This window comes from Emydura macquarii, unplaced genomic scaffold, assembly GCF_026122565.2.
Source record: "Emydura macquarii macquarii isolate MOO-44397 ecotype Brisbane River unplaced genomic scaffold, CSIRO-AGI_Emac_v2 contig_3080, whole genome shotgun sequence".
In the NCBI taxonomy this organism is placed as follows: Eukaryota; Metazoa; Chordata; order Testudines; family Chelidae; genus Emydura; species Emydura macquarii.
The window spans coordinates 2,981,288-3,104,897 of NW_027133217.1; the positions used below are offsets into that span (position 1 = coordinate 2,981,288).

Below are 123,610 nucleotides of genomic sequence, written 5' to 3' on the forward strand. Positions count from 1 at the left end.
TCCCGTCCCCCTGGCTGCAGCAGGGAAACCGCACGTCTCCTGTAGCCCCGTGTGCTCCACCAGGGTCCCTAAGCAGTGGCTCCCTTCTGCAGCCAGGGGGATGGGAAATCAGTGCTCCGCTCCCTCTGGGTCCAGCAAGGACCCCAGCGCCTAGGGACCCAGGCGGAGCGCTTTGCTGTGCTCTCTGCTGCAGCCACGGGGAGGGAAGCTCCGATCTCCCATCTCCTTGGCTATAGCAAGGAGCCTGCCCCGATCTTGTAGCCTTGCGGCAACCCGCTCCGCCTGGGTCTTTAGGCAGCGGCTCCCTTCTGCTGCCCGCGGGAGGGGAGCGGCCCGTGGGCCATAGGTTGGGAACCAGTGGGCTACGGTAATAAAAATGATAATAATAGAAAGATCCTTTTGACCACTCTTGAAATGCAGCTGCGGCACGCCTGTCAGAGAGGAAGTCAAGGAAACTGTGTCCAGTGGAAACGCAGGGAAAATGTTAGGTGGGCAGGCTGTAACTTGGCCTGGTGTCCTTTCCCCCGACACCTTGTGCCGTCATTTTGGCCAGTGTCAGCTGAACACGCAACGCTGTCAGATCAGAACGGTGGCATTTGACACTCATCCTACGCTGGTGTGAAAAGCGACACGAAGCAGTGAAGAATCAGGCCCCCGGAGTGATGTTCTCACACAGAAGATGCTGTAGGATCTCTAACCAAGACAAAGAGGTCACACCCTCTGCTTTACGTCTCATCCGTGAAATGGCTTCTACAGTTCTGCCCAGATTAACGCCTGCTTGTGCTAACCTCTGAAGGTCTGAGCTGAAGTCTCCCACTCCATCATCACCAGCCTTCTGTGGGTTGGTGAAATAACAAGCGTTGGTACCTGGCATGGAGAATAAAAGGCTCTTAGGAGACGTGTCCCTGCATTTCCTTGTGAGCAAAGGCTCACTGGATCCAGAGTGGAGTTTGGAACCAACCGGGATCCCCTGTTTCCAATCAATAGAAAAGCAGCACCCTCAGCAGTGGAGAAAAGCCAGCGAGGTTGTGATGTAGGGGTCAAGTCAAGGAATCAGCATTGTGGGGCACGTCCTGCCCATTTAAATTGGCGTCTGAAGTCAGAAGGCCTGCAGGGGTGTAAGAACTTGAAATGAAATCCTGGTCCCACTGAAGTCCATGGCAAAACTCCCATTGAGACCAGTGGGGCCAACATTTCACCCCATGGTCCCTGTGTCTCGTTTAAGTAAGCCATAAACCACTTTTCTCAGGCTCCAGCCCAGCAATCTTCACTGAAGGGAGGGAAGGGATATTTAGAAAGGGAAGAAACTTATGCCTATTGGAAACTTACTATAGTGCATGGATCTTACTGGGTAACCTGAACAATAAAAAAAAAAAAAAATGCTATTTAAAAAAAAAAGCCCCTAGAGACATAGAAATTGAACCCATCCTTAATTATTCAGAGATGGGCTGGTTCTAAATGCATTAGGGTGCTTTAAGTTGGCTATACAAGGCTTACAAAGAAAAGCTCTATGGACCATAGGGAAACCACTAGCAGTATTTCCAACGCCAAAACGTCAACAGTCATGACTTTTCATTAGTGAGGGCAAATGAACTTACCAAGGATCGTGGTGGATTCTCCATCACCGGCAATTTTTAAATCAAGATGGGATGTTTTTCTGAAAGATCTGCTCTGGGAATTATTTTGGGGCAGTTCTCTGGCCTGTGTTATACAGGAGGTCAGATTAGGTGTTTGCCATGGTCCCTTCTGGCTTTGGCATCTATGAGTGAGGCCGACACCCCCCGCCCCCAACCACCCAGGAGATTGGCTTGAAAACTGTGAGATTTAAAAATAATACATTTGGGATGTGGACAATATTTACCTTCTGGGTTTTAAGCCATTACTGTTCATATTTGAATCCCACCAAATACATAAATAAATAAACAAGAAGTTTAGAGTCTGATGTTATCACATGACGCCAGGAGCTGGGGCTTTAAAGAAAAACAGCAAATATGAAACTCACGATGAAATGGCAGATCTGGGAACACTGCGGTAGATTCACCCTCCAGTAAAAATACTGCTAAAGTTATTCAACCCTACATTGCAACACAAGTACTCAGGGTAGACCTGGGTTCTATTCCTGGCTTTTCTGTTGAGTGATTTTGGGCAAGTCTCTTCCTCTGTGACTCAGTCTCCCTAATCGTGAAATGGGAATACTGCTGTTGACCTCCTTTGTAAACCGCTCTGAAATGTACCGATGATCAGAGCTGAGAGTTATTATATGGCAGTGAAGTCTGATGCCCAGGTTTAATAGCAAATTACACAATTGGAAGGAAGTCCCACATGGACAGTTCTGCCAACAAATTCATCATGCATAGAAGGATGGCCCAGTGCCTAGGGATCTGGGTTCAATTCCCAGCTCTGCCACATACTTACTGTGTGAGCTTGGGCAAATCACTTAATCCCCTTCGTTCCCGGTCTGTGAAATGGGGATAATAGCCCTTCCCTGCCTCACCGGGATGGTGTGAGGATACGTACGTTAAAAGTTTGTGGTGCTCATCTACTATGGTGTAAATACCATAGATAGAGAGATGTGCACAGGACCTCAGCAACGATGGGTGCAGAATGGAGTTGGGTCCATTCAGCCTCTAGCACCATGCACTAGAAGGCCACAAGTTAAATCTAAGTCGAAGCATCACCCATTCCAGTATCTCCTCACTGATCTTCCAGCCCACCAGGCAAACAACCTCAGCAAAGCACCAGACACTGCCCAAGGTGCGAGAGCAGCTGGCATATAACACGTGGGGGGTTAGAGTAGATGACCCTGGCGGGCCCTTCTAGCCACATGATTCGAACCTGGAAACCAAGATGCTGGGCTGTGACAAAACCCTGCCGTGAAATCTCTCAGAGCAGCAGCCCCACATCCCTGCAGGGATGTTCAAAGCTCTGGCAGGCTCATGCCAGCTACAGCCTCTGTGACCGTAACCCAGAGGCGGACCGTGGGAGGCACGGAGTCCAGAGGGGAATGACTGTGCAATCAGCGTGACCAAGGAGAGATGGACACCAGGAGACGAACATGTTCTATTCCAACCCCAGAATATGAGGTGTGAAGGGCTCAGAAAAAAGTCCATGGCGGTGAGGGAGGGAGTCGGTCACAAGCTGGCAGCAGCATCTTTGATGAGCCAATGCTTATGGTGGAAACCTCTGTAAGCCTGGCTCAATTTTAATTTTTGGCTGGGTCTGTGGCCTCTCTCACCCCCTCCACACATATCCTGAGCACCGGGCGGGCGTGTGAGAAAGATCTCTCTTACATCTGAAGACGTCTTGTCACCTCGCAATGAGGGAAAACTCTGCTGCCCCTGGGAGAGGGAGAGAGCCGGCCGAGATGGCATGGGCATGGGGGGCAGTACGGACAGAGGGGCACAGGGGATGGAGCCCCAAAGACTACGTGAGCTCTCTTCTGAGGGGCACGGCATTGTCTTACATTTTGGCAACAGAGGTGTAGCTTGCTGTGCCATCGAATTGAACTGCTTGGCTCCTGAATGTGTGTGTGTATCAGATGCACGAATGGGTGTGTGTGTGTAGTGTCAGCTGTGTTCACAGTGGTACCTGTGTGAGATGTGTGTGTGTAGTGTCGGCTGTGTTCATAGGGGTACCTGTGTTAGATGCATGTGTGTAGTGTCAGCTGTGTTCACAGTGGTACCCGTGTCAGATGCGTGTGTGTGTGTGTAGTGTCAGCTGTGTTCACAGTGGTACCCGTGTCAGATGCGTGTGTGTGTGTGTAGTGTCAGCTGTGTTCACAGGGGTACCTGTGTCAGATGTGCATGTGTGTCGTGTCGGCTGTGTTCACAGGGGTACCTGTGTCAGATGTGTGTGTGTGTAGTGTCGGCTGTGTTCACAGGGGTACCTGTGTCAGATGTGTGTGTGTGTGTGTAGTGTCGGCTGTGTTCCCAGGGGTACCCGTGTGAGATGCGTGTGTGTGTGTGTAGTGTCGGCTGTGTTCACAGGGGTACCCGTGTCAGATGTGTGTGTACGTGTGTGTGTAGTGTCGGCTGTGTTCACAGGGGTACCTGTGTCAGATGTGTGTGTGTGTGTACCTGTGTCAGGGGTACCTGTGTGTGTGTGTGTGTGTGTGTGTCGGCTGTGTTCACAGGGGTACCTGTGTCAGGTGTGTGTGTGTCCGTGTGTGTGTCACGCCAGCTCCATTCAGAGGGGTACGGGAGCTGACAGGCGTGTCAGAGGGGCGCCTGCTTTGTGCCAGTGTGTGGCTGTGTCCGATGCCCTGCTGCGCAGTGAGGCTCGGCCGCAGAGGTGTGTGTGCAGAGGCACACGGGGACAGGCAGTGCGGTGGCCGTGCTGTGCTGTGCTGTGTGTGTGGGGGGGAGGCTGCAGAGCCGGCAGAACAGGCGGCCTGTCTCTTTAAAGGCCCAGACACGGCCCCATCTGATGCAGCGGCTCCAATCAGCGGCCCCTGGGCTCTGGCAGGAGCAGGAGCCTGGGCTCTGCATTCCTCCCTCTTCCCCGGGCTAACATGGCGATGGCAGGCTGAGGATGAGGTGAAGCAGCAGGGGGATGTGAGAGCAGCACCAGCCTCAGCCGGCCCAGGCCCAGAGCACAGCAGGGGAGTTTGCAACAGAGGAAAAGAGGAGGGGGAAAAAAAAAGGGGGGGGGGGAATAAAAAACACCCACCCCAACATTTTCATGGAGAGCAAAAAGCCCAGGCGAGCTGAGGAGGATCTGGACTCCTTTGAGCTGAGACCCTTGCATCAAAATGGTAGAGCTGCAAACCTTTCCTTTCTCTCCTTCTGCCTCGGGCTGAGTTCTCCCAGGGCCGGGCAGACTTTGCAAAGGCCTCTGAAACTTGCCTGGAGAATTGCAAGCCTGGAGGGGGGTTTATTTTGGGGGAGGTGGAGGGGAAAAAAGGGGGTGCATGGTTTATTTTTTTGTGCATGCTGCATTCGCAGATGGTGTGCGGGGAAATAGATGCACGGGCTGGCTGCACACCGCAAGGAGGCAGGGTTGGAGGGGGGGAATCTCCTTCCTGGAGGTGCACCAGGCTTTGCAGAACCGAGGTATGGCTCTGGATTTGGAAAGTGGCTTTGCAAAGCAGGAATGCGGGAGCAACAATAGCGGTCTTGTTGCACGCAAAGAGTTAAATTCTTTCATAGCAGGCTGATGCCTTTGCAACGGATTAGGTCACAATGCAAGCATTTTAATGACAAGTTGTTGTTGGGGTTTTTTTAATGCCTCGCTGCCCCCCCATATGCAGCACTGAGAATTTCGCTTATAGGTGGGTGCAATAAAAATAATGACATCCTTGCATTAGAAGGGGCGGCTGTTTGGGGATGAGAGAAACTTGAGATGTTTTTTTTGGGGGGGAGGGGGGTATTTATTTACCCTCCCCAGGGTTGTAACAAGTTTGTGCTGGGGTTCCCCCCACCTCCCGCAGGAGAGGAGAAGAGGGGGTGTGTGTGTATGTTGGCAGGTGATGGGACTTGCATTGCAGATGTGATCAAATGGAGCTGGGGGGGGGGGGAAGGTGTGGGGGCAAGGGGTCAGGTTTGTGCACAAAGACTCAAGGGCAGGAATGGGGGCAGTGGAAACAAGGATGGCTGGGGGGTGTTTTAAACACCAGTGGAGGTGGGTGCTTGGGGCGGGGGGGGGGGGGGTTACTTTGGAATGTGGAAAATATTCAAGTTGGATGTGTTTCCTCCCTTCCCACCTGCTTGTGCTTAACTCCCAGAGACAGAGAATTAATTCATCAGTAGCCTCCCCCCCCTTTTGGGTTACTACCTCATTTAGGTAACTTTCTCCCCAGCCCCTTCATGTTGTTTGTAGCATTTTTCTGTCCTAAGTGCCAGGGAAAGTTCTTACATCTTTTCTCACAGTGCATCTTGCAGGTGATGGATGTTTAAAGACTCATGCTTGCGGTCCTGATCCGGGTGGTAAGAGGGGCGTGAGGAGTCCTCCGGCATAGCGGGGATGCGTGGAGGTGAATTTGGGTTCTGGACGGCCCAGTGTCCCGCGGTGCATTTCGCTTTTCATTCCTGTCTGATTTTGCAAGTTGATGTGAGGTTCAAGTCTGAGGTGTTATTACATCATGGCTGACTCAGGGCTTCTGTCTGCTGCGTGCTGAGGTAGATCAAGCGGAAACACAGGGGAGTTGGTGGGAACACAGCGGCGTCCATCAGATTGGAATCGAGTCGCGGACGTATAGGAATAGGTATGGGCATTTATCCCGTGAGTGGTGCTGTACGGATCTGTGTCTGTCGACAGATGCCCAGACCCTTACTCTGGGCCGTTTTGATTGGGGTTGCTCGGAAGGCAGATCTGGGCCCAAGCTCAGCAACAACAAAACTTCCTTTGAGGTTGGTGGGAGTTCAGGGCTTGCGAGGTGCTGGACCCGTCTACCTCAAGGTGCAGACTTTTCCAGCTGGGTAGTTTATCCTTGCAGAAAGCGGGCCTTAAGTAGGGACTGAAACATGTAAACGGAAATCAAATTCCCCTTACATAAAGAGAGCTCAGCGGTGTATTCTCCAGGAAATCTGCTACGAATGAGGGCGACAATCCATGGATATAACTAAACAAATACTCTCTGGCTCCCTTCCCCCCCCTTCTTTCAGTCAAAGTGCACTATTATGTTATTGGCAGCGTGATGGCGCCGTGCCCATAATAACACAGCTGGCAATTTGATAGCTTTTAAGAAATGGCAATAAAGTGCTAGGTTGGAAAATAATAACAACTCGGGCAGATTAGGGTGGCATTGATCTGGTGCACGTGAGGTGATCATTGGGATGTCTAGTTCTTAGCAAGCCTTCTGTTGGACATGCTTGTCAGCTCGATGACCCAAACGATGGCCCTGATCCTGCGGTGGGGCCCGCACGGAGGCTCTGTGTGGTTGGTGGTGGGCTGTGTGTGGAAGGTGGCGGTGTCCATTGTCGGTGTTATAATAGCACCCAGCAGCCAACGGAGAGTGGGGCCCTGTTGCTCTGTACGGTGTCCGGGGCAAGAGACAGACCCTGCCCGGTAGAGACCGCAGACTGTGTGGATAAGGGAAGGGTGTCAGAGCTTAATTGGAGGGCTGATTCCTTGCTCACTAAAAATCGCCAGTGAAGATGGAGTGCAGGAGTGGCCTGATGAGATTTAGTAGCCGCTTTATGATCAGCATTTAGGGGACACTCCCAGGTGGTTTTGTCCCTGAGGATAGAGCCTGTGAAGTTTGATGCAACTAACATGAATAACGTCGTATGACTTTTTTTTAAGGCTTTGTCTGCACTAGCACTTTCGTAGGTAAAACTTTTGTCGGTCAGGGGTGTGAAAAAACACCCCCCCCGACTGACTTAAGTTTCACCTACAAAAGCGCTGGTGTGGACAGTGTTATGTCTACGGGAGAGCATCTCCCGTCAGCACAGAGCAGCTACACGGGGGACCTACAGCCGTGCGGCTGTCAGGTCTCTAGTGTAGACATAGCCTGATCAACTGAAAGGAGAGAAGCTGTTTTGGACCCTCATGCTGTAGTCGTGGCTTTAATGGGAGTCTTCGTGGGTGTGGGGCCCTGCCACACAGATCAGGCTGCGGGATTGGTTTGGACTGACGCGTTCCCCCTGCAGAGTCTGCCATCCGAACACCATGGATCCAGCTAAGTGCGTGAGAATCTGGAAGTGAAATCGACAAGTTGAATTTCACTGTCCGAGCAGAGTGAGATTCAAAAAATAAGCAAATGGTGAAAAGTAAACTAGACTTAAAAAAAAATCTGCTTTGTTCTCAAGATTATTAAGTAACGTAGGAAAATTGTTTTATGGGAAGGAATTTTTTTAAATCTTAATGTCCTTTTAATGTGATGTTTCTGGACCTGAAACAAAACTTTCCGCAATGCAAGTGATTCAGCCGCTAACACTCTTACCATTGCAATTTATCAAGTCAGTTGGGTCTGGTTTTGAGCTCTAGTAAATGCAGTGGCACAAGCTTTTGTTGATGTGTTCCCAAAAGGTAACTTAACAGACTTGTACAATCTTGTGCTTCCTTAGAAACGCAGCTTATCTTTGTTCTCTTTGCAAGAAATTTATCACATATTCGAATATTGTAAGGCAAATGCTGGAGTCATAAAAGTTAAACAGCCCAGTATTTACATTTCCCTCTATATAGAAAGGCCGTGTAATGTAGTTTACAAAAATAACATGGTGCTGTCTTTTGAAATTTCTAGTGTATGAGAGAAGTGGGGAGATGGGGAAGGATGTTGCTCGTGAATAAATTAAATATTGGTTATTTTTAAGATTCATAATTAATGTACAGAAGTTCTGCTTAAGGAAAATAAGAATAAACCTTTTTGCATATGAACTGAATGTGTCAAAACATCAGCCGTTCTTTGATGAAATGCTTTCTGAATGTGTGTACGTGATCTGCCGTATCTCACTAGACGATAAAACTAATCGTTCTTTGGAGCTGTTGCATTTCAGTGTTTCAGCTTAGATGTGCATATGGGGGGGAGTGCATCACTGGGTCTCCCGTCTCTTTATGTATAAAGTTTTTTTTTTTAAAGTGCCGCTATGACTTGTACACCCAGAATAAATGGGAAACCCCCATGTCTCTGTTACTTGTACCACACATTACAATGAAGGCCCCAGTCCTGCAGAAGCTGTGCATGTGCTGTAACCTTCTACCCTTGAGTAGCCCCTCTGACGGTGTGAGTAAAAGCACAGCAGCGTAATGTTGTGGCTTTTAGGGCCTGATCCTGCATCTCTCTTTCCCTGTGACAAAGCTCCTGTTGATTTCCTTTTATACTTGGAGCTGAAATCCTGTATGTATGGAAAGAAGGGGTATTGGGGAAAACAGCTGGTGTCGGTGGTATTTTTTCCTTACCTCTTCAGCTATAGATTCTTCTTCCTCCACCCCCTCCTCTTCCCTGAATAACTTCAGTCTTGATCGAGCTTCTTCTGATGTCCAGTGATATCCAGCAGTTAAGGATCCGTGAACATGTGATCCCTGGAAAGTGTGAAGTATGTGAGTGCTGGTGGAGCGAGAAAGATGTGAAAAGCCAAAAGCTCTGAGGCCTTGGATTTGCACTATCGAAATCAGAGAGAGTTTTGCCCCTGGCGTCCATGGGACCAGGATTGGGTCCTGGGGGAGTCCGGCCCCAACCTTGCAAGCTGTCAGCACAAAAGAAACTAAAGGTTTCACTGACATAGTTGGGAGCCACTCAATGTACGTAGGTGTCAAATTCTCTTGTAGCAAAAGTGACCGGCATCTTCTAGTCTGAGCAGGGGGCACGGTGAGTCAGGGTCTCCCAAGATCGAATCCTGCCTCTATCTCCTTCGAGTCAGTAAGGCCTTGATCCTTACTGGCAAAACTCTTAAGCACACGTTTCGTGCTAAGCATCTGAGTAATGCCCCTGAAGTCAGTGGCACTTCTCACAGACTCATTTAAGCACATGCTTCAATTCTTTGCTGGATTGGGGCCCTACCTGCGCTGTGCCTCTGTTTCCCCAACCGTACAATGGGGGAGAGAGTTTGTATGTGCCTCGCCAAGGGGCAGGGAAGGTTATTTCAGGTCTCATCGTGGATGTACATAGTGCCTGGAAAGCCTCACCGTTTATGATGCATTTACTCCGTTCAGGGTGCAGCACAGCACGCAGGGATATGTGAAAGGGGGAGCGGCGGCTGGTTTGCGGCCGGAGCGGCTGGAACAGAGAAGTGACATCAAACCTCCAGCGAGGGGTGGGGCGAATTGGGGAGGGACGCTGCTTTGCAGAATTGCGATTTGGCTGGAGTTTACAGGAGAGGGAATGATACCCCAGGGCAAACGCTTTTAGCCAGATGTGCAGAGTGGCTAATTGCGGTCAGTAAGTGGCTTTTTTTAATGATATGTCTTTTCCAGTACCATGCGACAGTCTGTCCTTTTTCTACGGAGTGAGGATTAATAACCAATCTGATTAAAGTCTCTCTTTCGAAGTTGCTGAATTTGCTGGACAGTGGCAATAAAAATAAGTTACCTGATTTGTATGTGCCTTCATAAATTTGTTAAAACCGTTGACTGGCAGGGGCTGGAAGGGGGGACTGGATTGTCTTCCAAATATCTCTCCAAAGTGAAGGGAAATCTGATTGACATACCTTGGTAGAAAGTCAAGTGTGAGGCTGGTTTTAGGATCCCGGCAGCTAGAGGTGGTAAACACCTCTTAGTTTAACTCCATTCCACTCCCAAGGGCCAGTGCAGTTTCCAGGAAAAGATGCATCCAATATTAAATTAATACTGTGGTTGATCTTAGCCAACTGGTGAGCCAGTCCTCTTCAAAGCATCAACCCAAAGTGAAATTAAAATGATGAAAAATGGTGTCAATGGGTGAGACAGATTCCCATTCTGGGGTAGGAAGTTCTGAAGTATACGGAAAGCCTTATGGAAACTGTGCAGGCAAGATACTTTCATCTGACAGATTCCGTGCTGGGAAATTCTGCGCTGAGTCTTTCACCACTGTAGCAATCTTATGGCTCTAGAATAGTATATTTTAGCCACCGGATAACCGATCTCGGTATTAACTGGCGTTTAGCCCTAACCAGAGGTAGGTTTGTCTAAACCTTTGAGTTGTGGAGACAAAAACCTGTGGTTTCAACTTGCTTGTTTTAAAAAGACTGAATAATATGGACCATTCTTAGTTGTGATGATGATAAACAGCAATTTAAAAACAACCAACAATGACGTCTCTGTGCCCTGGGAGTGAAGGGAAGGGCGAGCCATGTGCCTTCAAGAAGTGTCCTTGTCTTGTTAGGGTTCTTGGATAGCAGAGTGACAAGCCTGGTGTAACTACTTAGCTAGAGGAGGTAAGTCTCATTTCTGGTGAGGGTTAGGAAGGCATTCTCTCTCCTTTGCCCCTGCAGTCCTATGAAGAGCTGCATGATCTAGTGGATAGTGCACCGGGCTGGGAGTCAGGAGATTGGTGTTCTAGTCCCACCAATTCTGCTGAGACTTTGAGCAAGTTACAACTTCCCTTTGCCTGTCTTGTCTATTCAGAGTGTAAGTTTTTTATGGGTAAAGACTGTCTCTTATTATGTCTGTACAGCACCTAGCACCATGGAGCCCTGATCTTGCTTGGGGCTTATAGGCAGAATCATAATACGAATTGACCTGGAGCATTACGAAGCAGGATGGGGTTTCCTTCTGCAGTGCCCCACCTATGCCTCTTCCTTCATAGTGTCTCAACCCTGCTTAGCTTGAGATCCCATCCCCAGACAGTCTGGCTACTGCGCTGCCAGAATTGGCACCTTTTGTCTATTTCACTGATGATTCCCTGCGGTCAGCAGCTCCGTCAGAAGACAGCATTAAGTCTTACCACTGCCTGTAGTTCTCTCTCTCACATTCTGTCCCTGGCATAAGTTCCAATGTAAGCCACTGTAACACCTTAGGCTTGGGACGAGAGGGGATGGAATTTATTTTTTCAGATTTCAGACCCTGACTAGACCCTGGCTGATATGAAAAATGGAGCCCCTGACTGGCCGCCCCAGGACAGCGTTATCCTCTTTCCCAGTAGGTAGAATTGCAAAATGAAGGCAGCAGGTGGAATAGGATTGCACGCTTTAAATATCTCGGGAAAGGGCAGGGGACCACCAGGGAGGGAGAAGAGCTATTGAAGCTAAAGGACAATGCTGGCACAGGAACAAATGGGTATAAACTGGTCAGGAGTAAGCAGAGGCTGGCAGTTGGAAGGTTTCTGACCATCAGAGGAATGAGGTACCTTGAACAATCTCCCGGTAGGAACAGTGGGGGCAAGAAACCTCATTGGTTTTAAGATGGAGCTTGATCAGTTTTATGAACGGGATGATAGGACAGGGCTGCCTGTCAACCTGTGGAACTCATTGCCAGGGGATATTGTGAAGGCCAAAACGATAACAGGGTTCAAAAAAGAAATAAGTTCATGGAGGATAGGTCCATCAATGGCTATTAGCCAAGATGGCCAGGGATGCAACCCCATGCTCTGGGGGTCCGTAGCCTCTGACTGCCAGAAACTGGGGGTGGATGGCAGGGGATGGATCACTTATAAATTGCCCTGTTCTGTTCATTCCCTCTGAAGCAGCTGGCAGTGGGTACTGTCAGATGACAGGATACTGGGATAGGTGGACTATTGGTCTGACCCAGTATGGCCATTCTTATGATAGCAGGCGAGCGGACTCAGAGAGGTAGGAGGTCCCTTCCCGCCCTATGTAGCTTTCAGCAAACCTAATCTAGGCATGTCCTCCGAACTGATCGGTTAACGTATGCCACAAGTACTGCTGGGCAGCATTTGTCCAGCTTGATAGACACCTGGGAAGAATTCTCTGTAATGACAAAATTCTCTGTGTGTCTACACTGGCAGAATCCTCTGTATGTCTACACTGCAAGTGTAGCGTGGTGGGCCCATTAAGGGTCTGTCTACACTGCCAGGGACTGTCTTGTGGAAGCAGAGGTAGACTTTGATCTAGCATTGGGAACAACTGTAGTGTAGACACCGCAGCATGGGCTAACAACCGGAGTACGTACCCGGGTTGCACTGTGGTTGTTAGCCCCTGCAACTGCATGTACACTCCTTTCGTTACCCTGCTCGTTAGATTAAAGCTAGCACAGATGTGTCTACCCATACTACAATCACCCCTTCATGTGCAGTGTAGTGTACAAAGTGTTTACAAAGGATATTTGTTTACACACGTTTACAAGAACAAAGTGTGAGAACCAATGGGTATAAACTGGCCGTCAGGGAGTTTAGACATGAAATGAGCTGAAGGTTTTTAACCATCACAGGAGGGAAGTTCTGGAACAGCCTTCCAAGGGGAGCTGTGGGGGCAAGAAACCTAGCTGGTGTCAAGAATGAGCTTGATACATTTGTGGAGGGAGCTGTATGATGGGACAGCCTGATTTAGCAAGTAACTGATCTTTGACTACTAGCGGTAAATGTGCCCAGTGGTCTGTGATAGGATGTTAGATGAGGTGGGTTCTGAGTTACTACAGAGAATTCTTTCTGGGTGTCTGGCCGGTGAGTGTTGCCCACATGCTCAGGGTTTAGCTGATCGCCATATTTGGGGTCAGGAAGGATTTTTTCCCCAGGGCAGATTGGCAAAGGCCATGAGGGTTTTTCACCTTCCTCTGCAGCATGGGACACGGGTAAATTGCTGATGGATTCTCTGTACCTGGAAGTCTTTAAACCATGATTTGAGGACTTCAATAACTCAGTCATAGGTTAGGGTCTATTGGAGGAGTGGGTGGGTGAGGTTCTGTGGCCTGCGTTGTGCAGAAGGTCAGACTAGATGATCATAATGGTCCCTTCTGACCTTGAAGTCTGTGAGTAAATCCCTTTTCCTGCTTGTTGACTGGGGCCGGCCTGAAAAATGGAATCATTCAAATTAAAAAAAATCCCCCTTTTCTGTCTGCTGAATTTTTGTTTGCATGGATGTTTTCCCGCCAGCCCTGGCTGTGAGTGCCACTTGATAAAAGTGAAATAGAAAGTTTGGCACGAGTGTCTGATGATTAAGGCAAAGAACTTGGTAGAGTTTTCAGAAGCGCCTAAGGTGACTGAGATGCACGACTCACACCGACTGGCAGGAGGGCTCGTGTGCCAAAGCCACTTACGCGCGCTCGGAAAACCTCACTCGTACGCCTTTGCTTAAGTGCACGGCTGGGTCAGGTCGTGGCAAGAGCTGATCATTGAATTCCTTTCTACTGGAGGGCCCGGTGCTCTGGGAGCGGAGGTGTCTGTAAAACCCCCAGCTGGTAATCCTACCCTCGGCTGGTAGGTATCAGTGCACTTGGTCAAGCTGTGCTTGCAACCAGAATGGGGAAAACTGGTTGTTTTCAATGGAAGCTAGGATTCTGCCAGAGCTGATAACTCAGGCTTCTCCATTCACCAGGAAGACCCTCGGTCTCCCAGCGGGGCCGAGCTAGCCCCGTTATCCCCAGTAATAAAACTCTGCAGCCAGAAAGCAGCTGGTGGCATTATAAGGGCATGAAGCAGAATAGGCAGCAGCTCGCTGTCTTGCAGGTGTGTGACAGTTCTGCAGGGCTAACCGGAGTGAAACCTAGCTTGCCTTAGACTCCAGGAAAGAGTTTGTTGTCAGCTCACCTCACCTCACCCCTTGGCCTGATCTAGACAGACTCTTAGCAACGCAAGCGATGCAGGGAGCAGGTGTGTTGACGTTCCCTTCACGTCATCCTTCTCTGAGTACAGCCGTCCTGCGGGGGAAAGCTGGCTGCTCTCTTGGTTTATTAAAGCCCCCGGGGGCTGCTGGAGGAAGGACGTCTTGTCTTAATCCCCTTCCTCTCTCACATCCCAGCCTCCGGGGAAAAGAGACAGGTAGTGAGCATCCGATCTCTTCCCCCTGCTTAGATGTGTGTGTGTGTACGCACGGGAACCCGGTTCCCCTCGGCAGGAGCTCGTACATCCCGCACATGCACAGGGTGTGTCTACACTGCACAGAAAAACCCGTGGCGCCGCATCTCGGAGCCTGGGGCAGCTGGCTCGGGTCCCAGGGGCTGAAAATAGCCTGACTCCAAGACCCTCCCACTGGTTTTCAGTGCCCAGGCTCCAGCCCAAGCCTGAATGTCTCCCCGGCTATTTTTAACCCTGCAGGCTGAGTTGATTGACCAGGGCTCTGAGATTCTCCCCGGCAGGGGGCAGTGCGGCTCACTTAGTTCATGGCCCACCGACAGCAGCGAGGGTGTGATTTACCCACGGCATGTCTCCGCTTAAAAAAAGTGTGACCGGCGTAGCTACGTCAGTGAGGGGTGCACGTGGCTTTTCGCTGACTCAGCTGTGCTGGCCAACCCCTGTAGCGCCGTTATGTCCGTGTAGCTGATACCAGTTCGGCATAAGCTCTATAGGAAGAAGTGTGTCCACGCCAGAGGGTTTTGCCGGTGCGGCCACCTGTTCTCCGCTGCAGAACATCTCATGGTCCAAGCGGCTGTGCCCGGCGGGCTGAGCGGAGACCTGCACTGGGGTCTCTTGATCCAGTCGGCGGTCGTGGGGGGGAAGCCGGTTTCCTTGCTCAGTCTCTGTCTCGATTCACTGCGTGCTTGGAGTCCGCTCCTGCTCCCCTTGAAACCGGTGCCCAGCTCCCACCGGCTGCGATGGTGCTGGGAAATCGAGTCTGACGTGGTGCCGGCCGAGAATCGAGCCCGGCCCTTGCATACGCAGGTCTGAGCGGCTGGTCTGCAGGGTAATGACGTTCGTTCACTTATCCTGTCCGGGCAGGGGAGGTTTGGGGGCCGCTGGCCACGGGGATTTTCCTTGTCACCCTGGACTGCCGCCCAAGCTCCACTGAAGCGAGGGAGCCATTCATTTTGGTGGGCCGCTGGTGCAGCGCAGGAGAGGTTTGCTCGTTACTGCCTGCGATTCCTGATGAGGAGAGACTAAAAAGCGGGGACCGTTCAGCTTGGAAAAGAGGCGACTGAGGGGAGGGTGTGACAGAGGCCTGTAAAATCGTGGCTGGTGTGGAGAAAGTGAAGAGGGAAGTGTTGTTTGTCCCTTCACGTACCACGAGAACCAGGGGTCACCCACTGACGTTTCTAGGCAGCAGGTTGAAACAAACCTGAGGTGGTTCATCTTCACATGACGCACCGTCAACCTGTGGAACTCACTGCTGGGGGATGCTGTGAAGGCCAAAAATATAAGTGAGTTCAAAAAAGGAGGAGATAACTTCATGGAGAATAGATTCATCAGTGACTGTTAGCTAAGATGGTCAGGGAAGCAACCCCATGCTCTCGGTGTCCTGAAACTTCTGCCGGCCAGAAGCTGGGGCTGGGTGACAGGGGCTGGATCACTCAATAATCGCCCTGTTCTGTTCATTCCCTCTGAAGCATCTGACACCAGCCACTGGGCTAAATGGGCCATTGGTCTGACCCGGCATGGCTGCTCTTATGTTCTGATCTCTTTTGATGCTTCCCTGTCTGCTCCCTTGTTCTGCTGTCTCAGAGGCTCCTTCCTTTGGTGCCTTATGGGCCCTGCAGGGAGACTGGGAGGCTCTAGGACTGCAGTGGGAAGATCCATCCCCTGGGACAGGACGCTTGAATAGAACTAGAGAGGCCAAGAAATGCAGCTAGGAGACCTAAAGCAAAGCGCCGGGGCAGGGGGGAGGATCGCCTCTCGTCAACTCTGGATGGAGCCAGCTGCTGAGCAGCTCGGCATGGTTTTGATTACTGCCCAGCCAATGAGCGCTGCTCCCCTGTTCTCCCCGGGCTCTAAGCGCGAGTTGGAGGCAGCTTTTAAGTCTCTGCAATAATCTGGCCCTCTCTCCGGCTCCGGGCAGAGGGCCCAGGATCTTCCTTTGTCTTCCGGCTGCTCTGTGGATGAGCCGATGCTGATCTCGGTGTGTGCTGTTCGTGCCCTTTTTTTTTAATGCGCCTCATTTTGTCTGGCCTCGGGGCCGGGAGGACGCTGCACGCTTGCCTCGCTTTCGGGCACAGCTGGGCTCAGTAATGCTGCGTTGATCTGCTGGGGGAGCTGAGCCCTTCATGCAGCCGTCCCGTCCTGCTGGTAGCGAATCGGCCTGGGCGTTAAATTAACGGCAGAGCCATGTGGCCCTCATGGGCAAAGGAACTTGTTGATGGCACAGGTGATAGAGGCTACTCAGCTGCATGCCAGGGCTGCATTCAATTCCTCAGTGGTGGGTGCAGCAGACGAGCCCTACATCTGTCCCACTGCCTCCTCCTCTGAAACCTTCCCTTAAAACCTTTGTGGTGCCTACGAATCGCTTCTCTTTGGCCCCGCTTAGGTAAGCGGTGAGCTGGGAATGATTTGGTTTGTTTCATTAGCTCATCCTCTTGCCTGCCTTCACCCCATTTGCCTGTCTTGTCCCCCAGTCTGCCTCCCTCCCTGGTGAATGCTCCTCTTTGTTACAGGTCTGCACAGCACCTAGCGCAAAGGGGGGCCCCTGATCCTTGCTGGGGGTTCTTGGGTGCTGCTCTAATAAGATCCAGAAAAGAACAGCAGTTTGCAAGAACGGTCCTTGAGTTTCACTCCAGGAGCGTTTGCAGCCGCTAGCCCCGCATCCTCTTCCCCTGACTGTGAATTCTGGATGAAGTCCCAGATCTCGTGGTAAAATTCAGTCTGGCTCGCTGAGCTCCCGTCTGATTCCTGTGCGGACACCACGTGAGCATTGGGGGACGTGATTCTTGTTTTGCTGCAAAACCCCCATCCGTTGGCTCCAGGCTCAGGAGTCTTTTGCTTGAAGCTGACCGGAGGCTCGTGGGTCTAACGCTCGGCGTGATCTTTTTCTTGGCGAGAGGATGGCGCGGCCCGAGTTCACGTCCCTAGAGGGACGGCAGGTCCCCAGGGTTCTCACTTGGGCCCCTTCTAGCCGGGCCATGTTTGCTCGCTAACAGCTGATCCGTCGGGGGGTCGTTTACAGGGCGAGGGGGCTGAGGATGGCGGCGAGTGTTGGGCGCGCTGCTCTCTGAGCCCTCATTGCAAGGTACCCAGCAAGAGCGTGGGAACAATCCTCCTTGGCTGGGGCACAGGGGATCTGTCAAAACCCTGCAGCCGACCGTCGAGGATACCCCAGCGCAGGTGCTTTGCCTGCCTCCTCCGGGGCTGCGTGTGCTGCGCTGTGACTGCTGCCGGCACACCCAGAATCTCAGCCCTTGTCTCTCCGATTTGATGGGGGGGGAGGGGGTGTTGTTTTAAACCACTTGTGACTTTCGGAGACTTCCCTGACTTTGCCCGGGCTGCGAGAGCTGTGTGCGAGCCTGGTCGCTTTCCAGGACAGCATCTGCCAGGAGGGAGGAGTTGGCCTCCAGCCATCTCTCCCCGGCTTGCCAAGTGGCTGGTGAGTTGGAGCTGTCCTCTCGCTCAGGCCCCTGGCCCAGGGCCCGGGTGGGGGAGGTTAGGGTTATGTTTTGTTCTCGTTTTCCTCCCCCCCGATCTCCCGCCGCTGGTAAACCTGGTTTTTCTCAGTCTGTTCGGGGCCGGCCCTTTTGCCATCGAAGCCAAAACTCCCACTGCCCTGTCTGGGGGTGGAATCCAGGCCTCTAACTCACCATAGCAGAAGGGATGACTTGGGGAAAGGGAGAACCAGACAGCACATGGTCCTCCACCCCTTCCCATCTAGCAGTAGGGGAGAGCAGGGGGATCAGGACCCCCCTCCCCCACCTGGACTGAAAGCCCCCGAATCAGTGGGTTAAACAGGAGGGATTGTGGCACCTTTCAGACTTCGTCTATACTAGCCTCCTCGGTAGCAATGGGGGCAGCTCCTGAGTAGATGCAAGGCTGTGGGTCACCGGTGGGCTTATCCCGTGTCGCTTCGCTGGCTTCAGCGCTGAGCTGTGCGCTGGCAGCCTGATGCAGAGCCCTGGAAGTGAAGGGGATTCCTCTGATTGCCTGTGAGCAAATACAGCTTCTTGAGAGCTGTGTTATTTACCGCTTCCATTACCGAGCGATTTCAGGGTCCTCCCCCCCCCACTTTATTTGGTTCTTTACGTTCTAGGGATGAAAGCGTTGGCTGTTAATTTCTGCCCTCTGTGTGCCGCCCCCTTAAATCTGAGTGGTGACTTCAGAGACCATTTGCTGTCCAAGGGTTGTAGGCGGGACAGGGCCTGCCTTTGCCGAAACGAATGAAATCTGCGGCTGTATTCCCAGTGGCAGCCGGGGCAGACCCGTGTGTTGGCATGGAGGTGATGGCGCCAACTGCATCCCACACGGGAGATCTCTGCTCAAGCCCTGCTTATTGCTCTGGTCACAGGAGCGTTCCCTGGATTCCCCCCAGGGATCCGGAGAGCTGAGGCTGCGTGGGCCTCACAAAAGCGTTCTGAACCTGCTAGCGAGGAGATGGAAAGCTGCACTAACTGGCGCACATGGTACGATCTCCCTGGCGAAGGCAGCGGTTTGGTGCCAACTCTTTAGACGTGCAAGAGCCTCCTGGAGCGACCTACGGTAGAATTGTGAACTCCTCTTTCTGTTGGGAGAGGAAGGCTAGCTCCCTAACCTAGCACTGGGGAGACTGGAAGCAAGTCCCTGCTCTGCCACAGGCTTCCTGTGTGACCTTGGGTAAGTTCTTTAGCCTCTCTGTGCCTCAGTTCCCCAGCTGCACAACGACATCAGATGTCTGGTAGGGATGAAATTTTGGCCTTATTGAAGTCAGTGGGGCTAGAGTGTTGCCCTAGGTGTTTTCCTCCATGATTTACATTAACATCTTAGTTATTACAAATCTATACAGGCATTTGCAGGGAATAGCAGCACTGCCCTGCCTCACAGGGGTGAGATGAGGATAAACACATTAGAGGGTGTGTGGAGCTCAGGCCTGGAGAAGCCCCTTTGGATGCCAGATGGGATTTTGGTTGATTGTTTCAGAGCCGGACAAATTCCTATTTCTTGTACGTTGTCTGGGACAAGTGAGGATTCCCCGCTGGAGCCAACAACAGGCCCTGGCCCAAATCCGAGCCCAGGGAAGTCAATGGGAGCCGCAGTGAGCTCTGGCTGTGGCCCAAAGTCAGGAAGACCAATTTCTGTCAGGCTGGATGGAGGCGACCAGTGGAGTTCCTGCGGGATCGGTTTGGGGGCTGGTTTTTTGTTACTGACCTTGGCACAAAAAGTGGGAGCGTGCTAATAAAGTTTGTGGACGACACAAAGTCGGGAGGTGTTGCTGATATGGAGAAGGACCGTCCGGGACATCAGACAGGAAGATCTGGATGACCTTGTAAACTGGAGTCATAGAAATGGGATGAAATTTAATAGTGGAAAGCGCAAGGACATGCATTTAGGGACTGACCAGAAGAATTTCTGCTATAAGCCGGGGAGGCATCAGTTGGAAGTGACAGAGGAGGAGAAGGACCTGTGCGTATTGGTCGATCGCAGGCTAACTATGAGCTGCCAATGTGATGTGGCGTGAAAAAAGTGAATGCAGTCCTAGGATGCATCAGGCGAGGTGTTTCCAGTAGAGATGGGGAGGTTTTAGCACCGTTCTACAAGGCGCTGGTGAGACCTCATCTGGAATACTGTGTGCAGTTCTGGTTCCCCATGTTTAAGAAAGATGAACTCAAACTGGAACCGGTGCAGAGAAGGGCTACTAGGATGATCCGAGGAATGGAAAACCTGCCTTATGAGAGGAGACTCAAAGAGCTTGGCTTGTTTAGCCTAACCAAAAGAAGGCTGAGGGGAGATATGATTGCTCTCTATAAATACATCAGAGGGATAAATACCAGGGAGGGAGAGAAATATTTAAGTTCAGCGCCAATGTGGACACAAGAACTAATGGATATAAACTGGCCGGCAGGAAGTTTAGACTTGAAATTACCTGAAGGTTTTTAACCATCACAGGAGTGAAGTTCTGGAACAGCCTTCCAAGGGGAGCTGTGGGGGCAAGAAACCTAGCTGGTGTCAAGACTGGGCTTGATACGTTTATGGAGGGAGCTGTATGATGGGACGGCCTGATTTAGCAAGTAACTGATCTTTGACCACTAGCGGTAAATATGCCCAGTGATCTGTGATGGGATGTTAGATGGGGTGGGTTCTGAGATACAACAGAGAATTCTTTCCGGGGTGTCTGGCCGGTGAGTCTTGCCCACATGCTCAGGGTTTAGTTGATCCCCATATTTGGGGTCAGGAAGGGATTTCCCCCCAGGGCAGATTGGCAGAGGCCCTGGGTGTTTTTCGCCTTTCTCTGCAGCATGGGCCACGCGTCACTTGCTGATGGATTCTCTGTACCTGGAAGTCTTTAAACCATGATTTGAGGACTTCAGTAACTCAGTCAGAGCTCAGGGGTCTATCACGGGAGTGGGCGGGTGAGGTTCTGTGGCCTGCGATATGCAGGAGGTCAGACAGGACGATCATAATGGTCCCCTCTGACCTTAATGTCTATGAGTCTGTTTCCTGAAGGCTGGGCAGAAACGGGTCGCCTTTCACAGGAGCTGCAGTCTCCTGTGCTAGGAGCATCTCTGTCTCCAGTGAGTCGGGATGTTTCTGTGGGGCCTTTTGTACTGAAGAGATGACCGGGGAACGAGGCGCTGGCTGTTGCGGCTTAATGTAAATGGTCACTTGGGCTACCTTTAGGAAGTGCCCTGCAGGCTCCTGCAGCCTAGGCCCTGGGGCCTGGATTTCCCTCTCACGGGGGGGTTGGGAAACTTGCTGCTGGCTCAGTCCCGGGCAGACCCAGCCAGTCAGGTACATTTCACTGCTCCTCACAGGGCTTATTTTGGGATCTGCGCTGTGTGAGCTGCACTTCTGACTGTTCTGTAGTTCAGAACGCTCCCCCCCTACCCCCCCATGCTTTTCACGGCCCTGCTCTTTGCACTGGTCGTACGCATTGCGCTCCCGAGAGTAGGTTACAGCACAGCACCCGGGCTGAAAGTCCCCTGGGGGAGATGGCCATTGAACCATCCTCCCTGTCCAGTATGCGGCTCCCTCCCAGGACAGGGCTTTAGCCGGGCTCTGCCTCGCCTAGGGTTCGACGCTCGCATGGGGTGGGTGTGTCGCCAGGGTGTGCAGGGTTCCATGAATTCATTGCTTACAGACCCCCACGTCTGGGGGGCAAACAGGGGTCACAGTGTCGTTTTATGACACAGGAAGTGATTCTGCATGATGACAATCAATGTCAAAATACTGTTTTATTTCTGTCCAACTTTACAGACATTTTCATTGAATTGTGGATTGACTGACCGTGTTAAAATTGTACGTTTTTTTTTTACTGGCCGTCCATAAAGCAACCTGCGCTGGAGGGATGTTTTGTCCAGCTTGTCCCCATCGACGGCATAGAATCTCCCTAACCATTCTGTGGAGGAGGGTGAATGTTGTTTGTGTCCCAGCAGCACCGACAGGCCCCCATTGTGCTGGGTGCGACACATGTACAGCAAGAGACAGTCGCTTGTTTTTTATGACTGTAGTGCCTAGGAGCCTAGACCTGGGCCGGGACCCCATTGTGCTAGGCGCTGTACAAACCCAGGACAAAAAGATGGTCCTTGCCCCAAGGAGCCGACCATCCAAGATAGATGAAAGAAGGAGACGGGAAGTATTGGCCCCATTTACAGATGTGGAAACTGAGGCCCAGATTGCTGGACTGGAGACCCATGCCTGCCTCCAGAGAGTCTGAAGGAGTCCCATTCAGTCTGCCCCCTTGATGCTGCAGCCCCTCGATGTTGTACAGCCCCTGATGGGTGCATTCTGAATAACATGCACAGGCAGACAGTTGTGGCTTGGCTGACAGCCGCCTCGGTCTTAGAACTTTCCTATGGGAGGAGGAAGGAAGCAGGAAATGGCAGGATCAAGTTTGTGGCGTGGTTCGGATGCTCTCCTGCATCCGGGAGCATTGATGCTGGAGTTCCCGGGAGCAGGGACGGGCTTGCGCCTACCAATCTCTTCCTCCGTGGGATCCACGGGTCTCTTTGAAAGCAGCATTAAACCGACCCCTGAGAATTCCTCTGTGGGTTGAGGTGTGTTTTCCCCATCCCTTTGCCCACGCCAGACACAGCTGCCTCCACCCCTCACTTCTCCCAGGTCCCCGTATGCCTCCCTCACCATGCTGATAATCCTGTTCACCTAGCAGTCTCCAGACCCTGGGCTCAGCAATTCGACTCCAAGGTTGCTTCCTGTTTATAAGGTACCGCGTGGTTAACAGCAGCGTGGGAGGAACACCGCTTACACCTGTGCTGGGAGTTGGCTAGTCCTTCCTTGCTATAAAACAGTCGTCTCTGAAGAGGAAAGGAATTGCCGGTAACTCATAAAAGAGGGAGCTCCCGTCCCAGACACGCCCGATCTAGGAGCTGAGGACTCTTCAGTATATCAAGCTATTTCACCCGGTGATGTGTGTTGGATGATGGATTTCTCATGAGGCTGGGATTGCTGCATCCGTGAATGAGTTATGCGGGTCGCCCCAGGTGAGTGTGGGTAACATCTTTCCTACCACACCGCCTTATCGTGGAGAGAGGGGGAGGACGGATGGGTGCTGGAGACTGAGATCGCCTCTCAAAGCAACTTTGCCACAGACAACAGCAGCGCCCGTCCGCTACGCCATTGTGCTTCAGCACTGAGCTGGAGGGACCGTGTCTGTGGCCAGGACAGGTTGGACTGTGGGGCTCATTGAGTCATTGGCCTCTGTTCCATAGACATAGCCTCTTGTACGACACCAACAATAACACAAACCAGGCATGGATGAAGGGTTGGAAGGGTGGGAATTCCTGTGTGTAGGGAGGAGGGTATATATGGGTGTGGAGTGGCTGTTAGGATGGTGGTAGATAAATATGGGGACAGGCGTCTTTATTATCAATATGATTTCACTGCTGAAAGCAGCTGCTTTCCATACGTATAAAAGTACCCGGGTATAGGATGAGTGCTTGAATATAAAGAAGCCAATCTGCCAGCACCTATTTACAAGCTGAAGCCATCCAGCTTCAATGCAACACACTGAATCGACTATTGTAAGCTCTTTGGGACAGGGCATGTCTTTTTGTTCAGTGTTTGTACAGCGCCTAGCGTAACGGGCTGCTGACCTGGACTGCGGCAGCTAAGTGCTGTGGAAATACCAATAACTCTGTAGAGGTGCAGTCCTGCATTCTTTGCACATGCAGTTTCCAGGGGTTTCTTGGGGAGTTTTGGGTGTAGGATCAGGCTGAATGGTCTTCGCTCGGGCTCCCAAGAGGAATAGCTGAGGCTGGGGCCGTTAGACTTATTTGCCTTCCTGGTTTTGGGAGGGAAACTTTGTCGGGTCTCTAAACTCTGGCTTGGCTTGAGCGGAGAAGTTGGAGGTAAGAGCCGTCCCTGCCTTCCCGGATTGTTACTTGGGCGCCTACCTCAGCAAAGCGTTACTGTGGCTCGGCTGCCCTGGGCTGTCCAGGAACAATAAAAGGAGAAAGATACACAGAAGAGCTGGCGAGGAAACAGGGCTTTAAAAAAAAAAAAAAAGTAACCGACCCTAGTTAACCCTCTGCAGGCCACGCTGCTGTGAGATCTCGGCGTGGCTGCGGGTGCGGTTCCTGCCTCTAAAACCCTTCACCCCAAGCCGTGCGCAGTTCTAGGGACAGCCAAGCTGGCTTCGATCGACTCGCCGCCCCAGAGCTCTCGCTGTGCTTGACCCTTTCTCCGTTTGGATAAGCAGCTCTGGCTTCCCTTCCCCAGCCCCCCTAACAGGCCTCCCTGCTTTGCTGAGACGCCAAGACAGCTTGCGGCGCGGTTCTCGGTCTCTGCGGAGCTGGCAGATCTTGTGTGTCCTGCGACTGGATGGTGCAGAGAGCAGGCGGGAGCTCGCTGGTCCCCGTCTCACCTGGTGCAGGCTGGGAGGAGGGGGCGCTTGTGTCCTCCAAATGCCTCTCTTCTCAGGGCCTGCCCGGGGTCCCTGTCAGACCCGAAGAGCCTCACCCGGAGCGCAGCATTCTCCTGCCGTTCGCCCCGCTGCATCACGGTCCTGCCCTGTCTCACGCAGCGGCGGCAGCCGGCGGATGCTCCACGAAAACGGCCTGTTTGTGTTCTGAATTCCGACCCGGTTCCCCTCCGTCTCTTTTCTGCTCCCGAGGCTGCTCCTTGCCCCACCAGGCTGCTTCAGAGCGGGGAGTTCGGACACCCAGTTCCCCCTTCTGCCCCCTTCGCATCCCTGCCGTGCACCTGCTCCCCCTCGGCCGGAAGGGAGGTCGGGCGGCTGTACCCTGATCCGCATCCCCTCCCCAGCGGTGTGGGGAGGAGAACGGGGACCTGCCTAGGTTCTGGGGGAGACGGAGCAGGCCAGGCCAAGGGCGGAAGGATGTGATACGCACAGAGAGGGAAGCTGGCGACCGGCTGTAAGCGACCAGTGGCATGCCACCCTCCTCCAGGAGCTGGCTGGGCATGCAGAGGTCAAGCAGCCCAGTCCCTTTTGAAGTTGGAGAATAGATTTGTCATAGCCACACCCCAGCAGCCTTCCTGTCGTCCCCCTGGCTCTGGGGCTGGCAGATGAGAGCGACAGGGTTCCCAGACAAGGTAATCTCCGTCTTCCTATTGTGCCTGCCCTGCCACCAATCTCTCAGTGAAGAGCTTCATGGTGGCAAGGTCCCTTCCAGCTCACGTGGTGGGGGCTCAGGGCTGGGAATATCAGGGCTCCAGCCTTCTGCGGTCCCCCCTTCAGTCTTTCTAGACTCGTGTGTGTTGTTCCCAGTGGCATCGTCGTCCTGGGAACTCAGCAGCCCCAGGGATCTGAGACCCGTTCTCAAGCGTATCTAGAGTAATCAAAGAACGGCTATAGGAAGAGAGGGGAGCTCTCCACGTGGTGTGCACAGACAGTGGCGCTGATACCTTGCACGGATTAACACAGGCGCAGATTTTCAAGTGCGCACGCCCGGTCAGCGTGCAAACGGGATCTGTGCATCGGCATTGCACGAGGGCAAAGGGGCAGGGCGGGCTGCGAAATGGGCCTCGTCCCAAAGTCCCACAGTATTCTTATCAGCAAGTTAAAGAAGTATGGGTTGGATGAATGGACTATAAAATGGATAGAGAGCTGGCTAAATCATCGGACTCAACGAGTAGTGATCAATGGCTCCATGTCTAGCTGGCAGCCGGTAACAAGCAGAGTGCCCCAGGGGTCGGTCCTGGGACCGGTTTTGTTCAACATCTTCGTTATCTGATCAACATGATCTGGAGGATGGGGTAGATTGCACCCTCAGCAAGTTTGAGAATGACACTAAGCTGGGGGGAGTGGTAAATATCCTGGAAGGTAGGGATAGGATACAGAGTGACCTAGATAAATTGGAGGATTGGGCCAAAAGAAATCTGATGAGGTTCAACAAGGACAAGTGCAGAGTCCTGCACTTAGGATGGAAGAATCCCATGCACAGCTACAGACTGGGGACCGACGAGCTAGGCAGCAGTTCTGCAGAAAAGGACCTGGGGGTAACAGTGGATAAGAAGCTGGATATGAGTCAGCAGTGTGCCCTTATTGCCAAGAAGGCTAATAGCATATTGGGCTGCATTAGGAGGAGCATTGCCAGCAGATAGAGGGAAATGATTATTCCTCTCTATTCGGCATTGGTGAGGCTGCATTTGGAGTATTGTGTCCAGTTTTGGGCCCCCCACCACAAAAAGGATGTGGAGAAGTTAGAGAGAGTGCAGTGGAGGGCAACAAAAATGATTAGGGGGCTGGAGCACAAGACTTATGAGGAGAGACTGAGGGAACTGGGCTTGTTTAGTCTGCAAAAGAGAAGAATGAGGGGGGATTTGATAGCAGCCTTCAACTACCTGAAAGGGGGTTCCAGGGAGGATGGGGCTAGGCTGTTCTCAGTGTTGGCAGATGACAGAACAAGGAGCAACGGTCTGAAGTTGCAGTGGTTGAGGTCTAGGTTGGATATTAGGAAAAGGTTTTTCACTAGGAGGGTGGTGAAGCGCTGGAATGGGTTATCTAGGGAGGTGGTGGAATCTCCATCTTTAGAGGTTTTTAAGCTGCGGCTTGACAAAGCCCTGGCTGGGATGATATAACTGAGGTTAGTCCTGCTCTGAGCAGGGGGTTGGACTAGATGGCCTCCTGAGGTCCCTTCCAACCCTCATCTTCTATGATTCTATGGTTTCATGACTCCTGTGCCGCTGTGCTGGTCGGCTGAGACCACCTGGGTGAGCAGGGGTTGTGGTTACGGCCCCTTTACTTTCACGGCAAGGTCTCAGTGCAGCCAGTCTGAAATGCAGAGCACAGCAGTGGCTGAGCAGCACGGAGCAGCGCTGCACAGTCTGAGATGCGTGAGAAGCATCTGAAACCGCAGGGGTGGATTTCGGGAAGCGAAGCGTCATGCCCCGCGCTGGGCTCAGGATCCCGAAGCAATTAACCTCCTTTGGCCGACCAGACCTCCAAAGGGAGCTTCCAGTCTTCACCTCTACCCGCAGCACCGTGTTCCCGACCTGGAACGTCCTTCAAGGAATGCTCCACGCTGCGTTCCCACGCTGGGCCGTCGCCGCCAGCCCCGCGCGGAGGGAGCTGCTTGTGGGCGCCTCAGTAGATGTGGAGAGGGAGCCTGGCGCCTCCCTGCGGTGAAGGTCTGGGAGAGCCATTGCTGGTACCCTCCAGGGAATGGACAGACAGACGGACAGCTACCATGCAGGCTCCCTGCTTCACCGGGGAGGGATTTCTCCCCTGGCTTCCTCCCAGCTGTACTTACCTGTGTGTGACGTGGAGGGAAGAGGCAGGGCCCAGCTGGCCGGAGGATGGTGCAGCCGTCACAGGAGACCCACCCCTCTGCTGCACAGCGGGCGAGGGCGGGCGCGCCTCCACTTCTCCAGCCGTCGCGGCGCTCTGGCTCCAGCCCGCGGGCTGCCCGTGGGTGGAGGAGACCCTGCAGGGCCCAGCCCCCGCTCACTCCAGCCCCGCTTACCGACCTGAGCTAGCATGACCATTCAGCCCCAGCAGAGCTGTGCTTGCCCCCCCCTCCTTGGGGGGGTAGTAGCCAAGAGCTGCTTCCTCCCCCACTGCTGAGCCCGCCCCTTTCTGTGCCATGTCCCCCTCTCAGAGGCCGGCAGGCTCCTCTCCTGACCGGGGAATGCTGGATCTCCCACTCCCCCCCGGAGCCCTGGGGATTTCCTGCGTGGACTGACCCTAGGGAACGGGGCTGCCGAGGGGCCAAGATGATGGGTTTCCCCTGCCCCGAGAGCCTGGGGTGAACTCTGACCCCACTGGCCCCAGCTTTCTCCCTCCCCCACGCTCCCTTCATTGGCTGTGAGGGTCTGGGGGGCGCGAAGGGACAGGTTGGGGGCAAAGCAAGCCCCTCTGGCCTGGCCCCCGTAGCGTTGTGGTTTTCCCCCACACTGGGAATACTTCACCGCTTCCTCCAACGCTGCGTCGCTGGAGCGAGCAGAGCCGGAAGCGATAGGGTTGGGCCGGACAAGGTGTCATCTGGGCATGTCCCTGTACCTCAGTTTCGCCAGCTGCAATACCTCCCCCGCAGGGGCGTCGTGATTCACCGTGCTTTGGGATTGGCAGGCGGGAGGCACCCGTCGGCGGGCACGGAGGGTCCCAGGAAATCAGGCCCATGTCACGTCGCGCTCTCCGCTCGGCCAGATGAACTTCGCGCAGCACGAGAGGGAGCAGTCCTCGGAGTCGCCACCAGGCTTGGCCGCGGCAGGCTGACCGAGCAGGCCGGACCAGGCCCCCAGGACCTCTCTCCCCACTCCAGAACCAGCGCTGTTCTCACCAGGCTCTGTGAGCTCTCTGGGAAAGTCCATGCCGTGCGAGAGCTGGCCTGGGTTGAGTAAACAGCAAACCCACCGGCCCGGGCTGGTGCCTGGGAGGATTACTCTTGGAGTAAGGGGAGGAGACTTGTTTCCAATCTTGCTGGAAGGACGTGCTTCAGATGAGGCCACGGCTCTATAAATATTGGGTTCTGGGGCTTTCTGTAGAGCGTGGCCGGGTAAAGGACAAGACTTGTTTCTTGTCGTTCTTGCGCTGTTTTATCGCAGGCCCTCAATAGCCTTCCCTTCTCCAGCCTCCTAACCCCTTTAGCCTTAGACAGGCTGGCTGAGATCACCCTGTGGAGTCACGTGGCTTGGCCGCCAGGGGACAAGGCAGAGCCCCCCAGAGGGTGTCTTTCTTTCTCCCCACGCACCTGGGAGTTGAGCGTGCTGCCTCTGTGAAGGGGGCTGGGGAGTGAAACAGCTCCAGGGACTCCCACGCTAGCCGGAGGGGCCAGCGGCTCAGCTCGGCTCTTCCACGGAGCCCGGTCCCCTAAGCTCCCCCCGTGCGCCCGTGACGTTGTGCTGCCCCTAACGCACGCCGGCTTCCTGGCGCCGTGTCTGGAGCAGCTGATGGCCTCCTCCCCAGACGTGGGGCCTTGTAGGCCCGGAAGTGGGCGTGGGGGGAGGAAGCGCACAAAGGGTCGGGTGGTCCCAACACAATCTCTCACTCTGAGCTGTCGCTTCCCCCCCCCCCCGGCCGGTTCCATCTGTGCTGTCCCCCATCATTTCCCGCAGCCAACCTGCCCTTGGACGCCACCAACCTGGGCCTGGAAGGTGCGCGAGCAGCAGACGAGATCTGTGAGCGTGGAATGTCCTACGCAAGGTGCCGAGTGCCCGCCACTGCCCAGGATTTCCTTGGGACCCTGCAGGGGCTCCGCCTTCTGCAGGATCGGGTCCAAGGCGGGCGCGCGTGAGGGCTGACGGAGCAGCGCGTTCCGCGGCTTGAGGGCTAAACAGCTGGCAGCTCTCCTAAGCGAGCAGACCCCATTGTGGGGCTGCGGGGAGTGGGTGTGGAGTGGTAGAAATGTGACACAGTCGGGCAGGATCGTGCCGCTCTGACATGCGTGCAATGGTCCGTAGGCGTTAATGGTTTTACTGGTGTGACAGGGCTGCTGGGTTGGGCCCGTACCTTTTCCCCTGTCTGAGGCATAAGGCAGCTTCTGAGCTGCCTTCTGCAGATCCCCTTTTGAAATCCAGTTTTTCCTGACTGCATCCATTGCTTTGTCTCACCCCCCACGCCCATTTTCTCCCTTTCCCATCGAGTCCATCTCTTCCCTTCTATCGCAGCCTCTCCAGAGGATCCCCAGTTCCCTGTAGGCTTGCTTCCATGTGCCCACCACCCGAGATGGAGGGTCTCAGGCATGCAGAGCGCTCGCAGCTCCCACTGACGTCCCCGGGAGCTGCGTGGGTCCGAGTGAGGCTGAAAATCAAGTCCATAGCTTGCAGCCATGATATCTGTCCAAGGACGTCCCAGTGAAACCCGTAACTGGCCAGGACCGCGCTCCCCTGTGTGCCTGCTGACTTTTTTTTTTTACTACCCCCCCAAAAGCTGCTGACCTTGGAGTGACTGCAGAAGTGCTGAGCTGTCCCGCTTTAATGAGCCGTCCTCTGGTATTTAATTACACCCTCGCGCTAGCTGCTTCCACGCCTTTCCCAGTCGCCAGATTTATGATTTACCTGAGGACCCATCAATCAGCTCCTAAAACTCCCTGATTTTGATTTTTTTCACCTTCAGCCCGGCTAGGATCTGATTCCCGCACACGTGCTCCGTAGCAGCTCCCTGTGGCATTAGAAATTCCCTTCTGCTTCCTACGACGTGGCTGAAAAACATTTCCCACTGAATGTTTTTTGCTGGTTCTGCATGGGGACTTGGGGGGGAGAAGCAGGGTTCCTTGCCTTGAACCCATTGCATAGGCAGCCAGGGGGCTGGTAGTCACTGCTCAGGAGAGTTGCGATTGCCTCACACCTCTGGAGAAGAGATTCCTCTAGATGTTTAAGACTTAGGCTGTGGCTAAGCAGGACCTGGGAGAGTCCGGCCAGTGGCATGGTGTAGCTGGCGTGTGGAGGGCCTGCAGGCTCCGGGGCTTTGGCTTCTTTGATCGGTGAATCCAAACAGAAATTAGGGGTGGAAAAGGCCTATTATGAGGCGGCGTCTGCATGAGGCTAGTGCGGGATTGTTCCCTTCAGTCTATACCCATGGTTCGGGGCAGCAGAATTGGCCTCTCACTGGTGTGTTCTCCAGGCTCTGACCCCAGCAGGTGGTGGGGACAGGTCAGGAATTTCCCCTGCAGTGGATTGTCCAGGGCTTTGTCCAGCTGAGTTTTCAAGCGCTCTCTACTCTGGAAAGTGACTGTGTCAGAGGTCCCTGGGCTCCATGTGTAGCAACGCCAGAGCCGGGCATGCTCAGGTCCCCCGTTTAATCAAACCGACCAGACCATCCTCCCTCCCTCTATCCCGTCAGCAGTGGAGGACCGGCCCTTCAGCGGGCTTCACTAACATGGGTCCTGGGGTGCATTGCATCCAGCCCAGGGACTTGTGCATGTCCAGCTTTTCTAAATAGTCCTGAACCTGTTCTTTCACCCCTGAGGGCTGCTCACCTGCTCCCCATTGTGTGCTGCCCAGTGCAGTAGTCTAGGAGCTGACCTTGTCTGTGAAGATAGAGGCAAAAAAAGTATTGAGTATTTCAGTTTTTTCCACATCATCTGTCACTAGGTTGCCTCCCCCATTCAGTAAAGGGCCCACACTTTCCCTGACCCTCTTCTTGTTGCTAACAAACCTGTAGAAACCCTTCTTGTTACCCTTCATGGCCCTTGCTAGCTGCAACTCCAGTTGTGCTTTGGCCTTCCTGATTTCACCCCTGCGTGCTCGAGCAGTGTTTTTATACTTAGTCATCTGTCCATGCTTCCACTTCTTGTAAGCGTCCTTTTTGGGTTTAAGCTCACTGACGACTTCTTTGTTAAGCCACACTGGTCTCCTGCCATACTGGCTATTCTTCCTGCAGTGCGGGGTGGTTTGTTCCTGCGCCCTCAATAAGGTTTCTATGAAATACAGCCAGCTCTCTTGGACTCTTTCCCCCTTCATATCAGGCTCCCGTGGGATCCTGCCCATCAGGTCCGTGTGGGAGTCAGTCTGCTTTTCTGAAGTCCGGTAGCCGTGGCAGCTAGATTGGGGGAGGGATGGAGAGTTGACTGCAGGTGGCTCACATGAAGTTAAGGGCATGTGTGTGGGTGTGTGTGGGTGGGAACAGTTCGCATCCTAGCAATGGAAACCTCAGTAATTAGCAGACTTTCCACATCTCTTCACACTGGGCAGCTGTTCACTCGTGACAATAGCATTCCCCTGGGACGAAGGAGGGCTGGGGTGGAAGTGCCCTTGATTGCCAGTTATGGCTGGGCTGGAGCTGGCTTTCCGCAGCCTTCCCTGCGTCGCTGCTGTTACTCACGGCTCTGCGGGCTAGGAGGAAGGCCTCAGAGTCGCTGAGGTGCTTTGCAGAATTTTACCTCCCACCTCAGCATCTGAAAGCGCTTTGCCACTGGGCATCAGTGATCCTCGCCCTGCTGCTGGAGGAGAAGGGCGGGAATCATTATCCCTGTTTGACCGATGGGGGAAACCGAGGCCCAGCGAGGAGAAGTGACTTGCTGGAGCTCACACAGCAGTGGCAGCGTGGAACCCCGGAGTCCTGACGTGGCTTCCCTTTATAATGGTTGTTTCCCTGTGTGCTCAGTACCTGGTCCGGCAGTGGCTGCTCAGCCAGTGGATTTAACCCCTTTGCCTGTCATATGGAGGCCCAACCTCTCTCTCAGTGTCTGGCCTGGGTTGAATTCCTTCTGCTCCTGATGAGAGCTGAGGAGGAGGTAGGGGGTAGGGCACTGACTTGTTTAGAAGGAGGGAGAGCTGGGTGAACTTGAGCAAGTGGCTTCACTGTTCTGTGCCTCAGTTTCCCCATCTGGCATGGATGCCAACCTCCTTTTGTAAAGCGCTTTGAGATCTACCGATGAAAAGTGCTACGTACGAGCTAGGAATTATTCTCTGGGCTGACGGTAAGGGGGCAGAGGCCGCCTTTTGCTATATATTTGTACAGCACCTAGCACAATGGGACCTTGATCTTGGTCAGAGCCTCTGGGCACACTGGTCATGTAGCTCTCCTGATGGTAACGGTTGAGTCTTGGGGCAGGTGGCATGCCTGACTGGGCAGTGGACCGGCCCTGTGTGTGTCCTGAAGGAACGCGGGCTTTTGCGATGACCCTGCTGGCTCCAAGCCAGTGATTGCAGATTCCCACCCACGTACCTTGATGTGTGAGTGGAGCTGATTTTGTTCTGGCTTCCTCAGGCTACCCTGGCCTTGACCACCCCCAGCTGGCGCGGGGCGGCCCTGCGACTCAGCCGGGGGGCCTGGAGAAACACTCGGTGCTGGGAGCAAGGAGGCAGCCCCTCAGCGAGGGCTTCCTTCCGTGGAACCCCGCCCTGCTGCAGCCCTTCTTTTCCCAACCCCCCCATGCTCCTGGTTAGCCAAGGGGATGCTTTTGTATTAAACATGGGACCGGCAGAGGTGGGGTCTAAAGGAGGCAGAAACCAGCTCCCAGCTTGTCTTGGTGATTCATCCAGCACAGATAATGGAGTGCCGGTAAGATCGCCCGCTGCTCTGTTGCGTCTCCCTTCAGGTCTCAGGCCTCCCAACGTGGCTCTGCGGTCTCTGGATTTCCCTGTAGACGCCGGGCCCTGGGCTGCCCTCATGATCCCTTCAACAGTATTGAAAGGGCTCGTTCGTAAATCCCCTCGTACGCTTCCCCCCCAGCCAACTTTTCTTCCTTTCTCTTTAAACACCCCATGGGCTCCGATTGCGCAAGTGTTCTCTGCAAACATTTACCTGCCCGAGATCTGGAGCGGAGCGGCCGCAGGCGTGAGAATCAAGTGTAGGGTCCAACGGGGATGCCCTTGAACAAGGTCGCCGTGGAGCGCTGCAGAGGAATCGTAACTGAAGGGAGACAGACTGCTGAGGGCAGCCCACCTCTTGCTCCTCGAGACACCTGGCCGTTTCGCAGGGGCACATACACCCCCTCTGGGATTCCCGCCCCTAGGATCTGCTCCCACCTGAAGCAAGCTCCCCCCCCCCCCCCCCCACTTGCTGTGCCCGTCCACATTCCACTTGCCTGGCGCCGATTCGCTAGTGAACTCACTGCGACCGTCCGGCGCAAAGGCAGCTCGTCCCCTGAGCAGGGCAAAGAGAGCCCCGGCGTGTCGGAAAGACGCAGGAAGCTTGGGATGCTGGGAGATCCCAGCAAAGATATTCAGCCAAGTGGGCTTCTGATTTGCAATCCCAGCCCTGGGGCTGGTCTCCCTCCAGCTCACAACATACAGTTTGTTCAGTGGAAGGAAGATCCATAAGGGGGCGGTTTCCTTCACCTTGGGGGAACGGGGAACAGCCAGGGCTGGGAGCCAGAAACTCTGCAACCCAGAGCGTCATTGCCTCTCAGAGCCGGCCTTGGGCAAGCCGCTTCGCTTGGCTGTGCCTCTGTTTCCCCCCACCCATCAGACAATGCTGATGAGGCCTGCCTTCTTCGCAGCGGGCGGCACCGAATCTCTGTAACGCTGGGAAGATGCTTGGGAGAGGGAAAGATGCCGAAGAGGCGCCTCTTGAAACAAACCCTCTGACTCGGGGGTGAGCTTTGGGGGCCTGTGACCCTCAGGTCAGGTGTTTCCTACTACTGTGGCCGCTAGCTACAGGTGTCCTGTTTAAAGGAGGCGCTGGTTTTGTGTTTGTGGTAGTTTCTAGCCCCCAGGCATGGGTGGGAGCTGATCCAGGAGAGGGCAGGGGGATTTTACCTTCTGAGCAGGATACTTCGTTTAGCTTGTCGGTCTCCCTTTAATACACGCACAAAGGTTACATGAGTCAGGCTTCCTGAAATACTGTGGAGTCAGCGATAAAGAACAGCAGGCCTGCCAGGGCGGGAGGTGAATCGGAGCCCGGCGAGACCTCGGGAGAAGGAATTCCAGCGTGGATTTTTACTGCCTCTCTGTTCCCTCTCCGTGCAGGCCTGGCCGCACCATCCCCTCTCTTTGTCCTAGGCAGTCAGATTGTTGCTTCCTCTGCTGCTGCAGCCAAGCACCATTCAGGGGGTCACCTGTGTGCCTCCCGTCTCATCTCTTCCTTCTCCCGCCACTGCTTGTCCCAGTGCGACTGAACTCTGAGAAACCCGTCAGCCCTCCTTTGTACAGCTGCGCTCTTTGTGTAACGAGGAGGGCAGTTTTGCGGCTGCGGCCCTGGCCTGGGACTCAGGAACTCTGGGTTCAATTCCCAGGTCTGCCACGGACTTCCTGTGCGTTCTGGGGCAAGTGACTTAATTTCTGCGTGCCTCAGTTTCCCCTGTGTCAAATGGGGATAATACTCCTTCCTTTGTCTTGGCAATTTAGAGCGTAAGCTCTTTAGGGCAGGGACTGTCTCTGCCTGTGTTTGTACAGTGTCTGGCTGAGGGGGGGCTCTGTTCTCAGTTGGGTCCTCTACACATCACTGTAATGTAAACAGTGAATAGTGAAAAGTCTCCTGCTTATCTTGACAACGACATGGGCCAAATTAATCCCTGACGGCCCATGGCAAGCAGTGGGGTTATTATACCAGCAATGAATTTGTCCTCAAGTCTATAAAGTCTTTCTCTAACCAAACATTGGCACCTTCCACAGCCAGGTATTTGGCTGAGTGAAATGACCAAATTGATTTTCCTGTGATTTCCTGGACCTTCCTGTGAGCAGAATTTGATTACTTCAAACCTGTTTGCTGCTATTTGCCTTCTGTGTGGCTCTCATTGCTGGCTGCAGGGCAGCAAAACCTGCCCTCGTCCTGGGCAGCCTCTGTCTAAACAAACTGGTGGCCTCAATTCTGACTATCCCCTGGCGTGTTGGTCTCTGCTTCCTTTGGTTTGGAGCGTCTGCGTCTTTGAGATCCCCTTGTCCTGGGAAGGCTTAAAAAAAAGAAAAAGCTCTCCCACGCGCTTTGCTTCGGCAGCATTTGCCACGCTCTGAAGGGGTACTAAAGGCCTGACGCTTCGCTTGTCGAATCCTGGCCTGGTTTGCCAGATTGTCCAGAGCCAGCAATGAACGCAGCTGCTTCTCCAGGAGCGCTGAGCTAACAAGGAGGAGCATTCTTCTGAGAGAAGGCTGGGTGGTGGCGCATCTCTTGTGATTGCTGGGAGACGGCAGGCCTTAACACCCCCCCCCCTCCACACACACACACACAAGCCAGAGGGCCTGCTTCGCAGCCGAGGGGAGGGGGCCCGGGAACCCAGCCCACAAGTAAATCCTGGGGCCCACAAATGAAAAAGCAGGGACAGGAGTGCAGGTGAAAAGTTGAAGGTCAGGGAACCGGAACGGGACACCAAGCGGAGAATCCCTGACGGCACCCGCTGCTCCTCAAATGCATCTAAGGAGTCAGTGGATGCTGCCCGGAGGCGTGGTCAGTTATGGGGCTGGAAATGGGCTCTACCGTTGCACAGCACCCCTCCCTCACCTTCCTCCTCCTGGTCTGATGGATGGCCATCGTGGCCAGCGGCAGAAGGAGGTTGACAAGGATGGAATTCAGATGCAGTTTTTACCACCAAAAGAATAAAACAAACCTTGCTTAAACCATTCAGCGATTTAGTGTTTTCCCTGCCAAGTACTGCAGTCTGGGGTTTTTTTGCCCACCCAGTAACAAAGTACATTTTACCTGCTCCTGCTATTGTGATGGTGGGTCCGGTGGGACCTGCGGGATCCCAGTCCCTTGGCAGGGCAGTGTTCTAATTCCTGCTCTGTTACAGATGTACAGTGGATCGTGGGCAAGTCACTTCCCCACTTCGTGCCTCTGTTTCCCCTTTATCTGTTTAGATTGCACCTGTCTATAACATGTAGGGAAAAATGCTGCATGATCTTCGGGGACTTCAATCTGAGTAACATGTACTGAAGATCTCCTTTGTTCAGTACTAAAACATCCTTGGCATTTCTAAATATTATAGGTGACAATTTCCTAACTCAAAAAGTGTTGCAGCCAACATGGGGGAATTCCTTTTTTGAGCTTGTCTGAACAGATAAAGAGGAACTGATCACAGAACTAAAAATTAGTGGTAGCTTAAGTGATCATGACTTTATCACATTTATAACATGCAAGCAGAATAAAGTCCAGACCAGTAATATATATACAATTGTTTTCAACTTTGTGAAATTGGCCCTCTGATTGCACCGCGTGTGTGTGTGTGTATGTATACACACACTTGGTGCAGTCAGAGGGCCAATTTCACAAAGTTGAAAACAATTATGAGCCAAATCAGCTGAGAGGAAGAATTTAAACAGAAAAATCTGAATGATAATTGGGAATCATTTAAGAACACTTTACGAGCTGCATCAAAAGCTACAACTGAGGATGAAGGCCTTACTGGTTAAAAAACCAACCTGGTTTAGAAAGGAAATGAAGGTAGCTACAAAAAATTATATATTATCAGATGGAAGAAAGGGAAAGTTGATAGTTATGAATATAAATCAGAAATTAGGAATTGTAGAAAATTGATAAAGGAAGCGAAGGGACAGAAGGAGAACTCTGTGGTCAGCAAAGTTAAGGGCAATAAGAAAGAATTAAAAAAATATATTAGGAACAAAAACAATCCTGACAATGATATTGGTCTATTACTGGATAGAAATGGTGGAATTACCAATAATAACGAGGAAAAGGCAGAAGTGTTCAATAAATATTCCTGTTCCGTATTTGGGGAAAAAACAGATGATAGTCTCATTATATGGTGATGATAATACTCTTTCCATTCCACTAATATCTCTGGAAACATGGATGCTACTAAGGTTGGATGCAAATTATCTAAACATCTAAGGGTTTTGAAAGAGCTAGCTGAGGAGCTCACTGGACTGTTAATGTTGATTTCCTAATAAGTTTTGGAGCAGTGGGGATGTTCCAGAAGACTGGAAGCTAATATGCCAATTTTTAAAAAGGATAAACAGGATGACCCGGGTAATTACAGGCCTGTCAGCCTGACCTTGATGTTGGGCAAGATAATGGAGCAGCTGATATGGGACTTGATTAATAAAGAATTAAAGGAGGGTAATGTAATTAATGCAAATCAACATAGGTTTATGGAAAATAAATCCTGTGTAACTTGATATCTCTTTTGATGAGATTACAGGTTTGGTTGATAACTGAATAGTGTTGACATCATATACTTAGATTTCTGTCAGGTGTTTGACTTGGTACCACATGACGTTTTTATTAGAAAACTAGAATGATATAAAATTAACCTGGCACACATTAAATGGATTAAAAACTGGCTAACTGATAGGTCTCAAAATGTAACTGTAAATGGGGAATTGTTACCTTACAGGTCTATTTCCAGTGGGGAGCATTATAGGAGCATTGCCAGCAGATTGAGGGAAATGATTATTCCCCTCTGTTCAGCACTGGTGAGGCCCTGGCTGGGATGATTTAGTTGGGGTTGATCCTGCTCTGAGCAGGGGGTTGGACTAGATGACTTCCTGAGGTCCCTTCCAACCATCATCTTCTATGATTCTATGGATCGATTCTTGGCCCTACGCTATTTAACATTTTTATCAATGACCTGGAAGAAAATCTAAAGTCATCATTGATAAAGTTTGCAGATGACACACAAATTGGGGGCGTGTAAACAATGAAGAGGGCAGATCACTGATACAGAGCAATTTGGTGAGAACTCGAGGATCACAGTGGTCCCTTCTGGCTGTGAAATCTGCGCCTTCGGAGGCCGGGGCTCTCTCTGTGTTTGTATAACGCTTGATCTGAGTTGGAGAGTCGATGTGCCAATAGAGTATTAGTACCTGATGATGATGACAACTTCTGTAGCGCCTTCTGTCACAGTTACGCAGTGAGCTGCACCTCTGTCGCCTGCTACCCATGCCTGGAACTCTGTGTTTCTTACACTCCTACTGCAGGCCCTGGGCCTCGACCATTTTCCAGGGCTGGGTTGAGGGCAGATGGCCCAGTGGCTAGAGCCGCAGTCAGAAATCAAATCCTGGGGTGATCCTGGGGTAGAGTGAGGAGTTGAGGCTCAGTCAGGAGCCGGGAGATGTTGCTGTGAGGTAAGGCCAGGGTCAGGAACCAGGGATCAGAAGCTGAAGACAAGGCAAGCCAGAAATCGGGTAGGTTTCCGAGCCAAGAGGGTGAAGCCACGGTCAGCAAGCAGAAGCAGGACAAGGCAGCAAGGTCTGTAGCAGCGGCTAGCTGGGGTTCTGCCTACTTGCCAGACAAACTTCCTGTCGCCTCCCTGGACTTCAGTAGTGTGTCTGGCCCAATCAGGAATTGAGAATGTCCTGTCAATCGGGCCCTACGTTGGTGGCAGGTCCTGTGGTGTACGTGGGTCCCTGAGCCTCTGAGTGTTTCCACTTCCAGAGCAGCGAGGTGGTGGAGATGGCCGCCCATGGGGGAGTCTGCAGATCTAAGTTCAGATCTGCAGCTCCTTACACGGTGCTGCTTATCTAGCAGGTCTGACGGGACTGGGCAACTCTAGTTCTTTCCTTCGGGGATCTGTGACCAGTGATATCCAGCGAGCCGACAACAGGCTCTAAACAAAAGGGCTGTTTATTTTGCAGCAGGAACAAAACTTGTAGAGAAAAGGGATTTTAACCCCCCCCAAAACCATCTACACACACATCTGTCTTACCTCACTGCTGATGTCACCTAGGCAGCCCTAACTTCTCCTGACACTCAGGTGGGTCCTGGGTGTCAGTCTGCCCTCCTCGCCTCCAAACACCTCTTTGGACAACTGGATCCATGTCTTGGCTGGAGCCGGGAGATGGAATCTAAGCTAACAGTTTGGGCATTGTCTCTGAACAACCCTGAAATGTTCTACCGAGGGGAGAGGGTGCTGATCATGAGTCATTGTTTCCCTTCCTTTTGTTTTCCCTGAGAACCCCCCTAATTAACCATACGAACATATTCCAGCAGTAAATATCCCAGTAACCAGCTCAACATACAACAGTCAGAGACTGTTACAGTGCAGCTCCAGGGCTGTCCTGTAACTCCAAGCATTTCACAGACCGTCGGTGAATGGCATTGCATCACCCCTGTGTGGAGGTCAACAAGCAAACACAATGCTTGGCTGCATAAGGAATGGGCTGGAGAACAGTGGAAAAAGCGATACAGTCGTCGTATAAACCAGTGGGCCATCCTTGCCCATTATACTGGCACTACTGGTCAGCCCATCTCCAGTAAGAGAAAGGCAGGCAGCGAGGACGCATAGGGGTATGGAAAAATCTCTCCTCTGAAGAGAGAGTGAAAATACTGTGACTCCAGCAGAAAGGGGACGTGATAAAGGTTTATAAAATAATGAATGGTGGATAATGAATGTGGAACTCATTGCAACAAGATCCTTCTGAGACCTGGATTCAGAAAGGGAACAGCCATCCTGCTGGATGAGAACATCATCCAGGATTGCATTAGAATGGATTGAATAATAAACAAAACCCCAGTTGTTTTGGCAGGGATCTAACCCTTTCTATTTCCAGGCATAAGCCTCGCTCTAACCCATAGGCATTAGGAAGACGTTTTCCTTGTGGCAGGTTATTCCACAACCACCACCTTCAGGGTCGCTTGAATCTTCCTATGAGACATTTGATGCTGGCCACAGTTGGAAATGGGCTGCTGCTCTGATCTGGGGCAGCACTTCTTAAATTCCCGTGATGTATATATTTCAGATTGGCAAGTCACTTAACTCTTATATGCCTCAGTTTCTCCGGGGTCGGCAGGTGCAGTGTTTCCAACTCTCATGATATTTGGTAGGGGGCTTTATTTTTTTGAATCTTGTTTTTGTTTTGTTTTTTGAAAGCCCCCAGCTCCTGCAGCCATGTGAATATGTCAGAATCTCAATTTTTCTCTTAAAAAAGAAAAGTAAGTTGCTTGCCTTTATCGTTGTGGAAAAATGCCTGAAAACATGACCTAAAGGCTCAGAAAGCAGAGCACAAATAAAAAGAACCCAACGCTTATTATTTTTTAAAAGGCATGTGATTTTTTTTTTTTTTTTTAAAAAGCCTCTCTCATTTTTCAGGGCCTGATTCATGATTTTTGAATGCTGGGGGTTGACAATGTTATAGATGGTGCATGGTTTTCCTTGCCTGAGGATGGTTATGTAGCGGTGTGGCTTTTTATGCACATGCATCATATTGGGGAAAATAAACTGCACAAGGAAATTGTATTTCTATTTTAAACAGCCCTAGTTAATAGCACTAACAACTAGAGCTGGCTGCAAATTTTTGATGGAACGATCTTCTGTTTGCAAAATGCAGTTTTTGTTGAAATCAAAGTGTTTTGCAGGAACACGTTAATGTCTGTGACATTTTAGATGGGGTAAAATCGAAATCTTTTGTTTAAACTTTTATATTGGACATACACGTAATATATAAATATAACAAAAATAGTAAATATTTTTCAATTAAAATATTATTTTAATGTCATGTAAAAGTCAAAATGAAGCATTTTGATGTTCCTGAATCAAAATTTTTTAGGATGTGTATTCTGCAGGAAATTCTGAATTTTGGCTTTTCATTCCGGTTCTGAATGGATTATTTCCACCCCCAGAAAAGGCAGAGTTTCCCATGGAACAGGAATTCTGGTTCCTGAGCAGCTCTACTAACAATTATATTAAGAACAGAAAGGGAAAGTTCAACAGCAGCCTACCCTTGTCTTGGGTGCTGTGTTAAAACCGTAGCTGCACTCATTCTGCCAGGAGAGGCAAATTAATATTGCTGCTGGATCCTAACTCTTATATTCACTGATTTTAACATTTAATCCAACCATTTCATTTACATAGTGGGGTATAATCTGGGCACCCACACCGCAGGTTGTACCCTATTTTAATGCAAACAGTGATCTGGTAGGCAGTAATGTCTGATGTGACCCATTAACTCCATGTCAAGAAGTATTAATGATCTCAGGTACCATGGTGATGAGTGCAGTAATCATGGCTATAAATAAATAAATATGAAAGTGATGGAGATGCAAGCTAATCTGAGTTGTCGTTTAATGGAGTTGCTGGAACTGTATTGCAGTTTTTCAAAAGGTCCCACAATTGGCTTAATTCACTCTACTCCCATTGGATTCTCTGAGATTTTTACCACCATGGGAGAAGTTTGAAGCTGAGGCTGAGTGGCTTTGAAAATCCTGCCTTCATATTTAAGGGGGAGCAGCACATAATGTTTGCAAACCACTTTGCAGAGATACTCGCTCGTAGCACCCCTGTGCAGTGGGCAGGCGTCAGTGTGTCCATTTGACAGATGGAGAAATTGAGGCACCGAGCGGGTGAGTGACACGTCCAAGGGTGGTGAGGGAGTTCGTGTTAGAGCTGAGACTGTTACTCAAGAGATGCTCGGTCCCAGTCTTGTGCTCAGACCAGACCTGTCTCCTGTGAAAGTGTAAAGTCCTTTAGTAGAATGTGTCAGTTTTTGTTTAAATTTCAACTCTTCTTCTTCAAGAGCTTGGTCATGTCGATTCCATTCTAGGTGTGTGCACGCAACTTCTTCCCCTATAGCAGTACCCGGAGGGCCAGCTCCGGCGCCCCCTGGAGCCCTGTGCACATGCCGTGGTATATGAGGCGCTGCCGGCCCTATGCCCCCTCAGTCCCTTCTTTCCGCCTGTGATGGTGGCTGGAACTGCTTCCGCTTTCATCGCAAGTGCTCTGTCCCTTTTGTTCTCCCTAAATCGTTTGTTGTTTGTCTTAGTTAGGTAGATTAGACCTTACGTGTTGTTAATAGTGGGAATTAGTCGCTTAGGATAGTCCTGGCTGGGACTTTGCCGGGAGCGGGGCATGCCACCGGATTTCAAACTGGGCCTCCTGTGGGAAGTCCTTTCCGTTGAGCGACACCAGGATAGTTGGCTAAAGTGCCTGTGAGAAGCTCATTGTAAGGACAAATGCAAGATTTGTAAGGTTTTCAGACCTCGGATCGAAAAAGATAGAGAGATCCGCTTGAAAGCCTTATTAATGGAGGCAGCACTCTCCAACCAGAGTGGGAGGTTGTCTCTGCACCTGCCGACGCCATTGACACTGGAGGCGTTTCAGGCGCCATGGACCTTGTTGGCCTTGTCCACACCATCCTCCGCCCAGAGAGAAGGGGCCGGTGTTGCAGGGGAAGCTCGCGTTGGGACCCCCTGGTTGGCTCAGGCGATCTCCGGAGCGGGGAGGAAGATCTCCAATAACCCAGTCACCCCGGGTCGAGGGGTCGACACAGTGCCGTTCTCCCAGAAGTCGCAAAAGATGCCAGAGCACCCTTCGGTTCAGGCAGCCCCGGGATGGCCTCAAGGGCAGTGGTCACCACAATGGCTGTATTGGGGACCCTGTGGGTTTCCGTTTGGGCCAGGTCTACAGTCGCTCATGTCGTCTGGGGTGCAGTCTGCACCCTTGGTGCCGGAGAAGGGCCATTGTTCGGCCTCTGACGATGATTCGGACCCCCAGGAAAGGACCTCTGTTGGGGCCCCTCATCAACAGGAAGGGATGCCACCACTCACCGCGCCCCTCCAGTCCTCCTCTTCCCCAGACGAGGTGGTCACACAGGGACATTCGGCATCCCTGGATGATTTCAGGGTGCATCAAGAGCTTCTCAAGAGGATGGCTTCCAACTTGGGGTTGGAGGCAGAGGAGCTGAAGGAAGCGTCAGACAGTCTTTTTAATGTCCTGGCAGCTGCCGCCCCAGCCCGGGTTGCTCCCCCTGTGCATAAGGGGGTATTGAAGATAGTGAAGGCCTTGTGGCAGACCCCTTCATCAGTGGCCCCATCCTCTGAAGGGGCCGAGAAAAACTATTATGTTCCGGCCAAAGGATTCGAGTACCTTTTCACCCACCCGTCTCCTGGTACCTTGGTGGTAGATGTGGCCAACCAGTGGGATAGGCAGAGACAGCCCGGTTCCACGCCAAAAAACAAAGAGAACAAGAAATTGGATCTGTTCGGGGGAAAGGTTTATTCGACAGCAAGCCTGCAGTTTCGAATTGCCAATCCGCGGCAATCCTGGGCAGGCACAACTTCAATATTTGGGACTCGCTAAAGTGCTTGGCGCATGCTTTGCCCCAGGATCAGGCGCTGGACTTTAGTACCATCTTGGCGGAGGGTACCACGGTGGCCAGAGCAGCGCTGCAGACTCTTCGGACGCAGCAGACTTGGCGGGCAGAGTCATGGCCTCCGCCGTCTGCATGCGCAGGTGCTCGTGGCTGCAATCCTCGGGGCTGCCCCAGGAGGTCCAGCAGTCCATCCAGGACCTCACCTTCGATGGGTCGGCCCTGTTCTCGCACCAGACAGATGCGAAGTTACATGGTCTGAAAGACTCGAGGGCCACGCTCCACTTCTTGGGTCTTTATATGCCCCAGACCTCTAGACGCTGGTTCCATCCTCTGGGCCAGCAACAGCAGAGGTACCAGCCACAGCGGTTCATGCCCTACAGATGGAGGGACAGAAATAGGGGGTCTAGGAGATGTCAGCCAACACCAGGGTCCTCCTCAACCCCCCAGCAAGGGTTGTCTAGGCGATCCGGCATTCAAAGGAGGCCATTTTGAAAGTGCACCTGAGGGCGGCGTTCCAGCCTGTTCCCTGAATCCCTCCCATCCCTTCTTGAACTGCCTAGCTCCCTTCCTGTCCGGATGGGCCAAGGTCACTTCATATCGCTGGGTCCTTGCCATAGTTTCGGCAGGCTACGCCCTCCAGTTTGCTTCTACCCCTCCCAACAACCCTTCCTCCCCGTCCCTCTTCAGGGACCATTCTCACAAGCAACTCCTCATGCAAGAGGTAGAGACCCTTCTCAGCCTGGGGGTCGTAGAAGGGGTTCCATCGGACATGAGGGAAAAGGGGTTTTATTTGAGGTACTTCCTTATCCCCAAAGTGAAAGGGGGTCTAAAATCTATACTAGACCTGCATCGTCTCAACAAATATCTTAAGAGGCTGACATTTCACATGGTCTCCCTTGCCTCCATCATCCCCTCCCTGGATCCAGGAGACTGGTACGCCACCCTTGATCTAAAGGACACACACTTCCACATTTCTATCTTTCTTCGGCCCCGAGGGTGTTTACAAAATGTGTGGTGGTGGTGGTGGCAGCACACCTGAGGTGCAACGGGGTCCAAATTTTCCCCTACGTGGATGACTGGCTGATCGGGGCAGGTCCAGGGCCCAGACCCAGAGTAGTGTCGATCTGACATGCGCCACCTGCTGCTGGCTGGGCCTGCTAATAAACGAGCAGAAGTCCACATTAACCCCGGTGCAGCGGGTAGAGTTTATCGGGGCAGTCCTGGACGCATCCTAAGCCAGAGCCTTCCTACCCCAGCCATGCTTCGTGGTGGTGTCTGCCATCATTGCTCGCCTGCACCTCTGCCCAACGATGACAGCCAGGCACGGTCTGCAGTTGTTAGGCCACATGGCGGCCTGCACTTACGTGGTGAGGCTGGCTCGCCTAAGACTCAGACCACTTCAGTCGAGGCTGGCCTCGGTTTATGCCCTGAGCAGACATTTCCTGGACCGGGTGGTCACAGTCCCGCCCCACTCCCCCCCCAGATCCTGGCCGCACTAGACTGGTGGCAGAGCCCCCGGGCAGTGTTATGGGGTGTGCTGTTCGAGGAGCTAGTCCCCTCAGTCACCCTGGGAGCGGACACCTCGGACTTAGGGTGGGGACCCCATATCAGCGCCAACCTCGGCACACAAGGGGTCTGATCAAGGGAGGAGAGGTGCCGGCACATCAACGGGAGAGTGTTAGGGGCTATTCGACTAGCATATGGAGTGTATCTCCACTTTATTGCGGACAAGGTGGTACAGGTGCTGATGGACAATGCAGTGGCCGTGTATTACATCAACAGGCATGGGGGAGCCCGTTCCTCAGCCCTTTGCAAAAAAGCCATTTGTCTGTGGGACCTGGCGGTGAAGCACAATTTTCACATAATAGCTTCTCCCCCTCGGGAGTGAGGAACAACGAGGAAGACCACCTCAGCAGGTCGTTCTTACTCCGCCATGACTGGTTGCTGCATCCAGGCGTGGTCTCTATGATTTTCCAACGGTGGGGCTCTCCCCAGGTGGACCTGTTTGCATCAGCATGGAACAAGAAATGCCCTCAATTCTGCTCCCTCCACAGTCAGGAGGCCAGGTCGCTCTCCAACGCCTTCCTTCTGCAGTGGTCGGGGAGCTTCATGTTCATTCCTCTCCTTCACAAAGTCCTGCTGAAAATCAGGAGGGACAAGGTGGACATTATCTTAATTACACCGGCCTGGCCATGCCAGCACTGGTTCAGCATGCTGTTGGACCTATCGATCACCCCCCGCCGGAGCTACTGAGACAGCACGATCCCCAGTCCCAGGATCACAGTCGCCCGCTGCACCTGGACTCCCTACACTTCACGGCATGGAGGCTCTGTGGCTGAACACAGACAAGTGAGCCTGTTCGGTGCGAGTCCCGCAAATCCTGCTGGGTAGCAGGAAACCTTCCACGCAGGTCGTGTATCAAGCTAAATGGAAGCGATTTACCTGTTGAGCGGAGTCCCAGGGGATTTCGCCTGGGCTGTCGCTGATACAGGTGCTCCTGGAGTACTTGTTGCAACAAAAACTCCAGGGGGCTAGCCGTGGCCTCCCTAAAGGTTCACCTAGTGGCTATATCGGTGTTTCACCAGTCTTTGGAGGGGAGATCAGTTTTCTCCAACCCTATGACAATTAGGTTCCTGAAAGGGGTGGAGAGGCTTTATCCGAAGGTCCGTGAACCGGTACCTTCCTGGGATCTCAACCTGGTCCTCTCGTGGCTCACGGGGCCCCCCCCCTTTGAGCCCATGGCTACACGCCCTTTACTGGTTCTGTCACAGAAGGTGGCCTTCCTGGTGGCCATTACCTCGGCAAGGAGGGTCTCCGAGATTAGGGCGCTGACCTTGGAGCCTCCTTATACTGTGTTCTATAAAGACAAAGTTCAGATGCAGCCACACCCGGCCTTCCTGCCTAAGATGGTTTCCCAATTTCATTATAACCAAGATATTTTCCTCCCTGTGTTTTTTCCCAAACCACATGGTTCGGAGGAGAAGAGGAGGTGGCAGACGCTTGATGTTAGACGGGCGTTAGCATTCTACATCGAGTGCATGAGACCCTTCCGGAGATCTACACAACTCTTCGTCGCCGTGGCTGATCGGCTGAAAGGCCTACCTGTTTCCGCCCCGCGCATCTCATCGTGGATAATTTTCCTGCATCAAGTTCTGCTATGAGCAGGCAAAGGTGCCACTTCCAGGGATAATTACAGCGCACTCAACCAGAGCTCAAGCTTCGTCTACAGCCTTCCTAGCGAGAGTGCCTGTACAAGACATCTGCAGGGCTGCCACCTGGTCGTCTGTTCACACCTTCACGTCCCACTACGTCATCGTCCAGCAGGCTCGGGACGATGCGGCCTTCGGCAGAGCGGTGCTGCAGGCGGCTCATCCGTAACTCCGGCCCACCTCCAAGGTACTGCTTGTGAGTCACCTAGAATGGAATGGACATGAGCAAGCACTCGAAGAAGAAAAGACGGTTACTTACCTTGTAACTGTTGTACTTCGAGATGTGTTGCTCATGTCCAGTCCACGACCCACCACCCGTCCCAGCTGCCGGAGTTAGCGGCAAGAAGGGACTGAGAGGGCGTAGGGCAGGCAGCACCTCATATACCACGACGTGTGCGGGGCTCCAGAGGGTGCCGGAGCCGGCCCTATGGGTACTGTTAAAGGGAAAAAAGTTCTAGTAACCATACACGGAGGTGCACACGCACCTACAGTGGAATGGACATCAGCAAGACATCTCGAAGAACAACATTTACAAGGTGAGTAACTATCTTTTCTCAGTGCTCTAAAAGCTGCATGGTTGCTTGGATTACCTTCAAATTTGGTGTGAATCACAGGGTGGCAGGGTTCTGTTCGCAACCCAGATTTGGGGCCATTTGACTAAGGGGTTCGTGAGATGCAGCCCCCTGAAAAGAAAAGCTTTTCTTAAAATGTATATAACGTGCTGATCGGGTCACACCTGGACTTTGCGTTCTCTGCACAGCGAATAGGTTAGCTTATGTCTGTCAGCGCTGGAGGGGCAGATCCTCGCAGAGACTTTCCCAGAATCAAATAGGTGTCTCCATTAGGAAACATTTCTCGATATTCAGCTTTCACTTTTTCCCTTTTCATCCCGTCGCTTCTGGGCTTTTTCTCCCTGTAAGATTAGTAGGAGCTGGTTTCCCTGTGCCTCCAAGAGAAGGAAGGAAATCTGGGATTGTCTGTACATAAAAAAAATAAAGAGAAACGTGATTGAAGCTCTGCTCAACAGCCTGGCTGTGGATTCACAAGGAGGGTACGACCTTAGCTAACCCCTGGCTGGCACCCCTCTGCCACCTGAATGCTCTGAGATTATAGCAAACGTGCAGCAATATTTGGCTTGACGTATTCTTTCCCTCCACGCTTCAGTATATTTTCCGTCTCTCTCACCCTGTCACGCTTACATAACTGCACCTGCATGTGTGGAGCTATGGATTATTTCTCGCCCTTTGGGTATGGTGAGTGCGGGAGGATGATTATTGCTGGCTTTGCTCTGGACCCCTCCTCTCCAAGGCCTCGGGTGTGATCCAGGCTCTGCAACGCTGGGGCTTGGGGCACAGAAAGCGAAATGAGAGCAGTGAGACTCACTCAGCTGCACTCACTCTGCTGATCCAAGAGCTTCAGGCTCATTTCCCATCAGTTTGCTTTGTCCAAGCTTCCTCTGGATCCTAGGGACTGTCGTATCTCCGGGTTATGACCAGCTGGGAGTTCTCTGGGTCTTAGCATCCACGTGGTAAGGAGAGGAAGAGTCAGAGATGGTCGGGGATAGACCGGCAAAGAAGGTTGCACAGATTTGAGTGGGCGGATGGCCAGGAAATGCTCTTACAGATAAAAACTGGAGTTGCAAAGCAGAGGAAAGTGGATCTTGAGGAAGAGCCACTGTGTCTGTGCCCTTCCCCTCCATCCTTCCCTTTGGATCAAGGCTTTTATAGTTTGTTTATTTTGCTGAATTGTTGTTAAATCCCCACTGATTCCTGTAGTGCAAGGTTGTTTTGGGCCCTAAGCACACGGTTTGTTAGTGGGGCCAGGGATGGAGGGGAGAGCAGGATTTAAACTAAAAGGGCTGGCTGCCCATTTCAGCCTGGCCGCTGGGGAAGTGCTGGGTCTGCTAGTGCAGTTCGGTGAATATGGAATCTACTCGAAGATGCGAGTGTTTTCAGAGAGTTTGCTTGGTTCGTGCCAGTGTGATGGGCCGGGAGCTGCTCTGTAATAAGGGCTGGATAGAGACGTTCTCTCTGTTATCGCGGTGTTTACTTTGGGCATAGAGCAAGTGAATTCAAGAGCAGGTTTGGCAGGAAATTCAGGCAGGTAGCCCAGATAACATCTTCTTTGCAAGCACCTGTGCCCTTCGCCTTGATGCCCTGGGGGGAGCTCACCAATCTGGTTTTGGGTGCCCAGTCCAAGTGTGGGGTCTCTGGCTGGGTTTGAAGACAAGGATTGGGGGGGGGGCAGATTGTTGGGGACCAGACTGATGCCCAGTGGTCAGGGTCTGGGATAGGATATCCCTCCATAGGCCGTTCGGTGAGAATGACACGCGTGGAGGCCTTCTGTTGTTTCACAGGCCTTTTCTCTTATGACTTGCTTTGTTCCTGCTGTTAAGATTAAACAATACTTGGGTTGGAGGAGGCTGACTTGGGGTCACTGTATGTACCACTGGTCACAGACTCTTGAAGGAAGGAACCATAGGTGCTCAGGCCTGCGGGGTGAGCATGGTGGATCCACGGGGTGTGATAGCCTGCAGCTTGGTCTTAGAGTGGGAGCTGCAGGACTTCACTGCACGGGGATAGAGGCATGAGGCCTCAGACTGGGTGGGGGTGCCCTCGGAGAGACCAGGGAAGGGATCAAAGGTGCAGCTAGCCTGGTAACCATGATGCCGACGGAAGGCCTAGGACCACAGAAGCACAGTATAAAGAGAGAGTCTCTGGCCTCAAAAGCTTGCCACTGAGACAGGATTGTATAGGAGGTCAGATAGGCAGGCCGATGGGCTGTTTCTGTCTCCAGTCCCTTGAGAGGTGCATGCTCGGAGTGAGTTCATTGGTGTCTCTTCTGTCTTAACTATAGCCTGAGGACACAGCCTGTGCCTTCTGAGATCCTCCCTCTCCTCTGGGGCATTTCCTAATTTGTCCAAGGTGATTTTTTTCAAGACGTCTCTGCATCTGTTACTAGTCCCCCCATAAACCAAGACTCTGCCGGCTCCTTCCCAGTTTATGCCCTGAGCTTGATCCACCTGGGACTTGACATTCTGTCTTCCCTGGAAGGCAACAGGAGGCTGCCTGGGCCCCGCGCCTGCCTGCTTGGTCCCTCTTCGTGGGCTGGGTCCATGCAGCAGGGGAAGGATAAAGCTCTGTCCTCTTCCGACTCCGAGAGATCTGAGTCTTACTGCTTGGCGGCCGGGGAAGCGGGGGCGAGATCGTCTTGGGGTTCAGCACAGGATGGGCAGTCGGGGAAAGTTGGATTCCAAGCTCTGTCCCGGACACGCTAGGTGAGGCTAGACAAGTCGTTTAGAGCCTCGATTCTCAGACGTGCAGCATCTTAGAAAAATCAGGCCCCTGTTGCCTGTGCATCATTGTCCCCATCAGTCTCATTCGCAGATGATGGTGCCGATACGTGGCAGGGCTCTCGGGGCATTCGGAAGGAGCTGTAGAAGTGCAAAGTCCTGCTAGGACTTGTCCGTGCGTGCATGGAGCTATTCCACAGCAGATATTCCTGTGGATTTATTCTGGAATTATTCCAAAATAGCTATTGCACTTTCAATCCACATCCTGCCTTAATCCGAATCAATTTTCAGGTGTAGACAGGCCCCCCCACGCTTTTTTAATGATGTTTCTCTGTATTTCCTGCTCTCCGTCCTCTGGTCCCTCTCCCCTCCAACATCCGCACTCAGAGCCTCCTGCCTGGGTGTGCTGATGTCCACAGGCATCCCTCGCAAACCTTGAGTGCTAAGTGCGAGCCTGAGATCAGCAATGTGCTTTTGAGCCACTGAACAGACCCACTGCTTGCTCCTCTTTGCTCACAGCTCCTCACAACTCTCAGCTCCCTTCCTGGTAGGGTGACCAGACGTCCCGATATTGGGGGGCTTTGTCTTATACTGGCAACTATACACTACTTCCCCCTGCTCCTGGAAAAAAAAAATTTTTTTTTTGCACACTTGCTATCTGGTCACCTTACTTCTTGGGCTTTAGTTCCTTATAACCCATGAAGAAAAGCCCAGGCTATGCACTGTCAACATGATTCCTCTGCCACCCCCACTCTCAGCCGGGGCCCCTTGTGACATGCCGTTTCTAGAGCTCACAAGAAAATAAGATCCAAGATTCTCCCAAATGCCAACTGATTTTTGGGTGCCCAATTTGAGATGCTTTTATAGGGGATTGGTTATCAGAGAGGGGTGCTAAGCACTTTCTGATAATCAGGCCCCTGTAAGGTGTCTCATGCTGGGCACCCTAAATCATTAGTCCCCTCAGAAAAACCTTATACACTCCGGCATTGTGAATCTACTTGTCCTGCTGTGTATTTCCTAGTCGCTAACATCACTGACACCGAGAGACTCCCCTCTTTTCTCCATATTCGTGGAAATCTCCCACCGTTCAGTGGGTGTTCTTGAATGTGGCTTTGCCTTTGATTCTTTAGCGAATGTGTTTTTCCGCTCTGCAGGCGTCCATGAGTAAATGTACTTTGGCCCCATGTCAGGCTGATATTCAGTAATTGGGCCTTTGCACACTTCCTGTACATCTGCTTTCACGCATGCTATGATATGTGCAGTTGCAAATTGGGAATTTGGGGAGGCTGGCCAGGCATCAGGCTAGTCTTCTGCATACCCATCTCCTTTGCAGGTTTCGGGACTGTTGGTGTACAATTCACGCAAGCAAAGCATCTTTCTCCCTCCCTTATGGCCAGTCTGGATAAGTCCTTTGCTCAAACAGCAGAGGCTTATGCTGTTCACCCTGAAAAATCTGGGTTCAAATCCTGGTGTCGATTGATTACACATGCAACTTCAAGGGAAAACAAAATCAAATAAAAACCGTTTTCATGTATTTGTTTAGTTAAATAATATTTTAAACTTTCACCCTGCAGCATTAGCAGCCTAGTTCACAGCCTAGTACAGGACATGTCTACAAACAAAATGAAACGACTCAATCTTGTTTCACTGTCCAGTGCACAAAATAAACTGCCTCAGTGATAAGTAAATTTTCAAGTGCGGTTCTGCTCTGGAAAGCAACCTTGTGAAAAGGGCGTCGGGGGAATCTACATTGATTGGACCAGTTCCTCAGCTCGTGTCTATTGGCACAGTGTAATGGGAATCACTGGAGCTACACTGATTTTTTGCACAAGCTGAAAATCTGGTTCATTATGTCTCTGTGACTCCAGGTCAAACGTGTTGGGTTTGCAAGTGAAAAAATGCTCTGTGATAGTTTTTTGAATTGTCAGGCCTGCAGGATGGGAAAGTCAAGCTGTGCTCTCTCTACCACGTACATCCTCATAGGTAGCAAAGATTCTGCAAGCCACATGTTCTGTTGCACCTGTACTGTCTTGTTTATTTTTTAACCACACAAAAAATGTACTAAGTGCCTTACTGTGACAAGCCATTATGGTCCCTGCCCCGAAGAGTGTGCTAACTAAATTAACACTGCAGATGAGGATCAAAGACAGGCATGCAGGTGCTGAGGTAGAGAAGGAGGCAGAACAGTCTAGTGGCTAGGACATTGGGTCAGGACTTCGAAGACCCGTGTTCTATTTCCAGCTCCACCACTGACTTGCTATTTTGCCTTGGATGTAGCATTTTACCTCTCTCTGCCTCTATTTCTTCTATGGTCGTTTGTGTTGTCTGTTCAAATTGTGAGGTCTTTGGAGCAGGGCCTGGATCTTACTACATGTATGTGTCACGTCTGTCGCAATAGGGCCCAGTTTCCAACTGGGGCCAGCCTCGAGGTGTTACCATAATACCAGTATTAAATAATACCAAGGATATGGTGGCAGTTAGACGTAGGTCAGACGTGTGGTAAGAGACCACTCTGGTTTAACCAGGAGATCTTCAATGATCTGAGACTCAAAAAAGAGTCCTACGAAAAGTGGAAACTGCATCAAATTACAAAGTATGAATATAAACAAATAACACAAGTATGTAGGGACAAAGTTAGAAAGGCCAGGGCACAAAACAAGATTAAACTAGTAGAGACATAAAGGGTAACAAGAAAATATTCTACAAATACATTAAAAGCAAGAGGAAGACCAAGAACAGGGTAGGCCCGTTACTAGAACACATAGAAGATAATGACAGGGAGTGGAAAAAATAACAGAAAATGTGGAAATGGCAGAAGTGCTAAATGACTTTTTTGCTTCAGTTTTCATGAAAAAGTTTAGTAGTGTTAGGACATCTAACATAGTGAATGCCGATGAAAATGAGGAAGGGTCAGAGGCTAAAATAGGGAAAGAACAAGTTAAAAATTACTTAGATAAGTTACATGCCTTCAAGTCACCAGGGCCTGATGAAATACATCCTAGAATACTCAAGGAGCTGAGCGAGGAGGTATCTAAGCCATTAGCAACTATCTTCAAAAAGTCATGGAAGGCAGGAGAGATTCCAGAGGACTGGAAAAGGGCAAAGATAGTGCCAATCTATAAAAAGGGAAATAAGAACAACCCGGGGAATTATAGACCGTCAGCGTAACCTCAGTACCCAGAAAGCTATTGGAGCAAATAATTAAGCAATCAATTTGCAAACACCTAGAACAGCGGTTCTCAACCTTTTTTTCCGCGAGTACCACTCGGGTCAGGTACAGTCAGGTCAAGTACCACTGTGCCTGACCCAAGTACCGCTCGGGGAAAAAAAGGGGGGGATTGTCGACGGCGGTGGGGTTCCATGAGGGGAACAATGCCCTCCGCCGAAACCTTGCCGCCGTTTGCCCCTTTTCGGCAGTGGGGGTGAGAGCGACTTTCGGTGGCAGCAAGGTTTTGCGGTGGCGGCAGGGGAGGGGAATTCGGCGGCGGCGGGGTTTCGCAGCGGAGGCAGAGGGAACTTTCGGCGGAAGCGGGGTTTCGCGGGGGTGGGGTGTTTCGGCTGCGGATTCTGCGGCGTGGTACGGCTCGCGTACCACCCAGCCTTCTTCCGAGTACCACCGGTGGTACGCGTACCACCGGTTGAGAACCGCTGACCTAGAAGATAATAAATAGCAGTCAGTATGGATTTGTCCAGAACAGATCATCTCAAACCAACCTGATAGTTTCTTTGACAGGGTAACAAGCCTTGTGCTTGGGGGGAAGTGGTAGATGTGGTATATCTTGACTTCAGTAAGGCTTTTGATACTGTCTGACATGACCTTCTCGTAAACAAACTAGGGAAATACAACTTAGGTGGAGCTATTATAAGGTGAGTGCATAACTGGTTGGATAACCATTCCTAGAGTAGTTATCAGTGGTTCACAGTCAAGCTGGAAGGGCATAACGAGTGGGGTCCCGCAGGGATCAGTTCTGGGTCTGGTTCTGTTCAATATCTTCATCAATGATTTAGATAATGGCATAGAGAGTACACTTATAAAGTCTGTGGATGATACCAAGCTGGCAGGAGTTGCAAGTGCTTTGGAGGATAGGATTAAAATTCAAAATGATCTGGACAAATTGGAGAAATGGTCTGAAGTAAATAGGATGAGATTCAATAAGGACAAATGCAGCGTACTCCACTTAGGAAGGAACAACCAGTTGCACATATACAAAATGGGAAAAGACTGGTTAGGAAGGAGTACCTCGGAAACGGATATGGGAGGTCTTAATGGATCACAAGCTAAATATGAGTCAACAGTGTAACTGTTGCAAAAAAAGTGAACATCATTCTAGGGTGTATTAACAGGAGTGTTGTAAGCAATACACAAGAAGTAATTCTTCTACTCTAGTGTGCGCTAATTAGGCCTCAACAGCAAAGATGTGGACAAACTGGAGAAAATCCAGAAGAGCAACAAAAATGATTAAAGGTCTAGAAACCATGACCTATGAGTGAAGATTTGAAAAAAACTGAGTTTGTTTAGTTTGGAGAAGAGAAGACTGAGAGGGGACGTGAGAACAGTTTTTAAGTACATAAAAGTTTGTTACAAGGAGGAGGGAGAAAAATTGTTTTCCTTAACCTCTGAGAAGAAGACAAGGAGCAATGGGCTTAACTTGCAGCAAGGGCAGTTCATGTTGGACATTAGGAAAGACTTCCTAACTGTCAGGGTAGTTAAGCACTGGAATAAATTGCCTAGGGAGGTTGTGGAATCTCTGTCGTTGGAGATTTTTTAGAGCAGGTTTGACAAACACCTGTCAGGGATGGTCTAGTTAATACTTAGTCATGCCATGAGTGCGGGGGACTGGACTACATGACCTCCTGAGGTCCTTTCCAATCCTACGATTCTATGATTCTCTATATCCATGGTGACAGTTCAGTTCCTTGTTCTTTGTCCTCCCCTTCTTCTCATAGGCTTGTTTTCAGCCGGGATTTGAATGACACAAAGGAGTTGGCTTGGCCTGAAGGCTTGATTGAAAGCATTCCAGTCATAAGGGGGCAGTGAGGAAGTGGGTGTGGTGACCCCTATGTGAGGCAGAGATGAAGGGTATTGAGGCTGGCTTGGTTGGGGAAGGGGAGACTCCACGGAAGCCCAGGCGGGTGCTGGAGGCAGAGGCCATGTGAAATAGGGCAAGGACAGGTGGAGTGAAACTTGAGTGCTACGCACCGGGGAGCCAAGGCAGTGACTCCATGTTGATGGGAGGTGTGACACGGTCTAAGCGATGCGCGAGGAAGACAGCTGTGGCAGCGGCGTTCTGGATTGTCTGCTTTGTGAGTGAGCAAGGAGAGGAAGGCGTTGATGGTAACGCTGAGGTCCTGAGCCGGGGTGGCAGGTAGGAGGCTGGCATGTTCAACTGGGACGGAGGCTGGAGGGGGTGGAGAAGGCACGGGAGGAAAGCTGATGGGCTTGGTTTGAGCCACCTTGAACTTGAGCTGACGATGAGCGAGGTGGGGAGAGGTAGGGGCGGAGGGATCTGGAGGGGAGAGGGTCAGCACAAAAGTGCAAGCAGATGAGGTCACCCAAGACTAGGGAACAGGCGGGGGGCTGAGAATCAAGACCTCTGGGATTACCGCAGTGCGGGGGAAGAGGAGGAGGAGGACGAGCTAATGAAAGGATGGAGGGCACAATTTGAATAATGCAAAGTGGGGCTGGTAACGCAAGGGAGCCTCCCACCCACCCCCTTTGCACCCCCTACAGTGCTCTGAACCAGATCGTCAGCTGCTCTAAATGACCATAGTCCTATTGGCTTCAGTGGCGCTATGGCAAATTTACCCTCACTGAGGCTCTAGCCCTGTGGCTTTAGAAGTTTTCCTTTCTCATAGTTTCCTCTTTAATCTCTCCTGACTTGCATAGCAGCTGCTTCCTTCCCGTCACCCTCCCCTGGATCCACCTCGATGCAAACGGCCGCTTCTCCCCCTCCAGGCCGGCACAGTCTTGCTTGCTGAGCTCCAGGAGAGGAAAGCTCTGACTCAGCAAGAGCAAGCCGGAAAAGTGTTGTCCTCCTTCCCCCTCCCCCCTTTATTTCAGCGCTTATGTGCCTCCCCGTTCCTTCAGCTGTGCGAGGGGTTTTCATATCATTGGCTGCCCCAGTAAACTACAGACTCGACCTCGGCCGGGGTCAGTACTGAGAATGCTTAGCACTCGTGTTGCTCATCTCCGAATGCCGTGTGAAGATTAATGCCCCCAGGAATCGGTAAGGAAGCAGCAGGATGGATAGTTTACAGATAAGGGACATGAAGAAGGCAGGCGGAGTGCCTTACCGCGGCTCCAAAGGCAGTGTGTGTCGGAGCTGGGAGTCCCTGGATCCCCGTTTCCTGTGCTCGGATCACATCGGATCCTCTGAGGGGTGGGAAGAAGAGCTGAGACCCCCCTCTACCCCCCTCGAAACCGAGGTGTATTAATGCCTGGCTGCCACGAGCCTGCCCGTTAGGTCGTCAGCCCGTCCGTGGCCCGGCCACCATTAGAGGGAGCTGAGCGGGTTGCCCTCGTGGATCAGAGATGTGGCCCGGGGGATAGCTGGGGCTGCTGGCTTAGCGGGGCGTGTTTTATCAGAAATCACAGCGCCCTCGAGGAAAGCTCAGTCAGCGTCACGGGCTGTGTGACTGACTGCTCTGCGAGGGCTGATAAAAACACCCTGAGAGAGGAGGCGGCACCATCTGCCCACAGCTGCACTCTCCGCCTCGGCAACCGTAATCCCAGCCCAGTGCTGAGGGGAGAGGCAGCCCGGGGTGGAGAGTGAGCCTGTCCCGCACTCATCCAACGCATGGGCAACGGCAGCTCCTGTGTCCCCCAAGCTTGGCCCAGCCCCCAGCTCTTGGCATTCCTACCCTGCACCCCTCATGGCAAAGGGGCAGCCGGGCCAAACCTCAGTGCCTGGAGTGAAGAGCCAGGGCCAAGCCCTGCAGGGCAGGAGCCACCACTGCGGGGTGAGTCACGGACACACACACACACACAAGTCACAGCCAAATGGGAAAATCTCACTAACCGTGACTGTCTTCCCCATCGCGACACACCTGCAGCCCTAACGATACTTCCGGTGTCCCTCAGCACCCAGCACACAGGCCTCTAATCCAGCGGGTTTACAGAGTCGCTCGTCCAACCCGTCGCGGGTGATGCAGTCACAGAAGTTGGGCGGAGGTTTTAGTCAGCAGTGGTGCATGTGAAATACCAGCCGGCACCAAACGCACTTCGGCCCAGATCCTCAGATGTAGGAAGGCACTTAACTCCTCTTGATTTCAGTGGGAGCTAGGTACTTAAATACCTTTGAGGATCTGGACCTTCTCCTCTAGCTGAGACATCTTAATAACTTTCCCAATCCTACAGAAGGTGTTAAAGACAGGAGGAGAATTTGGGATGCTCCACGTACCTAAGAGCTGTCCCCAGCTACATTAGTGAAATCTGGTGTTTCCAGCGAGGCAGTCCAGGTGCCTAGAGCTTGCATGGCTGCGTACAGATTCTGTCCACGCCCATGCAAATGGATCACACTTCCAGGTTTTCGTGATCCTTTCAGGGTTAGATCTAACTGGCATCAGGAAAGGCCTGCTCAGCAAGTTGGAGGTAGTCCAAGGTGGGGGGATGAATTTACAGATCAAAAGCTAAGAACCCAAATGATATGGTAACTTTTTTTTTTATAAGGCACAGTATGAAAAAATATTAACCTTCTCTAACCACAAACGCTCATTTGCCATCCCATCGTTATAGGCACAGGGAAGCCTAGGCTGCTTCTGAAACAGATTTCTCCAGGAAGGAGAAAGTAATTTTTTGTCAGAGGCGATTCCTTGGTTGAATCCCTTAACCCTGATGTTTTCTGGCTATTCATAGGAACCAAATGCCATGCTGTCTATGTGCTAATGAGGAGCTTGTTGTTCTCTACTGAGTGCAGTGAGTGATGGTTTGATCTGATTGTGTGTATAATAATTTTTCCCCTTTAGTTTTAATATTGTTCTGGTAAAACCTGATTGCAAATTGCTTTTTGTTGTACCCAGCACTGGCCATAGAACCTGCGGTGCTGATCTTGTTTTTCCAAACAGAATAAAAATTCTTCTTAATCTAGAAAGAAAAAAAGAAATAGATTTGTGGTTTGGGGTTGCTGTTGGCTGCTATTGGTTGAGAGTTGAGGAGGTCTAGGTTGAATATTAGGAAAAGCATTTTCACTAGGAGGGTGGTGAAGCCCTGGAATGGGTTACCTAGGGAGGTGGTGGAATCTCCATCCTTAGAAGTCTTTAAGGCCCGCTTGACAAAGCCCTGGCTGGGATGATTTAATTGGGGTTGGTCCTGCTTTGAGCAACAGGTTGGACTAGATCAGAGGTTCTCAAACTGGGGGACGGGCCCCCCTTGGGAGGCATGGAATGTATTCTCAGGGGTGGCGGGATGCGACATTTTTTTTGGGCGGGGAACCTTACTGTGCACATTTTATCCACAGCATAACTAACACAGCTGATTTCTCCTGACATATCAGGTCCTCAGATGATGCCATGTATTTGATTCTAGATGGCACTGTGCATTTTGACGGAATTCTTTTAAGCTTATACAAAGTCGTTGTTTTTGTAGGTTAATCCGTTTGCTACAACATGGTGTGCACATTTAATTTTAGGTATTAACCACAACCACAGTTTTGCTTTTGCTCTTATTACAGTGGATTGTTGGCTCTGTTTGAATCAATGCCTTACTGTTTTTAATGTTTAATGAGAGTTGCATGTTGATTTTTTTTCAACTGGTATATGTACTTGTGTGGTGGGGGTGCATAACCTACTACAGACACAAAGAAGGGGAGCCACAATCAAATAAGTTTGGGAATCACTGGACTAGATGACCTCCTGAGGTCCCTTCCAAACCTAATCTTCTATGATTGGCCAGTAAATCAGTTAGAATCCATGTGATTGCTTACCGGTTAAATAAGTATAGTTCCTTTATATACACAGAAATATTTTCTAAAGAAAAGTTCAGTAGTTGCATTGAAGTGGACAAACTCCATGTGAGCTTATGTTTTAACTAGAGCTGCTCGCAAAATTGTTTTTTTTTGTTTTGTTTTTTCCCAGCGAAAATTTGAAAACTGAAAAATTTCAATTTTGAAAAGCTATTGCAATGCCTACTGATCTTCCCCGCTCTAGGCTGAGCTGTCTGGTCAGACCGCATTTCCCAGGAGGCATCCCAGTCCCCCCTTTTAGATAGAAGAGGTGGTGCATCATGAGAGATGTAGTCCAGCTGGGGAGCCTGGCTAATCGAGGGGAACGGGGACACGAGGCGAACAGACGACAACGTCCACGAATCACTAGCCGCTTACACAAATCAAAATACTTTGGGTTTTGGCTGCAATATTTAGATTTTCTGGCTTTGATTTATTTCAAATATATTTTTCTGGTGGAAACCTGACACTTTGCACACAAGAATTTAGCTTAGTCAAAAACCCAGTTTTCCATCACAAATGGTTTTGGTGAAAACATTTTCAAGCAGTTCTAGTTTTAACTTAAAAACAACAGAGAGCGTTCTTGGGAGTGGGTGAAACAGTAAAGCAAGTTATTTCCAAGCCCTGATCTCAAACACGCGTCTGAGCATCTTTGCGGGCAGCCCAGAATACTGGGAACGCTGCTCAGGTTTTCATCCTTCGGCCGGAGCACCTCCTGCGGATGTTCGCTTGTCACTAGACTTACCAGGGATGTTGTGAGGCTTCCGTGCAAACAAAGACAGGGTCTGAGCCTGAGTTTCTGAGCACCCGCAGCTACCCCGGACTCTGATGAGAGTGACCAGGGCTCTCCCTTTCTCGGGATCAGGACCACTTCTGCATTTTAGCACTTGGAACTATGCCCTGTGGCATAATAAACACAAAACATCTCTTGGCTCAAGGATGTGCAGAGGGGCATGCATCCTGTGATCCAGTAGGACTGGCCAGGAAGAGCAAGGGCCTGTAGCTGTGGCCTTGTCTTCCAGTTCCATACGCTGGCGAGCTGCATTTATGTCTGCTACTAATTGGGGCTCGTTTCATAATACATGTTGGCAGCTGCTCTTGCTCTCTGCAGGTGGCTTTAATAATTCCCTCCTGCCTCCCTGAGTTGAATGCATTAAACCCTTCCCTCCCCCCAAATATTTAAAGTGTAACATCGTTTCCCCAAAAGAACAGAGTTATTAGGATTCCTGGGAACTGCGCTGCAGATCTGGGCAAGCCAGAAAGTTTTGATGGGGGTGTCAAGTCCGGCCAAGAGGTGGGTGGGGAGAAAACTGGCCCGGCTCCTTCCAACCAAATGGCCAGCCAGGCTATTAGCTCCAATGCAGGAGGCGTGGTGATCTCAGAGGTCACGAATGATCAGTGAGGGATGCCAAAAAACGGCTCGCCCTGGTCCTTCCTTGCTTTGCCTTTTATTAATCGATTCAAACCAACGCCAAGCTTTGGCTCAGAGCTTGATTGAGTTTTATCTGTCCCACGCCATTACCTGTACTAGTCTTTGGGCAAAACCTGCCTGTTCACATTTGTTTGCAACTGGTTGATCTTGAGTTGGTGGCACTGGATTAGGAATGTCCCAGGACGAGGGAGGATGAGTCGACAATAAAAGGAGTGGCCCTGGTGGTGTTTCGGGATGAATTAAGCTGAGCTGCATCGGCTGTTTCTCTTACCAATAAATAAATTAAAATAGCCTTTCCCCTTCCATTGTTTCTGTGGCCTGTATGGGTCCTGGAGATATGAATCTACCTCTCATGTCTCTCCAGGTCATGGTGTGGTGGGGATTTGTGGAGTGACATTAACACTGCTCCAGTCCATGCTGTGCTTGCTCTGTGGATAGAGAGCTCCTTGGTCTCTGCGGCTGACAGGTGATGCAGCAAAGATTCTATGGTTTTAGCATTATGAGGTCTGGGCTGATCTGGAAAAAGATACAGCTTCTATCCTGCAATCTCCTCCTGCAATTTCATCAGTTACTTCCACACACATGCTTGTGTTTAGCAAAAGCATCAGCACCGATGTTGTGTTGGCATTGCCAGAGGCTGGGGAAGTTAATTGCATAGAGCAGAGGAATAATCTTTTTCCTGTGAAAGTGCCACAGGACGGGAGGATGGTCCCATTGCTTCACCGGGGCTGTAGCTTCTCTCGAGTCAGGCGTTTGGTTTATGGACCGGATGGAGGTTCCCTCGTGCCAGGACCACTGTGTTCCTGCCAAACTAAAAGACTAAACAAAAGCAGGAGACGGAGGCATACCAAGATCAGTGGCCAGAAAATGAACTCAGTAAAGTCCAAACTAGAAATAGGACCCCCCAGCCCCTTTTTTCTTTTTAACAGTGGGTGTAATCATCCATTGGAACGGTTTATCAGATTATCCCTCACGTGGGTGTCTACTTGAAAGACACACGCATTCAAACACAAGTTCTAGCTCCTGTGTTTGGTGCAGGAGCCTATGTGTGAGGTTCTCTGGCCGGTAGTATGCATGGGGCCAGGTTAGATGATTGCAAATTAAAATCTATGAGCCTGCAGAGTGACTGTGTGGAGGAGCCGTTGTCTCCCAGAGGTTTTCCAGCATTGGCTGGATTCAGGCTGAGCTGTAAGGGCCTGATCCTGCAAGGTGCTGAGAACTCCCACTGAAGCTAATGAGCGAGAATTCCCAACCTTGCAGGATCGGCCCCTTCCAGCCCAGTGGTGTTATTGGCTTAATCCAGAGACCATGCCTGGCGCTGTGGGAGATGCAATAGCGACTCAGTTGGCTGGTGTCTTGGGACTCATGCTGTTTGAGCATGGGAGAGCTGATGAGCATATGCATAGTGGAGTGGCAGCCCCAAGCGAGAGCACGAAAGCATCTGATATCAATAACGAGCAAGTCTGCTGGAAAGCAAAGCTTAGGTCACCAGCAGGACACAGCTAAAATGCAGGTTGTCGTCGCTGATTCTAGGACTGATTAGAGTTGCCTGGTGGGGTTACTGATTTAAGGTATGGGGCTACTGAATTAACATAAGCAGAATGAATTAGTTAAACTTAAAATGCAGCCTCCAGCTTTGAGGGGAAGCTTGGTCCTCTGAGCTGGCCTGTCTTCCCTGCCTAGCACCTCCACCAGTGATCTTTCCCTGGTGAATTCATCCATGATAACTGGCAATAAAACCGAGTGAATGCCTAGGAAAAAGGGAGGAGGTTATCAACATGTGGGTGTGTCAGAAAAGGAGGGAAACCAGCCGGGGAAGCAGTTAGGTGCGATCCCTCTGTCAAGCAAGAGTTAGTCGCAGTCAAGGAATAAGCTTGGCTTGTCCTGGATCATTGACTGTAGAAGAACTCATTGAGAAGTGAAGGCCTTTTCCAGTGAGAACTGAAGGGTGCTTTGTGCACCAGAGGATAAGCAAATGATGGTGCAACAGCACACTAGGAAATGTGGTTCTCGCATGGGACTGGAAATCAGGACTCTTGGGTTCTCTCCATAGCTCTCCTGCTGACTTGCTAGGTGACCTTGGGCAGGTCCCCTAACTTCTTGGAGTCAGTCTTTTTTTTTAATCTGGAAGGAAAAAGAGTTTAGTGCAGTACTGGGCCTTTCTGGTGTATTCGGGCTCTGTTTGTTTTAAAAAGGGAACTCAGTGTTGTTCAGTGGAATGACCCTGCAACGCAGGGAAGTCGGCATAACAGATGGGATTTTTAAGGGCCTAGGAGAACATCTAACGGGTGTTTTGTGCCTTAAAGTGCTCTGTGGGAAAAGCGTGATAGTAATGCATGTGTGCGTCATTATCATTGCTGCCTTTTCTATTTCCTCATCCAACCCTGCTCTTTGTTCAGTCACTACCTGCTCCCAGCCAGACCCTGATAGCTAATTGTTTGTACTGAATCTGCCCAAACTGGATTGTATCTTCATCCCGTGCTGGGTCCCATTGTTAGCACAGCACCATGTATACAGACAGCCTTGCACAAATAGTAACAGCGCAACTGACAGACCGCAGTTCCTACACACAGTATTGCCAACCACACACATTCAAAAATTGCAAGCTGGACCTCCAAAAATCTTGAGGTTGTCTTTAAAAATCATGGGATTTAAAAAAAGTAAATGTTTAGGGTTTTTTTATTTTTCTTCTCGTGTTTGAACCTTTAAAGTTCAGGTTTTCGAGCTTTTCTTTGCAACCGTAAGGGCTAGAAACTTATCTTTGTTTTTGGTCGAGTGGGAGAACGGAGGTGTGTGGTAGGCTTAAGGTCAAGTCACTCAAAGCTGGAAGAACTCTGGGGAGGCTGGAGAGAAGGTGGAGCAAGGCAGCACTTGAGATGGCAGCAGCTGTGGAAGTCGGCTTACATAGGGATCACTTGCTTGTTAGTTTCATCCTCACTCAATAGGAGGTTGGCTCATAAATGGGTTTTACGCAGGTACATTCAAACCACCAAGCATTCCAAGTGTTTCCCTGGCAAGCAGTCTACATTCTAGATTCTCCTAATGGGAGAATGAGCGAATTCCTGTTTTAGTAATGACACAGCGCCACACACATGTACAGCACTGTCTAAGTAACGATTCTTTAAAAAAAAAAAAACCACCCTTGCAATTTATCATCATAGAAAGATCCACAGATCTCCCCGTGGGACTGCAGCCGGCTTGCAGCTTTGTGGGTAGAATCAGGCACTGTCAGTGAGCCTGGTCGCTAAAGAGCCTGCCCCTCTGCTTCTGCCTTCCTAGCTGCAGGGGGTAGATCATGGATGCCGCCCGGGCCCTCTCCCTGACCCCCTATATGGCATTGGGATTTTTCTTTAAATCTACCCCATATTTTCCAAACAATTTCTTAGTGCAGTTGGGCTTGGATTGTTGCTGGTTTCTGGGGGATTTAATCGGACTCGTGTATTTTGCTTCCATCAATAAGGAAGCTTCGTGTATTTTGCTTCCGTCAACAAGCTGCTTCAAGCTTCCTGCATCTCTTCCCTTTCTGTTCCATGTCTGAGGCCACTAACGAGAAACAGGCAAGAAAAGCTTTGCTTCTCTCCACTTATGGAGGGCGCTATCCCACCATGTGGGCATCCCCCAGGTCTCTTTTGTATGGGTCAGATTGGAGTGAAGCAGAATGTGGAATGGTCTGGCCTGCCCTCGTCCCCACCTTCTGGGAACAGGAACTTGGCTTCATGCTGGAGCTGCTCAAGAGATGATTTTTGTTCCCACCAAAAATGTGGATGAAAAAGTTAGAGTCACAGAGTTTAAGGCCAGAAGGGACCTCCAGATTTTCTAGTCTGACCAGCCAGATCTCACAGGCCACCACTGCCACCCAGCACCCGCACACTGAACCCAACAACCGAAATTAGAGCAAAGTCTTACAACCCACAGGAGGCCATTACATGCCACAGACAGAGAACAGGAAGGACCGCGATGTGCCAATGCCCCAGGCTCCCACAGTGGCAGGGGAATCATTAAATGAGATGTGTCCAGATGATCCTGGCAGGCGACCCGCACCTACAGCTGCAGACGTTTTCATTGAAAGCCTGACAATTTTTCTGTCCAAAAATGAACATTTTTCAGGATTTTGTTTTTTCAACTTCCCCGGCCCCCCAGATTCCCACTGAAATGTCTGTTTTCACCAAAAGGCCATTTCTTTTGTACCCCACCCCCACTCCTGCCAAAACAAACCTGAAATGAAATGGATAGGAACTGGACAGGGGGTTGCGTTCTCTTCCCAGCTCTTAGACTGAACTGCAGCATAATCATGGGCTGTTTCCCCTCCCCCACCCCTTTACCTGCCCTTCCTATTTCTATAATGCTGTTTGGGGCAAGGGCTGTGTCTTATGATGTGCTTTGCAGAGCACCTACCTGTGACATTTCCCTGGTGCAATCTGGACTGGTGAATTGCTGTGCCACCCTAATCCCCCACTTCTGGAGCCTGTTTTACTCTGCTCTGCTGTGAGAACCTGCTGGGCTGTTCACGCATGTAAGTAGCTCCCAACTAAGTGAGTGAGTGCTTCTAGCCAGCCAGTCTTTCGATTATACAACAGAATGAAGCTAGCAAATACATCCAGTCCCTAGGAACCTCCGTCTTACAATATTCATTTGTGCCCACGGAACAATGTAAACTCATATAAGTTTGTCAATTCAACAAAGAAATTGATATGCACCAGCATTGTTATTCCAAGTGGAGTCTCCAACACACTTCAGACCAAACACAGCTTTAGGTAAAACAAACAAACACATTTATTAATTACAGAAGGATTTCAAGTGATTATAAGTCAAAGGATAACAAGTCAGATTTGGTCAAGAGAAACAAAAGCAAAACACATTTTAAACTAAGCGTAACACGTTCAGCAACCTTACAAACGTTGGTGATTCTCACCATAGGCTGGCTGGTTTCCCTTCAGCCAGGCTTTTCCTTCTGATCAGTACTTTCGCTGCTTAGTGGTGTCTGTGGATGAAGGTGGAAGAGAGAGAGTATGGCAAATGGTTCCCCTTTTTTATTACTCCTTCACCCACCACAGGGTCAGGTGACAAACAATGTCCTTGTATGGACTCATTCATGTCCTGAGTCAGTGAGCATTTCATGGGTCCAAACCGACCAAGGAAAGGGAGGTATTTAATTCAAGAGTCCAACTGAACCTTTGTTGATGCCCAGGCCAGTCCTTTGTTCCTGTAATTCTGAGTTGGATTTGTCCTATACATGCCTTGATGAGGTGTGAACGGCCCCTCTGCTCCTAGAGCGTTTAGCCTGGTCATGTTTCAAGCCATGAGGACACATCTTTGAGAATATTACATAGTGAAGCCTCACAACTATACACATGAAATTGCAACCAACATACTACTATAACAATAATGATCAGTACATCACGAGCATTCCAGAGACATATAACATGGCATGCTTTGCCTTAGAAAATATACAATTACACTATAAAGGTGAACCTGGGGGTGCAGGGCATCACACCTGTCTCCTTACAAAGCTGCAGGAGGATTAGCCACTGGCTGTGTCTTTGGTTTTATTTAGCCAGATCAATGGGGAATGGTCAGTTAAGTTGAACAGGTAGGGTCTCAATTGTTTAACTGCTTACTCTATGCCATAACATTCCTTTTCTATGACCAAATAGTTCTGTTCAGGTGAGGTCAGTTTTTTTGCTTAAGAAAGCAATTGGGTGGGTTTTTTTTTTTTAATGTTTCCTTGTCCGTATCAACGCGGTGCCCAATCCGGTATCTGATGCGTCTGTGCACAGTTCAAACATCTTGTCAAAGCTGGGGCTAGCTAGGATAGGCCCTTCAGATAAGGTTTTTTCCACCTTATCAAATGCATCCTGGCATGTCTCTGTCCGGTCAGCTCTGTTTGGCTTATTTTTTTTTTACGTAGATCTGTGATTGGAAATACAATATCACTGAACCCACTCACAAACCTTCTGTAATAATTAGCCAGACCTATGAAAGCTTGAACCTGCTTCTTAGTTTGGGGTGCAGGCCATTTCACAATAGCTTCCACTTTCAAAGGGGCAGGGGAGATTTGCCCTCCCTGCCCCCACACAGTGTCCCAAGTACTTTGGCTGCTCCAATTTTACATGTAGAGGCTTTTAAGGTTAAGCCTGCCTCCTTGAGCTTTGCCAGCAGAGTTCCCTAGTGTTCTTTGTGGTCAGCCCAAGTATTGCTGAATACAGCAATGTCATCCACGTATGCCTTTGCAAAGATCTGCAAACCATTCAGTACCTGGTTGACTAATCTCTGAAAACTCACTCCTGCATTGATTAAACCGAAGGGTAACACTGAGAATTCATAGATCCCCGTGTCGGTAATGAAAGCAGTTTTCTTTTGAGCATCTGCATCTAGGGCGATTTGCCATTACCCCCCAGTCGAATCAAAAGAGCTGAGATATTTAGCTCTGCTTGAAGTATCCAGCATGTCTTCGATCCTAGACATGGGGTATGCATCTGATACTGTAACAACATTGAGTTTCCTGTAATCAACACAAAACTTTACAGTGTTGTCCTTTTTGGGGATCATGATGCCCATGAGCTTTCAGACTCTTTGATCACCTCTAGGTCTAACGTATTTTGCACTTCTGCCTTAATTTGATCTTGTACTTTCCCAGTGGCCCGGTAGGGTCTGCTGGGAGAGGGTTGCGGTCCATTTGTGATAACGTTATGGCTCAGCAGGGGCGTCTTCCCTGGCTTCTTAGAGAACACGTCTTTCTGTTCCAGCAGCACTGACACCACTTCTGCCCTTTCACCTGGTGTTAAATTACTGCAGGTGGCAATATCCTCTCGGGTTGAGTCACTCTGGCATTCTGCCATCAGATCAATGAGGCATGGTGCCTCAGTCTCCCCTTCTGCACAACAGGTCATGTTTGCCATGGCCTCCCTGCTGTGATAAGCCTTAAGCCTATTTACATACAGCTGTTGGGGGACAGTGTCATCCTGAGGTTTTTTAATACAGTATGTGTCCTTAGATACCACCTCTGTCACCTCATAAGTCCCTTCCCATGTACTTTGCATCTTTCGTTTTCTTACAGGGTTTAATACCAAGTCCCCCATTACAAAAGAGCGTTTACAAACATTTTTGTCATACCACACCTTATCTCAGTGTCTCCCTTCCAGGAGTCTCTGATGAGATCTAGACCCCCCACCTTCCCTACTTTCCTCCCATATAAAAGATCAAAAGACAATACCAAACTGGGAGGGGTTGCAAGTGCTTTGGAGACTAGGATTATAATTCAGAATGAACTGCGCAACCTGGAGAATTGGTCTGAGCTAAATAGGATGAAATTCAATAAGGACAAGTGCAAAGTTCTCCACTTAGGAAGGAACAATCAGTTGCACACGTACAAAATGGGAAATAACTGCCTAGGAAGGAGCACTGCGGAAAGGGATCTGGGGGTCATAGTGGACCACAAGCTAATTATGAGTCGTCAATGTAATGCTGTTGCGAAAAAGCAAACATGATTCTGGGATGTATTAGCAGGAGTGTTGTAAGTAAGACACGAGTAGTAATTCTTCTGCTCTGCTCCGTGCTGATTAGACCTCAACTGGAGTATTGTGTCCAGTGCTGGGTGCCACATTTCAGGAAAGATGTGGACAAATTGGAGAAAGTCCAGAGAAGAGCAACAAAAATGACTAAAGGTCTAGAAACCATGACCTGTGAGACAAGACTGAAAGAACTGGGTTTGTTTGGTCTGGAGAAGAGAGGACTGAGAGGGGACATGATCACAGCTTTCAAATACATAAAAGGTTGTTACCAGGAGGAGGGAGAAAAATTGTTCTTCTTAACCTCTGAGGACAGGACAAGAAGCAGTGGGCCTAAATTGCAGCAAGGGCGGTTTAGACAAAACCTCCTTGGGAAAACCCACTCTACTAAAAATAGTGAGGAAGGCTATTGCCATAGTTTCTGCCTCAGTATTAGACAGAGCCACTGCCTTGGGATATCGCGTGACAAAATCCACCACCACTAAAATATACATATTCCCCCTGCGTGTGGGACATGGCATAGAGCTTACAATGTACATCACTACACTCATGAATGCCTCTTGTATTATGGCAAGCGGTATAGGGGGACTTTCTGGGGCCCTACAGGTCTTTTCCTTTTTTGGCAGAGTTCACAAGATCTGCAATAGCTCCTTACGTCATTCTGTATCCCTGGCCAGTAGAAGTTTTTCTTTAACTGGATATTTTCTTTAACAGGATATTTGTGCCCCCAGGTGTTCAGAAAGAGAGCAAATCATGTGCCAATAGTATTAGTTCCCCATGGTGCTAGATGGGCACAACCAATTGCTTATAGGGTTGCTCCAGGCTTTTGTTTTTTCCCACAGGGGCTTTCCTATACAACCTCCTATCCTCTTCAAAGAATCTCTCTCCATTTTCCCTCTGAGATATGCTACCTAATGTACTCCAGAGAGGCATCTGCCCTTTAAGGTTGCAAAGTCCAGCACTCAAAACTTAGGAAATGTCAGAACGTAAGGTTGCCAGTGCAACCTCCGTTTAGCCCCTTCTGTGTATATGCATTATGATACTTTCTTTTTAGATCATAGAATCATAGAAGATTAAGATTGGAAGGGATCTCGAGAGGTCATCTAGTCCAACCCCCTGATCAAAGCAGGGCCAACCCCAACTAAATCATCCCAGCCAGGGCTTTGTCAAACTGCACTTTAAAAACCTCTAAGGATGGAGATTCCACCACCTCCCTAGGTAACGCATTGCAGTGCTTCATCACCCTCCTAGTGAAAAAGTTTTTCCTAATATCCAACCTAGACCTCCTCCACTGCAACTTGAGCCCATTGCTCCTTGTTCTGTCTTGACTAATGGCCGTTGATGGACGTTTCTCCCGTGAATTTCTCTCATTCTTTTTTTAACCCGACTATGCTTTTGACCTTCACAACATCCCCTGGCAGTGAGTTCCACAGGTTGACAGCAAGTGGTGTGAAGTACTTCCTTCTGTTTGTTTTAAACCTTCTGCCAATTCCTTAAGTGACCACTGGTTTGTGTGCTACGTGAAGGGGTAAATAGCATTTCCCTATTCCCTTTCTCCACACCATTCATGGTTTTTCCTCTGGGTTTTTTTTTCTGACCCCCCCCCCCCCTTGCTTTCTGTTCCTTCCCCATTTATCCTCACAAGTTCTGTTAGGCCGGTGAGTACCATCCCATGCTCACAATCCCCCTACAGAAAGTGTTTAATTGCTCATAGCTGAGCCTGCAGTTTTCTTCATGCTGCAGAAACATCAGTTACCTGGATGCTACCAATAGGGCCCTGTCACAGCCTCTGACAACCTCTTTTACTTTGCTCCTTAGCCAGGGTGGCGTGTTTGGTTCTCTTACTGTTTTTGTTGATTTGGGGCATACATTTAGTTTGAGCCTCCTATTTTGGTGTTTTTAAAATTTCCGTGCAGCTTGCAGGCATTTCACTCTTGTGACTGTTCCTTTTCATTTCCATTGATCTAGCTTCCTCATTTTTTATGTTGCTGCCCTTTTCTGAAGTTAAATGCTACTGTGGTGGGTTTCTTTGGTATTTTCCCTCCTACAAGGATGTGAAATTGAATTACATGGTGGTCGCTATTACTGAGCAGTTCAGCTGCATTCACTTCTTGGACTAGATCCTGTGCTCCACTTAAGACGAAATCAAGAATTGCCTCTCTCCCTTGTGGGTTCCAGGACTAGCTGCTCCAAGAAACAGTCATTAATGGTGTCTAGAAATGGCATCTCTGCATCCCGTCCTGAGGTGACCTGTATCGGGTCAATTTGGGCATAGTTGAAACCCCCCATCATTATTGGGTTTTCTGTTTTTGTAGCCTCTCTAATCTCCCTGAGCTTTTCACAATAACCATCACCATCCTGGTCAGGTAGCTGGTAGTATATTCCTACTGCTAAACTCTTATTATTATATGGAATTTCTATCCATAAAGATTCTGTGGCACAGTTTGATTCCTTTAAGATTTTTACTATATTTGACTCTATACTTTCTTTCACATATAGTGCCACTCCCCCACCAGCACGACCTACTCGCTCATTCCTCTATATTGTGTTCCTGTGTATTTTGTACCTGGGTATTACCTTATCCCACTGGTTATCATTGTTCCACCAAGTTTCTGTGATGCCTGCTATATCAATATCCTCATTTAATACCAGGTACTCATGGGCACCCATCTTGGTATTTAGACTTTTTATATTTGTATACAAACACTTATAAATGAGTTGTCTGCCTTCGTGTGATGTACCTGAATGGGATTCTTTTTCGTTTGACTTTTTCTTTTCGGTTCCCACCTGTGTTTTGTTAACTGCTATCCTCTCCTCTTTACTAGAGTATAGAGTATCTCCTTTAATAAATCCTCCTCTAAAGGATGTCTTTGTCCAAACCATGTGGTCCTTCGCACCTGTCAGCTTTCCCCCAGCCCTTAGTTTAAAAACTCTTTTACGCCCTTTTTAATTTTACACGTTACATTTTGTTTTAGGTGAAGCCCATCCTTCCTATCTAGGCTTCTCCTTTCTCACAGGTTCCCCAGTTCCTAATAAACCTAAATCCCTTCTCCTAACACCATTGTCTCACCCATGCATTTCGACCTGTATTCTGCCTGTTTAACTGGCTCTGCACATGGAATTGGAAGCATTTCAGAGACAGCTATTATGGAGGCCCTGGACTTTAATCTCCAGGACCTCTCCTCCTACCTGTCCCCGGGCCATTGGTACCTACATGTACCATGACCACTGGCTCCTTCCCAGCATTGCACATAAGTCTATCAATGTCTTGGCACCCAGCAGGCAATTCAGCAGGTGATTCTACCCGTCATCACCAACCCAACTATCTACATTTCTAATAATTGAATCCCCCATTACTGTTCCTTGTCTCTTCCTAAAAATGGGGGTCCCTTCCCCCGGAGGGGTATCGTCAGTGCAAGAGGGTACCATGACATCACCTGGAAGGAGGGGCTGTCAGACTGGGAGTAGGACCAGGGCCTGATTAACTCTCCTGTGGGCCTGGGGCTATTAGATTTTGTGAGGCCCCTGAACACAAGTCTTTTCCCTAATTTTAAAACAAAATGATCACAGTTATGGCACCGAGGCTATTAATGCTTTTAAACTTGCCTTTAATTCCCATAAAGCCGTTCTGTGGTTACATTTCAGTCTTAAAATATGTAGCACAGGCGTCAGCAAGCTATGGCGTGTATGCCAAATGTGGCTCGCCAGCTGATTTTGAGCAGCACTCACGCTGGGCCCACGACAAGTTGGAGAGGGGCGGGAGGAAAGGGCAGTGCCGGGAGGGGGGAGCAGCCGCCGCATGGCACTGCTTGGGGCCAGGAGCGGCTCCTAGTCAAAGCGCTGGGCTCACGTCACATGGGAGAGGGGCGGGAGGGAGGGAATGGCTGGGATTTATTTTTGTGGGGCCCCCTGTTAGCTCGAGGCCCTGGGGTGCAGCCCCTAAAGCCCCTGCGTTAATCCGGCCCTGGGTAGGACTGCTCTATTGTGTCCCTCAATGTCTCCTCTGTGTACCTCTCTGTCTCTCTTAGTTCTTCCAGTTCAGCCTGGGCTCCAGAGCCCATACTTGGTGTAATCTCCCTCTGGCACTCCCTCCCTCACAAAACTCCCGTTTGCGGCTCCTGTTCGCTAGCCGGCCATTGGAGCAACTTACCTAGGCGCATGCTGGAGTCTCCATGGCTTGCCATCTGTAAGCAAAGATTGGCTATCTCTCTGAAAGAGGGGCTATGGCGCAAACAGAAGCTGTGGGCTTGATGCAGAAATTGGGTGAGGTTCTATGGCCTGTGTTATGCCGGAGGTCAGACTAGATGATCATCATGGTCCTGTCTGGCCTTACACTCTAAGAATCTGTTCCTAGAGTTGCTGCTTAAATACCCTGTGTTGTGCTAGCTGTGGACAGTCACAGGTGGCAGACGCTTAAGGTGGAAGGATTTCTTTCTTGCTGGGAGGGTGATTAGATCCCGGTCTGGCACGGCCCCAGCGCTGCAACATGCTTTGTAGGATCTAGGGACCTTTACTACTCCAAAGAAAGGGAAAGTACAGCTAGAGATAGCAACCCATTATACCTTTACTCCAGCCTGAGGTAGCTGCTACATGATTTTAAATTTTTCCAGGTGACGCCTCGTCTTAGGCGACAAGAAATGCCAGCAACTTCAATCACCCTAACGAAGACTGATAATGAATGAACTAATGTGAGTTGGAGTGTTATGCACTGTGATTGTGTGATTGCCTTTCACAGGTGTGTGGGTTTGGCTGGCAGAATCCAGCAGGTTTTGAGAGACAGCTGCAGGAACTTGGGCTGCACTCTGGTCTCTATCCGAGAACACAGAGGAAGCTAGGTCAGCCGCTTTTCAAGTGAGCAGCGAAACTCCCTCTGACTTCAATAAATCCGTTCTGAGGACGAACTAGCAATCATGGGTGAAAACGTTCCCAGGCAGGTGGCTAAAGAAACCAGACTTGACGCGTGAGGCTGAGGATCTGTCATATTTTCCATTAGCCTGAGAAGTGGCTTTTGCTTTGTTCCGATGGTTTGCTGATCCTGCTGGGCGGGGGACAGATGAGAGGGTGAATTCTCCCAGTCACTTAACAACCAGGATTTCATTCAGGAAAACTGCCCTGCTTACAGCTTGTTTTCTTCTGCATCTTCATTTAACAGATGCCAGAAAGGCCAAACTTTTGGTTCTGATTTATTCACCTTGTCAGGGGGCCTCTCATTCCCCCAGGTGTGTACTCATTCTGTGGGGGTCAAGAAGACAATACCATCTTCCATAACAGTGAGAGACACCCTGTTGAATAAAATAACCACGTAACTTAGCTCTGACGTGAAGTGGAGGGAGAATGTGGGAAATGTAGCCTGGTAAAAATTAGAAGCTTACGAATGTTGTAATGTACTAGCGTTAGGTGTGTGAGTGAGTGATGTTATCCTTTGGACTAGTGATAGACAAGATAGCATTACTTCTTGTCTGAGGTAACACAGTGCAGTGGTTAGAGTGCAAGACCTGGATTTAACTCCCTGCTCCGTCACGGACTTGCTGTGTGACCTAGGGCAAGTCACTTTGTGTTTCAGTATCCCCACCTTTAAACAGGGAGGGTAATTAACCATTGGCGTAAGTTGCCCAAGGTGGACGGCAATTTTAAATCAAGATGGGACATTTTTCTGAAATATCTGCTCTAGGAATTATCTTGAGGATGTTCTCTGGTCTTTGGGATGCAGGAGGTCAGGCCAGAAGATCACAGGGGACCCTTCCGGCTTTGGAATCTAGGAATCAATGAATAAAGTGAGGACGTCATGGTTACAGGGTTAGCGGCACTTCTGGCGTCTTGAGCCTCTTGTCCTTCACCTGTCCTGAGGTGAGATCTCCATTCTTTCTCTCTCAGACCAGGATCTGGTGACACCACCTGCATGTTGCTCTGCAGGTCCAACTGGGTGCAGGTTCCCCGCTTTTCTTCCCTTAGGGAGCCAGTGGCCTTCTTAAAACCATGTGATTTTTATTTAGCAGTAGGAACAAAGCTCTAGAGGTCAAATGATTTTAAATTAACAAACAGCCTATACACATCTATCTTACTGAAAGGCCTACTATCCCAGAAGGGCAGGCCGGCCTAGCTTCTCCAGACACGCCCACCAAGTTCCTGCATCTGATTCTGGTTTCCCCTGTCCCCAAGACACTGAATATCCTGTTAAATCTTGCCAGCCTTCTTTGTCCTACAGAAGGCTTATTCAAGTCTTGGTGAGCTTTGGCCCATGATGGTCAATCCAGTCCAGTAGGCTCAGTGGGGGATCAAGCTTCTGTCACTCCTTTCATTGTCCCTTGAACAATCTCCAGTGTCAGCTGGTAGGTGTCTATCCCAAGTCATCCTCTCCTTCCTCCCTCTTCTCTGGGCTGACTCTCTAGTGAGACATGCTTAAACCAAAATGCCGAAAGCATCATCCCAACTGCCAGGCCAACAGGCAGCAGCAATCAATTATCACAGGGCAATTCTGTATTCACTGGAGGGGATAATAACTCCCGCACCTTACAGGGGTGTTGCGAGCTGAAATACAGTAAACAGTGCGAGGTTCTCAGATGCCCCAATGATAAGGGCCCCATAAATACCTAAGGGCCTTTCTATGGGGGAAAGTTTCAGCGGTTCTTCTTTGAGTGTTTGCTCATGTCGATTCCATTCTAGGTGTGTGCACGCCTCCGTGTACGGTTACCGGAATTTTTTTCCCTTTAGCAGAACCTGGCTCCAGTGCCCCCTGCAGTCCTGCACACATGCCACGGTATAACAGGTGCTGACGGCCCTACGTCCCCTCAGTTTCTTCTTTCCACCCGTGATGATTGCTGGAACTGTTCTGCTTGCTTTCGCAAGTGCTCCTTTAGTAGCCGAAGCAGGGTTAGCTAGTTTGTTTATCGTTATATGTTCTTTGTTAGTTAAGTAGTTGTAAATAGTTGATAGTTAAGTTAGGAGTAGTCCCTGCTGAAACCTTCACCCGGGAGCGGGGCATGCCCGGGTCTCCGGGTTTCAAGCCCTACATCTCCTGCAGCAAGCCCTTCCTTCTTAGTGACCCGCATGACAGTTGTCTAAAGTGCCTGGGAGAAGCTCACAGGAAGGAGAAGTTCAAGATCTGTAAGACTTTCAGGCCACGGACACAAAAGGAGAAGGAAATCCACCTGAAGGCCTTGCTGATGGAGGTAGCGCTGAGACCAGCCTCCGAGCTGGAACGATCTACCTCGGTGCTGAGCATCGTTTCGGGGCAAAGCACCTAGTCGGCACTGGCCCCGCTATTGCACTGGACTTCTTCCTTTTCCCCATTGAGGGAGAAACAGAGGAAGCAGCGTTCAGATAGGAACCGCTCCCTCCGCACTGGAAAAGTTCAGGGAAGCGGGCTTGAGAGTGGGGTCTGTACCGGACCAACCAGCTGAGGGTCAGCAGGAGACGGGATCGCCACCCAGAAGTGCGACCCTGCCAAGAGAGCCACCCCCAACTCCAAGGGAGAAGGGGACCTCTTCAGATTGCGGTGCCATTGACGCCGGAGGCATTCCAGGCAGCGAGGAACCTGATGTCCCTGTATTTGCCTCCTTCTCCTAAGCACCCGTTGAAGGAGAAGGCTCCGGTTTCCAGGGGGAAGCCCGCGATGGGTCCCCTGCAATGGCTGCACCGCTCCCCTGACCAGAGGCATTCATCGCTGAGGACCAGGTCACTGCGCAGGGAGTCGTCATCACAGCGGCACCGGTCTCCGAGGGGGCGTTCCCGATCCCCATTTCCGGGGCGTTCCTTGGCAGTGGAACACCAGCGACAGAGGCGATCTCCGTTGTCATTGCGGCACCGATCCTGGTCTCCGGCACCGAGGGCCCCGCGTTCTGACGGGCAGCGCCGATCCCACTCATCTTCGCATAGACGTTCGCTAGATGGGAGTCGGTGCCATTCCCGCTCCCCGGCACCGACAATTTTACCAGTACGGCGCAGAACCCGGTCACCAGTGAGGGACTCTTCACCTAGGGGAGGCAAACGACGCCATAAGTCTTCGGCACCGAGGCACCGATTTTCGACGCGGCACTGGGTCTCACTCATCCTCTGGGCATGGATCCTCGGCAACCCGGCACCGGTCAGGCAAGCGGCACCGCCGCTCGCCGTCTTCTCACTCCCCAATGCCGAGGCGGTGTTTGTCAGAGCGCCATGGTACTTCAGCAAGAAGAGTCTCTGAGATTAGGGCACTTACCTCAGAACCACCATACACAACCTTCTCTAAGGACAAGGTCCAGTTGCGGCCTCATCCTGTGTTCTTACCCAAAGTGGTGTCTCAATTTCATTGTAACCAGGATATATTTCTTCCAGTGTTCTTTCCCAAGCCGCATGGCTCGGAGGAAGAACGGAGGTGGCACATGCTTGACGTTAGGCGGGCGTAAGCTTTCTACATTGAACGCACTAAGTCCAGAGGACTGCAAAATTTTTTGTTGCAGTGTTGGATAGGATGAAAGGTTTACCTGTCTCCCCCCAGTGGATTTCCTCCTGGATAACTTCCTGCATCTAGTTTTGTTACAAGCAGGCGAAGGTGCCTCTACTGGGTGTCGTCACAGCCCACTCCACCAGCTTCCTCGGCGGCCTTTCTGGCGCAGGTAGAGCTGCCACCTGGTCGTCGGTGCACACCTTCACGTCCCACCACGCCATCGTCCAGCAGGCACGGGATGATGCCGGTTTCGGCAGAGCGGTGCTGCAGACGGCTCATCTGTGAACTCCGGGCCCACCTCCATGGTGCTGCTTGTGAGTCACCTAGAATGGAATGGACATGAGCAAGCACTCGAAGAAGAAAAGACGGTTACTTACCTTGTAACTGTTGTTCTTCGAGATGTGTTGCTCATGTCCAGTCCATGACCCGCCCCCCATCCCAGCTGCCGGAGTTGGCAGCAAGAAGGAATTGAGGGGGTGTAGGGCCGGCACCTTCTGTTATACTGCGGCATGTGTGCGGGACTCCAGGGGGCACCGGAGCCGGCCCTACAGGTACTGCTAAAGGGAAAAAAATTCCAGTAACCATACACGGAGGCGCGCACACACCTACAATGGAATGGGCATCAGCAACACATCTCGAAGAACAACAGTGACAAGGTGAGTAACTGTCTTTTATCCGGGTATTGTTATCCGGGTGTAGAACAACCCCTCCAGTGTATGGCTGCTCTGTTATTCTGCTGGAAAAGGGTTGTTTTCAGTTTAGCTTAAACGCCTTCCCAAACAGCATGAGCTCAACTAAAAAAAAGGTTCTCTTTTTTTTATAATAAGTGAATGCCCACGCAGGGAGTTACACCACTATGGCTGTCTCTGGTTAAATTCACACCTTGGGTTATACAGAAAAAACTTTCCAATGTAGACAAGGTCATGGATGGATAGACAGATACACACTGTCACCTAAGGGCTCTCTGAAGTAGCAAAGGTCTGTAATTTTTATTCCCTAGAACTGTAGGATCAGCGTTGAAACGCCAGCTCCCCGTGTGTGTGTCTGTGTAAGAGTTTTAGACAATAATTGTTTCTTGTCTGCAGACTTTGGGCATATCTCACTCTAAGAGGAGGGGGTGTGTGTGTGTGGGTGGGTGTGTGTGTGGGTGTGTGTGTGTGTATTGCAGTGCTGTGCTGTGCTTCGCTGCAGCATGGAGGCTGGTTTGCCGTGTCGAACAGTGAGTGCTGCTGAGATTCTGGTTATACACTGAGTAGTAGCAGGGCAGGGAAGACGCTGAAATCACTTCAAGCCCACAGGCTAATTTGGTTCCTTTTGTGGTTTGAGGCAAGGAGCCAAATAGACCCTCAGGTCTTTTACTGCAGTTTCCAGCTCTTGGACAGGCAGGAACGCTGTGCTGTGCCTGCCGCATGCCTGTGGTGATTGCTGCCGAGTGCACGCTGGCTCTCTTGTGACTTTCCCCAGACTTCATGTGAGACGTGTGTGATGTGTGCCCGATGCCTTTCTCCGAGATCCAGCGGTGTCACAGCGCATGGCCCTGGCCTGCGGCAGCTCTGGTCTGGTTGTTCAGGGCCTGATTCTCATTTACGCTGATGCCCTGGGGCACCACTCTGGCGATGCGTAAGAGCCTTTCCAGGTGGGTGTCAGTTGACTTTCCTGGTAAGGCCCTGTTTACACTGCCAGTGTAGGGCAAAAGGGGGCATTCATGCAGATGAGAATCATGCCCTCGGTCCTCAGAGTTGCTTCTGAAACAGACTCCGCTTGTGGGGAGTGTGGTCTCCACTCTCCATACGCTCAGATGACACCCGTTAATTCCCTGCGCTCCTGCAGCTGGAAAATCATGCTGCCCCCCTCAAGCGATGAACTAGTCAGGGAGAAAAAAATTCCTGCCTGTCATCAGAACCATGTATCACCTTGCTGATAAATTCACCCTCCAGGAGTAGGGAAGCCCCTGCAGTGTGAACTCCCTCCACTGGCCCCAGAACAGGAATGGCGAGGGCAGCAGCAGAACCAACTGCAGCCATGCTGCCCTGCCGGCCAACATGCCTTCCCCGCCGTCTGAAGGGCCAGGAGCTTGTCATGAGCCGGGAGCAGAGTTCAGTCCTCTAGGCCCATTCAGCTCCTGGAGGCTTTGCTGAGACTGCTGACAAGGATCGGTGCTCTGGATGACTCTTTCCTCTGCAGGGAGGGTCTTGCATGCCCGGGCGCTCTCTATACCTGGGAATGTACCCACATCAGGCGCCGCTTTCCAATGGAGGAAGGTTTTATTTCAGTTCCTTTTAGCCTCCCAATGCAATTCATGCTTTACAGAAACGGTGGCTGGGAAATCTCCTAGCCCTTAGGAGAAATCACTAGGTGAGGTGGCGGATGATCTGCTACTTGGAGTCTTTGTCGGTGTTGCTTTGTGGACAGAGCACTGGTCTGAGAATCGGGAGAGCTGGGTTTCTATGCCTGGCTCTGCCGCTGGCTTGCTAGTGGCTTTGGGCAAGTCACGTCCCTGCTGTCTGCCTTAGTTTCCCCATCTGTAAAAGGGGGTTTTATTGATACTTGCCTACTTTGCAAAGGGCTTTGAGATCCATTAATGAAAAACGCTATGTCACGTCTAGGGATTATTACTCTTAATAATTAGACGCCCGATTGGACGTCTCTCTGCAAGTAACACACTGGCTCAGCCACAGGTTACTGGGCTTGATTTAGGAATTACTGGGCGAACTTTGATGGCCTGTGTTATGCAGGAGATAAAGCTAAAGGATCACAAATGTCCCTTCTGGCCTTTCCACCATGAACACGAGCAGCTGGCTTCCTCCGGATCTCTGGTGGCTTCGCTTTGTTCTCCCCTTGCATTATGGCCAACATGCCTCAATCTTGACTTGGAGGCACCTTCCCTGTGTCAGTTCATTCAGTCTGTTCTGTTCTACATTGGCTCTTATGCTGCGCTCATCACTGTGGTATCTGCATGTCTTTCAGTCATGCATTAAGTGACTAACATCTGTCACGTGTTGTCTGTTCTCTCGTCGTCTCCCTGGGGGAGAAGCGTGTGCGGCTTTGGTAATTAAAAAAATATAGAGATAGATAGATAGATACCTGTTGCTCTGCACTGTGCCAGAGGGGCAGCGTTGTTGACCATGGTCTTCACCATGGCGCTTTAGTCGGACTTCTAGATGTCCTGGGCCGAGGCCATTGAGTTCCTTGAAGACAAGGGCTGAGACCTTGAACGTGAGTTGCCATTCTCCCAGTGTAGGGAGCAGAGGACAGGCTTGATGGTTGATGGTAGTCTGTGTTGCTGAGGAAACATGCCGCGTTCCGTATTAGCTGGCGTTCCCTAAGCACTGAAGTTTTTGTGCCTTGGTATATACCATTGCCGTAGACCAGCTGTGAGGCGATGGAAGCGTGAATAACTTGTCTAGGTCAGCATCTGCCAGGATGGGCAGAGTCTCCTAGCCGACCAGAGAGGATAGAAAGCATTGCTCATGGATGCTGCTCTGTGAGAACTCCGCGTTGGCGAGGAATCCAGGAGTACTCCTAAACCACGGACCGAATTGGTCAATTGTGGGGGTGTCCCTTTAACCAAAGGTGGCTGCACCATACTGGCAGCAGACGCCTCAAAACGTTTTCCTCTGCCCACCAGCATGACTTCTATGTTGCTCGGGTTCAACTTCAACCAGCTGTTCTTCATTGATGGTCTGATCTTGTCCAAGCACTGGGCCATCTTGGTGGCAGTGGTGTGGTCATAGGTGGTGAAGGGTTAGGTAGAGCTGTGTGCTTTTCCAAAACCAAGAACACCGCACAAGCACCTAGCCAGCTGTGCAATGCTGTGCTCTGGAGGTCCTGACCCTGGCGGACAACAGCTTCCGCTCTGAAGCATGAAATCCGATCACCTTGATCTTCTCCTGCATGATTGTAAAAGTCGTTGGTCGTAAGAATGACCTGGCCCTTCTTAAAACAAACTAGCTGTAGTATTTGACTTGCTCTCCTGCAGCAGTGAGTTCCACAGGCTGAGTAGGTGACGTGTCTGCGTGCACGCGTGTGTATTTCCTTTTATTTGTCCTAAGCCAAAAGAGTAAAGTGTTAAAATGTCAATGGGACTTCGGTTCCTGAGTCACTTTGGAAAATGGGGCTTTATGAGCTGCTTTGGAAATTTTACCCAAAATGTTCAGTTTTGGGTATTTAAAGTTAGGCACCTAAATTCTTATTCAGACTCCTGATTTTCAGAGAGTCACTTCCTCATGGGTGTGACTGAGTCCTCATCATCTCGAAAATCAAGTGGCCGCAGTAATAATTTAGGTGCATAACAACATTTTTGTTAGGCTTAAAATCACCAGTCCTTAATTGTATTGAGTATTTGTGTGTGTGTGTGTGTGTGTGTGTGTGTGTGTGTGTGTGTGTGTGTGTGTGTGTGTGTGTGTGTGTGTGTGTGTGTGTATTTATACACCCACACTCCTGGGTACCATGGAGATCAATGCCTTAGAAATACTGTGGACAGGTAGGACTGTACCTGGGGCAGGGAAAGGGTTAATCTTTCTAGCATCTGAAATCTTCATCCAGAGTTCTAGGTCACTGACATATTCTGACTGAATCTCTTTCCCACTGCTCCTCCTCTAGGACCACAAGAAGCTGGAAGGTAATTTGCTGCTCACAGATGCGACTGGAAATTACTTTCACCGGGAGCCCATTGCTGTTTGCGTTTCTCAGGGCAGTTATTAGGAGTTATTTAATCTACTGCTTGCAAATAAAAAGCAAAACAGTTCTAATAACCAAGATTAGTTAGTTCTGCGTGTGAGAGCCAGGCCTGGGGAGGGAGGCCAACAGTCTGGCATGCATGCGTCTCTAGCATCTAGACCTAAATTCTCCTAGGTATGCTCTTATCTGAGGACTTTATTATGGTGGATTTTTGGTAACTTGAAACAAAGAACCGAGGGACTAAAACTAGTGCTCTTCAGACAGCAGGCCTGACTTATGCTAAGGATCCTGGTAGCATCAAGGGAGCCTTAAAGTGGGTGGAACAAGCTGTCCTGAGCAGCAAAGCTCCCTGGCTGGTGCCTCCTAGTTCTCTGCCAGCCCTGCTCACTGCCCCAGCATAGGAGGAAAGGGCTGGTGGAAAATTTTCCGTAAGAACCATTTAGACGGAAAATTGGGTTTTCAGCTAAACTAAATTTTTCACAAAAATTGCCTGCTTTCCACGCACGCTCTTTTTTTTTTTTTTCTTTTTTGTCAAAAACTGACAGACCCAAAAATCAAAATATTTTGACTGTGAAGGCTTCAAATGGCATCACGGGAGATGTCATTAGACCAGGCAGCCCTGTCCTTAGAGAGGAGAAATGGAAGCATGAGGAATCTGAACTACATCTCCCAGTATATCCAATGTGGAATAGTTCAGTTTTTGGCTAAAATATTTTGTGTTTTCGTTTTTCGCCAAAGAGTTGAATTTTCTGTTGAAAGTTTGGGGTTTTGGTGAAAATGCTGCTTTTTTTCGTCAAAATTTTCTGCTGGAAAAAAAATCTATTTTCTGACCTAGCAGGTAGAGTCAGGGCATGGGCAGGCAGATGGCACTGCCCCAAGCTTGTTCTGTTTTTCGTACAGTCCTGGGGTTGCTCTACCATACGCTGGGCGCTGGACAGGTCCCTGAATAGCCCCACAACGCAGGGAGTAGAGCTGGTTGGGAAATGATCTTTTGTTCCTGCAAAAAATTATGAAGCAAAAAAACCCCATTATTTCATTTTTTTTTAATTGAAATTTTTCTGCAAAAGCACTTTTCTCCCAGGATTTCATCAAAATAATGGAAAATCCTAATTTTTTGGGCCAAAAACTGGGTTTTTTTTGTTTTGCTTTCAGCGAAAATGTTTGATTTACATTGCCAAAAAAACCCAACCCAGAAATATTTTGATTTTTGAGCTGAAATCTTTCAGGTTTTGTTATGACGTTGAGAACCTGAAAAATGTTGCTGGCAACCGATACTTCCCATGGAAGTTTCCGTTTTGATAACAAAGCCACTTTTCATAGGAGGACCAAAAAATTCCATTAAAAAATGTTGCCTAGCCATAACGGAGAGTGCCAAGGTAGCTTCAAGTCTTCTTTATCCCCTACCTGCATGCTCTGTCCCTCCCTCAAATGCGGCAAGAGAGGAACTAAGAACCGGGTCCATTCCTTCTGTGCGTTTGGGGCCCATGTTTATTGACATCACAGGGATGAAGATACTAGGATTGAATGTGCTGTAGTGGAGATGGAGCTCAGTCAGAACCCAAATCCTCCCCCGCCCCCGTGTTGGAGTCATTTTGGTGGGTGTCCGGACCAGGCAGCTCTGGCCACGTCTCTGCAGTCGCAGTCAAAGTGACTTTGCCCCTTTGCTTAGTGGCTCAGGTGCGCCTCATCTCAGTTTTGAACGACCATTTAAAGCCCGTTCAGCGCTGCGTTGGAACGGTGGTGATTGAAAGTTGATGGGGTGAGGGTGGGGAGGGCATTCCTGTCCATGGGGGCGCTGGTTTGGTGTTCTCAATCCAGTTCCCAGGGAACGGGTATCCATTGAGCCACAAACCACCATGGCGTTTGCCACGAACCAGTGGCCATCTCAACAGACAGGCCAAGGGTTGAACTGGCCTGAACTCCCGTTTCACACTGTGGAAGAGATGAGACTGTGCAGCCAACTTCTCAAGGAACTCCTATTAACGTCAACTTGGGGCTTTGTCTCTTTCCAGTGGCTGGACCTCCTATGGCGGTTTGAGTCAGCTGTTGCATTTATCGACCTGGGCACTCAGCTCAGGCAGGAGAGCTTCGTGCTTTTGAATCCAGAGGTCCCAGGTTCAGACTGCACAGATAACCGAAGCAGGGTGGATGGGTGGGTGAGGAGGTGGGGACATCCCAGTCTTTCAGGTCAAAGACCCACCGCAGTGGATAATAATAAAGCATGACGCTTTCAATGTGCTTGTCACCCAGGGAGCTCAAAGCATTTGATGGAAGTAGGCAAATATCACTGTTGTGAGGGGACGGATGGGGGAGTTGGTCGAGCCCAGGGCCGTGGTGCGGGGAAGTTATCAATCACGGAGTAGAGCGAGGCGTATTAGTGATCAGTGTGGTAACTACTAGGTCCAGCTGCCTCCCTTGGCGTCTCGCTTTCATTGTGAGGGGAGGGACTGAAGGGGCCATTTTAAAGGAAAAGGCTTTTGGTCCTGAATTCTTGTCTCTCCTCTCTCCTCACAGCTGATAGTTGAAAAGACAACTGACTACCCTTCCGCTGAATACTCTCTGGTGGAGGATGTAGCCCTCCACTTCACGTGTTTGATGGACAGACTGAACGAGCAGCGCCTGTTTCAGCCGGACCTGTGCGATGTGGACATCGTCCTCGTTCAGCAGAAGAGCGTCTTCCCCGCCCACAAGGGGGTCCTTGCCGCCTACAGCCAGTTCTTCCACTCTCTCTTCACCCAGAACAAGCAGCTGCAGCGGGTAGAGCTCTCCCTGGAGGCCCTGACTTCCCAAGGCTTCCAGCAGATCCTCAACTTCATCTACACCTCCAAGCTGCTGGTGAACGCCTGCAATGTGCAGGACGTCCTGAATGCCGCAGCCGTGCTGCAGATGAACAACATCGCCTCCTCCTGCCAGGAGCTCATCAACACCAGGTCCCTCAGCCTGGCCATGGCCAGCGACATGGCCCTGTCCCCTGACGCCTGCGGCAACGCTGTCCCCCCGCAGTACTACTGCGAGATTAAGCAAGAGATGGACTCTCCTCACCCCAAGATCTACGCCCGGGAAGGAAATGACCCCTACTCGGTGCGAGTAGAAGACAGGGTGGATGGAGGTGGGAATGAGCACCTCCCGGCAGTGGCTGCCAAGCAGTATTATAAGGAGGAGAAGGACGCTGGCCTGGCCACCATGTGCAAGATGGAGTCTGAGGAGGATCTGGACAGCCAGGGCTCTTACAACCGGGAGCAGATCATTGTGGAGGTGAACCTCAACAACCAAACCCTCAACGTCTCCAAGGGGACGGAAGGGAAGCCCACTGCCAACGAGGCTGCCGCCGTGATCAGCCGGCCTGACGGGGATGGGCGTGACACGGAGGAGGAAGGGGAGGAGGAGAACGAGGAGGCCGGGGAGGAGGAGGAGGACGCCGAGGTGGGGGAGGAGGAAGAGGAGGAGCACACTGAAGAGGAAGACCTGGAGGAGACCACCGAAGAGGAGGAGGAGGAGGAAGAGGAGGACGACGAAGAGGTCTCCGAAGCGAAAAGGGAAAAATCTGGGCAGCCCCGCAGGGGCAGCAGGTCATCCAAGGCCCCCAAGTCCACTATGTCCACCAGGTCCCAGGATCTGGCCAAGGCGGTGGAGGAAGAGGACGGCCAGCGTGGGAGGAAGAGGAAAAAGGACCTGCAGGACGGGCTGGGCCCGAAAGTCAAGCTGGAGGAGAAGCAGCACTACCCCTGCAAGAAGTGCCCCCGCGTGTTCAACAACCGCTGGTACTTGGAGAAGCACATGAACGTCACCCACAGCCGCATGCAGATCTGTGACAAGTGCGGCAAGCGTTTCCTGCTGGAGAGCGAGCTGCTGCTGCACCACCAGACGGACTGCGAGAAGAACATCCAGGTGAGCCGCCGGCATGCCCCGCCTGGTGAGATGCCAGATATGTGCAGGGAGAGGGCCTGGGACTCCCTGCAGAGCCACGAGTGATGCACCAGGTACTCTGGGATTGCAGCTGGGGCGCCATGTGGTTTGGGGGTTTGCGTGGGTTGTCCTTGGGGGCGGGAAGGTCGAGGTGGTACCAGATCTTACTTTGACTTCCAGTTGCCCAGCATAGCTCCATCCCTAGTGGGCGGGGAGGAGAGGCAACGAGTGATCTACGCTGCCCGGCTCCAACTGCCCTTGTGACAGGAACAAAAATACTGGCCCAGAACACTGTGGTGTCCTGCAGGGTTGCTGTCGCCTTCTGAGCTATTGCTGGAGAGCCTTGTATTTTAAATAAATGCAGGCCGAGGAGTGGCTCTGAAAGGCTGTGTGGGCGGGCTCGCTCCTGCAGTTCGGGGTCTTTGAGAGGCAGGAATAGAAATATAAAGGGGGGCGGGGGGAGATAGAGAATTGAAAGGATCGTGGAAGCCACCTGCCCTGAAATGCTGTTAAAGGGGCTCATAGTGAAGATTAAAAGACCGGCCTAGTATTACAGTGCATTGGCATGGCGTCTTACAAAGGGCAGGGCCTGGGCATAGAGGGAACACGGCCTGGAAAGCTAGGAGACGTCAGGCTGTGATGAATGGCTAATGCCAACGCATTTGAAGCCCCTGTTAACAGTGCCATTGCAGCACCGTAGCTGTGGCACCGGAAAATTTCATCCCACTGCTCTGACACCACACCCCGGGGAGTTCACTTACCTTAGGGTGGAGACAAAATATCGGTTGCGGAACTGCAGCGCCAGCTGCTGGAAAGAAACTGAACGGCAGCACGGCAGCCAGGAGACAGTGTCATGCATGCATCCGCGTGTTATTGTGTGAAACCTGTGAGCAACAGGGAATCAAGAAAAAACTCTGGGTCTCTGTGACCCCCAAAGCACTCACGCCTTTCTCTCCAGTTCTGCAGTCACAGCATCCGTATCTACCGCTGTGAGTGCCTGGGCAACGATGGGTTTGTCTGGTACAACTGGACCCTCGAGCAAAGATGATCAAGGATTTTAACAGGGTTGTTTGTCATGTAGACAAGGGGGAAAAGTAAAGCTAATTTCTCTGTGTGCATACGTACGCACTCACGCACAGCGTAATTACAACCGTCCTATCCAAATGTCTTGATCCAAGGAACTGCGATCTGATCTGTTATATCTGCAGTGCCACTCAATCGGTTTGGATAATCCATGATGCTACTGTACTTATCTACTGTCTCTTGTCATTTTCATACATATACTTAGGCCTTGTCTATGGTAGAAACGTTGCACTGGTTCAACCAAATTGATTTTAAAAAACCAGTCAATCAATCCAGTTAAACTGATACAAACTCCTAACATAGACACCCTTCGTCCAGTTGAACCCTGTTTTAAACCGATTTAGCTTAATTTGGAAATTTGCTGACATGAGATAAAACAGCTTTAATTCTTATTCTAAATCGGTTTATCTTTTGTGTCAGCAAATTTCCAAATTAAGCTAAACTAATTTAATCCTTGCTCAAATCGTTTTAAGTGTGTCTGCCATCGGGGTTTGTACTAATTTAACTAGATTGAATGGATTCTTAAAATAGATTCCGTTAAACCGGTGCAACTTCTCTAATATAGACAATGTCTTCTTTAACAATCATTTATTTGCTGGCTGCTAGTATGACACTACAGGTGACCTGAACCAATCAGAATCCAGGAAGAGTTTAATAATACTGAATGCTGCAGTTGCATTGGCTAAGCAGTAAAGTGCATTTTTAAAAAAATCCTCCAACTAATCTTTTAATCCATGTTCAACTGTTTTATATGATGCTGTCACGACTAATATACATCTATATAAAAAATCCTAGGCAGTCCCATGTTATCCTTCCAGTGCCCAAGTGATTTATTTTTAAATTAATGCAGCTCTGATCTCATGTGTGTTGTTCCTAAAACTATAGCTATGAGTGAGGAAGATGGTGAAACCATGTAAAATTTGATATCTTGCCCTTCCATGACCCAAATGTGAGGGATGCTGAGGGACGAGGGCTTGGTGCAAAAGACTCAGGAGGTATAGGAATTCAGAAAGCTTCAAATAAGATAGGATCACTCTAAGCATAAATAAAATTGTTTATAACCAACTTCTTTCGTTGATATTGGAAATCACAGATAGGAGGTATGGCAACTTTCATCTGTGATTTCCATTTCATACATCTGACGAAGTGGGTTGCAGCCCACAAAAGCTTATGCCTGCAGAAATTTGTTAGTCTTCAAAGTGATACAGGAGTCTTGTTGTTTTTGCTGAACACAGACTAACACGGCTACCGCTCTAGAACTCTGAAGATGGAATCATTAATGTCCCCATGGGCTTTTCTGTGGCCTGTATCACTGTATATCCAAGTGCTTCACAGACATTCACCAATCTATCTTCACATCCCCTCTGTGAAGTGAAGGGAATGTATTATCCCCATTTTACAGATGGGGAACTGAGGGACAGAGAGATTAAGGTCAAAAGTTACCGGTGATTTGGGGCAATCAGTTTGAGGCACCTAGGACCTGATTTTTCAGAGTGCTTTGCATTAAATAGGAATTCATGTGTTCAGGGCCCAGCTCCCATTGACTTCACTTGCAACTGTCCGTGCTCAGCATTTCTGCGAATCAAACCCCAGGGTTTCAAGTGATTTGTCCAGCATCCCATAGGAACTGTGTAGCAGTGGCAGGAATAGAATCCAATTTCCAGGACAGCATCCAACTGCCTATTGTAACCACAGGTGTGTCTACACTGCAATCAAACGCCGGTCGCTGGCCTGTGTCAGCTAACTTGGGCTCGTAGGGCTTGGGTGGCAGGGCTGTAAAATTTGCAGTGTAGACATTCAGGCTCGGGCTGGAGCCCAAGCTCTCAGACTGTATGAGAGGGGAGAGTCCCAGAGCCCAGACTCCAGCCTGAACCGGAATGTCTACACAGCAATTTTTAGCCCCACGGCCTGGGCCTAAGTCAGCTGACATAGGCCAGCCCCGGCCGTGCCACAGGCCTTTTGTTCCAGCGTAGATGTACTCAACAAGGCAGGAGTCCTGTGGAAAAAATGGTAATCATGTAGCTAAATATTGTATCATAATGCATATGCACAAGGGAACAGAATTAATGTTGTACAGACAACCTTCATTCTAGCATTTCCTAACTTTTCAGTGCTGGACTTCAACCAAAATTGCAGCTCTTCTGAGAATTTTCAGGCACATTTTGATTAGTTTGAATTAAAACTGATCTATTTTAGAAATCTATATACAAACCATTGTGCACGTGTAGGATTTTGCCTGGTACTGTTTTCATGTACAGCTGAGCCTTTTTTTTAAAAGTCTTAATGAAAATCTATACATGTTTTTGTGCATTTTTTGGTAAAATAGGTAATTTTGTGCAAATTTGTGTTCTTTCTGTGTCTGACAGTGATACTACGCTTGTGATTTTGGGACTGTGACAGTCATTGTTTGATAGCATGACACAGTGTTGGAAGGTCAGAGTTCTGGTTGTACGGCCGTGAGATTTTCAGTTCTTAGATCTGCGCGTTGAGAGGAATAGCATTGTGGAATTTGAAGTGTGCTGTGACATTGTGCCAGTTTGGGGAAAGTACAAGCATCTAACAGGAAGAAGGCTAGATCTAGTTGAAAACACATGGATGAATTTTTTTTTTTTTCAACAAGAAATGGCTTTCTGAGTAACATGAGTGTGATGGACAGTGCTTGGCGCATAACTGGGATTGTGTAGTTAATGAGGCTGTTGCCTGTGAGACAGCCAGAAGCTGCAGAAGTTGGAAGGCGTGTAGTGAATGAGCCAGGGAACCGCACAAAGAGGAAGGAGGGTCTCATGGCGATGGCAGTTTAATGCTGCCTGAAGAATTGGAATCACTCCCTGCCTCTGCCACTGACTTACTCCGTGGCGCTGGGCAAGTCACTTGAACCGAACTTTCCCCCAGGCGGCCTTTGTGTGTTCCTTTGTTCTTTCTTTCTGGGTTGTCCAACTTTGGCAAGTCATGCTCCAGGTGTCCGAAGGGCTGAGCACTCTCAGTCTGACATCGATGGGAGCTGTGCTTTGAACATAGAGAGTGCTAGCTAACGCAGGGCAAGGAAAGTTACTACTCCGGAAGGGCTGAGCTGTGGGTCGGGAAGGCAAGGTAGGAAAGCACTCTGGTGGCGTGCAGGCCTGTCGAAGATACTGGGAGGGAAGAGGGGAACTGAAGCAGCAGGCGTATCTCATGCCAGCCCTGAACGGATCCCCAAGTGCTTTACCCACATGGCTAACTGATGTCCAACAAGGCTAGGCGGCGAATTGAGCAGGAACGGGAGACCAGTTCTCTCGCACACCGAGAATGCAGATAAACTGGGATTGGCCGAATGAAAGGGCCAAAACTGGAGTTAAGCCCGGATACTAAATGTAGCACATCAGTGAGTACACAGTGCCACCGGATCTTCAGGGACCACATGTTTGGTTTGACAGTTTTCATCCAGACTTCAGCATGTGTTGCAGTGCAGCGCTCTCTGCGCGGAGGGTTTGATTCAACCCCATGTTTACATTGGTGAGTCAAGTAATGTGTTGCTTTTTTAAAGCAGCCTTCAGTTCTTGGAGGTTTCCCAGCCCCACGCTGGCCACGTCCAGCCCTAGTTAGCTTCTGTTCACACTAGCCCTTGCAGCTGGAGGTGGCAGGGGAAGCGTACTGAGCTGCCCCCGTGAGAAGCAGAGAGTGGGTCAATCCCAGCCGCCCTCACCTTGCTTTGCGCTGTGCTTGTCAAATGGGTCTTGAAACCGAATTTGCAGCCCGTCTCCTCATTGAATGTGCCAGATACACACGTAGGGACATGGTGGGGGGTGGGAATTAGCAAAAGGAGAGGGTCTTGGGAGGCCAATGTAAGATAATGCTGCCTATGAGATGTGAAGGGGAGCTGTGTCCTTGTGTCCCAGTGTCATTGCGGCTGGACAAGCACAGCTAAGGGACCTGGCACTGCTTTATTGCTGATTATAGCAAGTGATAGTAGGCTGTCTCTGACTCCTGCCCAGTGAAGATGTGCTCAGGACACTGAGATGCCAGATCAGCCGAAGTCCCCGATTCCTTCGCAATCCTTTGACTTGCCTGTTCCGAGGGGCGGCCCTTCTCCTCCCAAAAGTGATAGCCTGGGAAGTGGAGCAGAGAGCGCTAGAGCCACTGAGCTAGTGGGGAGATGCAGCTAGTTCTTGAGCAAGAAGTTCTGCCTGTGTGTGGCTTCGTGCCTCTCGGGGGCAGCACAGCGGGCCGCTGACGTGGGCGTGGTGCTCCGGCAGAGGACTCCCACTCAGACCTTGCCCCCGGGCCCTGCACGCAGCTATTCAGCAGCAGCAGCCCGACGAGAGGGGCTGCAGGGAGCGGCGTGGTTATCCAGCCGGGGCATGTCCCGGGGCAATTGGGTTCTGAGCCAGCACCCCAGCGTGGCAGTAGGGGGCGCTGTGCGGAGCGAGGGGCCCTCTTCTGTGTGTGGCATCAAACAGAAGCGGTGGCTGGCTGGCCGTTAACGATCCCGTGGCGGCTTTTGCGTGAGCCAGGGTTTTAACCCCGGTCTCATGGCCAGATTCCACTGGGAGAGCCATAGTCAGCCTCTGCAAATCCCTCCTGCTGTATTCTCGTGTTACGCTGCGTGAAACAGCTGCCACGTCCCCGTGCCCACCCAGAGAAGGCTGCAATTCAGCGAGTGACCTTTGCGTGCGCTGTAGGAGTGAGTGGAGCTTGTCACGGGAGAGCCTGGTGCAGCCGGATCGACTCCCTCCCTGGCTTGCCCTCGCCCGCGGTGATGGCGCTGCTTGTTCACGCTCTCGTTTCTCTTTACGCTTCCTTCGTGGCGACGGCTCCCGGCAAATGCCTCAGGGGTGCAGCGAGGGTGAAGCCTGGCTCACGGCGCCCGGCAGGCCAGTTCCAACCGGGTCCTGTAGCTAATGAGCTCTGGGGCTGTCAGCGTGTGGCCAGCGGCAGGTTTAGGACAGCGCACGGTTTTCCATGAGCCTGTGCTAGCTGGAAAGGCAGCGAAGGAAACCTAGGCATGCCCTGGACTCTGGTTGTGAGGCCGTAGGCCAGTGGTTCTCAACCCTTTTGGTTCAAGGGACCCAGATATCATTTTTACAACCCTGAAGGGCCACCAGTTTCCACCAGCAGCCCCCCCACCCCCCTGCAGCCAGACAGAAGGAGTTCAGTGAGGAGGCTGCCTCCTCACTGATCTCCCGTCCCCCTGGCTGCAGCAGGGAAACCGCACGTGTCCTGTAGCCCCGTGCGCTCTACCAGGGTCCCAAGGCAGGGCTCCCTTCTGCAGCCAGGGGGATGGGAGATCAGTGATCCTCTCCCTCTGGCTTCAGCAGGGACCCCAGAACCTAGGGACCCAGGCGGAGCGCTTTGCTGCGCTCCCTGATACAGCCAGAGGGAGGAGAGCGCTGATCTCCCATCCCTTTGGCTGCAGATGGGTCTTGTAGCCCCGCGGCAACATGTTCCCCTGTGTCCTCAGGCAGCAGCTCCCTTCTGCAGCCAGTGGGAGGGGAGCGGCGGGCCACGTTGAAAGACCCTGTGGGCCACAGGTTGGGAACCACTGCTGTAGGTGGTTATGCCATGTGAGCCTTATTAGTTACATTATGGTAGTGCCTTGGAACGCCAGTCAAGGATCAAGGCCCCCATTGTGCTAGGTGCTGTACAGGCAGGTCACATAGACAGTCCCTACTCCAGAGAACCCATGGTCTTGGTGATTCTGTGCCCATGTGATACATTGACCCACCCTGATGCTGATGTCTGATTTGACTCCTTTGGGATGGCTGCTGCTTTCCTGCTAGGCCTGATTGTGGGAGCTGGTGTGGGGCCAGGGGAACACCAGGAGCTTGCACGCAGCGAGAGACTGGCGCTGGCTGAACACATTGCATTCTGGGATATCACCATCCCCAGCTGGCAGGCAGCCCCAGGCAATCTCATGCCCAAGGATAAGCTGGTCCTGGCGTAGGTCCCACACTGTTGTGCAGCTAGCAGCTGGGAGGGTGTCTCCAGCCTCCCTACGCCCTGTTCCTTCCCCCACCCTAGAGTGGTGTTTCTCAGTCTTTTTTATACTAGGGACCGGCTTCCTATACTGTGTCAGGGAGATCTCAGGGACTGGTGCCAGTCCATGGACCAGTTGTTGAGAAACACTGCCCTAGAGTATGTCCAGTGAGGGAAGACGCTGGCACTAGCCTGAAGCTGATGAGAGAGAGGGGCTGAGCCAGGCAAATCTAGGAGGTTCTGGCTGAGGTTTGCCCAGGGTCTTTCTGTTCATTTGAATCTAAAGCGAAGTCCAGGCATGCAAGGTCAGATGGGTCCTAAGCAATCCTGCAAACACCACTGGGTTTTGGGTCGCTGCCCCCAGCATTGCTGATGGTTTGAAGACACATAGCCTATGGCTTACGTTCAGAATGACCCCCCAGGCTCACTGGGGTCTAGGATGCCCATCCCGCTTCCCACATGCTGCTGCTTCGTCTGTCCACTGTAACTCTGGTTGCCTCTCTGCTTGCTACAGTAAAGAGGGTAGAGTCCTCTGCCAAGGGCAGGAAAGGTGGGTTCTATATAAAACTGCAGCGCTGCACCCTATAAACTAGGGCTGGTCAAAAATTTTTCATCTTAACGTTTTGGACAGTAAATTGGATTTTCCACTCATGCCGAACGAACGCGCTTGGGCTTCTCGAGAAAAAGTCCCTCTTTTCTGTGAAAAAACGTCAAGAACCTAATTTGTTTTCATTTTCGTCAAAATTGTCCAGGCGCGGGGTTATCCCATTTCCCGACCTGCTCTGCTCGAACGATGTGATCCCCGTTGGGGCTAGCCAGGTCTGTTGGCTAGTGCAGAAGGGCTGGAGTGAGGTTTTGCTCTTCCATGCTACTCTCCTTTTCCTTGGTAGCACGGCTGACCTCAAGTGGACAAGAGGAGTGCATAGGGGAGGAGCATAGAGTGAAATAATTCTGTCCCCACCTCCACCCCACGTACCCATACCACTGAAAGACGACAGTTTCTCCCATGATGCTATGTTTAATTTTGTAAGCCGGGGAACCCTCCCTGTATATTTCCCCCTCCTGCATATTTCAGCCTCGTCTGACTCCTTTCTCCCCTGGCAGTGTGTGACGTGTGGGAAAGCGTTTAAGAAGCTCTGGTCTCTCCACGAACACAATAAAATTGTCCATGGCTATGCAGAGAAGAAGTTCTCCTGCGAAATCTGTGAGAAGAAATTCTACACCATGGCACATGTGCGGAAACACATGGTTGGTGAGTGTATGGGTGTTTTGTGCTGGGCTTTGGGAGTCCTCATGTGTAATGGAGATGCAGTTTAACCCTACCCCAGGAATGCTCTGAAGAGATTTCCTGTGTATCTCGTAAAGCACTGAAATTAGAGCTTGGAAAAGAACAGATTTTTTCGGTTCATTGGCAATTTTGAAAAGTCAGGAAAAAATAGTTTCCGGTTGAATTAAATGTTTTATTAGATAAAATCAAAACTTTTCAATTTTGACCATTTTTAATGGTTTTTGACATTTTAAAATAAAATTAAAGGCAAGTTTTAAACAAAAAGTCATTTCAAACCAAAAAAATTGAAACCATTTGTTTCAAAAATGTCTAAACCAAACATTTTAATTTTTCTGAATTGTTTTAAAATGAACAATTCGGCAAAACTGACATGAATTGGTGAAACGTTTGGACGTTGCCAAAGCTGCATTGTTTTTTGCTGGAAAAAGAGGACTGGCCGAAAAATTTCACCCTGCTCTAAATGAAATGTACGTGTTCTCCGGAACTAGTCTATGAAGGAGATGAGAGATGGATGTTTTGAAGACAATGCTGCTTTCCTTATCCTAATAAAGTTCCTTGTTTAGTGTTAGAAGAAAGCGACTCTTTTGGTGCGTCTTCACCATTGGCGCATGGCGACTGGCTCGCCAGTTGTCCCTAATTCAGGCAGTTTTTGAATGCAGGTTGTCACAGTTTCAGGGTAACTGCAGATGTATTATCCTCCTGAGGTCTTCTTCAGGAGTGCCTGGTCTTGGGTCTCCAGCCATCACCTGTCTCTTGGCAGGGACCCTTGTCCCCCTTCCTTCTGACTGGGAATTTATGGCTGTCCAGCCCCGGGCCATACACTTGTGATATCTCCAACAAGAGCTGACAAACACCCAGTCCCCTGCTTTTTAGTGTCTCTCCAAAGACAATGACAGGTTTGTTTGTTTTTTTCCCAGTGACCACACAACTCTTCCGAAGCAAAGTGCATTTATTCTTAGGGCAAGTGCATCACCAAGAAAGCATATACAAAACAATAAAACGATTTAAACACTCAACAAACATACCGGGAATCACCCGTGTTCCACATGGAGGTTGTGGTAGGCCACAGTCTTTCCAACCCTTCCACAAGGGTTGGGGCTGCTCTAGGACCAAAGGACCTGTCCGTTTGGTGAATCAAAAGGAAGCCTTGAGTCTAAACTCAACCTTTTATACCAGAAGTCTTGCTCTGTCTCCCAGCCTCCTGAAAATGGGTGAAATCAGTCGCTCCCCCAGTGCCTTAGGAGGTCAAGCTTCAAAGACTGGGAATCTACATAGCCAGTCTTGAGATTTTGCATAAATCACCCTCGGGTGATTCCGTATTCCGCAGGAAACCAACACAACTAGCCAAGAACACACAAGTACACATCACCAGTATTGGTGCAAAGGGCGATGAGTATTCTACAGCTCTTCCTGTTTGGCCCATCTCAGAATAATGGCTTTTTGTGGTGGTCGTGATTTCAACATAACATGCAATATGGCCGCCCAAAGATGCATTGCGTGGCTGCAATATCTGTTACACGGGTCTACCGGCTTGTGGCAGAGCTTCAGGGTGGGTCTGCTCCTTAAAGTGACTGTGTAAAACTGACTCTTTTCTTCTCAGTGGATCTCAGTCAGAGCCAGAATAAACTGAGGCAGGGTGATTTTTCTATGCTTGTTAGCCCTGCAGAGCCATGAGAGGGTGAACTAGAATTTCTTCCTCCTGGTCCATGATCAACAGGATTATTAATTAAGTTACAGGCTCAAAGTCTGCTCTTCAGTCTTGGAGGACAGTGGGGCTTAAAAGGGGTCAGAGCAGGCAAAATGTGGCCTGCTGGTGATATGTATGAGAAGGAAGACTAGACTGTCAGATCCTAGGCTGTGTTTGCAAGGCTGGTGGTTCGAAAAACCCCCTCTTTACTGAGCAAATTTGATTCGGATTCATTGCAAGACATACGAACACCATCTATTAGTTTCTACTCTTTATCAGAGAGAAACAAAATAGGAGACAGCACAATTTTTTGTTTGTTTCATAAATACTAAAAGAGTGGGTGAGAAATACTGAAGGTCAGAGAGAATAGAGGAGACTGGGCAGCACGGCCAGCAAGTTACAGAAGGTGTTTGTATTGTTTCATAAAAGTTATCGCTGCTTTTTAAAATAATTGCTTCCCATTTGCCCCACCTTTCCTGCGCTAGCTCATTTCTCGTTGGTTCACATTGCAGCCCTCTGAAGTGCGAAGTCTGGATCTCCTTACTTTGGTGTGCCGATGGTGGGATCTACCCGGAGGGAGCAGCCGGGGATGTTCTCGCTGTTACGGTCCCTTTGCATCACTTCCCTCTTCAGGTCTGATTGCCTTTTTGTCTTCATTCGTAGCTCACACCAAGGATATGCCATTCACGTGCGAGACGTGTGGAAAGTCGTTCAAACGCAGCATGTCCCTGAAAGTCCATTCTCTTCAGCACTCAGGAGAAAAGCCTTTTAAATGTGAGGTAAGAGAAGAAATTCTGCAGACAACACCCCCCCCCCCCCCAAGCAAAAAAAATAATCCCTCCCCCCCCCCCACTCCCTGATCGTGATGAGTCACGTACTGTCTGCCTGGCGCTTCCAGTCTGAAATTAGCACACACTCATGCCTGGTCCCCAACAGAAGCCCTTCTGCATCTTAACCCTTTCGTGCCAATCTCTTTCCCATTTCTTGTAACCAGGCAGATTTTTCGGTCAGCCAAGCCTTGCCATATGCTCTACAAATGCTAATTTATCCTTCCACAAGGCCCGTAGGAAGGAGATAACACCTAACAAACTGGGTAGTCATCACCAGGGATCCTAGTTTTCCATAATAAAAGAATCCCCCCAAAATGCTTTGATAAAAAACCATAAAAATCTGCGTTTTTCCACGATTAAAATGAAACCTGACAAAGCGGGAGCCCCACTGCCTGGGACTGACAGCCCGAGCCCCTCCAGATTCTCTGTAAAAATGCAAATTCTGCCTTTTTTCATGGCAGACGGATTTCTAGGATCCCTGGTCATCACTAGCATGACCGTTCATCACTGCTGTCTTTTGGATGTAATTTGAATAGCCTGCAATCTCCTTCTAGTCCAGGTCAGCTGTGCTTCTGAAGCAGGTCCCTGTCCCCCGGGGTCTCTGCGGATGGCTGCTCTGCTCTTGTTATCAGCAGCCTTAGCGTGCAGCGGATTAGTTACGTTAGTACTGTGCTCATTTTACAGGTAGGGAAACTGAGGTCTTAGAGGTTCTGACTTGCCCACACGCTCAGGAGTAAATATCAAGGCTGGGGAAGGAATCCTAGCTCTCGGTATCTTATCTGCAACCCCGTTACTTATGTCTGTTACCAGGTTTCACTCATTGTCCTGAAGAGCAAGTTAAGGGCTTAAGCCAGCCTGTAACTATTGGAGGTCAGGAAGAAATTGTCCTAAGGGGCAGGTTATCCCATAAACTACCTAAGCTACCCTCTGAAGCAGCTGGTGCTGGTCACTGTTGGAGACAGGATACCGGACGCGATGGACCATGAGTCTGGTCCAGTCTGGCAATTCCTGTGTTTGGTGGAGGAAAGAAGTGGGATGGTTTGGGGACTGGCATTGAGATACATAGCGTTACGCCTCCCAGGTCACCAGTTCACAGCCCCTGGCTGTTTCATGGTCGTGGTTCAGTTTGGGTGGGGATGTCTCGGCCCAGTTTTTGTTGGACCGGTGTCCATGCCACAAAATCAGCACCACAACCGGCACCAGTTGTTACCCACATTGCCTGCACGAGCTGAGGGGCCCAAGGATTGAATGGGCATGCGATTGAGTGACCATCTCGCACACAGAGTTGTCCTCCTGTCTCTGTGTTGAAGCATGTTGAGAGGGCAGCCTGTGGGTAGCTCGCACCGTCTCTGCCTCTGCGGTTGCTACTTGGTGGATGCAAAGAGATCCTCGCGCTGGAGGCCTCTTCGTTCTGGAGCTCTTCACTGCTTCTCCAGAATAGTTGTGGTTTTTTTTAAATGCTAATAAACTTCACGTTGTTTGAATTAAGAACTTGCAGTTCCTCGTGCAGCCTTTCTCCTTGCTCTAGCCCAGAATGGCTGTGCTAATAGTTGCTTATGTCTCCCTTTTACGGCTCTGATCTCAAATACGGTCCCATCCAGGGGAGCAATCCACAGAGGTTAGTGTAACTGCCCTCTCTTTGTTTGAGGCGTTTCGGTGTAACCCACGTTGATACCAGTATCTTTGTCCCCCTTTAGTGGCTGGATGACTCATAGACAGTTATGGGGTCCTCCCTTCAAGTTAATGAACCTGGTCCAATATCTCAGGCAGGAGAGGTTAGTGCTTCTAGGTACAGAGCTCCTAGGTTCAATCCTTGCCAATGACCCGCCCAAGGGTTACTCAAATGGCCCTGACATCAGTAAAATAATGTTTCTCTGTGTGGTTCAAGCCAATAAACAGACAGAATCTCTGCCCTGAGGAGCTTACAAACCGCTGTCCAGCCAGCACAGACACAGCTATTTGGGTACCCGTGGGAATTGAAAGCAGAGTAATAATCGTGCAGAGGCAGCTTTGGAAAGGAGGATTGGGAGGCACCTTTGTATCCAACGCCACCTCTTAAACCTACCTCCCCCTTTCCTGCCCCCTGGTAAACTGGCTTGCCAGGGTATTTTCCCCTAAGATCATTCAATATGCTGACTTAGAGGGGTGCACATCAATAGCCTCTACGGGCATGTCTGCACTGGCGCCGGAAGGTGTAATGTCCACCTGGAGGCGACATCCCCGGGGGAGCTAGCTCCGATGAGCGAGGCATTACAAATCGAGGTATATCCTTGGTAGCACGAACGGCGGGAGGGCCACCTGGGTACATACCGAGGCTCTCAGATGGGATCGTACTTGGGGGCAGCCAGCCCCTCACGCCGCCACAGCGACGCGCCTCTTTTTAGCCTGCCAGCTCGACTGGAGCAAATGCGGGCGTGTCTCCCTGAGCTGGGAATTACCCCTCCGGCTCCAGGGCAGACGGACCCTAAGAGATGGTATGTTGTGAAACTTGGTCCGCGGAGCAGTCTTGTTGGTTGTAGCTCACTGGGCAGAGGTCGGCGTATTCTGGAGCAAAAGGCCACTGCTTTGATCATCCCTGCTTCTGCAAAGGGCAGCTTTGCTGATGCCCTGGTGGCTGCTTTGGCTCTGGATTGGTGTTTGCTAGGCTGTGTTCAGACTTCACGTAAAAGGCACATGATCCAGTGGTTACCTAAAGAGCTGGGAGTCAAGAGAGCTGGGTTCTCTCCCTGGCTCTGCCACCCATGTGCTTTGGCTGAGTCCTTTAAACTGGCTGGTCTAGATCCTCAGCTGGTGTAAATGAACACTGCGATTGATACCAGCGGAAGACTTGGCCTTCTGTGCTTTCGTGACCCCCGTTGTAAGAGGAGGAGAATCGTATTTAGCCACCTTTGTAAAGCTCTTTGCTAGACACCTGTTTTCTTCTCACCCCCCTCTTGCAAAATGACCCTGATGCAAGATGCCCATAGCCAGCCCTAGAGAGGGTGTGGGTTGAAGGCGGTGCTTAATTTGGCTTGGCAGTTCATAGCCCTGGCAGCTCTGGGCTTGCCATATCGGTTATGACAGTAAAGAAATTGCTTGAACCCCAGCGCCTAATTGCTTGAGTTCTGGCCCCTCTTCTGTTACGAATTAAGCACTGGTTTATGGTCCAGCACCTCCTAAACTATCAGAGCTGGAGCGCTTTTCTTCTCTAGTAATTCATGAATCCCCACATCTGCTACCAGCCTCTTGTCTGCAGCCTTGGTAGATGGTGAGAAATGTTACCATGCAAGTTTGTAAGGTGTATTGTTTTTTAAATAACTTTTCTCTCTCTCTGAGGCTTGCCCAGTTAGACTCTTGTGCACTGGCCACCTGGCTTTAGCGGCGGAGGGATGCTAAAAGTAGCACTACATCAAAGAAATTCCACATGCCCCGTTTTGTCTGGGAAGTCAGGCTTTCTGTCTGTAAGCCCTTACCTGCAGCTGTGTTCTCCAAGTGCGGAGGGGCGCTGCAGGTGCCGTTTTTGTTCGTGCACGCTTTTGAAAGGTGGGTAAGTATTAAATGAAGCTTTCGTTCAGTATCTAAGTAAGTGAAAGGCACCACTCCAAAATCTCCAGGTTCTTTCTACGTCTGTTAAAGGTTCAAAAAGCTGGAAGCAAGCAAGGCAGGTGTCTCCAATTGAAAAAGGGACAAGGGAGGGAGAATCTCTTAATCTGGCAGTTGATCCCAGCCTCACATTTACACCCAGCCTTTGGCTTCCCTTCCCTTCCCCCAACATCCTGGAGGAGGACATGGGCTTTGCCGCATGCCCTGAAGATCAACAGATTAGGGTTATTTTGGCCCCAAGGTGGGTAGTGATTTATGCTATGTTCCAGTACACTGCTGGTTTGGAGAGACTGGTGTGTACCCGGAGGGGAACATAAGAACGGCCTTACAGAGTCAGATCAATGGTCCATCTAGCCTAGTATCCTGTCTGCCGACAGTGGCCAATGCCAGCTGCTTCAGAGGGAATGAACAGAACAGAGCAATTATTGAGTGATCCAGCCCCTGTCATCCAGTCCCAGCTTCTGGCAGGTAGAAGTTTAGGAATCCAGAGCAGGATGGATGGTCCAGTGGTTGGGGCACTAGTCTAGGACTTGGGGAGATCTGTCCACTTCATTTTGAACGGTTTCTTGCAACATGGGTTGACTCTTTTTATTCTTAACAATCTGTTCCACCTCGTATTTAGCTGTGACACTCTGAGTACGGTTCCCAGACCCGAAGAAGAGCTCTGTGGCTGTCTCTCTCACCAACAGAAGTTGATCCAATAAAAGATATCACCTTCCCCATCTTGTCTCTCCCACTTCAAGGTAGACCCAGTGCAGGCCATGCCATTGACAGCATGGAGGTCTCTGTGGGATGAGACCCAATATCTGTGCTTCTGTCTGCACCGCTCAGACACTAACAGTTCTATCACACTTGTCATACGAGGAGGGGTTTAGATCTGTTGTCCTTGGGCGGTGGTAGTGTGTCCCTTTCCCATTGCTGGCATACATCCGTGTGCTGGCTCTCGCCGTTCAGCCTAGCTGTGCAATAGCTTGGTATGTTTTCTGTATTCTGGGTTCAGATCCTCAGCTGGTGTAAATCAGCGTAAGTCTATAGAAGTCAGTGGAGCTAGGCCCATAGTGTGTAAAGTGTTCCTGGATCTCCTGGGATGCAGTAAATGGTATTATCATTGGAGGGGGGGTCAATATTTCTCCATCAGAAAATGCTGTTTTGTCGAAATGGAAATGTTTCATGTATTGTGGCAAAATTGTCAGTACAAAAGTGTCCAAACAATTTTTGTAGACTTTCTTGTTTCAGTAACTTTATATTCTTCTTTGAGGGCTTGCTCACGTCCATTCCATCTTAGGTGTATGCGTGCTGCATGCACCGTTGTGGGAGAGTTTTTATTTTAGATTTTTTGTGGGAGAATATTTGGTCATTTTGCTGTGAGAATAATATACATACAGTAGAACCTCACAGATATGAACACCTCGGGAACGGAGGTGGTTCGTAACTCTGAACAAAACATCATGGTACAGCACCCTGCACTCAGTGGTTTCCAGCTGAGGCTGGGAGAGAACTCTGCAAAGGTGACGCCTGGCAGCACTGCCTAGTTTGCAAGCAGCTCCCTGCCCTGTTCCTGTTTCTTGCCTTTGGGGGGCAAGAACTGGGGGGGCCTGCCCCACATCCTTGGCGCTACCAGCCCCAGCCATCAGCCGCCTCTCCCCAGAACTCACCCTGCTCTGTGCACTGCTCACCACGCTCCAGAGGCAGCATGTGGGAGGGGGTTGGTGCCATCCCGCTGCCAGTGCCCCTCCCTCCCCTGCCCTCCCAGAGGTGCTGGCAGGATCCAGGAGTTCAGCCACGGGCAAAGCTTGGGCCACATCGGTGCACAGGCTGTGTGGCCCTTTAAAACTTCTCCAGAGCGCAGCTGACTCCCACTCCAGCTCCAGGTCAGGCTTTGGCTGCAACCTTCAGTTCCTTGCAGCTGGCAGCAGCATCAACAGGGAGCTTTCTTTCCCAGGCTCTGGAGCGGGGATGGGGATGTGTGCCTGTGAAAACAGCTTCCCCCTCCCAGTGGAGTGCGGTGGGAGGGGGTGAAACAGCACCCTTGGCTTACAGGAACAGTGCAGAACCGGAACTGTTTCTGCTCTGCATGCCAACTTTGCAATACAAGCATCCTATTTGCTCTCTTTTTTTCCCCCCTCTGCTGCTGCCTGATTGCTTACTTCCGGTTTCACAGGGTGTTCGGTTGACCGGTCAGTTCGTAACTCTGGTGTTCGTATCTTTCAGGTTCTACTGTATATAGTAAATGAAACAATGAATTCACCCTACTGTGGCTCTTCTGGCTAATGTTGATTGCTAATTTGGCTCCTGAACCACTGAGGTCTGAGTATCACGGCTGTAGGGCACTGAAGATAAAATCAGTTTCTCCTAAATTAAACACGTTTTTAGCTTGGCCCAGGAGGGATTCTTTCTGGGAAGCCGGAGCCCTTAAGGATTTAGTGTAACGTGTGTGACTGAAATGTGACTTATTAATCCTGAAGTCGTTAGGAGAGGTTTTAATAAAAACTGAGCTAGGGCTTAATAAAAGTTCAGTAAAGGCATCAGGTGTGTCCTCTTATAATGAGCCTAGTTATTTGGAATATCTTACGATGACATTCTGTTCTTATCTAGGAGTCACCGCTCTGCGGCTGACTCCTTGTGGACCTCAGGCGAGTCGCGTAAGCTCTCAGAGCCTCAGTTCCCCTCCCTCCCTCCCCCCCGTAAAACAGAGATCGCTACCCATGACTGAGCTTGAACGAGCGAGAGAATGCTGCACCTGAAAACCTCTCTCCACCCCTGCTCGGGGCTATAGCCGTCGTGCACCTGCCCTTTGTCTCTCACAGCCTCCTCTCCGTTTCAGAATTGCAACGAGCGGTTCCAGTACAAGTACCAGCTGCGCTCTCACATGAGCATCCACATCGGCCATAAGCAGTTCATGTGCCAGTGGTGCGGGAAGGATTTCAACATGAAACAGTATTTTGACGAGCACATGAAAACGCACACGGGTGAGAACTCCTCTGGCAGCCAACCTCCCTGCTCCCAGCTACAGAGTATGGGGGGCACCTTGCTTTAGTGCCTGCCTCCTCCAAGAACTCTAGGCATGGAATATCTCTGCTGCTGCGTACCTCACGTTCTGGTGTGTCGGGGCAGGGTCCATTCCTCCACGGGCTCTTAATTGGCGCCCGGACGATAACATGATGGGCTCATTAGCGATTATCCGATGGATCCCCGTATGGCCCTGTCAAAGGGCTGGGTGATCATGAGCAGGCCCAGTGCCAACCTGGCTCTAGGTGGGAACTGGAGCTCAGGATTAGGTGGGGTGGGGAATTCACCTCCTAGTTGAGGAGAGAGGTCCCCAGTCTGGGCTGTGCGGGCCAGCGGGGAATGACACTGATGAGGTTGGGAGGCTCTCCAGCTCTCCTGAGCCGAGTGAGGGAGGAGATGGTTGGGGAGGGCCAAGCCTCCACGTAGGGGGTGATGGTGGAAGTGGGATAGATCCTTAAACCACTCATCCCTTCCCTCCACCAGGTGAGAAGCCCTACATCTGCGAGATCTGCGGCAAGAGCTTCACCAGCCGCCCCAACATGAAGCGCCACCGCCGGACCCACACGGGAGAAAAACCCTACCCCTGCGATGTGTGCGGCCAGCGCTTCCGCTTCTCCAACATGCTCAAGGCCCACAAGGAGAAGTGCTTCCGGGTCAGCAACCCCCTGGCGTCGGACACCGTCAACCCCGCCAACAACGGCAGCGGCCTCTCCGCTCCCCAGGGTGCCCCCTCGCCTCACGCGGCGCCGCATCCCCACGCCCTCCCTCTGCCGCTGCTCCATCCCCTGCCCCCTCCGCCGCACCTACCGCCCCCGCCTCCCCTGTTCCCAGCCGGGCGGGTCAATTCGAACAACTAGGCCAGCGTGCGCACAGACTGCTCTGCCACGCAGGACGTGTCCAGCGGGCTGCTTGTTCCCATGACGGGGGGGAGAAGGAGGGTTCCCTGCCCCCTTTGGTTTTATGATTAGCCCGTAAGCCTTCCACCGAAGGGACAGGTGCTATGGGCCGCAGCAAGCTCCCAGGCAGCTCGGTGTGCATATAAGCTAGGGGAAACGTGCCGGCTTTCAATCAGGGTGTAGACAAACAGCGCTCTCCGTGGCTTTAGCGCTTCCCAAGTGCCAGTCAGTCTCCTCCTCGCCTCACGAGGCATTGTTGCTGAGCTGGTTTACATCAGCAGCCTCGTGCACTATTATATCACGGTAGCCCGTGCTACAATTTCTTCCCGCTTTCATGTGTTCCTCCACGTTCTGTGCCATTATGTTAGACTAACAAAGCCATGAACTCGCCATCACTCACGCTCAGCCCCATCAAGCCATTTCCACTAGTTCCTCACGGCCACAGTAGGGTTTTTTAGGTGTTTTTTTTGTCTCGTCAGGCAGGCTGTCAGTCGGGGACTTGTCCACGACGCACCCTGTGCACAATGTTTCATCCCAGTTGCACTCCTCTTTAGTGTGAGACCGAAACAACCTGAAAAGACTACAGATCCCAGCATGCAGTGCTGTTCTGAATAGCTCTCTGCGGGGAGAAGGAAGGAGCATGCTGGGAGTTGTAGTCTTTGCAGTCTACACCTCTGTGATAAAGATAAGTGTTCCACATTGCACACTCGGGGTATGTCTGTACTGTTATCGTAGATGTGACTGCAGCACCCATAGGCAATCCCGAGCTAGCTTTGGTCTAGCTAGCTTGAAGGACAATCACACTGAAATTGCAGCCACATGGTCTGGACAAGCCCATCCAGGGTTCTGGCTATGTACTCAAGCAGCTAGTCCGCACTGCCATAGCATCCTTGCAGTTGTTGTTTGAGCTAGCTAGATCAAAGCTAGCCTTCAGTATGTCTGCACGTGCTGCAGTCACACCTCTGATGGCAGTGTAGACAAACCCTTTGGTAGCCCTGCGGTAGCCCCCATAATGGGTGTTTCACCCCAAATCATCCTTCTGGACAACGGCGTGAGAAGTGGAATCCCTTTGAGATTGGCTGTGGGGCTATTTCACACAGTGAGTCAGCAGCCGGGATAGTCACAACGAAAGGAAGAGATGCTACGTTTGTGCATTAGGGGGGTTTTCTTAGTGACACCTGCTAAAAAACAAAGGAGAGGCTGGTAACATTCCATACCAGCTACACAGATTAGAGGTAGTGGCTGATGCATGTAATCTAGCATTTTTTGTGCTTGAGCCAATCCCTTATACTGAAAGGCTGGCACTGAAGGAGAGATCTTTCTATGAGTTCACCATTTCGTTACAGAAACCCCCTGGTCGTGGCTGAAAATCCAAGTAAGGGAGGATGAGACGTTACCACTATCTGGCATCTCCACATGGCATGAGTTTGCTGGCTGTGTGCTTGTGGGCAGAGGCCAACACCGCAAAACCCTCCAACTCAGCCTGCTCTCGTTAGCAGCCCTTGTTATGTCTTCCCTCCCAAAGGAAATTCCACACACACACCCCTGCCTGCAATTTGTTAGATTAAAACCCAGACAGCTGTCTTTAGTGAGAGGATCCACTATGTGCCAGCCAAGCACCGAACCGTTAGAGGACAGAAAACCACCCAGGTTTGGATTTTTTTTTTTGTCTAAAGGAGTTAAAACTCTAATTTCCCATGCAATGCTAATCCCAGCCTCCAACGCTAGAAATGAGGTCCCTGTATTTCTAGGAGGCAGACTGGAGCTGTGTGTAGGTCTTAACCGTGGAGATGCCAGGTTCCACGGTGAGCGCTCTGTTGGTCTTTAGACTAAAAGACAGGTTGGAAAGTTGCTCCACTCCAGCCTAAACGGAGCAGCAGGATCTAGTCCTAGGCTGAACTTCCTTGTAAGTAACTTCATAGTAGTGCCTTACAATTACTGCAAGCCTGAAGTCTGCAAACCAGATCCGATCACCTGCCTGTAGTACCAAGGAAGGCCAGTGGTTCAGCTCTTTCAGTCTCCGTTTCCTCCTTCCATGTCTCGTCCGATAGGCATCCTGCCCCACTGCTTTACTCTACTCTCCTTGAGGAGTCTAGTTTTGTCTTCGGATCACAGCGCAGTGAGCCTTTGCACAGAGGGAATGCATTGGAGGGCTTTAGCATGGAGTTGGCTACTAGAATTCAGTGTCTGGAGAGCTAGAAGCTGCCTTATTTGTGAAGGGGCCTGAGCAAAAAGGACAAGCACCTAATAAAATGTTGGAAGTCCATGTGACCTTCAAGTCTGGTGGAAGGTTGGTGTCAGTAAATTTAACTCCCTTGCCTGGCTCCATGATACTTCTTGACTGATGTGAGATTGTTCCACGTTACTTAGCTAGGGAAGCCTTTTTGCATTGGCCTCTAGGGGGATAGCTCGGATCAGTGAAGTGAAGCAGAACGGTACTGATCCCAGTCTCTGCTGGCCCTGTCTGAAGCTGCATTGTGCATGTGGGCTTTTCTTTCTCTTACAATTCTCTCATCCAGAGACAATTCTGAAGATGATCTAATCTTGCATTTCACTTATTAAGGGACGTTTTGCGCTAGTGGAGGACAGCGTATAACCCTGATGTCATGTGGCTGGCACATGCCGTGGACAAGGAATGGCAAATCATTTAGGCCCTGTCTATAGTGGCTCTTTTGTTACCTCCAATGACATGAAATGGGGCTTGCACTTGTGTGACTTACCCCGGGAAGAGCCCTGGTTTGCAGCGCTGCAGTGTCTGTGCTTGAGACGGTTGCCACGGCGTAACCACACTGATGTAATTCCCCAGGTCTAGTGGCTTCCCTTAGTCTAGACAAGCCCCCAGAGCTAGATCCTGCAAGACTCTTAAGCACCTCCTAGGAAGCACCTTCAGCTCCCATTGGTGTAGAGGGGTTTTTGCACCACTCTAAGAGCTACTCAGCAGCTAGCAGAGCAGCAGAAAGCAGTGCTGATGGGGGCGCTGGATATGGGTCACTTTACAGCCCCTTATGCATCTCCTTCTGGTCCCAGTGCATGGCGGAGTGGGATCTAGGAGAAAAGGCTATACCAACGACTATACGGGGCCAGATTCGTAGCTGTCAAGTTGGCAATGCGGGCACTGCCGTTGAGATCTGAAAGAGGGAGGCAGGAGGGAGAAGACACCTGTCGTCAGCTGAAGAAGCCCTGACGACGTGCGATTTGCTCTGTTGGGTTTATAGTTTAAGCAGGGACACGCCGGGGGATTCTGAGCCACGTCTGGCTAAGGCAGAAGCTGCAGTGGTGTATCGGGATAGCCCCTACTCATCAAAGCATTTAAGCACATGCTGAAGGCCATCTTTATTCAACTGGCACATGTTTACGTCTCATGGCGGTCAACTGGATTTAACCATGGGCTTAAAGTTAAGCCGGTGCTTAAATGCATTGCTGACTAGGGCTCGGCTGCTGAACTGTGACTTTAAATGACTGATCCTCTTCACGCCTGCTTGACACGCCAAGTGCACCTTCAGCGTTGCTCCTGGCACCTGGAGGCTCCTTGTTAGAGAACCATCTTGGCAGGAACAGTGCTTCTCACGTCCATTCACCGCTTCTCTCACCTGCATCAGCTGCAGCCTCTGTTCGGCAATCAATTAACTGTATTGCAGAGTCTGTGCTCACAGACAGTCTGGCTGGGTCAGTCGGTTCCTTCTGCTTCATGTAAAGGGAGGCGGCTGCTGAATGAGTTGACGGCATGGCTGTGAGTGCCTCACCAGCTTCTCGGGTCAGTGGCAGTTATCCCACGGGGCAGTGTGTCCCACTCAGCTACTTCCAGAGGCCCAACGCCCTGGGTTTGAGTCAGGACTGTCCAGCCTCTTTTAAATATCACTCCTGGAGGCTCAAGGAGCTTGGCAATGAGCTAGGGACCCTCAAGCATTTAGGGCATAGGTGTGAATCCAACCTAGGTTGGTCATGCCTGGAAGGTCTTATCCTCTGAGGCTGGCTGGCTGAAGGCCTATGCCAAAGGGGTTCTCATCCCACTGGATCGGAGTCTATGTCATTAAAAGCCACCTCCATCGTTGTCCCTCTTGCCTAGCCCTTGTGGTCATGGAGCAAGGGCCTTGAGCACCGCTTTTCCCTCCCACTCCTACGCTTCCACGTCAGGGTTGAGGCAGGCTAGCAGGCCACTGTGAGGGAAGATAACACTGCCCGTAATGGAGCTGTTCCGTGGCCAGAAGATGTCAGCCTCCATGGCTGAGAAACGGCTCCCTTTCCCCAGCACTAAACCTACTCGCACAAATGCGTGCTGTCCAGAAGGGAAAGTCGCTGATGGCCTAGATTTCGGTTGTAGTCGCTCACTTCTCCCCAGTTTCTCCGTGTGCCCATGCCGTCTGTGTATGCCAGGCATGCATTGCGTGCCCGACCAGCTGTGCGTGACCCGAGGGGCGGTTGCATCCCGCCGCCCCGGAGGACACCATTCTGTAGAACAAAATGGCATCCTCCATCCAGAGGGACCTTGCATGCACCATACGGGCAAGGTGATGGTGTAGGGAGGGAGCTGTTTTGGATTGCGTAAGGCATGCAGGTGAGTTGTTGCATGTCTTAGTATAGCTGTCACAGCCCGCCGCTGGGGGAATTGGGAGTGATCCCTCGGTGGCCGGTGCAGTCACACTAGCGTTAAACAGGTGTAAGCGGGAAGAGAATCCAGCCACTGCTCCTGCAGCGATACGGCTGCCGCAGCTGCCTGGGTTAGACACAGGTGCATGGAGAACCATCCACACCTGTTTGCCGGTGTGGATTCATTTTAAAACATTGCCCAGAGAGCAGCCGTGCGACATCAAAGCATGGTGCACACACAGACACTTTGCGAGCCAGAGGTCTGGTGCTCTAAAGCCAGGATGGAGAGACACCTCTAGGAATCCTGTGCAATCTCGGAACCCTTTTGTCTACACCCTGATTGAGTCGAAATGTGTCGATCTGGGTATTTTTGTGACCGTACCAAGAGCTGAAGCGAAGGGTTCCAGAAGTGTATTGGCCCTGTGTTTGTCCCTGGTAGAACTCCTGCAACGCTTAATGAGTTAGACCAGGGGAGAAATTGGGCCCGTTGTTTTCAAGCTTTTTATTATTTTAATTCTTGCACCTTAATGAACATTCAGCAAACAGCTCTGCACACGCCCACACACCTGGTTTTCTTTGTGTTGAACCTGCCGGGAGGGGGCGTCGGCAGGGATTGTCTTGGTTTTAAATTTCCCAGGAACCTGGTTGCACAGACCAGTTTGCCTCAGAGTGGTCATAAAGCAGGGCTGGCCCCCTGGCCGACAGCCATAACAAGAACGCAGCCAGAGGGTAACGGACTGAGATGGCTGTGACAGTGCAATAGCAAACTGGCGTCAGCCGTTGGACAACTTGGATTCTAACTCTTTGCAGACAGACAGACACCTTTGGTCCACATGGACGGAAGCAGCTTTCCAGCACAGCCCTGCCTCGTGACCCATCATTCATGAAGAGAAGGGGTGGGCAGGACCTAACGAAAGGACGGCCTCGGTAGCATGGAACTTGAAGGAAACAAACAAAAAACAAACCCACAAGCACTTCACTTGCCTCAAACTAGTTTCTAATGCCTGACGTTTGGCTGTGTATTATTTTATGGCATTCAGTATCTGTTGCCCAAGTAAAGAGTGTATCGGTGGCTCTACTAGTGTGAACAAAATAAATGAAGCACTTTATTCTGTGTAGATACGGGGAAGGGGGTCGGAGGAGTTCAGATGCTTTACAAAAGCATCTGAAGTAACGTTCTAGGAAATGTATTATTCCTACTTTTTTTTTTTTTTTTTTTAATGACCACGTGTAATCAATATATGTTTATCTTTAACTCCAAGTACGGCAGTGTTCTCTTTGGGGTGGTCTGATGCATGGGGAGGGTGGGAAAGCGAAGGTTCTCCTGTCTCATGTCGGAGGAGACCCTGGTGGCCATTGGAGAAGTGCCACGTGGGCAAGATATTGGGAACCTCCAAGGGCTGTCCCAAATTGCCTTAAATGGGGCAGATCACAACTGCCCTTCGCGCTGGAGGGAGACGGAGAAGGCCCCAGTGTGCGTTTCCAGCCAGGTGGTCTTTTGTTCAGATCGAGATGCACCATTGCATTCTGGTGCCTGCCGGCTGCGACTGCCCATGAGGAAGGTGCGCCGCATTGTGCCTCTCCAGAGGTGGATTTTTTGGTCACCCTTTGAGGCCTGATTCTGTCCTCCCACCAGGGCAAATGGGGAGTAAATCCATTGACGTCGGGGGCGTCGCACTGGTGTGAGATCAGAATCGTGCCTTTGGTCTGCGGCCTGATAGCACAATGATATTCTGGCTATTACCAAAGAGGTTGCAAGAGGAAGGCCTGAACCAGTAAATGATCTGCCTTTTATAAAAGGAAACATTAGCTGTCATTAAAGCCCGTCGCTTTCTATCTCTTGCCCCTTTTCCAGGAAACCCTTCAGTGGAGAGGGACTCTGGAGGACTGGCCCATTTGGTGCTTTGTGGCCCAGTCCTGCTACACTCACATCAGAACTTCAGGGTTGGGTCCTGTAAGAACATGTCATGTTAGCTGGTGGCTTGAGAGAGGAGAATGCAGATGCGTAAATATTTCTCTGGGGCATAGTTGGAAGTGGACGGTGCGGGGGTGGGTGGGTGGAGTTCTCCTAATGGGGCTGGCAAAGTGCCCCACTGCTGAGTGGCTTGAATTTTTGTCTCCGTGTGCAACTGTAACTGGATCGGGTTGGAGCTGGAAAGCATGACCAGGCCGGTTATTTCGTCTGCCCGTCCGACCAGCCGTGGGCCAGAAGGTCCCGATTTGAATAGCTGCATTGATCTTACCCAGCCTGTTGTCAGCTCCAGGAACCTAGCACCCACAGTTGGCCACTGGGGAGAATGCACATGTTGTGAATATTTGTGGGGCCGCATCCTCAGCTGCTGATGTGAAGCAGCATAACTCCCTTAACTTCCGTGGAGCTACGCTGGCTCTGCAGCTGAGGATCTGCTCCTCTGCTCTGTAAGACAATTTCTCTTCCTTTTTTCTGGCTGGACTGCTTCCTTAGCTAAAAAGCCACACTCGCCTCTATGGCTGCTGGCCCTGGCGCTGTACTTTGAATTTAAATAGGGAGGGAGTCTGCTCAGTACTCAGCAGCAGTTCCCCCTGCAGGACAGAATTACACAGTGAGCGCTGAGGGTGCTGCCGCTGTCTCACTCCGTGATTCTCGGGCTGTGATCCAGGGACCATCGCTGAGCTAAAGAATCATGGGGTGAAATATTTTGAGAACCAAGTGGTGTGGACTCTATTGGCTAGGGGTGTCACCTCAAACACCTTGTCTTTATTAAATGGTCTTTTGCATCCCAATGTCAGAGAGCTGCTGGTGGAAATTAACCCTCTTCTAAGGAAAAATATATTGCATAGAGATTTAATAGAGTCAGATCCTCAGTTATCTTTTGTTTTTTTCTCCCCTCCCCCTATTATCGCTTACGTCCCCTGGTTATATTGAAGCACCCAAGGGCTTGTGCTAATGGATACTTCACTAAGTGTTTGGATCCACCAAGGTGTTGGGACCGAAGATGGGATGAAAGACTTTTTTCTGAATGCTGACATGTGCACCTGGGCTGGGGCTGGTGGGAGGAAGCCAAGAATTGAGGCGGCACTGGAATGCAGTGGAGACAGAGTCCAAGAATGTCTGTCATTGAAAAGTGTATCTGTGTCTGGTAGGTAGAGCTATTTTCTAGATACAACCTTGCCTTCTGGCGTGAGCAGTGCGAGTGTGAGCAGGAGGGCAGGCACCATGGCTTGTGTAGCTGTTGTTGCTTCTGTGTGTGTTTTATGGTTTCTGTGTAGAACATGTGCACCGCCTGGGAAAGCCTCAACAAACCACCACAACCAAAAGCATGGGATACATGCATGGGCTGGGGGTTGGTTGGAATCCAGCTTCCTCAGCTGCATTAGCAGAGCAGCCCTGGCAAGGAACTTGGGATTCTGGGTCCTACATATACTTCTAGCCTCTCCCTTGAATGCACTTGCACAGTGGGCTCAGATTAGAGGGTTTCTTGGAGGAAGTATGTGAAGATCTTCTGGTCTTGGCTCAAGATAATCTCTATGAGATGAAGTGGCCTGGGAGAATGGGAGGAATTTTTGGTAACACTTAGAAATTGCGCCTTTTGCACAGCAGGCAGAGTAATCATTGAGAAGGCCAGTGATTCTAGAATTTGCTAGTGCTTCAACGATTTGTCCCTGTGAATTTATGTTCTTCAGCTGTCTCTATGGTCTTTATGGAAAAGCCCCTTAGAATCATAGAAGATTAGGGTTGGAAGAGACCTCAGGAGGTCATCTAGTCCAGCCCCTGCTCAAAGCAGGACCAACTCCTAAATCATCCCATACAGGGCTTTGTCAAACCAGGCCTTAAATTTAATGGATAGAATTGAATGGAGATTGGAGAATTCTACCTATGCTATAGGACTGTTTAAAAATAATCTTCAGGAAGGATCTCATTGTCCATTGAAATCTATACGTTTTCAAGGGTGGTTTCTATAGACCCTACTGGTTTCTGCCCTACTACGTTCTATAGGACTTTTCCATAAGTGGCCCCTTAGTGAGAATGACCTGCTAGAGGACGTTCCTGAAGGCTTTTGCATGGTAGTTAGGACTGTTCTGCTCTTCGGAGAGCTAGAGTGCCTGAAAGATCCATAACACAGAACACGCCTAATCCTCCGGTTTTCAACAAAGACTGCCTCTTCCAGCTGGTGGGGTATATTTAGGAAGAAAAAGTCAGCTTCGCAGCCATTGCTGTGTCCCACTTGGTCATATTTGAGGCGGGGGAAAGTTGTTCAATTGCACCTAAATAAAACGGCTTCCTTGATCCTGGGTCTAGTGCCATTGAGCCTCTCTCCTGGGCTGCATTGCAGATTTCCGAGTGTTGCCTCGGTGGGGTGGAGAAGGTGCTTCGGGCTGTGGGAAAGAATCGCTGTGAGTCAAGCCCCCCAAGAGATTAGCGTGTGAGCCGCTCACTGGGCCTCGGATCTCTCCCAGGCATGCGGACTGTGGAGGCTCTCATGAGCTAAGGGGCTCGTCCAATGCCTGTTGAAGTCAATGGGAGTTGTTCCATTCATGTCGGTGGCTGATGGATAAAGCTGGAAAGGCCCCCTCCTTCAGACACTGCTGAGCACAGTCGTATCATCCCATTCTGCCCCGCTCAGCCTGCTCCACACCTCGTCTCATTGATTCCGTCAGGAAGACTTGCAGAATAAGGTATCGGCATGAGCACGGGTAGGAAAACGGGACCACTGACTTTGATGTCGTGTTCACGTTAGTAAGCAGTATGCGCAGCAGTTTTCAGGAGGCACATGTGCAGTTCCCAGCTGGGCATAGCGAGTTCCGGTATGCGACCTTTACATTAGGTGCTTCCGTGCTGTGCAGTCTGTTCTGGAAGCATTCACTTGTCCTGGGCACAACAGCAGTTCCGAATGGGTAACAAGAAGATTTTCCTCCTTCGGGAATGATCCAGTGCATGTGATAAAGGTTATCGCCACAAACGAATGGGGTAAGTGCAGAAAATACTGGATCCGATTCTGATCTCTTACCAGCATGTAAATCTGGAGTCACTACACTTCAAAAAATGGAGTTATTCACTGGAGCCAAGAATCAGGTCCACTAACTCTGGCACAGTGATGGGGGAACAATGTTCGAATGATCTCTAATCCATTTATTGTATTGGTTGGCTTGTGAGTGCTTCATGTGACTCTCCCCCACATGTTACTTATGTCAACCCTCTCCTATCAGTAGAGTTGCTACTGAGGGGTATGTGTTAATTGTGACACCTACTAATCACCTCTGATCATGTTTGCATATACACAGCATCAGGGTGATGGTTCAAATGTATGGATAGCCCCAACATAAGGAACTGCATACATATTTATACCTTGTTCCCAGATGACTGGTTTTGAGAGCACAGCAATAAAAACAAATGGTTGTGTCCAAATCCCCAACAGCTGGAGGTGCCATTGTGCTATCACAGGAAATGTATGCATTGATTTATTTATTTGATGCTATGCACAGGATTTTTTCTTTCCTACGAGGAAGATATTGTATATGCGATCTTTCTTTTCCACTTCGTTTTGGAAGTCTTGAGTGTCCTTCATGGAAAAGTCCTGAAGAATTTAATAGAAATGAATCTTTCTGTAGGTTTTATGGTTGGTTTTTTTAATTTGTTTTTAAAATGTTTGTTTTCTGATTTGGTTTTCCTTTAAATAGATTGTCATGTAACGTTTTTAAATGTCCTTAGAAGGAAATAAGAGAGCAGATGCTGATATACTTACACATACTGAGTAGTATCTTACTCCATAAGTAGCCCCATTGATTTAAAAGAGATTATATAATATATATAGTAAGATACAGTATCTTGCTACATATAGAATGTTTCCAACTCTTGTGTTTTTTATCATGAACCTCGTGATATTTGGTGGGGTTTTTTGGGGGTTTTTTATGTTCCAGCCCCCAGACTTTTTCTTTCTTTCTTTCTTTCTTTCTTTCTTCTAGCCCTCACTATTGCAGAGAAAAACTTAGAAACACAGCCCCTAAAGGTTCAAATACCAGAAGGCAAAAAAACAACCAAACAAAAATGTATTTAAAAAAAAACAAACAAACTCATGATTTTTCAGTCATTCTCATGATTTTTGAATCCTTGATACTGCCAGTGCTGGATGCTATTCATCATAAATGGATCAGAATCTGGCCTGATTTTTGCTGGTTCTTCTCTGAGTGCTTGTTCATTTCCATTCCCAAATTAGGTGTGTATGCATGCCACATGCACCGGTGCTGGACAACTTTTTCCCCCTAGTAGTACCTGTAGGAGCCAACTCTAGTGTCCCCTGTAGCAGCATGCACATGCGCCTACATATAGGCGCCATCAGCTCCCCCTCCTTCTCAGTTCCTTCCTGTCACCAATGACAGTGCTGGAATGTCTCTTGCCTTTGCAAGTCCTCGCGCTGTACCTAGTGGTTTAATTGTTCAAGCTGATAGTTAATAGTTAATACTTTAGTTGTAGTTGGTTCCAGTTTGTTAGTTGTTAGAGTCCCAGGGTCAGGGCATGCCCCGTTCCCAGGGGTTTAAACCCTGCGCTTTGTGTAAGAAGCCTATGCCAAAGAGTGACCTGCATCAAAGTAGTTTAACGTGTCTGGGAGAAGTGCACGTCAGTGAGAGGTGCAAAATCTGTAAAAGTTTTTGCCCTTGGACTAAGAAAGAAGGAGATCTCCGTCTTAAGGCCATCCTGATGGAGCTGGCACTTAGGCCGGTGTCGGAGCCCGGTAGATCTGACTCGGGACCGAGCACAACGGCCACGGCATGCAGCACTCCTCTGGCACCCTCCGCCTGATCTTGGCACCGTTTGCCATCTCTGGTACCAAAGAAGAGGCCAAAGAAGACTCGCACAGAGCGTGATCTCTCCCCTGCAGAAAAGGTTAAAGGGGACCAGGCGAGACCTGGGTCAAGCCACCAATCCTCCCCGCCTCAGAAAGGTCCCTCGCCATTGCAAACATCGACCCCAGCACCCGGCCCTCCACCGTCTCTGGGTAGCGGTAAAGGCCCTCACTGCCTGGTGGTGCCGTCGAACCCGGAGACTTTCCAGCCTACGAAAGACCTCCTGGCATTGCCCATGCCGCCAAGGGACGGTAAGTCGCTCCAAGTCTCGGCATTAGCAATGACAGGCAACATATCGAGGGACAGATCTGCCTGATAGTCCCCTTCTTCGAGGCACCATTCACCGGTGCGCAGGCACTGCCCGGAGTCGAGGCCACGCTTTGCAGGTCAGGAGAATGTCAGACCGGACTCCCGACGTCGGTCTCCAGAGGACCGGCACTGTGCGGCACATCGCCACAGCGCTCCGGAGCGGCGCAGGCCGCCGGGCTTGCAGCACATCTCCCCTGCACCGCAGCCTCGCTCGCCTAATCTGTCCAGGAAACCAAAGGACAAGAGCTGGTCCCAGCATGCCCATTGCTTGGGCTCCCCACACCACTCTCCAGTGCTGGAGCAGCATGCCTCGCCTGGCACCCTGCGATATTCAGACTCGGCACCACCGTGGCTGTCGGATAGCAGCACATCCTTGGATAGCGAGGAGGTTACTCATACAAGGCAGACTGCGATACTGGTGCCCGGTTTCCCTACAGCGCCGCCAGTGGGAGCGTGGCCACAAAGTCAATGACCCAGACTGTGGCCCTATTGGTGGGGGTTTCACTTGGGGATTCCAAAGCCCGGTTCCGGGAGAGGAACTTCGGTGCCGCAGTCCTCCATCCCTCAAGGTTCGGCGCCACACTTGGACTAGGAGTCCGACCGTGAGGACTCACATGCCTCGAGCCCAGGGGAATCTACCCCTCCCTGAGCAGAGGCATTTCCCCCACCTCAGCCACCAGCCTCCTCATTGTCGTCACCAGATGAGGCAGTCGCAGCCCCTTCATCAGCAGTACCGTTAGACAATTTCAGGGTGCACCAGGACTTGCTGAAAAGGGTCATCTCTAACCTGGGCGTTAAGATAGAGGAGTTGAATGAGCCAGTGGACAAGCTCTTTGGGATACTGGCCTCGGCGGTTCCCAGCAGAGTGGCCTTCCCGGTCCATGAAGGGGTGGTTAAATTAGCCAAGAGTCTTTACCAAGTACGTCAGTAGTGGCGGCATACCTCCGAAGGAGAGGGGTGCAAGTGTTCCCTTACCTGGACGATTGGCTCATCAGGGCAGGTCAAGGTCTCAGGTCCAGGCTGGCATCACGATGACCTGAAACGATTGCCAGGCGCTAGGCCTCCTAATAAATGAGCAAAAATCGACATTAGTCCCCATACAGAGGATAGAGTTCATCGGGGCAATGCTGGACTCATCCAAAGCCAGAGCATTCCTTCCAGATGAAAGGTTCCTGGCAATGACAGACATTATAACCCGCGTTTCGTTCCACCCCCTCATGATGGTGAGGGTCTGTCTCAACCTCCTGGGCCTCATGGTGGCCTGCACCTCTGTGGTTCCCCATGCCAGAATGCACCTCAGACCCCTCCAGATGTGGGTGACGGTGGTTTATTCTCCAGCCAGGCAGCTCCTGGACAGGATACTTATGGTTCCTCTGGAAATACTTACCTCCCTGGTGTGGTGGACGGATCCACGTTGGGTACTCTCGGGAATGCCTTTTGAGGTGCCCCAGCCATTGGTAACACTGATTTCCAGTGCTTAGTACTGGGGATGGGGAGCTCACTTGGGTTCCCTAAAGACCCAGGGCATGTGGACCTCAGGGGAACTGCGGCTACATATCAATATCAGGGAGCACAGGGCAGTTTGTTTAGCTTGTACGGTCTTCCTACCACATCTTACCAACAAAGTGGTACAGGTACTCATGGACAATACGGCCTCCGTATATTATATCAACAGGTGGGGGGTCCCAATCCCCGGCCCTGTGCAAGGATGCTGTGAGTTTCTCGGACTTTTGTGTCACTCACAACATTCACCCAATTGTGGTACATCTCCAAGGGTCAGCAACGCTTTGGCGGACCGACTCAGCAGGTCCTTCTGCTCTCGCCATGAGTGGTCCCTCCAATCGGAGATAGTGGCCCACATCTTCCAGCGATGGGGCTCTCCTCAAGTGGACCTCTTTGCTACCAGGGACAACATGAAATGCCCTTGCGTCTGCTCCCATTAAGATCTCAGTGCAGGCTCTATCACAGATGCCTTTCTTCTCTCCTGGTCGGGGGTTCTCTTGTACACCTTCCCGCTAATACCTCTGATCCACAAAGTTCTCCAGAAGGTGAAGAGGGACTGGGCATGGGTCATCTGTGTAGCACCAGCATGGGCCCGGCAACATTGGTTCGGGATGCATCTGGAGCTGATGGGATCCAGGCATCGGACCCTGCTGCTGCGGCTGGATTTCCTGTCTCAAGATCAAGATCACTTGCTCCACCTGGAGCTGAGCTCCCTGCATCTGACGGCATGGATGCTCCATGGCTGAGTCAGGAGGAGCAGGCCTGCTCAGCCCAAGTTCAGCGTGTGACCCTAGAAAGCAGGAAGCCATCAACCAGATCGGCCTATAGGACTAAGTGGAAGCGCTCCACCTGCTGGGCGACCGAACATGGAGTGTCCCTGACAGAGGCGTCGATCCCGACAATTCTGGAGTATCTACTCCATCTAAAGCAAAGTGGATTGGTCTTCTCATCTGTTAAGGTCCATGTAGCAGCCGTATCTGCTTTCCACCCCTTAGTGGAAGGTAGAACAGTCTTTTTACACGAAATGATGGCCAGGTTCCTTAAGGGCTTAGAAAGGCTGTTCCCGTCTATAAGGGATCCTTCTCCTCAGTGGGACCTGAACTTGGTCCTTTCTAGAGTCACAGGACCGACCTTCGAACCCACGGCCTCATGCTCCTTACGTAACTGTCCTGGAAGGTCGCCTTCCTGGTGGCTATTACATCTGCCAGACGAGTTTCAGAGATCAGGACATTGACACCAGAACCGCCCTACACGCTGCTTTTTAAGGCCAAGGTCCAACTGCACCCACACCTGGCCTTTTTGCCTATGGTAGTCTCGCACTTCCACCTTAACCAGGACATCTTTCTATCTGTCCTTTGTCCCAAACCTCACAGCTCCAGTGAAGAGAGATGCCTGCACTTTCTCGATGTGAGACAGGCCTTGGCGTTTTACATCGACAGGACCAAACTTTTTCGTCGTTCGACAAAACTCTTTGTTGCTGCTGCAGACCGAATGAAGGGACTGCTGGTTTCTTTGCTGCGTATTTCAAAATGGATTACGGCCTGCATCCAAACCTATTAGGAGCGAGCCAGAGTCACGCCTCTGGGGCCCTTCACAGCCCACTCAATGAGAGCGCATGCCTCATCTGCAGCCTTCCAAGCGCATGTCCCCATCCGGGACATCTGCAGGGCAGCTACCTGGTCATCGGTACATATCTTCACGTCCCACTATGCCTTAACGCAGAAAGCTTGGTATGATGCTGGCTTCGGTAGAGTGGTGCTTCAAATGTCACTGCTGGTGAGTCACCTAATTTGGGAATGGACATAAAAAAGCACTCGAAGAAGAAAGAACGGTTACTTACCTGTAACTGTTGTTCTTCGAGATGTGTTGCTCATGTCCGTTCCACACCCGCCTGAGGGCAGCATCAGAGAAAGTGTCATGGTGTTTGTTTGATATTTAACATGTAGCCAATGTGACATGGGCCGATCAGAGGTGGTATCTGACCTTTTGCTACTGAAAGAGAGAGAGTAGATTAGGTAAAAGTAGTCAGTGCCAAATTTTCAAAAAGAACTTGATTTTCTGAGTTGAAGTTTTTTCCCTGTAACACAAATAATTGCCTTGCTGTAGACTGGGTTTAAAAGAAGCCTATAGAAAGGATCTCATTCTTTATTAAATTCTATTGGCTTTTGTTCTCTTATGCCTCAGCTTCATTTAAATTCTAAGCATGTGCTTAAGTATATGCTTAAATCAATGGTATGTGAAAGGCTTAAGAGAGGTATGGCCAGACTTTAAGCTGTGGTTTAAAGGCTCTACTGAATTGGGGCCTAAATTACTAAAGATTTTCTATTGGTTTCATCCCTATTAAATTCTGTAGGACTTTTCATAATAGATCAAACTCCAGGTCTTCTGTTCCATTTTCTAGATGCATTGGTTGTAGCCTTATGCTTGTGTGTCTGCCTGAACAATTCGTGGTTTAAAAATCTGGGTTAGACTGACAGTTGCAACTATCAGTAGCTTGCAAAGTTGAAGTGGCACATTTGTCCCCTTTCCATGTGCACCGACAACTCCCATTGTTGTCAGTGGGGATTATTATTATTATTATTTAATCATTTTGTAGCACTTAAAGATCACACCAGGTTGGACCCCATTGTTCTAGGTGCTGAAGAAACACACCTTAAATGACAGCCATGGATGTACATAAGAATGGGGAAAATCGCAGCTGGGTTTGAATTTTGCATAACCTCACCAGGCCAGTTTTAACTTTTCAAAACAGGGATGGTTTTGAGCAGAGTCATAATTTAACTCACTGTCCAAAGTGTCAGGGGAAGGGTGAACTGTTTAGTTTTTAGACTCTTCTATAATACAACTAGTGGAAGGTATGAACTGCCTTCCCCACCTCCAAAGGGTTTAGTAAAAGGTTTCAGAATCCCTTACATTCAATAAAATGAACATGTCGAATAGTAGCGGTGTGTGTATGTGCGTGTGGATACACACATGTACACTAGAGCTCTGTAAAATGCACACTTCTTGATTGCAGAATCTCACATGACATTTTTCTCCAGTCCAACCAATTTCACAACCCTACAAGTTCTTCTTTAGTTACAGGGTTTGTTTTCACCTAGACAAGGAGATGCAAAATTTGGCATGAAAAACTCAGAAGTGTGTTCTTTTTTTAAAAAAAAAAAAAACACCAAACATATTTGATGAAAGGCCACTCTTGCTCACCAAGGATCATATATTTGCTTGGACACCATCTCTGGTCTCACTGGAAATTGGGCTCTCACACACGATCATTTTCTTGAAGCTTTGCATTCTGTAGTAACATTTTCCAGGAAAATGGGATTATTTTTGAGTTTGTCACAACAAGGGAACCCTCTCGCCCAAACAGTGCATATCTTCATTTGCTAATAGATATTTTGCACACCTCTGATGATACACCCTGAGGTTGTTCTCTGCTCCTGCAAATCATTTGCTCAGCTGGATGTAAAATACATTTGTGAAGATCTGAAAGTCTAGTGCATCTTACCTTTTTTTTTTTCCCTCCCAACCACAAATGGTTTTGTTTTAACTTGTACATCCACCATTTCAACATACGTTGGATGAATCTAGACTTTAAAGACTCATTTAACACGGTTTTCATTTTGTATGTTTTAAAGAGCATTGTATCAAACGATCATCTGGGAAACTGGGATGAACATGCTGCAATTGGAGGTGGCAAAAGACTCCGTGGACCAATAGTGCTGTCAATTTTTGACAATTGATTTTGTCCCATTCTCCCAAATTTTGTAGCCACACCTGAAATTTTGCACCTGTTTTCAGGGTGCTGAGGTGGATTCCTGTTTAAGATATGCTCTAATTCAAACAGGAATCATTTCGGAGAAGTTGTCTGGCCTGTATTATACGGGAAATCAGACCAGATGATCACAATGGGTCCCTTCCAGCCTTGCAATCTATGAGTCTATACCTTATTAACTGTGTTCTACTGAGCAAGCTCCACACAGGAGCGCACACTCCTGTGTGCATGTGTCACTGATGCTCTCCCAATCTTCGCTTGTTTCTCCAGTTTCTTTGACAGAGTCCTAGCCATCAAGGATAGTGTGGGGGGATGGGGGAGATAGACCAAAGATCTGAGTTTTCCAGGAATCACCCATACCACATTCCACTGTGGGGGAGGAGAAGGAGGACAGAGGTGGCTTCCCTGGCCCCTCACCTGGAGCTGTCTTTAGGACCCTTGGCTCAGTCCACCCTTTTGTGCCAAACTGTCCATCATCAGTGTCAAGTGCTTGAAAACCATTTATGTGTAGCTTGTTTTGTGGGTTGGGGAAGGAGCCCGTTAAGAAAGGGCAGCTGGTTTCACGCGAGCAGATTTTACCTTCTCTTTGTAAACTAAACCTGCAACTTGGGCCAGATCTTTCTCTGCTGGGACTCAGCATAGCTTGAGCAACTAACTTCACCTCCTGGTTTACACCAGAGTAAGTGTGGCTTTTTAAAGAATGGCCACAAAATCAGCTCGGCATAGTGAGGTGGGACCTCATCTTTCACCACTGGGGCAAGCGAGAGCTTTGCCATTGACTTCAAGGGGTGCAGAAGACGCACTCAAGCACATGCTTAATTTTGGGCCTGATCAAAAGCCATGAAGTCAATGGAAGGTCTCAGTGATTCCAATGGGCTTTGAATCAGGCCTTTAGGCCTGGCTCCTCAAGGGTATTCAGGCTCTATTGATTTCGGTGGAAGTTAGGAGCCTAAATACCTTTGGGGAGCTGGGCCTTTGTGATTTATGTAATCAGACATGTAGGGCTGGAAGAGACCTGGAGAAGTTCTCACGTCCAGCCCCTTGCACTGCAGCAGGACCGAGTAAACCTAGACCATCCCTGACAGATGTTTGTCCAACCTGTTCTTAAAAACTTCCAGTGACAGGCATTCCACGGCCTCCCTTGGAAGCTTATTTCCAGTGCTTTCTATTCCTATTCCAAAACAGGGATAGGAGGATGTGCAATTTGGCTGAATAGCGATAGAACTACACATGTGCTTAAAGGTAAGCAAGCACCAGGATCTAACGGTGCCCCTGCTTAGTTTAACAAAGAAGCCAGTCGGATGTGTGTATCCCTGGTTGATGATTTTACCCCATAACCACAGAGTTGTCTACATAGCATTATGACAGACTCCTGCAGCCGTGCTTAGACAAAGAGCAGTGGGGGAAGGCGTCTCTATCGACTGGTGCTAATAATTACTGCTGGACTGTATTCGTTCCGTTTCCTGTCATAGTACTGCTGAGTGCATAGCGTCTGTCATTTATATGAGGCAGAGAGAGAATACATCATTAAATGATGAAACTAGTGAAAGGATATTTGTTAAATGGGTGCCCTCTTTCTTTCCTCCTTGATTCAGCTTCATTTTGATTCCACGTAAGGATTAAAAGTCACAACGTTACAAAAATTGTTTTTTGAGGAGTTGTTTTTTAAAAAAAAAACCCTGTCCTCTGGGTAGGTAGTGTAAATATGGCCACAAATAAGACTCGTATTCTTTGTTATATTTTGAATAGAGGGACGGCAAGAAACGGTGGAGAATGTTGGCAAAATTTGTTCAGCTTTTCCTGCAAAAATCTGTGTGATTTTTGTTGTGGTTATTGGAGTTTTAGCTAAAATCCATGCAATTTCTTCTTGGGTTTTCTCCCTGGCGGCCCAGTCCTGGAACATGCTGATCTCCCTCCGCTTATGTTGATCTTGATATGAGTTCCCAATACTCAGCAGATTGCAGGATCTTTTGATACTGGATCCTGTTACAAGATGATACACGGGAGGGGGAGCCCTGATTCCGATCTCACCCCAATTTTCCGCTAAGGTGGCTACAAGAGATTTACGCTGGTAGAAGAACTAAGATCAGAACTGGCCCAAGGAGAGTAGCTCAGGATGTTGGATGGGAGCCACCGAGTAATCACAGTTCCGCTGATCGGGGAATCAAATCTGTGGTTCCTCAGCTACTTTCCTTTCTCATGCAGGCACAGAGGTATCTAAGAGTAGCTAAGAAGCATCTTCATCTGCTCCTCCTCCTCTCCCTATCAGTGCTACACCGGCCAGTTGGGGGAAACAGGTTCAGCAAAAGCTACTCCCCTGGGGCTAGGCAGGGAGACAGATGGAAGTGGGCGGGGCAGGGGCGGAGCTGAATAAAAACAATCAGCGACTTCCAAAGGCTTTAATTTTTCAGGAAGGCAAGAGAAGACCATGAGAGGAGCAGAGCAGGAGCCACGGTGAGTGGCTGTGTGTCACTGAGAGGCCAGCCAAGCCCTTGGGCTGACCTGGTTGTGGGGAGGGATGTCCCCGTTCTTCCTGCTTTGCGATAGGAAAGCTGCGTTCTGGGCGACGTCCTCTCTTCCCGCGGCCGACTAGGCCAAGGGGCGACGTGGCTGAGGTGATTCCCGACCGCTGCTTCTCCGCCACGTTGTACAGACCCCTTCTGCCTCAGACTGCGCCGCATGTGTCGTTCCAGCGGGCCGGGTACGGGACTGGGACTCCGGAGACCTGGGCTCTGTTTGTGAGACAAACTCGTGGCCGAAGCGGGGCTGCTCGCTCACGCGCTGCAGTGAGTCAGTCTCTCAGGCCAGCAGCAGCCACATCAGATGACCCCCAGGCGCAGGTATTTCCCCAGCCCGCATGGAGACGCGGATCATCCTGAGCTCCGGCTACCCGGCCAGGAACCCTCGTGCTGCTGCCTCGCAGTGCTCCAGGCTCCAGATACTCCCAGCCTGCGCCTGCCCCAGCCTAGCCGGAGCCCTGCCCTGGCCCTGCACTAGCCTGGATCCAGCCTTGTCACCCTCCCTGCGCCATCGGACGCTGACCACCCAGCTTCCACCCTGGCGTCAGTGCCCTCTTGGCTTGTCTTTGGACCCTGGCCACCTGGCTTTGACCTCTGGCCTGCACCTGGGCTCTGGCTCCTGTTCTCATCCTGGTTTGTCTGAGGACGCTGATCTCAGCCTGTCCTCAGATCTCGATTCCAGGCCCACCTTTGGCCTAGGCCCAGTCCTACACCTAGGTGTGACCCACACTCCAACCACTAGGCATGCCTGTCAGAGGCGGTGCCTGACACTCTTCCCTCCCAGCTCAGCCACTGACTGCCTGTGGGTCCTGGGGCAAGACACATCACCTCCCTGTGTCCACTCCTGCCCGGTGTCTGTCTTGCCTATTTAGATTGCAAACTCTTTGGGGTAGGGACTGCCTCTTACTATGTACAGCACCAAGCACAATGGGGCCCCGAACTCAACCCGGGCTTCCAGGGGCTGCCGTGATACCAACGATAAATATGATGATAGGAATTGGGTGGTATAAAAGCTGAGATAGATGATACTGTGTTACCCTTAACGTGTGAATGAAGGGTGACCGCAGATAATAAGCAAGGTCTAGGTTGTTGGCACTGTAACCAATGCACTGAACTGACTTTCGTAATGCTAATTTAGGCTGCTGGGGCACGGGCGGCCTATGTGGCAAGTAGAGCAGGACCTTGTCTGGTGGGTACGGCGGCAGTGTGGAGTAATGGTGAGCATAGATCCAGGAGTCAGGT

The 123,610-nt window shown here is 50.5% G+C and overlaps 1 protein-coding gene across 3 annotated transcripts; it reads left to right on the top strand.

Moving 5' to 3' along the window:
* Positions 1-4,446: 4,446 nt before the first annotated feature.
* Positions 4,447-108,694, top strand: ZBTB47 (zinc finger and BTB domain containing 47). 3 transcript variants are annotated; one of them, XM_067530475.1, is made up of 7 exons: positions 4,658-4,753; positions 83,138-84,511; positions 92,669-92,816; positions 95,203-95,318; positions 101,776-101,920; positions 102,444-102,613; positions 108,254-108,694. In XM_067530475.1, exons 1-7 carry the CDS (start codon positions 4,751-4,753, stop codon positions 108,314-108,316), a joined length of 2,019 nt encoding a protein of 672 aa, XP_067386576.1. In that variant the 5' UTR covers positions 4,658-4,750; the 3' UTR covers positions 108,317-108,694. The 3 variants fall into 3 exon arrangements, with proteins under 3 accessions (XP_067386575.1, XP_067386576.1, XP_067386574.1); XM_067530474.1 differs by lacking the exon at positions 4,658-4,753 and adding an exon at positions 4,447-4,535 and having other exon boundaries at positions 102,444-108,694; XM_067530473.1 differs by having other exon boundaries at positions 102,444-108,694.
* Positions 108,695-123,610: the final 14,916 nt, after the last annotated feature.

Excerpts from the sequence above, each read along its gene's own strand:
- ZBTB47 (XM_067530473.1), top strand. Across the intron at positions 92,817-95,202 it reads TGTGCGGAAACACATGGTTG|CTCACACCAAGGATATGCCA; the intron begins GTGAGTGTATGG and ends CTTCATTCGTAG. Across the intron at positions 95,319-101,775 it reads AAAAGCCTTTTAAATGTGAG|AATTGCAACGAGCGGTTCCA; the intron begins GTAAGAGAAGAA and ends TCTCCGTTTCAG.